The sequence below is a fragment of the Acanthaster planci genome, linkage group LG02 (genome assembly GCF_054643075.1).
Source record: "Acanthaster planci isolate LZ-2023a linkage group LG02, COTS_SCS, whole genome shotgun sequence".
Classification (NCBI taxonomy): Eukaryota; Metazoa; Echinodermata; class Asteroidea; order Valvatida; family Acanthasteridae; genus Acanthaster; species Acanthaster planci.
The window spans coordinates 24528412-24672590 of NC_141778.1; the positions used below are offsets into that span (position 1 = coordinate 24528412).

The window sequence follows — 144179 nt, forward strand, 5'->3', positions numbered from 1 at the left end:
TACCCCAGGGTTCCGGAAGCGCGCCATCAGGGGTCAACTTTCAGGTTCTATTTGCAAAAAGTTGAAGGAACAGTGTAAAGAACTTTTCTTAGGATCGCTTGCATGTTTAATAAACTCTTCTTCCCTGTATGAAAATTGTTTGAAATCTTTCAAATTTTCAGTCAACTGTAAATGTACATTTTAAACATTCAAAACTGGCCAAGCTTTTCCAGACAAGTGAGGGCGCTTTTAGTGTGATATAAATCTGGGAAGACCCTCTCCAATTTGCATGTTTTCGTATTCAAATGATGAACTCTTTTCAACTTTGTTCTTTGAAAATATTTCTGAGAGAATTTCTTTGCTGGCATTCTGCCATATACTTATAGAACAATAAACTGCCAAAGGAAAGAAATCGGTGAGAACAAAGTACAGGTTTTTCTGGTTGCAATTCTCTGACTTAATATTGCTTAAAAGATGTTCAGTTTCGTCAAAGAGTGGTCACTCGCCCCAAATGTTGATTCCGATTCGAAATAACATCACTTAATTTCATTTTCAGAGCATTATAATAAAGAAAAAAATATCCGTCCTATTTATCGTCAAGTTTGTCGCAATCTGGAAATGGCTTTGAGTTGGAAAAGCAAATTCCTTTTTTTTTCAATCATTTTACTAATTTAAAAAATCAATTTTTTCATTAATATAAATTTGTTTACAAATCATTGGCTCTTAAATCTAACTAATTAACAAGAGACAGTCAAATAAAAGTGAGTTATGTAATTATTGCGAAACATTTATACCTGATTTCTTTGGTCTTTTCGTTTTAGTTAATTTTGAATCACAACAAAAAGGACAGCCAAATAACCGCTAATTCACACCATCTTAAGGATAAATTCAATGACGAAACTGAGTGATTAAATCACTGAAATTTAATTCATTTTCTGTGTACAAACCAATGCGACATTGGGGTACAGTGCATATTATTACATCATTGTATCGCTCATGAGCATTCAGTTCAGCCGTTTCACAATAGTGCGCCACCAAGAGTTTGCCACGCGTTGGCCAATCAAAATGCGCGAAAGTTGTCGACCCAATGCGCGTTTAGAAAGGGTCGACAAATTTCGAGCGTTGTGACTGGCCAACGCGTTACAAACTCTTGGAGGCGCCCTATTGTGAAACGGCCGTATTCATATTAGCATAATACCATAATGGCCCCAAAATACAAATTGGAAAACAAAAATTGAAATAATTGCTTTAAACTCATACAACAATAATTTGCTAATGGAAGTGGAAAAGTATAATTCATCTAACATTTTTTGTGCACAGATCAATGCAGCATTGAGGTTCAATGCCCGAATTCCTCCGATTACATCACCGCGTTGCTCATGAATATGCAAAACACAAAAAGGCCCAAAATACAGATAGAAATAGTGATTAATTTAAAATAACGTTGCATAGTCAAGAATTTTAGTAATATATTTCATGGACAATGCGGCACTCTCATACTTTCATTTCACCCATTTCCCAACCGTAAGTGTACCCACTAGCCTTAATCTCAAGCATGCCATGTTAACGTGTTTTCTTTCTCTTCTTTTTGACTCCAAAATGTTGCCTACAAAAAACATACTAATGAGATGTTATCGAAACGGGAAGTTGTTAAAAAGAAACAACGCGCACGTGCTTGTACAAATATTCATAATGTAAACATCAACATGATAATTGAACACGTCAATAAAACTGTTGTTGTAACTATAAGGTACATTGGTATGCAAAAAGGAGAAAGTTTTATCTCTGATCTACAAAGCATGCTAGAATTTCAAGGGAAGCGCAAATTAATTTTAGAACACCGACAAAAATAAAACAGCACTTGCAGTAATATTTACAGCCTCAAAACGATGAAAAACTATTATTACCATTGTAGTACATGTACTTATGTGTTAGAGAGGCTTCCTTTGAAAGGTGATTCAAAGAATATCCGTGGAAGGAAATCAAAGCTTAAACTTTTACTCCAAACTTCATATTTTGGAAACGTAATTATTACAATGTGAGAGACGTCCATAACAAAGTGCGCCACCAAGAGGTTGCCACAGATGAAAGGCAAAACTCATAAATGAAACTATATTGATAATAATTATTGATTCATCGATTCGCACAGCAGGTATGACAGGAACCAGTCGGGATTCCTACCTCTGTGTGCCTTGAAATCTAACCATCAAAGATGTTGCACAAGACCATCATCTTCTGTCCAAGGTTGTTGAAAAAGAGGTTAAACTGGAGGGAAGATCACAAGAGGAAGAAGTGTCAAACCATAGTGAGTTTCACTCTCAGGAAAATTTCTTTTGAAGTAAATATCAAGCTAATATACAAAAATGACATCATGATCTGGCTATGTAAGTTTGACGAGACAAGCAAATCAATTCAAAAGTAGGAAACTGGTTAAAGCTTTTACTGAACCATTTATGTTCAGATCTCCCAAACTCTGTGATTTCTTTGTAAATTTTCAATACATCTTCCAATTTAGGTCTAATCAGCTTTCCCCTACAATAGAGAAATCCATAAATTTTCCTTTAAAAAAAAAAAACACACACACATGTTCTCAGGCATTCACTAAACATTCACAAAATGATTACATCTCAGACGATCTACCCATTCCTGTTAGTCAAGAGCCTGTCCGCCCAAAACTGTTTTGCTAAAAACTGAACAAACCATTTGACTTTTTTCTCTTACCTGTGCATCTGGGTGGAAGGCCAGACCACGTTGCATTTGCTTGGCAGGTTCGAGTGCCTGATCCTTGAATGAAGTAACCAGGTGAACAGGTGATGTTACACTGTGAGCCGTACTGGTCCTGATGAGAACAGGAAACCAAACCCCGAGTCACTGGGGGGTGTGGCCCACATCTCTTTACTAAAGGGGAGCAGAAACATGAGTACAACAATGACATCTGGCTGTGTACTACGTAGTTTTGCTAATATAAGCAAAGCAATTAAAAATTAAGTAATCATTAAAGCATTGAACCACCTTCCGTCAGATCCCCCAAACTCTGTGTTTTTTTCAATACATTTTCCTATATAGGCCCGGTCGGTTTCTCCCTAAAAATAAAGAAATCCAAGAAGTTTCCCTTTTTGATGTTAAACCTTTTGAATAAAAAAATATTCTCAGATAATCGCTATACCATTCATAAATTAAACCTCAGACAGTTTACCCATTTCTATTGGTCAATAGCCTGCCATTATGGACGGTATTCAGTTTCATCAGATGGTAAACTACCAGCTGGTTTTAATAACTTCCCAGTTTCATAATTTTATTCCCATTCGGTGGTACTCTAACTCTCATACCTGACGATCACAGACCAAATTATTGCCACCTATAGGCATGTACAAAGCAATTAGGCTAAAATATCATTGGCACAATAGTCATTTTCATGTTCTCCGATTTATACATAAGTAGGGCCCAAGTTACCTAAACTAAGACCCCTCTCACAAACAAATTCTACGGGCTTGAACGAATATCGTGCAAAATTACCACTGATATTATTTTTCGTAATAATGTAAAAATGGTAGATGAGGTAAGAATATTCAGTACTTACTCCTCACAATGACTATGAATGAACACAAGTTGGGTTGCCTGTTATTTTTTGCATCTGTGGCTGAGTATCTGATGTAGTAAGGTGATTGACTAGCATCGAAGTAGCCACCATTGATTGGGCCGCCATCCTCTCTCAGAACTCTGCAAATGAAACGCCAGATGTCTGGACTAAACACAAATCTTTTGCTGTTTAGCATGTCGAGCTCAAACAGCAAAACCAAGTGTCGACGAAGGCCTAGGTTATAGCCCGTGGTCTTAGAACCGAAAGTGTGTTGCCGTTCTATCGTCAGCCGTCATCAAAATCCAACTTCCAAACCGACTGCCAGAGTCGTTTGACGTCTGTCAGCAGGTCGCCTGCTTTCCGACATCTTTGAAGAAAAACTAATAACCAGGCAGCTCTCACTAATTTGGCCGCTTACGCATGCGCGTACAGGAGGCCGGGGTAAGTGCTGCAAGTGTAACGTGACTGATGGAGAAAAGTTCAGTAACGTTTTCACTGTAATTCTGTCAACCCTTTTATAACATTTCTCAAAGCAAGGATATATTACAAAGCCTTTCTGAAACTTACTCAAATATGCCAATGAGAAAGCTCCGAAATAGATGGGCGAGCCCTTCACTTTACTTTCTCTTCCATCATTTTTTGATATTTCCACACTAAATCTGGGTAATTATAACGTTAGACACAGGGAGAACTGGTACTCACCTAACGGGACCACAATGGGTGTCTTCAGTTCTTGCTCTCGGTTCAGCCCATCGAACATTCGCACTTGATGACAGAGGGCCTGCATACACTGTCATAGTCCAAGGGCAAGTTCCACGCACTAAGGTTGGCGGTCGCCTGCATGAAGCTATGTAAACAGTAAAAGGGTAACCAACGGTAGGTTTAATATCCGTCAACGGCTGGAACTAACAGAAACGTCAGAAAAACACTTCTTGTTGGAAATGTACCCGACCAATCAATGGGAAGCCAGCACTTAATACAAAGGCTCCTTGCCTGAGTGGGCGTGGTTTAAGTTACAACGACTTCACACTTGTGAGCAGGATAGTTTCACTGCATGTTGCAGCCACTGATCTGTCTTTTGTTGCAGCTGGCTACGCTCGTCGTACGCGCTTGCTTGCATGTGGGACCACATAGATCCGAGGAGACGCCAAAAATACGCCGGAGCTGCACCCACACAGGCATTTTTAAACTTGGCGCATGCGTTCTTTTGGCTTATCGGTTGAGGAGGCATGTAACGCGCGCCAACATTTAGGAGGGTTTTACAAAGCATGTCGCACGTACACTCACGCACGGATCATCTTCGAGCGTGAGTACCAATTACACGCCTTGCGAGGAGGATTGCCCCGCAGTATTATTATGGCTTCTAATTCTGATCGCTAGATTAGTCTACAATGTAAAAAGGTTGGTCAATTTTGGGTTGATATTTTGCCCAATGTTGGTAAAAAATATCAACTTGGCAACCTTTGGGCAAATTCTTCCCAATATTTGGTCAATGTTTGACCAACAGTGACGGAAAATTAACCAACAACGTGGTAGCTTTAACCAAGGTCGGGCAAATAACAAATGCCCAACACTGTTTTGACCAACGTTTTTTAAAGTGTACACCAGACGTCGCAGAGCCGACTGACTAACGTTGATTACTGATTAACGTGTGAGTGCAAAAAGTAAATGGGTGTACGGGGGAGCGGGTAAACTTAGGGGCACACTGCTGAACGCCTTGGAAACGAAGTTGGTAGAGGTACTTACTGCCGCCTCCACGACCCCCACGGCACGCATCTGAAAAGTTGGAAAAAAAATACGAGTACACGTTTTAAAATCACATGTGCTTCATTTTAGCAGTCACAGTGGCATATGCATCTGTCAATCAAAGAACGTGTTGTATTTTGGATATTAGTGTACAAATTTCTTATGTTGCCTAGGACTTTACAGGCCTGCACAACGGTCGTAGATTATGCAGTCATCTGCAGCCATCATGACCAATGTACGCGTTGAAAAACCTACCCGATGCTGGGAGAGACAGTAGCATCCAAAACAGGATGACGAAAGCACGAACACTTGTCTTCGCTGCCATCTTGAAGTCTGGTTGTGAAGTGAACTTGCCCTGTGCTCCGTTTTTAACATAATCACCAAGTGGTCTGACTCCGCCCACTCACGCATGGCCCTATAAAGCAAACCATTTGGGGGCGTAATTCAGAGTTGGTTGAGGGTGATGATGCACCAATCAGGAATGAACTTGCAATGGTGATCGACCTTTCGACATGAACCGTGATGAAAAGCGGTGACCGAAAACGGAAGCATGACGTCATGAATGTTGTAATCAGCCAAGGAATGGGGAACTCCAGAGCGGTGGGTCCTCTCGGGCAATCTTGTCTGGGCGAAATGGCCAATCTTCAACGGTATTGAAGTACAGAAATCTCTCGGTCCCAGCACCTGTTTGTTACGGAGCTTTTTTCCCTGCAATTCCGGGTACTGCTGAGTTGGTTTTTTTTAATCGTTCAACTACCAGCAATCCCCCATTTCATGCATGGAATATATATATTTCTGGTGATTCCGATTTAGAATCCGCACAGCTTTATAAAAACACCAACCTAGCCACTCCGTGACTCTCACAACGAAGATCACAGAGATAATTCCCAAGCCATCCATTGTAATAGCTGTAATTAACCCCTTTTTGTCAGGATTATACTTTTCAGCTCATGAAGAATTGCCAACAATTAAAAACGAATTGCCTTAAAATACCCTCACGATGAAAACTCGTAATTGAAAATTGGGTTAAATGGTACATAAAGGTGTGTTTTCAAGGAATTTGTTGATCACATCTTTATTGGCACAAGAAATCAAATAAAAGTAAGCACAGACGTCATAACTTTAATTCTCTCAACAAATGTTGTGATTTAGTATGTACCAGCGGTACCAAGTGTCATTAGAACACACACACTTCCTCCTTCTTGTACAAAGACGAGGTAAACCACTTTTGATTAACGTTTCAAACATTGTGCTTGACTGGCCAGCGGCAAGTAAAACAACATGGTCTGCGTTTTCCCCTCAGGTGTCGTGTTTACCCGAGACTGCACGAGCAAATCACACAGGTTTGGGCGCGAGAAATTCAGACAATATTCAGGGACAGGGCCACCTCTAGCTCTGGGCCGCGGAGTTGGCTTGGGGTGTCCCTGAGTGAGGGTTTTTGCGTGCGGTCGTGCTCACAATTATTAAAAACCTTCACAAACTAGTTGCTAAGTTTCCGGGATTCTTCTTTTCTTGTCGTACAGTTTCCCTTCCTACTAAAAGCAAACTCACGAAAGAGTTCTTGGAGTGAATTGGAATTTCAGATCTAAACGAGAACTATGAAGGCCACTTACATATAAAAATTACAGTACTAGTTAGGGATGTGGGAAAGGCTGGTACTTGGTGTTGTTAGTACAATACCGGTATAACTTTTCCTGAGCAAATTCACTGCAAACTGTATTCCGACAAATCTCTGTTAATTCAGAATAGGCTGGAAGATGGAACAAGACAACGTTTGTGGTTGTCATGAAAAGAAAACTAAACGCGTAGACTTCGCATCTTTAGCCAAACCCGGATCCTCAATTTTAATTTGTTTTTGCTCTGAGTTCGGCTCTCAGCAAAGACAACAGTGCGCTCACCCCTGCCCCACGCAACTTTTGTCCAATCAAATGAAAAGGAAGAGCCGCGATCTATTACCGTGAATAGCGCCATCTCTCAACACACTTTCCGCTGTGTGGAACCATTCCTGGGTATAATTGCAACTTGCCGTGATCTGACTGTCGAATAGGTGGGAGTACTATAAATTGTCAGCGCTGCATATTATCAAAACTGAAAGTGTTTAAAAAGACGGGAAACGCTGTCCTTATACAAATATTCATAATGTAAACACTAACATGATAATTGAATAAGCCAGCAAAACGATTGTTGTGAGAATAAGATATATTGCCTTACGATGAAAAGAAAGTTTCATCTGTGATACCGTCTATTTGTACGTTAAGGCTACAGAAATATTCTATAGAGCTTGAAAAGAAGGGCAAGTAAAGTGTAGAACATGAACGGAAAGAAAAACAGCTCTTGTAGCCATGTTTATAGCCTCAAAACAATGAACAACTATTATTTCCATTATCGTATATGAACTTATGTTTTAGAGTAATTTCCTTTCAAAGTCAATCCATAGAAAGAGTATCCGTTAGAAGGAAATTATATCGTTAAACATTTTCTCAAAATTTCATTTTTGTTTTGAAAAACTTGATCATTACAATTCCTGTTTAGGCACAGAAATTCGATCGTTCATCTGTCTGATCTTGCTGCTAGGTTCACGAAATGGCTTGTCAGCATCTGGGACTTTATCTCTCTGTAACCTCTTCAAAGTCTCCTGCAAGAATAACATTTAAACAGAATCAATGCCATGCACTGTAACCCCGTGAATGAAATTCCATTGATAATAACTGCGTATCATCGATTCGCACAGGAACCAGTCGGGAGTCCTACCTCTTTTTGCTTTGAAATCTGACCGTCAACGGTGTCGCACAAGACCATCATCTTCTGTCCAAGGTTGATGAAAAAGAGGTTAAGCTGGAGGGAAGATCACAAAAGAAGAAGAGTCAAATCGAGGTCGGTTTTTCGCTCTGACAAGTTCTTTCAAAGTAAAAATAAAAGTCTGAACTTCTGAGTTACAAAAACTAATACAGTTTAGTGCTGAGGCGTTCAAGTTTGTGTCTCAGTGTTTCGTTTAATACCAACTTTCTACCAGCGGCAAATTGACATACTCGGCAGTGTTATGGGCGAGAGGTAATCACGTGGATTTGGACAGGTAGCCTGTCACTTCGAACGATTTGAGCGACCATTTTCTGTTTCCATTGCCCCTTAGATATTGGTCTAGTCATTCCTCTGTTTGTATTTGAAGCATGCAAAGGTTTGGGGGAAATATGTTGAACTCCAACCTCGTTGACATCCCTGGGAAACTCCTCCGCGTCCTGTAATGTTATCTCCCCATTGCCATCGATATCAAGAATCTTGAATATCTGCCACACGGAAAACAAATTCTTGTTATGGTTTTAACAAAGCAGATTTCAGAGACAGGTGGAGGTAAACACGAAAGGGAGTGGCTTTCTCGTCGCACTCGGCCTGCCACCAATAACAAACAAGTAGACCACTTATATCACGTGACTTGAAAAAATTCAGTCGCTTTCAACTCCTGATCGGCTATTCCTAGTCTTAGTCTTAAAACCCTTTGTGGAATTTCAGTGAAAAGCCTTGGAAATCTTCTGATAAACATTATTGGACATTGATTCAATTAGCTTGTAGTCAGTAGAACTGCATGTCACCCAAGTTTCAAGCGCGATGGAGCAGTGCAGGTTACCTGATGTGTAAGATTCAAAGCCTGTTCAGTCCAGATGTTACTGTGGTCCAACCCGGGCAGTATCTAAAGAGTGGGAAAGTTGAGAAGGGAGAATGTCAAAGGCCGTGTCTGAAATGTGTCGACCGTGGCTAGGGCTAACACGTGCGTCTGTGGTGAATGATTGAATAGCCGCTACCAAATGGCTTTCAATGGCCTGATTGTACAGCCAACCGTATAAGGCAAGTCACTCTATCAGAGAAAGACAGGTCTACGAAACCAGTCAGCAGTGTTGGCTTTACTGCCAGTAACTGAAACACAAACATCATTTTTGAATTTCTTCTACGTAATTCTCAATTCCTAAATGATCGGATTTAGGAATTTTTTTTGGGGGGGGGGTGTCAAGCCCGTCTGATTTCTCTTATGTTCTATTGTTAGGGACATGTTGACACATAAGTAGGCCCCCTAATGCATATTAGAACCCTTATAGGATGCCACCTTCTTTTGTTATTACTGGAATTGTTCTACATTTTATTTCTTAACAATATTTTATGTTGTAATTGCTGCGAGGGTGGGCCCCCCATCTGCTTCTGCATTTTGACAATACAATGAATCGTACGGAGAAGGCATGGTTCATCTTGTCAATCTGACAAACTGTATCGTCATTTTAGCAAATCTTTTAATGAAAAGCTATCATCCTGCATTGTTTTTAGGTTTCCCTTTGCTCGAATGCTTTACTTGAGCCGGGATACAACGGTATCGACTATCGACTAACACTGTTAAATAACAGTAAGACGATGACTATTTTCGCAATCGGAGATCTCAAGTGCGACATTTGCCACGTAAAGACTACAATAAGTCTGCCATTTTGAGTAAACGCCGTGTTAATGAAAGCAAAAAACAAACTTTACTACATGCAATCAAGTATTCTGTGGATTACCATGTCCATGAATTCAAGAAATTGCCGCTCTGTCAATGACTCCATCTCTTCTTCGACCATAAATGCCGTCAAACTTGCGCTGAAAACAACGACAATAAAATTCAAGTTACCGCTCCCAACTATTTCGATGTGCAATGATGATAAGCGGTTTGGCGTTCACTCACGTGCGATGGTGTATGTTGCTTCTGACCCAATAATTATGGGTATCATTGTGAACGCGTCTTAGGCAAGACTCTTCAGCAAAAAATTACTGCTTCTCTCCTCAAATTTGTGATGGTACAGAGCATGCATGCTTCTATTGAGCTGCTGTAGAAAAAAAATCTCATGGCCCAGTGACCAGGGGTGACATTTATGAAACCCTGGGAGACCCCTTTTAGGGATATAAAGCGCTTTATCAGCGCTGCATGTTACCCATTCATTTGAAATCATGCAACTTACGATGGGTCCTGAACGAAAGCCAGTTCCGGATGGAGATCGCCCTGTTTGTAAGCGTCTGGCTGTTCGTGGAAATAGAAGCGAACATCAGCCAGCGAGAGCCCCGGGTCGGGCCTTCCGCAGGACTCCGGGGTTGGTACAACGTAGGCCTGGTGATTCCACCACATGTTGACGGCGACGTTACTTCCATACGAATTCACCTGATGAATCCTGCAATAACACAGTACAGAAATAATATATTCAAACTACTGCAGCAGCATGTAAAGTATGTTACAATCTCGATTTTAAAATTCCTATTCCTTAGCGCGTATCCACCGCAATTTCTTCTACTGGAGGCTTCATGAAATGAAGTTTACATAGGACGTATAATGTTCAGTTTTCTAGCTCTCTGAAAGAACTATTTGACTGCCCTCTTGTGTTAATCTAATTGAATTGTGCAGTGTTTACATAATGATTTTAAGTTTCCGAAGCTGCCGCTCATAGCTTGCAATAGAAACCTTTTGTGTTGTGTGGTCGGCAAAATCTTAGGCCCTACGCTTTTTTGTCGCGAAGCTTGATCACAGCAGAAAAACTGTTCCCGGCAAAAGGGCTTAAGAAATACACTCTCTTTATTAAGTAAAAACGGATAAAATTTACTACAAAATCAACACAAGCTGTACAAAAAAACCACTTTTGAACAACATATTAAAGGACTTGGGAGATTTTTTAATAACGTTTTGCAAAGAAATCATTATCATGATTAAAATAAAACAGTTGCATACTACGTCCTTTTGCCGGGAATTTTTTTTTCAGTGATCATGCTTCCCAGCGAAAGGGCGTACGTCCTTCTTCCAGGCACACGACGTGATGTGCTTTCAAGAAGACTGTTCATTTCCGCGGCTTTTCTGTTTAAACTGTGTATAGCCAGAATTCACTCACACAAGTTTAAGAAGAAATCTTGCCCATCTGCCTACTTCATAAACTAACAGACGGTGATCCATATTTGTACTCTCGCTTACTAATTTGATTCCAATATTTTGAGATTGGCGCGTCCTAACAGGCCACCGACTCCCCCTAACATTTCGACGGGGGGGGGAGGCGGTGACGAGAATGAACAAAACCTCGCGTTTGTTCAAAACGAAAGAGAGAAAGAAAGGAAGTGTGGTGCACCTCTGATCAACTCAAGTAAACTTCGTGTGTCATTGTCCTGCACAAGAAGTTTACTCAATCTTTTATATTTCCCTGTGCGATGCGGATATTTGCTTGCTCTCGTCACACGGAAAAGGGTGAAGAAAAGCACGGCACTCCGGGAAGTAAATGTTTCTTTTGGACTGTGTAAAACACACTGCACTTTCTTGTTTGTTTGTGGGAGATAACCTTTACTTCAGTACAAAGATAGCTGGTGCGGGGGATTCCCCAGTCAATTATACCTTAGAGTAAACTTTTTAGCGCTTTAATTCACTAACTTTGTAAATGGCCAGAGTCTTAGCTGCAGAACTCCAGGTATAACTTCTTACCCACTTAAGGGAGTTCAAAGTTGATCGATTATTTTGTAATATTCAACAGTTTTGCAGAAATTCTTGCAGCCATTAAGCCCAGTAAATCCACTACCTTACTTTGTTAGTGGCGCTTGATGGCGTATTGGAATTAACAAGAACAAGCGTTCTTGTCGTGGTATTGACGAAAGCTCGAAGCATGTTTCGTAAAATACATGAATAGGCCTAGGCCTTTGTTGCTGATATGGATTCTCAAGATATTACTACTACATAAAATGTGAGTGCTCAACAGTGGCCTGAAAAGGGAAGGAAACGAGAATGAACAAAACCTCGTGTTTGTTCCAAACAAAAGAAAGTGTGCTTTAGGGTCCAGTCCACTACTTCAAGCCCCATTGAAAACATTGTAAAATCAGCACCATTCAGGGCCCAATAGCATGCACGCCAACATCCCTGAGATTTCTGAAACACAAATGAAATTCTTGTCTGGTCACTTATCTTTCAATTTCTTTTAATTTTTTTGTGGGTTAACCAATTACATTGTTAATTATTCCCACAAAACAAAATCACCCCCCAAAAGTGATTTTTCCGATGTCTGATTGCAGCCATTTTTCAAGTGGCAACCCTCAATTTTATCTGGCACTTAGGACCATTTTTCAACCGTAGTTTTTAGCCCTTCTGCTTTCATATGAAAGCTCAAAGATCCAGGGAGTTGATCCTGGCAACGATTTACACAATCTCACCATTTTGGGGGCCAAACAATCTCCTTTTTCAAAAGATACTGTGGGGGCACTTTTAGTGCTAATGAGCTGGTCAACAATTCTCACTTGAATATAGCTAACGCTTTATAGCTAACGCTATATCGTAGGCATCACATAGCCTATTTAATTTTGTTCCTAAACAGAAATTTGGAAAAATCATCATGTGGGGCCAATGTGTCTCTTCGTTGGAAGGAACAAAAACCGAAAAGAACCCACAAAGCGGTGCCAACAAACACTTCGTCCGATTGAACGGAAGCGTGGTACACCACGATCATTTCAAGTAAACGTCGTGTTTCATTGTTTTTCTCTAAAAGGGGGAATTCTCAATCATTTCCCTGTGCGATCTGCAAATTTGCATACAATTATTACACGGAAGAAATGTTAAAAAAAACAGCCGTCCAGGAAGTTAATGTTTCCACAGGATATAAAAGCACTCCCCCCTTTGTGGGAGCCAACATACTGTCCAGGATTAACCCACTCAATGTCACCCCAAGGTAAAGGTTAAAGTCTTAGCAGCAGAACTTCGGGCACATAACTTTCATCCAATCATATTTAGGGTATCCAAAGGTGCTCAGTTTTTGTTACATTTCCAAGCCATCCGTTTCACCAACTTTGTAACTGAAGTCTTTTCAGCAGAACTTCTGGGACAAGATTAATCCAAATAAAGATGTCAAAAGACGCTGAGTTTTTTTTAAACATTGTCCATGAACAGTTTTACAGACATCAAACCCCAATAATAAAAGGGAGGCCGCGCTTACGTTGTGAAGTAACTTCGCTAGGGGCGTTTTATGGTGTGTATTGCAATGAACATGAACACATTCCTGAATGGATGGAACTTTGCAACATGTTTTGTAAAAAAAATTGAATTCGTTGTACGTGATAAATAAAAGCTGAGGACATTACTGATTCACTATCCGGTTCGTAAGTGTGACGTCACTTCAGTTTAAACCACGCCCACTGCACATGCACTGCACATAGAGTTACATGCATTGATCGCTGTTAACATGGAACCATGGAACCGGAAGTTAACACACTTCAGCGATCATCCAGTGCGAGAATCATGACGCGTCCGCATGTATGACGAAGTCACGAACCAGATACCAAATTTCCAGTGCTCGATAGAGGCGAAAAGGGGGCGAAATTTCGGAGGGCGGGGATGGGGGGGTATCTGAAAAGTATTAAATGAACAGTGGCATTGTATGAGTTGTGTTCATTTCGGATTTTAAGTATGGGGATCCATGGGCCACGGACACCCGGGGGGGGGCTGTACTAAAGGTTCTCAACTACACAAGTCTTAACTGTATGATTCTGGAGGTTGTATAGCTTTGACACTGGAGTGTCAAAATGGCAACTTTCCACAAATAAGTTGGCTCTTTCTCCTGCAGGGCGATACTAATGGTTATGTAATTGCTCGCGTTCTTAATTCGTGCACAATAATCTAGAGACATATAAACAGAAACAAAGCAGAACTCCAAAATTCCAGAGGTTAATTAACGTTCACAAGTTAGAAATGAGATAGTTACAGCGCTGGTGACGGAGTGGAGTCGACAATGAGTAGCAGTGGGGAGGGGACGGGGATGTGACCCTAATATTTTAGCTGTCCAACGCAATATCTCGATGGTGTTGAAATGATCTCGAGTGGTATTGGAATAATTTCGTGTGGCAATAAATTAACATCGTGAAGTGTCGAAGAAATGGTTTAAGAGTTCGGTAGCGTAAGAATTCAAAAACAAGGAGGACCCTTTGGAACAATGTATAACAACAGACACACTGCAACTTTGGTTTTACGGTTAAAGGTAAACCGTGAAAAGATTCTTTAAATTTGCCACACGGAAGAACGTGAACGATGCATATCCATACGCATGATGCAAGTCTATACCATAAATTTGCCTTTTCATTCAATATGGAGAAAGTCTTTGTTGCGAACAAGGAAATTAAAGTCTGGGATTGAACCCGACCATTCTTGAAATTTCCACATTTTGCCGAATTTGTCAGTCTGTCTGCTTCCCGCCAATTTCCTTCGAAGCTTAAAGATTAAACATCGTACATGCGCACGGCAAAGGATGTGGGCCTTCCCACCAGTCTCTTTTGTAGAAGTTGCCTACGCCTACTGTGTTTTCTTGTCCAATCCGAGGAAAGGCACTGCGGGTTTCGTCACTTTCGCCGCGCCAAGCTTGAGTCCTGCACGAACATCCACGTAGACTGTTCCGGCAACATACTGGGTTGACACCATGTTTGGGGCGCAGTGGTACGCGCGCATTGCATGGTCCCTTAACCAATGTGGTATTGTGATTAATGTACGCTTTATAACGCGCGCATGGGTTTGGCACCATTGCAATAATTGCAACTTGTGAATCATGGGATTCCTTTTTTGTACTAAAAATGTAAAAAGCCAAGTTTGTCCGTTGTATGCCTCCTCGACACATTAAGATACTGTAGCAGGGAATAAATTTGTCCTTGGCCAGTCTTAAATGTTTAAGATCGACCAGTCTGGAGATACGAGAACTGACGCTGATTAGTGATCCTAGTCAAGGACACGTGGAAGTCATCAGCGTCCATTCTCTTGAGCCGCTGTGGTAGACTAAACCGGCTCGAGCACAGGTTTATTTCCATTAATGAATAACATTTTAGTGAATTTGGCCATGACTGGCTGGAACTTTTTCCTTGCTCAGGGTAAGCCCTGCTGTTAAAGGCGACCAAACCAAGTTCTGCTTGAACAGGGTTAGGATTAGATAAATGTTTTGTAATTAAGAAATTAGCAAAATGGGTCTCGCAGGGTCAAGTCAAAAAATTTAAAAAGTTAGGATTATTCCACGATTATTCCAATGTTACTGCTTCCCCCACCCTTCCATCCATGTTATGGTTTTGTGGCCCTCGCGAGTAGTCATGAAAGATCACCTTGTATGGAGATTGGCTTGCGCGTCTCGTGCACTGCATGGATGGCGAAGGAACAGCGTCAGTCAATGTATTATATGTAGTGAGAATTGGCGCCTCTCAAAAGTACAGCGCAAACACGAGTGAAGGCTGTGATTGTTCAACCACAATACAAGGAAGAGGGACCAGATTTCACGGAGTCAAAATCTCACGTAACACTGGAAAAGTGTGTTTATCCGGTTTCTGCTGCTTTATCAGCTCTCGACCAGTCAGAATAAAGGAACTCGTAAGATAGGTTTACGCTATGTTCCCGGCGGCCACGACAATCACGTTTCTGGCCACCGTGGACAAAAAGGTATGGACTTGACACAACGCGGGGTGACGGAATGGGCAAACGTAATAGTCCGTGATTGCCGTGGATGCTGGGCCAGATTTTTAAACTGCCAAAAATGTTGCCACGGCAGTCACGGTGTGGATGAGAAATCTAGCAGGCCGTATAGTTAAACCGGGTGAACGCAGCAAAGCGTGACAGTTCGCGATAGGCCGAATAACAAAACTTGAAGACGGCCCCTAGAGTGAAATGAGAAGCATGCATTCCCTGGCATCTCACGGTCCTTTCAAGTTTTGTCACGGTTGTTGTGCGTTTTGTCCCGTTTTGCCACGTTTTGTCACGGTTCTCAAGGCAAACTAGTGTGTACGGTGACGGTTTCGTTGAGTTCAGTTCAATTTTAATAGCCTATGCACTTTGTGAAATTTTGTGAAAGCCCCGAAAAATTTGGAGTGAGAGAGGTTTCATATTTTCAGAACCATTTTACATGAATTGTAAATTAAAACTGTTAAAAGAGCGATAAAACTGTTAAGAGCAATGAAGCTTGAGCGCGCGCACGAAAAGCACCGACATGATACACAAATGCACCCCCATATAACTGTTTACTGTACCTCCCAGCTGAAAAATTATTTACCTCAGTTCTCAAATTAAGTCATTTTTTCAAATTCACTACTGTCGGACTACATTCAATTGTAGAACTGTTTTGATTGTCGTCACTGAAAATGCAATTTGTAGATGTAAAATTGCAGACTGTGTTTTCTTCTCTTGCCGAACGACCCTGTGGATCACCATTGGGACAGTAAAGGTCAGTTTACTCTGGTGAACGGTCCGGCTGATGTCATTAATGTGACGTGTAGAATTACAGACGACGAAACAAGTCATTTTACCGGTGACCCATGAATATGGATAGGAAAAAGCACACAAAATACATGCGTAACGGCAGCTTATAGGGAATTTTTTGGTGGGTGGTTGAATACAGAAAACGTATTTATGAGCTTTGGCTCTGTTTTCTTTTCTTTGTAGAACAAAAAGTCTTACACTGGGAGGAACTGTATACTGGCAATTGACTCATATGTTTTTGAATCTGATATGTTTCACACTGCAACTTGTCGACCTATGCACACTTCCCGCCCATTTCCTTTAAAGTACAGTTGTCAGAATTATTGGTTTATGCTGAGTAATTCTAGTGAAGACATGCAGTATCATACCCAGGCTTGGGGTTGGGGTGGGTGAGAAACGGAATTGTTGGAGGAAGTATCCCGGAAACATTTTGTCTGCTATGTACCCCCAATGGGTTTGCCACTATATTATATCTACAATTTAAAGGCAATCATTAAACACCTGTCAAAATAACACAGTCTCCCACATTGTATGGAAAAGGAAATAATGGTATTTGTTTAAGATACACTGACGAACGTGGAAACATGGAACAGTATGTTTCTTTACCATTTGAAGGGGAGATAGAGACAGTCTCCTGCTTCCACTTTAGCCTCCAAGAACTCCAGATTTCTAAGCCCAGGGAATTTGTTCAAGTCGACTCGTTCGACGTCTACGCTCGAGTAGAAGCCCTCCGGATGGTCGTACAGAATCTACACAAAGATTTATCGTGAGATGACACCGATAATCGATACTTGTTGCCATATTTAAAGCTTAATTGCGCTCGCGTTCTTTTGAATATATTGTTAGGGTGCTTGAAGCTTGAGAAGGTAACGGCCATCAGCGAATGGCTCCAAATCATTGTCATTTTCTTCCTAATCTCTACACATTTAATATTTTTCTAATTAAAGGTGGCCCTATCCGTTAACTCTTCCTAGATTTCTCGCACCAAAACCTACGCAAGGTCATTACTCTGAAACACAGCACTTCATAGGAAGGTCATGGAAGTATGCATCCGCATGTTCGTCCTACTTTGCCCTTGGCTTGTCAAGCACAATGTTGGATTTGTTGAAATGAGTAGAACTGTCGTTTACCTGGTCTCTGTACCTGGTGTAATTGACAAGCAGGAAGTCTTTCTGTCCTCTAAACACACAGTTGATGATGTCGACGTAATCGGTGTGCAAGTGAGACTTGGTCCCGCCGCTACTAATCCACAGCATCTGTTGAGACAAATTAAGTAACGGTGTGTTTAAGAGACGATGTCTTTTTGTTTTTAATGTGTAGTTGCAGTAGTTGTCATTCCACATTTTGTGCCGTGGATTTGTAGGAATAGAGATGTCATCAATTAAATCAATGAAAACGCACCTTTAGCTCCCATTTAACCCTATTTTTCAAGAGAATACGAAAGTATTTATGCTAGTTTATGGGTAATTCCAGAAATTAGGGGTCCATTTCGTTTTCGTGTCCCTGTCACACCGGACATATGATTTTGTAAGTTCAGAATACATTTTATAATTTTAGAGTGATGAATTCATGCAAATTCCCTGCCAAACAAGTAGTAATACTATGAAATCAATTCCAGTGATATTTCCATGTCGAATAACAAAGGTCCGATGTAATAGGAATACAAAAAGTCACACTTTTGGACCTCTAGTTTCTGGAATTACCGATTTTCATATACAAAGATGTGAGAAACCCTTAAAATTGCTGTGATATTTCAGCACAAAATTTGTGAGTAGATTGGAAAATCCACTGTCTTAATTTTTGTTCTTTAATGACTTTTGTTGTTTAGTTCATGACAGTCTAGGTCATTTAACAAAGTTCTGTCGGAAGTATTTCCAGTGAACGAATAATAGGGTTTTCGACAGAGATCCCCTTATAATAAAAAAAATGTTTTCCCAAATGACATGGTTGCAATAGCACCCCATTTGTCATGGAGAATTTTAATGTTTTGAACAGTGCATTTTCATCCAAAAAGATGACGAATACGGGTGATTCACAATAGTGCGCCTATCCAAGAGTTTGCAACGCGTTGCCAATCACGACGCGCAAATCTGTCCACCCAATACGCGTTTGGAAAGGGTCGACAGATTTCGCGCGTCGTGATTGGCCAGCACGTTGGAAACTCTTGGTGGCGCACTATTGTGAAACGCCCGAATTGTTTTCACACAGTTTAAATAATGTCAGGTTGAACAAAATGTGTCTAAGAAGTCTCATTGGCTGTTTACATGATAGTTAGTGCGAAGTTGGAACATTTTCGGGGCATCGCATTTTCAAACTTATCAGATTGCCTACTACATAACATGACTGTAGTCCCCGTTACTTACCGTCTCCAGCAAATTGGCAGTGATGGAAGCACATTGTAACGATGGCGGGAGTAACACATCCTTCCTTAAAAAAAAAATTGGAGAAAGATATAATACAAGCCACACTTTTGACATTTTTGACTTTTTGAAAAAAAAAAGTTTTAATAAAGGAACAATACAAGCCACAGTCCTGGGACATTCTGCCCAGAAAAAACACCTTAGCATTGCTTAGCAATCAAACTTTAAGAGGATCAGGAAACAACGCAATAACAGTGCATTTGGGTTGAAAGATAATGCTCAATTTATGTTGATCTCGCTTTCGCTGATACATGGAAGCAGATTCCGCTGCATGTCTTTGTGTTTGTCAAAAAACGCATATTTCTACAAATAAAGTACTTTTGGGCTGAGAGCTGCTTTCTTACACTTACTTTAAGTAATCTGGAACTTTTGCTACAAGGTATTCATCGTGGGTTTGATATCTGTCGAGGAATTCAGCCAAGGGCATCTCCATTCTCGGTAGTTGTCTTTCCTCCACCTTCCGCATCTCCACACGGATCAGTTCCTGAGACTCGGGCAAGCTCTTCAGGTACTCGTCGGTCCATTTCCGGAAGGCCGGCGAACGCCGCGCTCCCTGCCTGACGAGAACAGGAACTGAAGGATAGACATAGTCGCGAAAGAATTCGGACGGGGAGGGGAACTCCTCGACGACCGAGACGGGGAGTCGGGTAGACTCGGAAGCCAAAGGCTTCAGATGGCCGGGTGGGAACGAGGTCGGGGAAGAGGACTGGCCGTAAGAATGAGTAGATTGAACATCCTCAGCAACTGAGAAATGCAAGGACGCCACGAGCCAGATTGTGATGGAGAGTATGGGAAATATTTCTGCAATCTTCATGGTGAGAGTGATGTAGGAGTAGTCGCAGGTTGATGACTTTACAAAGCTGTGCTAGTTCTGAATCTGAGTTACCGGAAATACATGTTTATGCAGATTTCATACATGAAATAACGGACTACCTGTGGTTAAAAGGACAAGTCGAACAGATACCAGGGACGAGAGGTTTACTGTCTTGTTTGGAGTCCGTTAAGGATTGGGGATACTGCCCAATAAGATCATTTGACAGGACTCACCGCTCTGCTGGGATGGAGTCTCTCATTCCTAATTATGCAATTTCCGTGACGTCATGTTTCCCATGTTCAATCACCGTTCTACATTATGGTTCATGTTGAGGGCCGGCACTGCAAGTGTTGCTCTTGAAATTCAAGTTATTCGTGACCAGTATATAATTGCCTGAATCTGAAACGCCCCCAATCCGTTTCCTAGAACAAGCCACTGGTGACTGGGCGGAGTCGAACCACCTAATATAAAGTTGAACAAGTAGAAAACTGACCTCACAAGCAGTCTTGGAGATGGAAGTGAAGACAAGTCTTTGTCCCGTCGTTTTTTTTCTCGTGCTTCTTTCTCTCCCAGCATCGGGTATGTTCTATTCACACTGCTAGTGTTCTTGATAGCTGGAATTGACTATATGATTTACGGTCGGCCGTTATGCAGGACTGCAAAGGCGGTTCCACTTTTAAGCAACACCAGACATTACTGTACGGTTTTGAAAAATGCAGCACGCTCCATGCTTGGCAGATCATTTTTTGGTCTGTCAAGCGGCCACCGGTAACAGTGAGCTTCTCCACCAGGGCAATGGGTTAACACTGTTGTTTCCATTCCTGGCTCTCTGTAAAGGGCATCCGTTTTAAAGTGGTATACTGTTAAAACTGTTAGATTCTATTGTCAATTGGCATTAGAGAAGCTGCTGTTTGGGGACAGCACATTTCTACTGTCAATTTTTCTCTGTATATTGACAAGAGATTCCACTTTTGTACTACTACTATAGTAAAAAGTACGGTTTTTGGGTGTAAAATAAAAATTAATCTAGAGCTTTTTTATCAGCAACTTTTGAATTTTGTGCGCATCAAAATGTGGATATTTAATTTACCTTTGCCCTGGGTTCTCACTGGCGGTCTCCAGACTGAATGAGGTCTTGTACAGCAAAAGAGGAATATCTTTCAGGAAACAGTGACGCTACCGTATATGGACAGAAAAGGCACAGCTGGCTTGCTTATGACATGACGTATCTTGTTCCAGGACAGGACTTTAACTTGACGGCGATCTGTTCTGTAACCGAACAGAGAAGAGCCAAATGTGCGGCGAGTGGAACAGATTTGTTCATTTACAATAGGCGTAGCCGTAGCTCTGGAAACCCGCTTTGGACACGGCCTATTATTACAATGAATTCTCTGGCTTAAAAATCTGTAGCTGTGAAATATACAGCATACATGATTTACTCATGTACTTATTTTATTTTTCTCTGTTCTCAACATTTTAGATGCATGTCGTGGGGGTCGAGGAGGTGGGAGACGGAAGCGTAAGTATAACTTTAGCAGACAAATTTCTTAACCTGCGGAGCACTGTTTTCATGGCGTTAAATTCGTTAAATTAACGTTAAACGTTAAATTCAAGGAACCCGACTAGATTGTACGATTTCATTCCGATCCCCCAAATCACCTGGTATACCGCCCCATTACGGGTATCAAATTTATACTGTACGTTCAGGAATAAGACTGAAATTGATGACGCCGCGAATACGGTCTATTGTTGACGTGCAGGGAAAATCGCCTTGCCACGGACGTCAACGTTGCAACACATGCGTCAGGCGTTGCATATTCATCAAATCGCTCACGGGGCAATTTTGATGGCCGAACGCAACGCACACGTGGGTGATGTTAAAGGTCGATTTTTTTTATCCATAGAAACGAAACGCATGAAAGCATCGTACACACAGCATAGGCCTACCCCAAAAAACGTACGTATGGAGAGCTGGAAACCATGTGACACTTTCATTGTTTTCTTCGGGCACCGCCCCCCCCCCTTCCAAAATAAAATTGGGTTTCGTGGTATCCGTGAATTTTTTCGATACCATGAATTCCCTGGAATTATCTTCATGTATATTCACACTAAGTTTAACCCAAAACGTATTGCATTGAAAATGCACGTACCTCCACGGACGGTAGGCTACACTTCCTGAAATGCCTTTGCCTTTCCTGTTACGTCACAGGTACTAGGGGAAAGTAATGGGTCACGAAGCGAGTTTCTGGGACCCTCGCGCGGCCAGTTAAGGGGGATTTGACACGGGATCACCCTGTCACGTTCCGTAATTTTGGAGGAATAATTCAAACTTAAACAGTATATGGAAAACTCATGTCAAAATTTTAGCTTTGTGATTCCAATAATACTGTGAAAAAGTCACCTCCATATAGATGAAAACGAATTTCATTAATGACTAATCCCTTCCTGCATCCTTCATAGGTCTTCTTTTTCATGTGCGTTTGTTTTCATTTCCTGTACTTTATGAGATCGTATAAAGTTACGAAGATTTACCTCCCTACAGTCGATGGGTAACTTTATTTCCAAAACCGCATGCTGCTAAACTAATTTTGTTCTCGGTTTCTATTTCGATTTCTCACCCTGAAATTACCATTAAAAATTTTGGAACCTTCGTCTGTGTACGACTACGTCGAGTTGCACTGGTCGTCGTGTATTTTAAACTTTCGGACGTGATAGGTCAATTTTCGGAATGTAATTACTCTTTCTGGTAAAGCCAGCTTTTAGTTTCTATAAATTAATTTGCTAGTGAGGATGTTGCAAAAACTATTTTTAGAGATGACTTTTGAAGAGGTACATGCAAATGAACGAAAAATAGTTGCAAATTCTAAACTTTTCGCACGTTGTTTTTCCTATCTAAAGGTTCCGGAAGCACGACCTAGAGAGGTCAACTGTTTTTTGTCCGTCTCTCGCTTACGTCTTGGGAATCCCTCAAAAATGGGGGGAGGGACTTGGCCTTTCCATTGGATACCAATTGTTGAGCAATGGAATATCACTGCAATGACTCTCAAATTAGCGTCCTATTTGAATTCCGCTCGTAGTGTATACGTTGGTATCCGTCGCACGACAAAAATAAACAATTCGCGATCGCAGACTGGTTTCCTCAGAAAGCCCCGTCGAAAATAAACCGCTGCGGGTACGATATACCCAAGATGATAGTGCGAGCAAGCGTTGATCTAAATGGAGCCGTTAGAGGACGTGCTGTGCGCGATACGTTATAATTTAAGCATTATACAGTTTCTGCATACATCCTTGTCATCTGATAGACGGATCGTTTATCACAGTATCATTGAACGAATAATTCAGTTGCCTGGTTCCTGCCCCTTTACATATATTTCATTTCAGTAAGAAAAAACAGAAAACAAAATGTAGGGAGGGGAACCAGTCTAACACACGTAGAGCAGTGGTCGCGTTTCGGGCTCTCGCGAAACGGTGGACGTTAATATGCCTTTGAATTGAATGTTCTTTCAACATAAGTGGAAATTCATTCATTAATTTGTTCATTTATTATGTCGAAGAAATTAAAGGAATCATACGATACAACAACATTAAGATGTACATAAAAATATGAAATAAATCATGAGACACAAGACTAAAGACAAAATAAAATTCCACCCTTTTGTGATCGCTAACTCTCACATAAACGGCATGGAAAAAACCGCATCTCACTCTTCGTATTTTGTGAATAACTGTTGTTATTTTTAGTAAAATTACGCTGAAGACTGCCAAGTCACTTTAACCTAGCCCCAACCACTGTAGGGTACAGAAGGACCAGTATTTCCAAGGGCGCCATATGGCCTTGGGCAGAAAGTGGATCTCTTTGTCGACGGAAAAGTGCCGACAGGTCACGGCTGTTTCGGTTGTGACTGGTGTTGCTGCACTTTCACAGCAGCAAATGATTTTTAGATAGAGGGGGAGCTCATAGGGGTATTAGAAATCATAAAACAATTGTACAGGTTTATCTGTGTGCTGAGCTACAGACATGACCCGAAAGTTTTTTATCCACGTGGAAACTCGGTGTAACTTTGTGGACGTGGCCCCTCGCAGGGTGGAGTCAAATTAATAACTATCAATTAGCTCTCCTGATGCCATTTCAGACATTAAATAAAGCCACCTTCCAAAAAGCAGAGGCTTTTAAACATACAAAAAATGCTGGAAACAACAGTCACGACGAATTGGGACAAAAATGTGCACAAATACAATGGATAGCACAAGTGAAACTTATTTAAAATACCACTATACGACACAACACAAATTACAATACGGGGCCGTTTTCCAATACTCGACTTGAGCTCTGTCTCAGGCTTCAACTTTTTTACTTCCTGAATTTGTAAGCGCAATAGTAAGTCCAATAGTGCCACAAAACATCAAGTAAGATGCAAAAGAGCCAAACATTACAGAAAACCTACTTCAATTTAAGTTAAATGCTCAGGCCCACAATCGGGGATTGGTTTCCTACACAAAGTCTGAGACGGAGACGAAGTTGAGTATTGGAAAACGGCCTGGGTGTTTCACAATAGTGCGCCTCCAAGAGTTTGCAACGTACTGGCCAATCATAATGCGCGAAAGTTGTCCACCAAATGCACGTTTGGAAAGGGTCGACAGATTTCGTGCAAACTGTTGAAGGCGCACTGTTGTGAATCGCCCATATTAGACGCATGAAAAACTTGATACTACGATAACAAAATAGACAAGTAGACGAATAAACTTCAGAGGAAAGTCAGATGTGAAAATATTGGAAAGTATTGGTCCAAGTACCGATCCCTGAGGGGCCCCAGAAGAAACAGGAGCCCAGTTTGAGTGTGCCCCGTGAAACTGTACTCGCTTATGACGTCAAGAAAAATAACTTCACTGTAAAACTTTTCAATGAGAATACTTGTGGCTAATAACATGGTCAAAGGCTTTGGACCAGTCCTTCAGAATGGCATCAATGTGAGGGGTTTTGAGGAATCTAGAGTTTCAACCCAGTGATGAAATAGGCCTTAAGACAAAAATTGAGTGACACTTGGTCGTTTGGGGAGAAAGCTGTGTTGGCAGTCTGACATATTACCTCCCACATGAGATTAGCCAGATGCTTGGCAGTATTTTTTCAAGACATTTGCCGACCGACGAATAAGGATCACCAGATTAAATTGCAGCGGTGACAGTAGCAAGTTTCCATACAGGAATCTTGCCGGTGGCAAGAGAAAGATTAAAATTCGAGGAAGTGGGTGTCAGCAGCTAATTTAAGAAGCATTGGCGAAATACTGTCAAATCCAGATAACTTGTACGCATGAAGTGAGCAAAAAACCTGTTTAACCTTAGCAAAATCGGTCTAATGTTGACTACAAGGACGAAGGAGCATCATTATCCTGAGAGTAGTTGTTTTGAAAACTGAAGTTGTTGGCTATGGCATAAGGATCACTGATAATGTTGCCAAAGTGGAGGAACGAAACTGGAAAGTTTGTGCGACTTGAGCTGACGAATGACCAGAACTGTTCAGAGTTGGTGGAGCAATTTTGGGTCAAGTCCTATATGTAATGACTATAAGATTTTCTAAAGAGGTATTCGACTTGTTTACGCAGGGATCTCTACTTAGACCAGAGGTGAAGATTATTAACACCCCGCACAGCTGCCTTAAAGACTCTGTTTTTTTCTGGTGAGGGAAACTATTTTGCCAGAAATCCAAGGAAGCCGCCTTTTACTTCGCAACTGGCACAGTCTTGAGGAGCGGCAAAAAAGGCCCTTGAAGTTGTCCCCAGATCTTATCATTGCTCATATGAGAGGACTAGCGGGAACCTTAGTTGACTTTAGCATGGGGTTTCACAAAGAGCTGATTGGTCACTTTTTTTGTACTGATAAAAGGAACTAATTTTTATGATACTGCATAAGCGTTCCAAGTCAGAGTGCCTGAAGTAATGATGAGAATTTGTACAGGTATTATACAAAACAAAAAATGACTGTTTCACATTTATGCAGTGGTAAGAATAATTCCATTCGGTGACAAGGGAAATGTTCCATTTCACTCGGCTTCATGGGTGAGAACCTTTCATATGCTTCCCATCCTGCCAAACTTGTTCTTATCAGTTAGGCCTACGTTAATGTGTTCCTGATCGAAATGTTGCTGGGAACGAGGTTGTCCCATTTTGTACCTTTTATGCCGAAATAGTCAGTTTCAGCCAGCCAGTCAAATTATATCAGCTTCTCTAGTTTTAATTTCGTCATTTTACCTCTGGAAAGTTTCGGTTTAAAATCTCAAAAAAATCATTGCGGATGTTGCTGCGCCAGTGGAATTCTCAACTGGTTCACAGGCACCTTGCAAACTTACTGTATACACAGAGCTGCATACCAACACATGTACATGTAGTTGTTGCGCTGGATGTGGCTGTATGTGAGTAGAAAGAACGGATTTGTAACACTGGTGGAATTTAATCTGCTTTGCCACCGTTCATGTTGATAAAGATGGACAGCGATATTGCCGCAATCTTGGACTTCTTAGAATAGTTTGAATATGTAAGTTTTGTCATTATTTCGGTAGAGTCGTAAGTTATACTACCAAAGCGTGTGCGTAAACGCTACGTACATGTACATCTTACACGTACGTATGTACATGTAAGCACTACACGCCATACTGTAAGCGTATACCAAACTACAGTATAGAATAATACGATAAAGTCTTGGTTTTGGGGAAACACTCATCCTTAGTATTGGCATCTCTGTTATACGCGTGTTTTTCTGGTTCAGTGTGACAAAACTCCGCAAAGGCAAATTGGAATTGGGCGCTTGATTTCTGGGTACTAGCACTTTAAGTGATTTTTACTAATCTTAGAACAGATATGACACACCGCTAAGGCATGTAAAGTGGAACTCGCAAAAACAACAAACATTGCAAAATGTTTTGCAAAAACAAAAAGGCGAAAGAATTTATTCATAGAAAAACAGAGATGAAAAATCAACCATGTCTACTGAACCTAAAAAAAAATGAAAATCCAATAAAAAGTTGACTAAAAGCAGAGATCTAGAAATGGTAGACCTAAAGAACTCAACACGTTAAACTGTGTCAAATGGACCTTATGGGTACATGCCAGACTTCAATCTGTAAAAAAACAAGAGAAGTGAAGAACATAAGAAACAACAAAATCTCTTGTGCATGGTCTACATAGTAGGACTAGTACTGGAAGTGAGAGCAGGGATTGACTTGTCATTAAACTATAAGTGTGCACAGGCCTGTGGGGCTCATTAAGTATTCAAATTCCCGGACATGTCAAAGCAATCAACTAAGGAAGAGAAGACAAAGAAAGGCATGTTCTGGGGCAAATTAATGGATGGAAATACTAATACATTGTACATTACTATTTAGACCAAAAAGGAGTAGGAAAGGTAAGAAAAGAAAAAAAAATCAAAGAAATCGAGATCTAAGAGTTATGCATGAGTGATATATGTTGACACTGCATGCGTAAGTCTTCTCTGTATAAAGCTTGACAAAGTTATTCATTGACACCCAAGGAATTAGTTCAGTGAACCAGGAACATCACATAATGGATTGAGAACTTCATATAATGGATTGAGAAGTTCACATAATGGATTGACCACATCGCATAATGGTTTGAAAACATCACATAATAGATTGAGGACACGATCGAACTACTTTCACAGAGTGACATCATATTTTTGGTACATTTGGCATTCCATAAGTATGTATATCCAACATCCTATTGGTCAAGGAATCATTTAACTTATTGCTGCTGAGACCACCTGTGTGCGAGTGTGTTGCAAATCGGTGTAACTGGTCCCTGCTGATCTGCTACATCAAGGAGAAAGGTTCATGGCTACACTGAGAGTCAATCACCAGACCCTGTGGCTACATGTACATTATATGGGGGAAGCTGGGACTTGAACAAAGAAACGGGGGGCACACTACTGGAAAAATCAAGGAGATTTCTAAACTAAAGCTAAACATTTTTAGAGGGTAACTACTTCTATGTAAAAATGTGTATTTAATAACACTCATTTCAGGCTCTGCCATATTTGCACCAAAGCTAACATAGTCAAATGATTCAAAGCCCTTTTGAATTCTCTCACTACATCACAGCAATCTCAGGTTTTGAAAGGGAAAATTGTTAAGTGTTGTGTCTAAGAATGAACTTGCAATATCCACATTGTCCTCCGCAAAAAAGAGAACGAGCAAACATCTACATTTAGCAGCAGCTTGTCCAGCTTGAGGTGAGTGCTTTTACACTTGGACATGAACAAGCAATCTGTGATACAGATGTCGGACAACTCTACTGTTTACTAACTTGACTTGGGTCAACTCGTCCGTTGAGACAACTCTACCGATGAGACATCTAGGCCCTTTTTTTTTTTTTTACTTAGTTGTCCCACCGTTCAAGGTGTGAACACAACGGAGTTTCAGAGACTGTAAATCTGTCCCCCAGTCCTTCCTCTGTTTTTAGTTTGAAGAAAAGGTGTGGGTACTGTGAGTGCATAATAATTACTAGTCTCCATCGACAGACGGTCCAGTTGTCTCATCGGTCTAGTTGTCTCAACGATCGAGTTGTCGGAGCCCTGAACAATGGGGCTCGTTCCTGTCAATCTGAGGCTTCATATTGCAAGCAGGGAGGGAGAGTTGTTATGGTTGTAGCCACTGTAGCTAGCAGGTTTGTTGTCTGTGGATTGTGTATCTGGGAACCTTCCCCCAGTTTTTTGTCATTGTATTTTGTAAAAACTGGTCGGTCGCCCTTAAACAAAGGCAGTGCTCTGTTTAATTTGCTGACGTACCTTATGTTTTTTTCTAAATTTGTAATTGTAAATTGTGAGAAAAGGTGACTTTCTTACTGATAAATATGAGTGCAAATATGAATCAACCCTGTTTCATAACACTCACAGTTTCCTCTCATAATTTCCCTCAAAACTCAAAACACTGCCGTCTTTTCGTAGCATTAACTGTACAGTTATAGAGCATGATGTCATAGTCATCTAAAATGAATCCAAAAGTTAAAATCTAGGGCCGTTTTCCAATACTCAACTTCTGCTCCGTCTCAGGCTTCAACTGTTTTTTTACTAGCTGACTTTGAAGCTGTAAGCGCAGTAATTAGTCTAATAGTGCCACAAAACATCAAATTAGATGTAAGAGAGCCAAAAATTATAGTAATCCAATTTAATTTAAACGTTTCAGGCCCACAATAGGGGATTGGTTTTGGGAACGAAGCCTGAGATGGAGCCCAAGTCGAGTATTGGAAAAGGGCCTAGGTTGCTGTTTGTTTTAAGGAATGGGGTTCCAAAATCTACAAGTCGACAATCCCCTGTTTCCTTGTAGCCCTCCGTGCCAGCTCGAGTTAAACGCTTTAAATTGTGTGCATCAGGAAAACCTACATTCCTTCCACGTTATTTTATTGGATGCATCTTGAATTCTGTTTTTCGTTGTCCTCTCTTTCCAAGAAGCTGATGGAAGAGGAAACTGTGAATTTTATTTGACTTTTTCCACAGCAGGGCCTGTAATGGGCCTATAATGGGGTGGGGCTTAGTGGATTGACCTATTAATGGCTGATGCCTGATGGTCTAACAACTGGTCCCCCGCACTTTGGAAGTTGTTCCGCAGCCACTGTGTAAAGTTATCAACTTTTGAGAGTTTTGGCCTGTATGATTTCAGGCATCAACCAAGGTTATGCCCAGTTTCGCTCGTTCACATAATTGTTTTCACTTCCATCTTTCGATAGCTCCGGACAAGCAACCACCGAAGTTGAAACCTGGCAGTTGCTCCAAGAATTTGATAAAGTATGCAGAGCCAAAGTCATCGAGTAAGACTGTAACATGGAAAATGCCAGAGACAGAAGAAGAGAAAGTCAAGTTAGTTGTAATCCTTTAAGTGCTAGCTTCCCGCGTAAATGAGGAAATGTTAAAAACTATATGAAAATGTGTAAAGTGAAACATGCACTGTTTTGTTTTAGAGCTGCCCTATCGACATTGACTAAATTTCAGATAGGTATTTTTCAAATAGGTATTTTTTTTTCATTAGTCACACTTACAGCACCCCCTCCCCCCATCAGCATCTCAGAGTCTCCCATTGCATTGCATACATTTTCAAATGGGATTTTGCTGGCCACCTCACTGTTTTTTGCGGCTGTTCAAAAATCAAAATCTCGGGCATTTTTCCTGTGTGATCGTGCAAAACCCTGTCGAGGGGATGGTGTGTGATCCTGTGCCAAGAGCGATGAGAACAGTGATCTTGGTTTGTGTTCCTGCCATTTGAACAAGGGAGCAAGGAAGTTGGGTCAAGAATAGGTCGCCTGAACTCAACCAGAGAGTACTGAATCATGATGTCATTGGAACTAGCAAGGGTAGTGCAAACGAATGGAGTACACACTCCACACCAGTTGGTCTCCACCCACTGGGAAGTCAGAGTATTTTCTATAAAGGACTTCTGAAAGGCAGCAGCTGCCTTCCTGAATTTTTCTCACGGTATCAACAGGTCTTCCATTTTCATGCCTTCCTCAATGGGTTGTAAAGTTGGAGTGTGCAGCCATGATGGCTGCAATTACAATGCAGTGATCACAGATTCCTGACTGTGCTTGAACATTTTGCATGAGCACCAGCATGGACGGGAACAATAGTTCCAACATATTCTCTGTTCCAGAAGACGGATCTTTCCTAGTCAGAAATACCACCTTTTGTTCCAAATGATAATCATTTGCTCCATCAACAATCTTTGATTGTAAACTGCCAGTTAGGTGTACAATGTCGTCAGGACGCCACATCATATTTGGAATGTTGAAGTCGTTCCCAATTACAACAAAGGATGAATTCAAACTTGAGTATACCTTCCAGAGGCTATACATGTATATCAAATAGGCCCTGGATTAGAGGTCGCTAAAACTGAGGCTCCAATGATTGCATGTTCATCTACATTTGGTGAATGCAGAGACAACTAGCACCAAAGTAATTCACATTTATCAACCCTAAAGTCTCTTCTTTTGGTTGAGGGTATTGTATCCCCGACAGGTTCCTTGGTTCTTGCACTGATGCGTTTTAGGACACCTAATAAATATTCATGAGCAAATTGACGCATGTCATAGGCCAGTTTTGCTGCTTGTCTTGGAAGTATAAAGGATGTGTGTGGAGGTGATGTCGTGCCATTGAGTAACCTGCTGCTGTGTGGGAGTTCTCTTGATGACTGTTCACGAGACTACATGTACCTCCCTCTGGGTGGCAGGGACATGCATAAATGAATGAGGGTGCTGTTTATTCGGAAACTCCTTTTTTAAATAGGAAATTATGATTGAAGTTCACCTTTGCTTGCTGAAGCTTCTCCATTGAGTTTCCAATCTCAAATGTTAAAATTTGAAAAAATAAAGCAGAAAGAAATTTGAAAAAATTAATTGCCCCCTGACCTTTGCGGTAGTCAAGTTGACCTACTCTCTTCCCCGCAAACCATTATTTTTGTACACAATACAAATTACGAATGTTTAAGAGTGCAGTAGTTGGAATAATTTCATGAGTTGACAGATTCGTCTCATGGAATGGAACATTTCATTAATCACTGCATGAAATTACTCTTCCCTTCAATCATTCATTATGTTTTATACAAAGCTGCATAAATAAATGGTCGCCGCTATTTTACAGAACAGATCTGTGTCTGAAATGGCACCAGGTGGCCTAGTTCCTGTCCCTACAATATATTCTCTTTCTTACTGGAAATGAAATATATGAAATGGGGGCATGAATCAGTCAAGTAAAACATAGTTCTATTTAATGGGTATAGGCCTACCATGGAATAGAAAAAATACTTTCATGACGCGATCAATGCCCCACCGATCGGGCATTGTCTACAACTATACATGCAGAGCTGAGCACGCTGATTGAATATACCTCAAATTTGCGGCTTGATTTTTAATGTCTTCACTGTTCCAGCCTGAAATGCAACAAGAGATTTTTATTGAACTCCAAAATATTGTTTCTGTTTGGCAGAATAATATTAGAAGAGGGTCCACGCAATGGCAGCCGCTTCAATGCCTCTGATTTACCAACCTCCATCAGATACTCTGCCACGGATAGAAATGGAAACAAAGACGCGTACTTCTGTTCATTCCTAGTCAGTGTGAAGAGTAAGTGTTGACGAGTCTTGCTGCATGAGCCATTTTCACAAAGGCCTAACTGCCCAAGATAATCTATTAATTATGACCTTGCATGGTGTGCTGTACCCATGAACTTGGCAGTAAGCCAAATACAGGTCAAATCATGCAAATCGTGGCAAAAATTGAAAGACCCAAAATATGTTTGCCAGACATGTACATGTAAGAGAGGGACTACAATTTTTGTAAGACCTCGATCCAGTTGAAATAACAGTTTAAAATCCCAACATCACAACTCTTAATCCCGTGTGTAAAAATCAAAGAATTTTGTTTGTAATCAAACCTATACAGCCAGATAAAACATAGCCAAATGTCATTTTTTGTACTTGTTTTTCTCTTTCCCTTAGTAAAGACTTGCCCGCCCCACCCGCCAGTCTTCAGGGGCACGTTCAGCTGTTCGCATAACTACTGGTACGGCTCAGACTGCACCACCTCCTGTGATTCTGGATACGTTCTTGAAACTAGGTTACGTGTACATGTACGAACCTGCCAAGAAAATAAATTGTGGTCTACCCCTCAACCAAGATGCGCACGTAAGAGAACAGAAATTAGATTGTGGTTAAGCAGTTCTGTGCCTGCCTGTTCATGATGTTTTTTTTCCTATTAGTAAATCATTCCATTCTCACTTGATTCATTGAATGAACTGATATTTCTGTGTCATGCTGATGTAAATTATCTGCAACAAACGGGCAAGTTGCCAATCTTAAGATCCTCCACGGGAAACGGTGTCTTTACAGAGCTTGTCATCTACTTGTACCGTCATCCTGGAAAAGTTTTGTGTGTGAAATGTTTGAGATTTTTTGCTTTTCCGTCGTACCTTCTGAAAGAAAACCTTTGTCTTCTGAATACAGTTTTCGATTAATGAAAATAGAAAATGGAATCAAATACAGTCATGGACACATTGATCAATTCATCAGGTAGCCAAGAATTCTTGCCGCCATAAACAATACACAGAGTCAATAGAACACATCAAAGCCAAATAGCCACTGAACAATCACATGCAGGTCACTTGTAAAGAGTTTTTAAATAATGAAGGTAGTGTTGACTGGTTCCCTCTACACATGTAGGAGTTGATATAACCAGAGCATACTTTCACTTGTTTGTACAGCTCAGACTAGATAATGAGCCATCTTGTTTTTTTCACATTGCACATTTTTCATTTTTGCTTATAAGATCTTCTCAAATACATTTGGGCCCATTGTGCTAAGCTACTGTGCTCTCTTGGATGTGGCATCTAGTTGTTATTAGTAAGATCATTTTTTCTAACATTTCAGCCATTCAGTGTCCACCGTTATCCAGTGTGTCCTGCAGTAACACCAACTACTATCTTAGCATCTGTAATCATGAATGCAGTCAACCAGGTTATGGCCGTGGCCCGGGAGAAAGTGCAACTAGGGTCTGTGGAGCTGACAGGACTTGGACCGGTACTGCTGCAACCTGTGTTGGTGAGTAATCAAAAAAACGGCCTCAAACCACCAGTCTCATTTTGGCTTGTGTATTATTAAACCAGTTATTATTGCGGTGTTTTGGAACATGGATATCGTAGCAATTCCTGTGCTGATTGTTGAATGAGGCTTCATGTTGGATGAACCAGTTACAGTTCGCTTAAAGTAATATTGAGGGTCATGCATCTTACGAATGGATGCTGCTGTGTAGAGATAACAAGGAAATTTTCATCACAACAGCAATAGGCTTTGTGATTTTTTGACCTTGCACTCCGATCCGCAGATAAGGAAGCTCCAAAGCTGAACTGCTCACAAACCATCAGGGAGTTTGCAGATGCTTCACAGATCTACAAGAATGTCACTTGGGATCTGCCACAAGTCCGTGACAACTCCAAGCTCCCCGTCAACCTGGAACTGGCTCGTGGAAGTCCATCGCAAGGATCAATGTTCAGCAGAGGTTCTCACTCCATCACTTACCGGGCCACAGATGAGGCGGGAAACACTGCAACATGCTCATTCACCGTCATAGTCCAAGGTGAGTGAGTCATTGTTAACGTTAGTACAAGGTTTGATGTAACTACATGTAGAATGTACCGTCTAGACAGGCAGACTTCTCTCAGGTTATGTAGCATATACTGGTTAAATAAGTCTCACCCGTCCTGAAAATTCAACTCGGTGTCTGTTGCCATCTCATTTCACTAAGGCCGACGTAAAAATAATCAAATGTAGTATAGCAGGTAAAGTTTGTAAACGTCTGAATTTACCCACATTTATGCCTCCTACTGGATAATTAGCCAAGTCAGTATGATTAAGTTGTGTGTTCGGTATTGGACAGTTGCCCTGAGGTATCTGCTTTGATTTGCCTCTCAAAAGAAACAGGTAGAGAAAAAAACAGAGTGTTTGGATCATTTGAATTAGGCGTTTGAATTCAACGTTTTGTTGAATACTTCTTTATGCAGTCTTGCAAGTAAGCATTGTGCATGTACATGTAAGCCTTGCTCAAACGATATGCTTTTGTGCTTTCCATCAAAAACAAAACCATCTTCAGAGAGTGAAACCAGTTCTCACACACCCGAATGAAATATAAGAGGTCCACCTCTTGTTACCATTGCAAGACTATTCAGGAAGTGTGTGATACGTTGTAGAACTCCAAGTTTGGAAATGATACATTTAACGACTGTTGCCTGCTGTGTGGGGCTCCGTGGTGTTTTGTACAGCCGAGGGGGCAAATGCCACTTGAGGTGAAGCCGAGAGTGCCCTTGCCTCTGAGGGTGTACAAAATCCATGGTCCCCGTGAGAGCGGGCAACAGTTGGTTTTGTTATAACATGGTCATAGATTACACTGGAAGGGTCTCACATGTATGTGTAATGCATTTTCCATTGCAAGATAAATTAAAAGACTTTGACAAATGAAAACACTTGAAAAGCAAATAAGATGTGAAAGTACCATTTTCAAAAGTAGTACATGTATTTATAACAGATTGGTTTACAGAGAAACATGAGATTCATAAAGCACTGGGGATTTTTGTTGACTAGTTCAATTTCAAGACATTTTCAGTACTCAAATGTACACAGTGCTTTGCTGTCCCCACACAGCACATCTCCTTATAGTAATTAATATGTAATACCAGTGGGGCTATCCATCCTCCTATCCCAGGTTACACAGTTTCAATGCAGTGTACACGACACCTCACACTATGAATTTCAGCACCATGAATTTGCAGTTAATTTGCAGTTTCACTGTGAAATTGTTTTTTCACTGCAACTTTATGGCAGTTCACGTGGTGAAAACATCGTGAAAATAATCCCGGATATGACCCCTTGCCGACACCTTGAGGTCAAGTGAAAACACCATGAAAATGCAGTGAGCCCATCTAGGGGGCCTTCCTCATTAACTTTGCGGTGGGGCTAATCCTTTAAATTCTTTAAGGACCCATTGTCTCATAAAAAGTACCATTATCTGTCTTCTTACTGTGGTGGTGACAGGTGTAAATGTACACTGAACACCCCAATCACAATGTTCGCATCCTTGCAATGTACATGTAATCCCGGCCAGGTTGTTCATACACTACATCATGGCCTGTAGCTGAATGAGAACATTGTAGGGACTTCAGCAAAACGACTCCCCACGAATTATGTCACCTCACAGAAACATTTATTTCAATTTTGTGGCATATCTGTGATTTATATTTAATTTGCTTGAGTAGAGTTATACTCATGAATATTCTGGAAATTCATAATTCCCATGGCCATTTATGATTACTCATCGACAATTAAACAACAGTCAGCACCGAGTGCACACTGTTATGAATGATGTTGGAGCAGAAAACACTAGTGCCAAAAAGAATGTTGAATTTTGGGGGAAGACGCAGACTAGTGAAAATTCTGCTTAAAGACTAGTAAAAAGCCATCACTGCTGCTTGTTATTCCACCACTTTGTATACAGTTTCACAGTCTTTTGGCAATTCCATAATTCGCTCGGATGTGGTAACTTCACAACTTCACCACTCAATGTGCCTTTTGCCCACAAAAGTTGGAAATATTCATATGTCTTCTGGTATGTGGTCAAGGGGGGGTGTTGTGACATCTAACACCAAGTTTCGTGGAATTTTATGAATCGTGTCACAGTTTAGAGCTGGGGAAAAAAAACTTGTGTCCTTCCTCCATGGTTCTACATAAGCAAAATGTGCTTATCAACTGTTCAGCTGCATCCGGCAAATTTGAGCCATCGTACGTGTATCCATCTCTTCTCACAGCTCAAAAAAGAAAAAATCAATCCTGTCTTTTCTAGGAAAGACAGGATCCTGTGTTCACAAAACACCTGCTTTACATTCACAACATGTGGAAAGAAAGTTTTGTGGTTTTCACAAGTTCCCTTCGCATTTCGCTAATCACGGTAGTTGGAAAACACGCATGCAATATTGCTTCATGCAAGGTTTCCGCTGGTTCCCGGAGGCCCAGACCTAAACAGGGGTATTCAATCGCTCCTTTTGTTGGTAACCGGTACGCTAATTCCTGGCTGTCTATCACACTAATCTTTTATTACGCTTTGACAGTTAAACCGCTGTTTTCCCATCTTCCACGGTGGGAAGCTGGACTGGGGGTGTACCGTTATGAATAACAATAGGACCATAAGCTACGAAGAAGTTGACGTGAAAAGTCCGTGAAACTGCTGTTAGCTAATCCGCTCCCAAGCTGATCAACTTTCCACCGTGAAAACGGGCTTACATTGCCTTGACAAAAATTTCACGGTGATTTAATTGTAAAACTGCATTTTCACGGTGTTGAAAGTTCATAGTGTCAACTGTGGTAAAGATCAATGTCATCCATCATTTTTTGCATCATGGCATGCCAGCTAAATGCTCTCAGTTGTAAATGATATATGTGTGCTCACACCCTATCACGTAATCAATTCATGACCATTGAAAACTCACTATCTATAACTGTGGTATAACAAGTGATTTTGTACATTAAGGCACATGTGGCTTTGCCATGTCTTCAACCCTTAATTGACATTTGCAGTGATCCAGTGTCCAGCTCTCCAATTCCAGTCTGGTCAGAGGATGATGTGCTCATCATCACAGTTCATCTTTGGCTCTGACTGCCAGTTTGAGTGTCAGCCAGGCTTTGTTTTAACTGGCAGTGCTAGTGTTGAATGCCAGCGACAAGGGAACATAGGAGTCTGGAGTGCAGAGCAGCCAACCTGTGAAGGTTAGTACTAGAAGAAGTCCTGTGGACACCAGTGGGTCTATCGTGTGTTGGCAAAAGAGAAAGGTTACCCTGTTAGCAGTGACCTTCTGGGTCAACACGTCAGATGCACACTTGATCTCACATTGGCTTAGAGTGTGTGTTACTGTGTCATATTTCCATCTGTAAATGCATACATGTGATTGGAGGCAGTGCGCTCTACCATTAATTGGCTCGATCATCACAGCATCTCTCTTTGTTACCATGGAGCCACGAGCTCAAAAGAAACTCCATCAGATTCTTGGCTGGGTATGGAGCTGTCAAGATCAAAGGAAGTTAAACTCATCATCAAATATCAAAACCCTGAGTTTAACCATTTTCCCAGATTCACAGTCTCAAAATAGGAATGGGGGGTTGGTTGGGAGGAGAGGGGGTGAGTAGAATCCCCTTAAGATCTCAGCTGACTCATAACCAATATTCATTATGAATTAATATACATCGGTGAATTGTTTTTAATCAATCCAACATAGGTTTTGTTGGCGCATTTAAAATGATAGCTGCATAGCTATCAGCCCACATGCACAAATCATGTATGTATGTGGAATGCGGCCCCGTCGCCAGCTTTGGGGGGGGGCACGTCACAAGAACAATACACACACACACATATTCATACACCCACTATCGACATTTTACAACGGAGGAAGGCCAGCTGCGCGTCTGAGGGGGGGGCAGCCCCACCAGCCCCCCCTTAGCAATGGGCATCATGATTGGGAAAAGTTAGCATATTTGGCTGTTCTCTCAGAAACAACTCCTGAAGGCTCGAGACAAAACACTTGAAAACTTTTCAACAACAAAATGTTTGTTCCGTCGGATTTGCCGCTTTGGAACACACAGCTGGAAACCTACTTTTTTTTATATACATGTATATTCCTATGACCTTTTGATAATGCTTGAATTGAAATAGAATCATTTGTTTAAATCAGTGGGCACAAGTTAGTTTGAGGGTCTTTCCCTGTCTAGCTGATGTGAAGACACAATGTCTAATTTTTCATCTTGCAGCTGTAACATGCCCTTTACTGACTGCTCCAGAAAACGGTATGTTTGTGGGAAATACATCATGCTCAACAGCCTATGGCTCTTGGTGTCAGTTTGAGTGTCACGATGGCTATCAGCTCGCAGGGAGTGGAGTCCGTCGCTGTCTGGCGTTGGCTGGAGCAGCTGAGGGCTTCTGGGATGGCTATGAGGCTCGCTGTGAAGGTATGTATCCAGAATTGAGTGCCGCACCATTCTATACTGCAAACTGCAGGAGAATGAAAAAGTGGTGCTTAACTTTTTTGGAGGTGTGTGTATAGTTGCGTGTTCAAAAAAACATATCCCTTTATTGCTTGGTTCACTTCACTTATGTCACTTCTGCATTTCCATTGCTGAGGATGTCATTGAGACGGAGTCAGGCCCTCTCTTCTTTGACTTCTTACCAAATCTTTCCCTCTGTGTTCAGAGCAAACCTGTCCACGAGTCTACATCCCTCACAATGCCTACATCACCAACCAGGATGAATGTCCGGCTGCTGACCAGATCCCAGTGGGTACCACCTGCCGTTTTGCCTGCCGACCAGGCCACGTGCTGACTGGGTCTACGGAGGTCTCTTGTGGGACGGATGGAAACTGGAATACCACCTTCCCCTACTGTGAAGGTACATGTTATGTTATTTCACTTGCACGTTGTGGCCTGTGTGGGACGAATAACATTGAAGTTTACATCATTCAACAGTTAAATTAAAGAAAAAGTACTGCGATAACTTAAACAAATATACATCATGTTGACAATTAATTCTGTTCAAAAATAAATTAATATTGTGACCGTAAAAAACTCACATCATGCTGACAGTGAGCTGGTTTGGTAGATCAACAGCCCAGGATTATGTTTACCATCAATGAGGAGATCTGTATAGCATTTTGGAATTTATTTGATAATTACATATGCTTGAATAAATTCATTTTCAAGTGTTTATCTGCATATTCATAGCTAGAGTAGAATAGAGTACCGAAGTGAATACGTCATGCGCACAATTAGTGTGTAAAATTGCATGAGCGCGTGAACCAGCACGTGAACCAACACGCCCCCGTACTCTATTCGTTTGCACTGCACTTCCTGGTTCACAGTGATGTCACACTTCGGTACTCTATTCAAACATGATGTTTTTTATCATTGAATATATCAGGTGGCATTCACACTGTTTTTGACATGCCTTGTGTTTATTTTCAATGCTTGTAGTTGTTACCTGTGACAGCAGTGAGTTGCCTGCACCACAGAACGGAATCAAAAATGGCTGCCCCCATGCTGAGGAAATCTACGGCACAGTGTGCACACTGATTTGTGACCTGGGTTTCATGCCGACCCAGCCCACTTACATAACCTGCCGTGATGACGGGAATGGAGTGGGAACATGGGATGGAAACACCATCACATGTGAAGGTACGGTCAGTGGGTTGGTCTGATGTCTACTTGGCAGTGAGCCAAGGAAACTTGTAAAATAGTGTCATCTTCGTCTGAGTTAGGCCTCTCTTACTCAACAGTATCTGAGAATGGCTAACGTGTCATCCGTGTGATCTCTGCCCAAGGAAACCACTTGTTTCAAAACTGATCAGTAAAGACGGTATTGAAATGCGGTCAAAGCAAGACAGGTTCAGCAGCTGTCAACTTCACTGAGAGGACAAAGAGCAAAATGTTTACAATCAACCTACGGCATATTCTTCAAAGGACGAACACAAACGCGACTCCTTATGTCATTTTCAAAAAGACAGTAAATAGTCAATATTGCCAGAAACCGACTTTTTGCAAACAATTGCAAGAAATTGTATTTAGTACCGCATTAAAACAATAATATCGTGGCTGCAGAAACGTTACCTCGCTAATACCATGGAGGAAGGACACAGAAGGAGTTTGAACTGCCTGGGCTATAACATCTGGCCGATCACCACTTTCTGGCATGCCCGGTATGTCCATAGCCAGAGTGCAGCGCACGCCTGCTGCCCACCACCTGTTTTGCAACCATAAGCTCCCTTTGTACCTCATGATCGTCGCCGCAATTTTTCGCTGGTAATCTGCATCCCTAAAACGTTGTGTACTGCAGTATAGGAAGTTGAATGTTTTCTAGTATTCGTCAGACTCGGCGGCGACCATCATTGGACACTTTGAAGTGCCTGAGTTACAACTCCTTCTGTGTCCTTCCTCCATGCTAATACTGTGGCTACTACTTAAAATGTGACATCTGGAACCCTGCTGTCGGCAATGAGCTACTATCTCTCTTAAAGTTTCATTCAACTAACTGTTTGGGACCAACTAATCCAAAAGCATTAGCCTGCAGCCGATGCGCGATTTCACAAGATGTGGCATAACTTTGCAACATGTGCATAAACCTTGCACCAAAAACTTGTGCTGTAGCTACAGAATATATTTACCGTTGATTTCATGAAAAGTTGCTGAGGTGCACAACATTTTATTTATATTAAACTTCTTGGATGAGGGCTATCGTGTCTTTTAAAACAGCCTCTTTCCGATAATACATGTACATTAATTATAAAACAGTTGTTAATTTAGCCCGACCCTCAATTTTGAAGAAAATTTTGTTTTGTCTTAACTGCAGTTGGGCTGAAAATCTCAAAGTCCTCTCGCAGTGAACCAAGTATTCTATTACTCCCCCAAAAAGTTTTAAACTGTTTGTATAAAACTTGTAAAGTCGCAATGATGAGCCTCGACCAAACAGAATTAATTAGTAAAATTGTTCATTTCTGATTTATTGCGCCACATGAAATGATTGGGTAAGTTAAGCCATAAATTGTGGCATAAGTTGCGGACTTACACACTGTGTAACTTTCATGAAATGTGTTATAGTTCGTCGTACAACTTACGCAGTAGTAAGTGGCATAAGTGGAGTTACTACACCTTATAAATACTTATGAGCATCTTTGGCCGATGTTGTTGCCCGTCCAAGAAGTAGAATTAATTGGCACCCTTAGCACCTGGTGAGTATCCAACTGGCCGCCTGCTGTGCATTAGTTTTTCTGGTAGCACCAATTGAAAAATTCTGTCTGGAACACACCCCGTTGACATGTAGTCTGTGGCATGTAATTTTAACCGAACCAGTCTGTTGCGGTTAATTGCCAGACGTGCAGAACTCTGCAGCTCAGAAGCACATCGCATAATGGCCTTGACTTGTGCTATTTTGTCAGTTTGCTCATGAGTAATGTTTTGAGGTGTTGTACCACAAATTCAGCATGGCTTATTTCTTGGAAAAAGGTCAGCTAGGCTACCTCAGCTAGGTGTAGGTCAACTTGGCATGATGGGAGGCAGTCAAACTGACCAACCCTTTCCAACAGTTAAACCTCGCATCATTTACATATTACGTCATAACTTTTCTTTTTCATTGAAATTCCAATTTGCTTGGCTTTCCAGCTGTCAAGTGTGATCCACTAGAGGTCCCTAGTTCTCCAGGTTACATGCCGTTGTCATGCACGCTGGATGAAGTGGCGGTTAATGACACAGACCAGATGCAGAGTTACGGCACCATCTGTGTGGCATTATGTGACCTGGGATTCACCAGTAGTGGCTCAGGGAGTCGTACTTGTCTGTTGAACGGCCAATGGGATGGTGTTCCACTGCAGTGCACAGGTAGGAATTCTTAATGAACATAGTTGTAGGTTATAAATTATTGTGGTCTGCATTAGTAGGCCTCTATTGCATTTATGTGTTTGAATGACACCTTTTTAAATCTAAAGATGTGGCAGATATAACGCCATGCGCACCCTCTTTGTATATTTTCTGTGTCGGCAGATGTAACCCCACCCACTTTGTATGTTTCCTGTATTGGCAGATGTAACCCCACCCACTTTGTATGTTTCCTGTATTGCCAGATGTAACCCCACCCACTTTGTATGCCTCCTGTGTTGGCAGATGTAACCCCACCCACTTTGTATGTTTCCTGTGTTGGCAGATGTAACCCCACCCACTTTGTATGTTTCCTGTGCTGACAGACATAACCCCGCCCACTTTGTGTGTTTCCTGTATTGGCATATGTAACCCCACCCACTTTGTATGTTTCCTGTATTGGCAGATATAACCCCACCCACTTTGATGTGTCCATCAGACATCACCCTGTTCGCCATTCAGGGGACCAGCTTTGCAGAAGTCCGCTATGAATGGGAACCCATTCTGGTAATGGAAGCATTTCTTCTCACATTGACTCAGCTACCAAATTGAGAAGTATTTACTGACGTAATGCTCAGCACTTGCACAATAATACAAGTCAATAATCTTTCAACCCGTATCCCACAGATCAGAACATTAGCCGACACGCAAACACACCTAGCGTGTCAGGTGTTTGAGTCCAACAGAATTAATGGCAAACAAGAAATCAGCTTGTTACAATAATTCCGGCTTAAAAGGAATGGATTTCTTTCGTGGTTACTGTTTATTTGAGAAAAAGTCTCTTGCACAATCAGGAATTGCTTAAAGCAGATCTAGTGTCAGAATCAGCAGGAAAAGCGTCATTGTCACTCCAGTCGATCCCATGAGTTTAAAATTCAAAGCTTACATTTGGGAAAAAGCTCAGTTGTATCCAAACACACGTGGTGGACCACTGGCCAGTTTCTCTGCAAGTTGACATTTTTCAGATGTTATCCCTGTGAACAACTTTTGTGATCCAAAACTACAAGAAAACAGCTGTATCATACATATTTCGATACTTAATGATGGTCATCTTGCCAGCCAGGCGCTACATGTACGTGATTTATTCAGTGCACTGCCATACAGTGTACATGGACATGTATGTGTACATACATGTACATGCACATGCATTCATGACCCTGGAGCGACAGCTCTGCGTAGGCAGTGGTTCACTGCACGTAGCCAGTCACCTGTGCGGTCTGCGGTCACAAGTCCTTCTGAGATAATGAGGTCCAGAGTCAGGCTTATCCTGTATTGGACCAGCAGAGCATGGTAAACACCACAAAGCATGTATAACAGCGTGTCAGGTTGATTGATACCTTGCCAGTCTGCCTAGACACAGTTTATATCTTTGGATGCCCAGGACATGCATGCAACTAGCTGAGTAAGCTTAATCCTGGTTACTGGACCAGTTTGTGCCCTAATCAGCAATAGTGACGAGAACGTTGGACTGACACATGAATGCCATGTCTGTATGAGTTGGTACACTCTCAGATCATGTAAATGACAGTGCTAAATAGGAATTATTCAATGAGTGTTGTTTAAGTAGAACTGTTTTGCTCTTGCACCATGGTAGGGAACAGTTGACCGGTAGTTGAACTAAAAGTTTATGCTCAAACTTGCTTGTGAATGAAATCAGACATTGCTTGCTGATGCTGATTCAATATTCGTGTACATTTGTGGACCAATCAGGTCATGGATGCCAGTGGTGATGTCATCGCCACATTGGCCAGCATCAATGGTCAGCCAGTTCCAGCCAACAGGACTTCTGTATTCCCTGAAGGAATACATCACCTGGTCTATTCTGCAGTGGATGGTAGCGGCAATGAGGGAGCATGTGATCTTACCGTGAATGTCCTTGGTAGGTAATGAAACTTATCAGGAAGAGTTGTGCAGGGTCTTGTCAAGTCCATTTTTTCTCGATCTGGTAGTCAACATACTCCCAAAACCAGTTCAACCGATAACCATTTTCTGCCATTCCCCCATTGTATGCACGTGTAAAAATTGTGTACTCTGTTCGTAAGAGCTCTCAAGACTCGAGCTTAGGACCTCCTTTCTAGTGCAGACAATACCACATGACACAAAAGCCAATGCACTAGAACTGCAGAAAGCAGGAGGTCTTCGGGTTTGATTCCCACCCAAGTGAGCAAATACATGTTTTGCCTTAGATATAGTGTATAAAACTAGGAAAGAGCCCCCCCAAAAAAGTGAAGCAAAAACAATAGTTTGTTCTGACACAACTTTGGCAAATGGCCAAGAGCACATCACTCAGCGAACCAAATCTTAAATTGTAACAGTGGGGCATTGCGAAGCTCACGTCAGACTTTCTCAGATAGGAGCGTAGTTGATGTCACAAACAGCACAAAATTAATCAGTCTTGGAGTGAATCAAAAAGTGACTCTCTGTGTTTGCAAGAGAAAAAATAAATGAATTATTACAAATATGTTTTTGCATCAAAAGAGAACTTATACTCTTAGCGGAGACGAAAGACACATTAAAAGTCCTCACTGCAGCATTCTCCAAGCGACTTTTGAGAAGTAACTCTTCAGGTCTAAAGGCATCATTGGAATAACATGTGGGTTAGGGTGTCCAAAAGGCAGGCTTGTCAAGGTCAGATTCAAATGCTGATGACCATCCTCATGTGAATAGTTTGCCAAGAGTTCAAAATTATTTCAATTTCTTTTAAAGTTGCAGGAATAAATCTTCCCATCATGCTTCCATTTTTTTTCTCTCATTTTGTTCATGCTGCAGTCACCCGTTGCCCTCCGTTGTACGGTCCCCAGAACAGTGAGACCAGTTTAGCGTCTGGCCAAGGGACGTGTCACAACTCTGCCGTATATGGCTCTGTGTGCAGCATAAGCTGTGATGTAGGTTACACACTGTCAGATGGTAGCCAAGAAGTCACAGCTGAATGTGTCAAGAACACAGCGTCATCAACAGTTGGTTACTGGCAGGGCCCAGTGGTAGAGTGCGTCCGTAAGTATCTTCAACCTGCTTGATTTATGCCTTACCTGGACTGACAGAAATGATATAATATTTGTACTGAGCAAGTTAGCAAGGTCTTCTTCAGTGAGAGTTTCCCCAAAAGATTAATATTTTTCCAAACAAATATGTTTCTTAAACTCTATACTAAATTTGTTTGAATTATCGTTGGTGTGATCCTAACCTAATTATAAGGATACTAGTATTGTTATTTTCCTTAATCTTATTATCATAATTAATATTCCAGTGGAATATTTTAGCGACTTATGTCTTAGGCCTTTAAATGTTCATTAATGAACAAGAAATGAAAATGTAGAGATTGTTTTGATAAACAATTTACTCCGTCCCTATATTCACTGGATATGAATGCACCAGAACCAAAAAAATCCAAACTAATTTTCCTGTCATTGTTCCCTCGCAGCCAACATGTGCCAGGTACCAGCCATCCCCAACGGTTACATTTCAGGCTGCAGTGACCAGGAGGTAGAGTACCAGTCATCCTGCATGTTTGTGTGCAATCCTGGTTACCGTGACAACCGTACAACCCTGAGTAGGACCATTAGGACGTGTCTGGCTGATGGGCATTGGACAGGAGTGCCGCCGGTTTGTGAAGGTGAGGCAAGAATTAACGACCTCAGTCTTGTCCATTTTTTACTTTATTGCTCATGACGTAGCGATATCCTTTGACTTTATCAAGTATTTGCTCCAAAGCGACCTCTTTTTACCTTGGCAAATTTAGTCGTAAGTCGCCAAACATAGGAATCTAATGGGCATCAAACAATAAAAATAAAATACTGGTGAACCAAATCGACAATACCTAGGAAATTGAACCATTAACAGACAAAACCGACTGCTGGACAGTAACCAGAATGACACTAACATAAAAAGGATCAATTCCGTAGAAATAAAAACACAACAATCCTGCTCTGTGTACAGTTATTGGGAAAAGGATCTAGAATACACCAAGTAGATTTTATTGCGGGATGTTACTCAGACCAGGAAGGGTGCTGGGAGTTATATCTTCACTTGTTGACATACAATTGCCCTTTTCGGAATGTGGGTTTGTTTCCATCGACATATGCCTTGTGCAAACTTGCAGCTATTGGCTGTCCAGGACTAGACAGCACTTCACCTCAATTTTGATTGATGGATTGGAATTATCTTGATTACGAGTGATTTAACTTGGAAATTATTGTTATTATTAACAGAGCAGATTAATGATTGTGTTTCTTCCTTAAGAGCGCCCTCTCTGATATTTCATGTCAATTAAGGGAGACATTTGAAAAAGTTACTTTTATTGTTACTTTTATTATGTATGGTCTCAAGTAATGCATCTTAATTGGCCTTAAATTAAATGTTGGGAAAGTTCAGCTAAAAATTGCAAAATTGGTATCCCCTGTTTTATTGAGAAACCTTTTTTTGCTTCAAACAATAGGAAATTTTATTGCATCAAAAGTAAAAAGACATCAAATCAAATGAACAAGATCCAATCATTCTTCACTGCAGCTGTTGTGTGTCCCATCTTACCAAGCCTGGACCATGGTACAGTCCAACCCAGTGAATGCTTCACCCAGCATGAGCTTCCATACAACACCCAGTGTATATTCACCTGCAATGAAGGCTTCTCTCTCAATGGTCCCTACAGCAAGGTTTGCACTGCCCAGGGAGTGTGGAGTGATGCACGTCCAGTCTCCTGCTCAGGTAGGCTCAACAACCAACCAACCCATTGCCTTTTGCACAGAGATCACAGTAGTCATCTTCACTTTGTCTGGAAAACTGGATTGAATCTCTTGATTCTATGGACAGATGGATTCAGAAAAACTTGTCCCTGCTAATTATTTCATTGAAGAGAAAGTAGAGAAATGGAGAAAAACAAAGTAGCAGATTTCAATTTGTATGTTAGCCAATGCAATCAGGGAATCTAGACAGGTCACATGACTGACCCACGTGTACTGTATCTTCCTAGACAGAAAAACTTGGATCATCATGGCCAATTGAACTAATCAATCTTCCTGCTGTGAATCGCGTATGTTTCTGTGGGCAATGACTATTGTTCCACATGCGTTTTTGTCCATTGCTATCTGGTTGGTTTGTCACTGAACCATGCACTCAAGCTCCACACCCAGTTCACACAGATTCAGAACATAATTGTGACTGTCCAATTCAAAAACCGTTATGAGGACCCATTTTATTTATGCTCTTTTGGTCTCATGTCCTCATCAGATCACCAGCCACCAGCATTCAAGTCCTGCCCCATGTACATCTCTGCAGTTGCACCCCCCAACATGAGACAGACTGTTGTCTATTTCACTACACCAGATGCCACAGATAATTCTGGTGACGTCACGGTGACCAGGTTTGTATACACATTGTAAAATCAATCGTTATTTCATACACTTGAAGGGGTCTATAATGACTGGCTTGCCGTGATGAAAACATGGAACATTTTGTTTCTGGTCAGCCAGGTCTCCGACCTCATTACCACAAGAACTTTTAATCTGTTACACCTACGACTTGTCATGAACCACCGACACAAACACTGCTTTGTAAGAAGCTGTCATTGTCCTTCTTTTGCTGCCAACTCGGAGGATTCTTGTACGTCTGTCAAAGAGTGTTAGTGAACTAGTGTGTTTTGCAACTGATTGGGGCAAATGTTTCTTCAAGTTCTCTTAAACATTTGGCCCCTTGTTCTTTTTGCAGATGGTCTTTTCTTGGATAATGTGATATTGGCACAAATATGTACATCAAATGTTTTGATCAGTTTACATACATTTTCCTTTTATGTCAACTCTTTGTGTAGAAATCTAGTTTGGATGGAGTTATTGGATGTTGTACTGTTCATATGCATGGTTAATTTTTGTCATAATTGAACAAAAAGGGCAAATGTAAGGACCTTGAATGAACTTTGTGGTATTGATAGACTTGGATTAACGCAGGTTTCAAGGCCGCTGTGATATTGCAGAAATCTTTGTTTGATTGCTTACAGTCAAGACCAAAGACTTGGCACAGGTTCATCCTTCGTTGAGGGAACAACCCGCGTGGTGTACATTGCTACCGATGCTGCAATGAACAGAAGGCAATGTGATGTGTATGTCACTGTGCAAGGTAGGCTAGCATTCTGTCATTGACTATTTCAATCCATGCTCACTCACTACAGACTGACTCTGAGCACAAACTGCCGTCTACGAGAAGCCCATCACCCACGATGCTTAAAACCTCAAAAGAGCTTCTCCAAAGAACTTGGCTGTCCCCGGCCCGATTTCTTTGAAAGTTGGCAAGCTTGTACAGAAACTCATTACAAGAACAACTATTCAGTTTCAACTGAATCAAACGGTTGGTTTTGTGGTTACAGTCCTTTGAAGTTAAGGTGTGTCAGCCAACATGCATCAAGCACCTCAGTTGGAAAGCATACATTTTTGCCTGTCCTGCCTCAGAAAAAGGGACTCCGTACAGGAACAATTTCTGATTTTCACAAAAGTGATAAAACGCATTGTTTCTGTTGTCCATTGTTTTTTTCCCTTTTCTTTTTATTAAAACTTTGATCTTAGATCTTGTATAGTTTTCTAAATGTGCATACTCATTGATTGGAAACCAATGCTTGTCTGCTTTGTAAAAACACATTGCCTCATCAAGTGTGACATGTTTGTCAACTAATTTCCACGAAAGCTGGCCAGACAGTATAATGCAATAAGAATGCAGTAATAAAGCAACAAAAAAAGAGTGCTTACGGTTCAAACAAATGGAAATAAATTTAAAGAAAAAAAGAAATCCAAATATATACTGAATTTACAGGTAAGCCAAAACAGTTAAGAGATCTCTCAGAAGACAGTGTGAAAGAAATCAAAATTCAGTAATCATTTCAGTGTCTTCAAACAAGAAACTCAAATATTTGCCAGGACAAAAGAAAGTGAGGAAAAATTTAACTGAAGCACAACTCGCCGATTCAAATATCAGTAAACAATTTACTTAACCAACATCTGCACAACTCTTCTCTTTGGGTCAAACAAAAGTTTGAACAAAAAGCTAGCTGTTACAACCAATAAATGAAAAAATAATATAAATCAAAGTCTTCAAATGATGCCAAACTGATCATCAAGCAATGTATCGATAAACTCAAAATTAACCACTTTTCGGCAAATAAATCAAAGAAATCATGACACCAATTTCAAAGTTTTGTATACCTCCGCATGGCTGTATCCCCCTGCCTGCTGGGTAGGATATAGCCATGCAACACCACCACAAAAATTCAGACTCAAATCTTTGACTCCTCTCTCTCAAGAATGCTTAAATTACTGTAATGGCTGTTATCCACCTGCCTGCTGGGTATACGATAACGATCTGACAACACCACAAAATATCAGACCCAAATCTGGACTCGCCTCTCTCAAGAATGCTCAAAAAGCACTCTCTCACTCTTTCAAAATGCGCTTTCACCTGGAATTCGGTTTTGACTTCCAGCAGGATGCATCAAAAACATTAACATTTAAACTAGCTTATTACCATCAGATCCAATGATAATGGGAATCTGTTTGCAATAGAAGTGCTTTTCTGTGGAGATGTATTGCTTTAAATAAAAGATAAGGATTATTGTGTAACTAAAGTGAAATAAGGTGCATGATTGAATTTGGAGGTTTAACAGCTCCCCACCCCATAGTTACACATGAAATGAAGCTAAGGCTGCATCCAAATCTGTTGTCTAGAGCTAGGTCCAGGTCTTCGCTCCGTTGGAAATGTGTGGAGACGTGTAGACAATAGACCTAGCCGTAGCTGTAGAAGCCCGTTTTGAACACGGCCTAAGGCGTAAAAGTCACAAGCATAAGAAATGGAGATGTCTTTACAGTGTTTTGTTAAATGATTGAGCCTTGTTTTAATGCATGTAATGCACTGTCAAGCATTAAAATTAAAGTTGTGCAATACTGGGTATAAATTATCAAATTTTTCAGAGGAATGTTTGTATTTTTTTTAACTTAGGTTCTGAAGAATGATGAAAAAATGATGCCTGTGTGATGGTACATCAAAATTGTCTGAGGAGGACAGTTTTCCGAATGGAAACATATGCCATATCAATTCTTGTTGACAACTCAATGACATGATTTTGTCACTCAGGGATAACTCAATTGAGGGTCACACAGGAAAGTTAGATTAAGATTTATTCAGTTTAAAACACTAAAGTGCAACAAGTGACTCTGTAAAAGGCTCCTTTCCAAAGGCAATCTCATGGTTGTCAACCCAATATCTTTTGCCTTAAATTTCCCTGTAATCTTTCTATTCCATTCTCTCCCTTGACCCTTGACCCCTACAGTTCTACGCTGCCGCCCACTGCAAGCCCCTGCCAGTGGGTCCCTGATCCATTGCCCCAGTAACATCTACGGTGCCACCTGCAGCTTTGGTTGCAATGAAGGCTACAACCTGATTGGTCATAGCAACAGAACCTGTGAGAGGAAGAACATCAACTGGGCCAACCTGATCAATGGCAGCGACAACTTCCAGGTGGAGTGGACTGGTGCAAGTCCGACATGTTCACGTAAGGGGCTCTAGGTCTATATCTTAATATCCGTTCTACTGCATAATGCACACCTACAGAAGGTATGGTGTATTGTGTGGTTGTATCCAGGATATTGTATGCTTGTGACTGCAATTGATTGTTGGACAGCTCAGCTTGCCAAGCGCATTGCAGTGGAAACATGCATGCCTACATCAAAGAGGATTTGTATTTTTAGTGTGTTTTGAATGACTTGGTGGTTGCATCCATGATGTTTTTATCCTTTTGATGCTGATTGATTTTTTTTTCAGCCGTTACTTGCCCAGCCCTAGATGACCGGCTCCCTGCTATACGTTCTGGTTGCTTTCAATACCCACCAGCCACTGAGCTGCTGGGAACCACCTGCAACTGGTACTGTCCGTATGGCTATGGTGGAGTTGGTTCCCCGCGATCCATGTGCCTGGCCAACAGCACATGGGATGTGGTTGACTTCTTTTGTGAAGGTATGCATTAATAAGAATTGTTCACAGATCTGTGGGTTTCAAACTTTTGCGGGAAAAAAAATTGTGTGGTCTTTGAGATTGATGTAAAATTGATATAACATTGGGGGGGTCACAGTGACCTTGGATTACAGGTCAAACTTGTGGTTGACATTTCTCAAAATATATCAGAATCATGTTGGATTGATCAGCAAAAAGCAGTTGCTAGAATGTGTTTATGTATTCATGAAATATAAATATTTCTCGTCATGAAGTTAACCTTGGCTTCTTGAGAGAGTATTGAATTCCTCAAATATAAAATGGACTCCAAACAACAACGGGTATTGATTACGATTGAGGAATGTTCCTGTGTAGAATGGTGCGCCATTAGCTCAATATATTTTATCAGCGTAAAAGAGAAAATGTAATCTTCCTGCCTTTACATTTTAGAAAAGAGCTTTGACCTAATAAAATCACAGAAAGTTTGATTAAAGACATTTAAAGTGCAGACTAGAATTTACAAATTCCCATTCCAAAGACTGACATGAAACCTTAATAAAGATGCAAGGGAAGCAACATCAGCATATGTACATGTGCAACATGCTCATTGCAAATTTAAAGTCTTGAAAAAAGTCCAGGCATAAAAATGTGCATGTGTAGTCTTGCTTCTAAACAAGACATTTGAATTTCACACATGATTTTAAAGTGGATGATTTAAAAAGTTCATTACCAAGGGATGTAGGTTGCAGGGGACTTGATTTTTCTGTGTTTAATTTTTTCTAATAAAATCTTAAAAAATTTATGCCCATCTGTAATCTTGTCTTCAGAAGGGGTAATACGTTTTGTTACATTTATGCGCGAGTATCAACAGCTTTGATGGGCCCATTTACCAAGCCTACTCTGCAGACTTTTTCACGATTTTGCATTCTCGTGCCTCGGTGTGTGACTTGAAAATGGCACCAGTTGGATATTGGACAAGTTGGAAAGAAAGGTTGCCACTCAATAAACTTTGTAACAATTAAAACCGGCTTGGGTTACATCGAAGATTAATTTTTGTAGTTATTATGGTAACATTGATCTTTAAATTTGGGACTTGATACAATTTATCAATTTGTAAGATACATGGATGTGATTTCAAGAAATTAAAAGTGCTTTGCGTCACTCTTCTGCTCTTTTTGGTCTAAACGAAATTGGTGACAGCTCTCTTTTTAGAGGATCATCAAGAAATTGACCATCAGAGATGATAATATATTTTGTTTTTCAAACAGAGCGTAGCTGTCCTCCCCTTGTCCCACCAGCCGGCATGGAGATATCTCCACCCAACTGCCTGAACTCCCCAACGTTCAATGACAACTGCTTCCTGCAATGCTCCCAGTCAGGCTACAGAGTGGACCCTCCATCCTATGACTTCATCCGTTGCCGTGGCAATGGGGAATGGTCACGTGACATCACCACATTCACCTGCATTGGTAAGATTCTGCGTCTGTCAAAGTGGTGATGATTTCCTAATTATTCAGTCTGTTTATAGAATCCCTCGCCATGAGTGCACCTGTGCTTGCAAAATATGAGTTGAAATGAATTAATAAATGACTGGTACATGTATATGTATCTGTTAAATGTTGGCCATAAAAACATCTAACTTGTCCAAGCGTTTGAAGATGCAATCAAAGTATTTGACATTTGAAATGAATCATTCCGGTTGTGTTTGTGTCCAGTAAAGGGAATTGAACTACAAGAAATCTGTGAACTAAATATCAAATAACAGTCGTAGTGTCATCTTATCACAGCTCTCGAGGTTTAGTGGTACATTGTTTTTCACTGATGTAGTCGTGATGGGAGGACTATTGTAGGTGGCACTGTGAAAACAATTTATTCAATGATACTTCTTGCCATGTGAAAAACTCCCTTCTGAAATTCCATTATGCACAGTTGAAACTGGCATTTGTTTACAGACCTTTAAATGCCCCATCCTCAAGCTTTGTTGTCTGACAGTTTCATTTCCAATTCTACTCATGTGTGAGGAGAGTTTATCTGGTTGTATAATTAGATCAACTGATGTCAAACGGAACTGTCTCAGCTAGCATCTAGATGGAATGATGTACCATAGAGAGCCAATGTAATCAGAACCATTTGAATTCATTTGATCTCAGATTACGAGGATCCGCATTTCATTCTATGCCCACTGGATTTCATTGAGTACCCATTGCAAGGTGCGTCTGAAGCCACTGTGACATGGAATGTGATGGCAACTGATAACTCTGGAGAAACACCGTCTGTTAATTGCAGCATCCAGCAGCCAGCAGTGCTGACTGTAGGAGAACACCCAATCAGTTGTACAGCTACCGACGATGCAGGGAACCAGGCATTCTGTGACTTTGAAGTCCAAGTCAAAGGTGAAAGATTCACTTATTATTAGCGCAAATTGCAAGTAGAACATTATTAGTTCCTGTCATATGTAGGAATCTTTGCGTTGTTAGAAGTAACTCTCTTACCTCCAAGTTTCTTCATCTGCTACCAAGAATTGCTAACTAGAAATCTGCGAATCCCTTTCAGAGGTTCATGTTTATGCTAAGATTTCCGTCTCATCTTCAAATCAGTAAAACCTAATTACCTCTGTAAATGGAGTGAAAGCTATCGTGTATTACTACTTGAGCTTTTCTTTCACTTGAAATATAATTTGAATACTAAAGGATACTCTATGTTTGCAACATTGATTTTTTGACGATGTTCATTTGTGGATTTCTTTGACCAAAAAGTCAATTTGAAGTTGAGTAAAACTGGCTATGGCATCAAATTGCCAATGGCAAACTACAGAGCAATGTAGGATGTAGGTTATTTCTGCACACGACAATCTGCCTTTTCTGATCTGCCTTGATCCAACTTTTGACTGCTTTGAGTTGAAAACATGATACAAGATTCTTCACAAATCAAATTTAATCCTTTTTATTTGTTCTCATAGGATTTATCCATACACAGTGCATTTCAGGGTTCTCTCTTTCATTACTTGTTCATTGACTGTATTTTCGTCAATATTCATCCTAGTTCGCCGATGCAGGCAGCTCAACCCTCCCTTCTACGGCGACTTTGTCACAGAATGTGACAGCACCCACGGATCTACTTGCCAAGTCCGCTGTCAGAACGGTTACACCCTGCAGGGTTCAGACACTGCTAAATGCTCCAGGAATGCCAGCACTGGCTTGATGTACTGGGACTGGAATGGCCGACGCCCAGCCTGTCAAAGTAAGTGCAGCAAAGTTATAGTTATAACTCGCTTTCAGCGCATCATTATTTGTTCCACTGAAAAAAAATGAACAGTGATTGTATACTTTCCCCCCAGTTGCCAGCTGTCCACCTTTACCGGACAATTTGATCCCTGTCGGTGGGGGTGTCTATCCCTCCTTCTGCCGTGGTCCCATTCCTCCCTATTACGGCACCACCTGTCATTTCTACTGCCGCAACGGATTCACCCTGGTCGGCTCTGCAGACCATCAGAGGTTGACCTGCCTCTCTGATGGAACATGGAATCAGAACCTCAACGCTCTCAATGTGCAGTGTCAAGGTGAGGCCTGTCTCATTTTTGCCCGGTCAAGAAGGTAAGCGTCTACAATTGAAAGAGAGTATTAAACCTGTGCTTTCTCCCATTGAAAGTGGTCAACTGGCTCTGATAAGCTTGGCGGTTCAGGAGTTCACCACTGTATAGGCCCTGAAATTGGTTTAAAGTGAATAAGCCTATTCAACAGATTTTTGGTTTGTTTTTGCACTGAAATATATGTAATTTAGAAAATTTAGTGTAGTGGCCTGTAGTTTCGTCAGCACCCTGATGGAATGAAAGTGAATTAATTATGCAGCCCAATAAGCCACTTGCGAGTTAAATTTGAATAAAATCTGGTACACTTTGTTATCCGATTGCACAGAAACATGACAATTTTAATTACCCAGACTAAAGATACTGTTGTTGTACCTCGTGATTCGGGGCAAGCTTTTACATAGCAACCACCATCTTTGGAATGGACTGGTTCCTTTGTGCCGTTCTTATCCATTGAGAACAGTGTATTGTTGCAAGGCTTCTCTTATGTAACTAAGCAAAGGCTTGCCATGAATCACGAGGTATAGCAGCAGTGGTTTTAGTAGGAGAATTCAAGTTTTTATATTCACATGAATTGAAGAACTCAGTGTACCAGATTTTATTCAAATTTAACTCGCAAATGGCTCATTGTGTCTTGCGTGGACAGGGCCTCCGTATCCATTGCAACAAATAGCCTCTTCGAGTTCACAATTCATGTCTTCAACTAGGTTATGCCTCTTGGTTAATGCTTGGGTATAAATTGCTAATTTGTAAACACTGTTTTGTTTATAACCTATGCTGATTCCAGTTTTCATAGAAGATGCGATGGTTGAGGGTAATTACAATGTGCGCTTGTATGAATGATGGAGCAATATGTTAGCTATTGCTTGACGACCAGGCCTATGGGTGTTTCGCATTCTAGAACTTTCTAGAGTAGGGTCCTTTATGCTGCTGCGAAATGATAATGCCCAGGGTTCATTTTGATGAGCAAACTTGAGTGCTGAGATGAGACCTGTGAATTAATTAGAAAAAATTGGATTGTGCATCCGGTCTATCACCGACTCCCCCTTGGGGGAGTGTCCTTGTCGCCCCCATCATCCAACACTGGAGGATGGAACTACATGCACCACCCCACCACCAGGGGGAGCCTAGAATTCCACGTCGGGGCACATAATTATTACTTTTGAAATAGGCAAGATACATTGTATACATGTACTTCTCACAGTTCAAATTGAAGTCAGATATTAAAATGCTGACTCCTAGAGTCATTGGTACAATAACTATACATGTTGTCTCTTGACAGACAACATGCCACCAACCCTACGTGTCTGCCCAGGCTCCCTGTCTGGCTCCATGTCTGGCCAGACCTTAGGCGCTGTGCTGTCCTTTGATGTACCCATGGCCGTCGACAACTCAGAAGCCCAACTGACACTGATCAAGACTCCTCCGGACATTGATTCCCCGTACAATTTCACACGGGACACCGATGTGTCATACGTCTTCACAGACTCTGGAGGGAACAGTGTGTCATGCAATTTCAGCGTCAGCATTCAAGGTAGGATCATACACAATCTGCTTTCAAGTGACTGTATGTAAATATGGTCTAATCACGCAATGTCACCAGGCAAAGTATGACAGGGTGAAGAAGTGTATGCTCATGATGACCAAACTCAGACTAACAAGAATAGCGTTTGTGGCTGGATCCAACAAAATATGAGTCCATATTCTTGTTCGTTGTACTTTTTAGTGTGCATGAGAGAGAGTAAACAGGCTTCTTTGTTTTGGTGTATCAGTCAGTTTGGAATCTTGTTGAAAATGGACTGTATGTCAGTGGACAGTGTGGAAGGTTTCCAGGGATTAACACTATGCAAGATTCTCTTGACCCCTTCGCTCTGGGAGACGGCAAGAGCCGCGGCTTTGTGTGAGGATTGGTGCGTACCACACATACCGTCTATTCACCATGCAGCTGATGGACAAAGCCCTCCATTCAGGGCATACCACAGCCCAGCAGTCACGGTCAAAAGAATCCCGGTCAGGCATTGTTGAATAAAGGTCTTGAAACGTGGTTGCACAAAATTTCATGCAATGTTCATTGTGGGACATCAGGCATGCTGCTTGCCCAAAAGGTCTCATCACTTGGTGTGCTAAAATGAAACACATCATGACGTACATGAAGTCTAGAAGGCAGATTTCAATTTGAATACCATTACATGTCCCTCTACTCCACAGACAACCTGTCACCTGTCCTTGAGTATTGTCCACCAGACCAGAATGTCACAACTGATCAGAATCCTACCCCGTTCACGTGGCATGAGGTAAGAGCTGTGTCAGTGATCATAGACTGGAGTTTGAGATGATTACACCACATTATATTGGCTGTGTGCATAGCCTGCTTATAGGGCGTGCTACTATAACCATTCGATTGAGCCCAACCGGTCATGTTTCTGCATCAGTGCCTAAGCCCCCCTTGTTAGAACTTGGTGGAATTTGCACGACCAGTGCCCCAGTTTCCTTGAAATATGTAGTGCAGTCATGAAAGATGCAGTACAGGTCAGAATTTTAGCCAACGCTAACACAATCGGTGAACCCGACATGCTGTTCAGTATACCCTTTTGCAGTTTTTACCGTGCATTGCTGGTCTAACGTACTCCGGACCTTGTCCACTCCGTCTTACTGCTCGGTTTTTCCATGTACAAAAATGACACTGAACTACATCCTGGAAAAACCTGCCAACTGTCTCTTTGAGGTGTGCATTTGCATGTGGTTATCCACATTTGGTTTAGACCAGTTTGGTAGAGCCTTCATCACGTGGGTGCACTGGAAATAATGTTTGTCCCAGGGATGAAATTTTTCTGTCGTTAAAAACCAACTATTGAAATCGGCCTGGATTGATATTTGAGGGTTCTTGTCTGGCAGTGTTTTCGTTTACTTATAGCCTGTTTTCCAAGAGCTGACGGGTGACGTGTTGGAGGTCAGTTGCAGTCACCAGAATGGGTTTTCCTTCCGATGGGGTCGCCACAACATCCAGTGCAGTGCAACCAACCTGGACAACGGGAAGACCACGATGTGCCAATTCGGGGTCACAATCACACGTGAGAAGTCTGCTCTTTGCTTTTCAAGAATCTTACTTAGTTTAGCCTGAGGGTAGCTGGCCAGCTAAACTTGCACGGGAGGAGAGCTGACAAAAGATGACTGGTCTGGTTTCAAGACCCTCAACAGAAATGCCTCAGTATTAAATCAATTCATCTCATTTGGAGACTAGAAGACTCTTGATGCAAATTTGAACATTGATAAGCAAAAGAAGAAAGCTGAATGCTTGTAAAAAAATATTAGTGCTCAAAGATATTCCTTTATTCCAACTGTTTTTATGCATTGTTCCAAGCAATTTTTGATAATTAAAATCTTTTCACAAATATAATCATTATGAATGTCCTATCAGTTCTCATAAAAAGAGAATAAAGATGCATTTTAGTTTTCACTTGGAAATCCTTTTTAAGGCAAAATAAATAGCTTTCCTTAGCTATCTATCAGAACTGCGAAATTTTGCTTTCTCACAACATTATTTCTACTTCCACTATCCTGTTTTGTCAGTCATGATTCAGTACAGTCCATCCTCAGTGAATTGAGTCGTCTTTTTTCTTTGAACAGCCCATGAATGTGTCGACCTAAGGCCACCCAGGAACGGAGCCAAGGCATGTGATAGTTGGGCCTTTGGACGCTTCTGTTCTATGCTTTGTAACGAAAACTATGATGTGTCTCCCCGTGACATTGCTCGCACTTTTCTGACCTGTGGCCCTGATGGAGTGTGGGCTCCTCCACCAGGCTTCTTCCCACCTTGTGCCCGTAAGTTGTCCTGTTTAAAGCTGTGTAATGTTTGTTCATATTGGCTTCTTCACATATGCTTTTGTTTGGTCTTTATGTGCTGAATTTGGTCAATGCATTTTGAAGGCAGAGTCAAAAACCGTGGAGCAGATTTAGCTGCAGATGATGTACGTTGATTCCTAATTGTCAAGAAATATGCAGGGCATGTAGACTTTGTGAAAGTACAAGTTTTCCATCACTGGCAACATGTGCCGGCTTCATAGCACCCTTGGCATTTATACAAAAAACTGTACTTGTTTAGATAAAGCTTTTTGCAGCCTTAGCTGAGTAAAACTGAGATGTCTTCTCTTCTTTGTAGGGAGAGTGCGACCAGGCCGGTTGCGTGTGCTGTCTGATCTGCACTATTACAGCGGCGATTGTTCTTCACCTGAAACGGAAGCCCAGATCAAAGAGCAGTTTATCTCCATTCTAGTCAACCAGAGTGCTTTCCATGCAATCTGTGCCAGCTATGCTTCTGAGTGCCATGTCGGTAATGTAGTGGTCACCTGCGGGCTTTCAAGCAGCCGGATCTATCGACGTGATGTCAGCGTCATCCGGGACTCAGTGCTGGACTTTGGCTTTGAGTTTGACCAGCTGAATACTATCTTTCAGCAGCTTAGTGCAGCAGATGAGCTTCCGGAGAGTGCCCAGAAATGGCTGTCCGACATGCGTGCAAAAGGAAAGCTGCCGCCGAATCATCATGACAACCAACGCCGCCGGCTCCCCACCCCAAGGCCCAAACCCAATACCGAGTGGACTCGTAGTCGACGGTCAGCAATGTCACACTCCTTCACGATTACATTCAGCATGGATTACACGTTGCCAACTGATTCAACCTTGTCAGATCTTGATTTTGAAGAAGAAAGTTGGATTGGCTATGACAAACTGTATGAACTAGTAGACAATGTACAAGTCATGGCAGACAGTGGCGGCTTGGAGCTTGCTGTGGATGGCATGGAGATAGATCCACAACCTGTGCTTGAGTATGAGGAACCTACTCCATCCTGTCCCCATGGATACATGGCAACCGACAGCATGACGTGTGGTATGTCAATCTCTGAATCCTACAGCCAAACTAAGTTACATAGGCGTCTTGTAAGACTCTGCACCTGCTATAAATTCCTGCTGTGCTCAATAAATTAGCACATGTGTAAGATCTTTGCTGCATGTAATGCCATACAGCTGCCGCCACACCCTGCACAAGTTGAATTTGAATAAGTAGTAACACAGTCTAGAACTGTCCATACTTATGGTTATTAAAAGAACTGTATTCTTTTCATCTGCTTTTTGCTGAGCCAGTTGGCTGTCCAGCCGGTCAGTTTTTCAACAATGACACTCTGACCTGTGAGGAGTGTCTTATTGGTCGGTATCAAGATGAAGACCTGGAGCCCCAGTTCACCTGCAAGTTTTGTCCTGTAGGAACGTCTACTGTTGGCATTGGGTCTGCTAATCTAACAGACTGCCTGGGTGAGTTTACATTAGACAGTAGAGTTTGAGGGTTGTTTTGGCCCTTAACCCTGTGATGTTGGAGAATTTAAGCACTGTGCATGCAGGCATAATGTACTTGTAACATGATGTTTCTCAAGTGCAAAGTTCCATCCAGAAGTTCTTTGTTGTAGCAGAGAATACCTAAAATATTTTTGTCCACTTTTTACAGGCATTTGCCCCAGTGGTCACTTTTCTGACACTGGACTTGAGCCATGCTTCAAGTGTGAGAAGGGATCCTACCAGTCTGAGGCTAGGTCACTGTCCTGTCTCCCTTGTCCATTCGGTCAGTCTACGGCCAGCATTGGATCCATGGACATAGAGGACTGTGCAGGTTAGTGTGACATGATCGTGGTGTGTGCTAATTGTTCGTTGTGTGATATTTCAGCACAGGGGAAACCTTGATCATGTTTACATGAGTGGAACCTTGACTTCAATGTACAGTATTTGCTCTCCAAGAATGAGAGATGATGTTACTTATGTACAGGAGTACCTGTATTCTGACATTAAGGAATGAATCACAGACCACAAAATGACCCTGAAATGGCAAACTGAGGAGTTACATACCCTAAGACTCAGAATTATAAACATAGAACCACCAGTATAGGTAGTGATCCTGGGTTTAAACTCAGTTGCATTGAAATCTGTCTGATAATCTTATGCTGTGTTTTGATATTTGACTTCATAAAGACATGTGTCCTGCCGGGTCATTCTCTGCATCTGGTGTACAGCCGTGCACTCCTTGCCCATACCATAGCTACCAGCCTGACCAAGGTCAGAGTTCATGCCAGCCTTGCCCTGATAGACACATAACACAGGTCACTGGAGCCACGGATCTGAGCATGTGTTCAGGTAAGTCCCACAGCTCAAGAGTTGTAAAGGGAAAAAGGAGCTGACCATGTAGGGACTAAGTTAAGATGAATCCGCAATTTCAAAGTGAGTTCTTTCACAAAACTCATCTTATCTTGTTGACTCATCTTTGGACTAAGAAGATCTCAGCTAAGATGTGTTTTAAAATTGATTTCACCATCAACCAACCTCATTCAAGATGCTTCAACAGTCTCTAATGCTCAGGTGCATGCAGTGAACAGGAACTTTCACCAGAAAAAATACTCTACTTGATAAATTCACTCGCAGATAGTTCTACACACAGGTTTGTTTGTTTGTTTGTTTGTTTGATTTCTCTGCCTTCTCAGTGCGAACCTTCTGCTCCGCTGATTCCTGTCTGAATGGTGGAACCTGCATGGAGCAACTAGAGTCCTTCCTCTGTGAATGCCCAGCAGGTCTGACTGGAGAACACTGTCAGACTGATGTGATTGACTGCCAACAAGATTCTTGTTTCAATGGAGGGACCTGTGTGGATGAACTCAATGGGTTCAGCTGCACCTGTGCAGCAGGATACCAAGGTAATGGAATGAGAAATGGATTGAAGAAAAGAGGAGATGGACCATTTCTCGTGATTTATGTTGGAATTTTGTAGGGTCTGCCACTCTGCCAAATAAGGAAATTGCAGAGTTTTATTCAACTCTTTTTAGTTAACAAGCCATGATAATTTGGTGCTGATAATTTGGTCTGTCAGAAGGTTCATTTCTGGTGGACTCCACCAAGTGAAATGTCGACTTTATAAGGAAAAAAATGCCACAATGCAACATTGAAATGTAAAAGTAACAATTCCGCGGCTGATGTCACGAAACTTTCTTCAATTGTGCAGCATAACTTACGCCCTATTTTATTGCATATATTGCATAACAAATTCAGAGCGGTGTCATGAAACTCATGCACTGAGTAAGTCTGCAACTTGCACAACATACGGCATAGCTTACGCAGTCAATGTAGGTGGTGATGGTTATGCTGAACAAAGCAAAAGCGAACGATTTGACTACATGTGTAGCTCATCATGTTCGGTTAAGGCTCATCTTTGCTGAATTTAACAAGGCGTATACAAGATACTTACAACTGTTTTTCAGAAGGTAATGAAAAAACTAGTTGAGCTGCGAGAGAACTTTGAGATTTTTTATCCAGTTCCGATGAAGAAAAGACAAAAATGTTTTAAAAATGACTGCTGTAATATTGCAAAGGAGCAGCCATTGTAAAAGTCCTTATTGTCTTTGGCCAAGAAATTGAATAAAATTAAAACGTTGCACAGCTTTGCAACTTTCCGTGAAATCTAACATAAGCATATTGTGCTGCTGTGACACAAATTTGTGGCACAAGGCTTATACGTGGTTCAAAGTTACGTTATGTGTACACAGCTCACCTATTCTAAAAGACTTGATGTTGACATCATAGTATAAGCTTAAAACAAATCCAACAAAGACTGCACATCTACAAGGACACACAGATTATCTGCCTTGAGCAGATCGAAGCATTCCCTCATCTGTTGAAAAATGATGGTTGGGAGTGTTGATTTTGCTGGTAGCAACGCAACCGTAACGCGTGCATTTCATAGTTGTTCGTGAACCCGCAAAGTGCAGTTCTAACCACATGAGCCTCGTTGCTAGGAAAATTGCACCCTCTCTTGGTTTAGCTCGGGGCTCATATGCATATAGATTAAATATGGCCCCCGTGTGTCAGGTTCAGCTTTGAGGGTTTGATCATCATGAACTTCTACAAGTGCACAGTGAATGATGTTGCCTTCTAGCACAGGCTGTCCATTGCATACTGTACAATAATAGAAGATATGGCTGTTATTTCTCTTTGTCTACCAGGTGATGATTGCTCCATGACCATTGATTTCTGCTTGAATGACCCTTGTGAGAATGGTGGTACATGTAGCAACCAGACTAGTGGATTCATATGTACATGTGATGTTGGATTCACTGGTGTCACCTGTGAGGAAGACATTGATGAGTGTTTGATGCATCCCTGTCAGCATAATGGATCTTGCCATAATGTGGAGGGAGATTACTTCTGTGAGTGTGCTGCCGGCTTCATCGGAGAAAACTGTGAGACTAACATTGATGAGTGTAAGTCCAACCCCTGCCAACACCATGGTACTTGTGTTGATGGCGACAGTGCTTATCACTGTGTGTGTAGCACAGGCTACTCTGGTCAACACTGTGAGATTGACATTGATATTTGTGCCAGCAACCCTTGTGCTGATGGTGCAACCTGCCAGGATTTGGATGATCGGTATCAGTGCGCCTGTCCCCATGGTTATGGTGGGGCCCACTGTGATGAATTACTGAGCCCATGTGACTACCATCCTTGTGAGAATGATGGTGTATGTACAGAGACCTCCACAGAGGAGACAGGATACCAGTGTGAATGCTCGGCAGGATTCACCGGACCGGATTGCGAGACTAACATGAATGAGTGTGCCAGTGAACCGTGTTCTAATGGAGGTATCTGCATTGATGATGTCAACAGCTTTGAATGTACCTGTCTGGAGGGCTTTGAGGGTAAGTATTCTTTCCATATTTCCTTAAACAGCTGATTGCAAACTGCCTCTTTAACATGCTGTGTTATGATTGGCAAAAGTCATTGAGCATTTGTTTGCAGACATGTATTCTATGATTCTTGTTTGATAGGTGAAGCATATGTTGGTGCTCAAATAATTATTCTATTTCTCAAAAATGAAACATTCAATATTTGTTTTAGGGGTTTTGAAAGTCTTTGATATCTTTAAAGTTCAGGGTATTTGGAATTGTTTTGATCCACCCACCGCCATTTTTTATTTAAAAAAAACAACCCAACCTTTTTTTCTTATAGCATTACACCATGCATGGTGGCAATCGTGTTGAATGCCATGCTGCATACATGTACATGTACGTTCAGATTCCCGTCAAAGCACTCCCTGATGTAATGTTCCCCCTGGATGCAAAAGCTCCTGTTTTACATCCCCAGCTGTTCTCCCGTCGACAGTGTACATTTAACTCTGGTTTCAATGTTTTTTTTTTACAGCACTTTTAAGTCTATGTACACATGTAATACCACGTCCCGTATAAGAGCATGCAAAATGTTGACAAGATTTTTTATACTTGTTGATACATACCCTAATATGGCACAGCCCCTAATGTGGTGCACTTTTGTTTTTTTTGCTTCTTGTGTCGTAACAATACTTTTAACTCAAATTTCACAATTAGTGAAACTTTATCAAGCTCCTGATATTCTGATGCATAGATCTGAATGCTACATACCTGCTACAAAGTTCGGATGAAATTTGATTTCACCCATTTTTTAGATGTTTTCCTGCGTCTGAAATGAATCTTTTAAAAGTGCGTCTGAATATGTGAAAAGAACGTTCTACAAACTTATGGACGGGTATTGAGTGAAAGTAATGATGCTTTAAAGGATTTATCCACTTCCAGGAATTTTGTAAAAGTTTACGTGAGATTTTCTGAGATTTTTTTCAAGTGCCCCGCGTTAGGGAACACTCAGCTTAATCCTGACATCAACAGTTTTGGATTTCATGACACTGAAATTGTTCACAAAGGTTCAACACCATTTATCACCAGTTTTTAACCAAACTAGTTTTTCAAGGAAGAGGTTTGACAATGCTGTGCATGAAAGTCAAGTAGTGCATGAGATGGAGTATGGGTTGCCTTTATGGACCAGCCATTGGTCCCTGAACCCAGTGACGGTGCTAAAAAAAAATTGGGCTTCACCTGACTTGACTTGACTTCGCATGGCCAGTTAAGTGACCGTTGTGACCAACTCTCCGTAGGCCTGACGGTTTGGAGCCAGGTCCATCAGGTAGTGCAGTGGTCGGACCAGGACGATCTGCCTCACCCAGGTCAGTCGGGGGCATCCATGAGGACGGCAGCAGTCGTTTGGTGGAGGCCTGCTGGCGGCTAGCAGGATCTGCCTTGTGAGACTCCCTCTGGGAGCCGGGCAAAGTGGCCAAGAAGCTGTAGTTACCTCCTCTGGATGGTACTGCTCACCGAAGGGGGTTACCAGCCTGTCTATAAACTTGCTCCTTAGTGATGAAGTCATGCCAGTGAATCCCAAGAATGATGTGGAGATACATGTAGGTCCTGTGAAAGGCGTTGACCTTCCTGGCGAGGGCAGCTGTCAGTGTCCAGGTCTCACTGCAGTACATAAGGACTGGGAGGACAGTGTAGTCCAGGAGGTGAAGCTCACTCTTGGTTTTAAACTTGGTGCTGTGCCAAATGGGAGACATCCTCCCAAATGTCCCCTAGCAAGCTGAAGAGCAGTCAGAAGAAAGGTTAGAGCCCAGGTACACAAACTCCTTGACTGCTTCAACATCCTGACTGCCGATGGGAATTGAAATGGGTGGAGATGGAGAAGAATCCAAGAGTGACTGGATCTTCGTTTTTGCCCAGTTAATGATGAGGCCGAGTGGTAAAGCTTCCTTGGAGAGCACGCTGAGGGCCTCTATCTGCGATTGTATCTAAGAGCTCTGCAAAGATTACCACATCGTCAGCATAGCACAAGTCAGTCATTTGGAAATGGTAGTTGACACCAAGGTCTTGGCACTGCTCCAGATACTTGCTAAGCCAGTAGTCCATGCCAACATTGAACAGGTTCGCACACCAGAGGTGGTGGAAAATCTGATAGAGCTCCCTCTGCCGTCAAAGTGCTGAATAAATCATTTCTCAATTTTGTCTACAAGTCAGCCTTTAGCTTTGTCAGTCTTTCATTAAACTGCATCTCAAGCTTTTCACGTTCCAATTCCTGTATTTCTAGACTTTGCTTCATCTGACAGATAGAATACAGAAAGCTGTTTTGCATGGGCTCATTACATTTTGTGTTTGTTTCAACTGTGAAGTACTGTGACTGCCTATTGGTGCTCAACTTTTATATTCTGCAGGGTAAATTCAGACAGACATTTATTCAGGTGTTGTATAGAATCAAACAACAACCTTTTAAACACTGTGAATAGAAAGTTTTAAAACAATCTGAAAAACACATATACTTGAAAAGCTTGAAATGCAGCAGAAACTGTTTCTCACTTTCTTTATTATGTCATAGGGTAGACTTCGGGGCACTGCAATCTCAGTGTCAACATAGGACTGAGAGGAAACCTTGGGAATAATGTACCAACTACCAACCATTGTTTCACTGACTTGTCTCTGTTGATTTCAGGGCCTCGCTGTGAGGGACACACGGACCTCTGCAACCCCAACCCTTGTCATCACAACGCCGTGTGTGAGGCTGAAGGTGAGGATTATTACTGTGTCTGCCCTGCTGGACTGTCAGGCAGAGACTGTGAGATCCAGGTGGGTGTCTGCTATGGAGGAGAGACTTGCTTGAACGGTGGCAGCTGTGCACCGCCCTCTATGGACCAACTCTGTCTCTGTGTAGCTGGATTTGTGGGTAAGTTCTAGAGATGTAGACAAGGGGAAAGTTACCAAGAATTAAGAAATAATTAGAATAAGAGTGTGATAAGTCCATCCTTACTGTGACCAAGACTCAGAAGATATCCTCTTTATCAGAGAGTAACATTTCAGCAGACTAGAACCTGATGATGGCTGATAGATTTTAGTGACAGAGTCAGCCACCCTCACTCACTCTTCAAGAAGAAACTTCACAAGGCCACAGCAATGTCCTCAGTGTGGTCACATTCAAATTTGAGGAACACATGTAAATGCAAGGTTTGGAGGCAATGTGACATTTCTTGAACATTTCGTACCCCTGAGTGAAATGGATTGATTTCAGTTTGAAGACTAACTGTTGAATGCAGACGGTTACTACAAAAAGATGCCAAGCAGCTTAACAGTCTTCATAATGGATACTAATTCAACGTCTGAGACCATTCCAGAGTAGCAGGTTTTACATGTACCTGCACAAAGCTGTCTGGGGAATTCCAATGGTAATTATTCAAGAATAACTAGGAAACCAGGGATTCCAGATATTCTCCAACGTACATGCAATACACAAACAAATTATTAATCTTTGATGGAGAAAGGTATTTTACAGATGCATGTCACTTGTAAGAGAGAAAATAATAGTCCCTCAAATACCTTTGATAGCATTTGGTGATCCCCGAAGTTGTGTTTGGTCCTATTGTACTTCATGATTTTGAGAACCCTCATTTGTCTTCAATTCATTTTCTCCATTTCGAAAAATATTCTGCCAACCAGGAGAGCATTGTGAGATTGATTTTGATGACTGCACCTCTCTTCCCTGTGCCAACGGAGCCATCTGCATAGATGGGGTCAACGCCTTCACCTGCCAGTGCTTGGAAGGTTTCACCGGTACTCTGTGTGAGATTGATATCAATGAGTGTGCATCACTTCCCTGCCTTAATAATGGGACCTGTGTGGGTCAGATCAATGGATACTGGTGTGAGTGTGCTGATGGTTTCAGTGGAATCAACTGTGAAATCAACAAGGATGACTGTGTACCTGGGGCTTGTGACAAAGGCCAGTGTGTGGATGGAATCAACTCCTACCAGTGCTTTTGTACTGCTGGTTTCTCTGGCCGTAGGTGTGACATTGATATCAATGAATGCCAGTCTCATCCATGTGCCAATGGTGGTACATGCCGTGATGTGGTGAATGGTTATATCTGTGACTGTGCAGATGGATGGGTTGGTGAGCAATGTGAGATTAATGAAGACGACTGTGTAGGTGACCCTTGCCTGAACTCAGGTCATTGCATCGATGACCTACAGTCCTTCACTTGTCAGTGCCTGTCTGGCTTCTCAGGACAGAACTGTGAGATCAACATCAATGAATGTCTGAGTAACCCTTGTCACAATAAAGGAGTCTGCATTGATGGGATCAACAGGTTCATCTGTGAGTGCAAGGACGGTACAAAAGGTACATTGTGCCAAATTGACACCGGTTACTGTCAGCCCAATCCCTGCAGGCATGGTGGGTCTTGTAACTTGACTGCCAATGGCTTTGACTGTCATTGTCAGGCTGGGTTTGAAGGAGCACTGTGCCAGACTAATATTGATGATTGTGTTAACCATCAGTGTCTGCATGGAGCAAGCTGTGTTGATCAGGTGAGATGGTATCTTGTGGACAATTAACATGGCCCATACATGTGCATGTATGTGTACTTCACTCTAGCTTCTAGCTTTTTATTACAAACAACATTGTATTTTGTGAGAAATCTCCAACTTTAGTTTATCTGTTACATGGGATCGTTTCCACTTATAACACTTTTCTATTAAGCCCTTTTCCTATTCTGATGGTACATATTTAAGATAGAATAGTCTTTCCTGATCATTCTCACCCTTAGAACTCCACTTGTGCCATATATGGATAAATTTGACCAACTCCAAAATTTGAAGCACCGTTATAAGCACAGTTTGAGGTATCCATCAACTAAACTGCGGCTTGAACAATCAGAAAGTTAATCTTTGTACATGTATATTAAAACTTCAGATATCAAAATTAAAACTACAAATGACAATCCTTTAACTTCAGTGGGGCAAAATTTGTGCCAAGGTGGATGGGGAATGGCATAAATAAAAAAAAAAGCTTAGCCATGAAAATGTTAAAGGCGGTGGGTACTGACACTATGGGACAGTAGGGGGCGCTGTTCATGATAATGATGTACACATTTAATATATTTACTTACACCCCGGAACTTTACCTCAAAACAGTGTATTTGTAGCTTATTTTGCTCTGTTTTCATCTCTAAGGGATATGTTTTAGTTGTTTGGGAGCCCCCAAATTCCTCAAAATCTGCCTTCGTTTTTTTCTCACCGTGAAAAAGTGTGGGGATGGTTCAATTGCCCATCCTGGAGTGCTCAAAAAATAGGAGGGAATATATATTGAGATTTGTGTGCCTGATTTAATTCTTTTTGGCTTACTTCTTTTTTTTCAGACTTTCAAACACTCACCAAGTCCCAAAATGCTGGATTTCTTTCTATTCCTTGCCCTACCTCGTGCTCTCTCAAAGGTAGAGCTTTGGCCTGATCCCCAGCTGTAGCTCATTTTTCCACAGACCTGACCTTTTTCTGTGGTTGTTTATATCCTTACCCACAGGCCAACCGTTATTCCTGTCGCTGTGCTCCAGGCTACACAGGACAGTTTTGTGAGACGGCTTTAGACATCTGCTCAGCTGAGCCATGCCAGAACAATGCACAATGTCTGCCCTCTGGAAGCAGCACACACCACTGCATATGTGAACCAGGTACTTGGCATGTCCAGCTCTTTTCTCCCTACCAAATTGTATCTTGGAATTCACTCACTGATAAAGAAAGACTGACAACCCACTTTCAAGGCCATTGATTTTAGCATTGCTTAGTCAGTGACATAATTAATCACAAACATTAAGGGTTTTCAAATAATGCACAGTGCTGTTTGTAGATAGTAGCAGAGTCTTTCAGGTAAGTGCAAAGCATTAATGCTCTGTGTGTAGGTCAGTTGTTCCTTCCAAGTCACCTGTGATGCCTTGAAAATAAGTATTGAGATGTGTCTCTCCAGGTTTCACTGGGTTGCGATGTGAGGCGACTATTGATAACTGCACACCCAACCCTTGCCTGCGCGGCGGTACATGCGTCAATGGGCTCAACATGTACTCCTGTGACTGTCCACCAGGCTACAGGTTAGTACAATTCATCTGTAGATATTGGAAGTCCCCTCAAACCAGTCATCAGTATCATTATGTCCATGTGAAGCAAGACCATTGTATTGGTTTGCTGTGTGTTTCTGATTACAGTGGCCCTGAATGTGAGCAGGATATCAATGAATGTGACAGCCACCCTTGTCAGAATGGAGCTCAGTGCATTGATGGTGTCAACCAATACCAGTGCAGATGCAGACCAGGATTTGTTGGCACATATTGCAGCCAGCGTAAGATTTATGCATTGGTTTCTCGATTCAATCACCTTGCTTGTTACAAGGTTGAATTCATCCAAATAGCTCACATTGCAGGATTTCTCCAGCATGCAGAGATATACAATAAATCACTACTGACAGGATGGTGTACCGAGTGATCTACTCTTTGTAATGAAATAGACGTATGTAAATTTTGATTATTTGTGATGATTTTGACAAGAAAACTGTCTGGTACCATCTGAATGGGCCACCATGTTGCCATCAGCTTGACTTGTCATTTATGGCAAGTGATACTCGAGTAATGCTTTGTTTCTGAGGTGCAATTGTGCACGGATGCCATAATGCACATCATTTTTGTCATCTCAGATGCACAGTCCAATTTCGACATGGCGTTCAGAGGCAGTCATCCAAGTCAGTACATCACTCTACCTCATGCCATTAATGAACCACTGCGAGCATTCACCATAATGATGTGGATTCGCACAACGGCAACTGAGGGGGTCATACTGGCCTATACAACCCACATCTCTGGGCAAACGCTGGATGATGCACAGTTTGCCATCAGCAATCCTGGGGCATTGGAAGTCTCCATTCGAGGGTAAGTTCCTTTCGTCTGTCCCCTCCCCTTCCCCGTTTGAGGGCGTGTTGTGCTGTTCTCTGTCAATTCCATTGGACTGAGATCAGGGATCATTACAGATACCTGCTGTGATCAGGGAACATGTTTTAGCAGTTTTTAGTCGAACCAAAGTCCCACTTACTTATGAGTAGGGTACCAATAGATAATAAATGTAAAGAAAAACTACCTCACCAAGAATGGAGTATTTTTTACCCCGTCATAACCTGTCAATTTAGCAGAGTTGTACATAGAGAGAGTGGCGCCAGACTTTGGAACCAAAATGGCTGTGCATTGTGTGTGCAGTACAGCATGCAGCTGTAGTGTACAAATTTCCCTTGTGAACTGATACATAATCCACCATATTGGTTCCAGCAATTGAGACACACATGTCGCAACTCTCTATAAAGAGCTCTGCTGTAAAGTGCTTTACCCTGTGTCAACTCAAAATGACTGACTGTAGCGACGTGATATTGAAAATTGTCAGCACCAAACTCGAAGTCATGTTATTTGATTCCAAAGCAATATCCCTGTCTGTGCTTTTAGTTTTTATGTGGGAATTCCAAAAGAAAGTTTGAAGTGAGAAAACTTTAAAAATGGACCCAGATATCCATCATTTATGATACTGTAAAATGTATCCATCAAAGGCATCAAGGATAAATATCCAAGATTTCTAAAATTTATTTGCACTGCCATTGTAATCTACACACCAAAGCTGACTCTTGCACGATATTCAGTTCTTAGATGACCTTACTTAAAACCAGGACTCAGTACTGAGCCTGAAATTAGGCAATGTTGAAAATGTTCCCCAACTTGGGCCCACATTCTCAGAGTTTGAAGCAGATGTTAGGTCTTTTATTCCTTTTCCCAAATCACTCAATACTGAACTTGCGGTATTCAGGCCGGTGCAAATTGGAAGCAGCTAGGTTTGCATCAGCAAGTTTCTAGCCTATCATCTCAGTATTTACTCACGTACACAGTCAGGAATTTGTGTGTTAGTGAACAATGCACAGAGTATGTGGAGGACTTTAATACCGTGATCATTCTATACTGTAATATTGAAACAAACACCTGTTTGTAAAAGCTGCGATTGTTGTCGTCTAAGAAGTTTAATATAAACTTAATGTAAATAAATGTTGTGCAGCGGAGCAACTTTTCATGAAATCAGTCATAGATACGATGTGTTGTGTAGCTAAGGCAGACATTTTTGTGGCAGAAGGCTTACACAGCATTCCTTGAAATCAGCTGCCGGTTTGCAGGTTTCCAGCCTATTGTTTAAGTATTTACTCATGCACACAGTCAGAGTGTGGAGAATATGCAGTGGATTTAGCATTCTGTGCTGTGTATTTTTGTCTTCATGGCTCAGGCATTACTGTTCCTCCTTCATCTCTGTGAATGACGACCATTGGCATCATTTGGCCATCTCATGGGATGAGCATGGTGGCATCCTCAAGATTTACAGAGACGGGCAGCTGCGACTGATACGCAAGTCGATGAGTTCCGATGCCAAGATCCACGGTGGAGGGGAGTTCATTTTGGGAGAGTTACGTAATTCTGGTGAGCACTGTTTGACAGTCAGTGTGGCTTTATGTGGCTGCCGTAGGTCCTTGCTTCGTTGTTTACTGCTTTTGCTCTTAGTGCAGGTCCCAGCAGGCTGGGCACTCACAAGTGGAACCTTTTCAGTCATTTGTTTACAAGGAATTTCTTGGTTCGTCTTGATTTCAAACTGTGCATTAAACTGGTAACCAGCTCTTGAAGTCTTTACTGAGGTGGTACCGTACTTGTGTGTAGGTTTTACCAACTGTGGTCAGTGCCTTTTTGACCAGTAAGGTGATGAGGTGACTTACCAAAATGAACACACTCCTCTGGTTTTGGAGCTTGGAGCAAAGTTCATGATGTCAATTAGCTCCAAGAGGGAGAGGGCTGCAGACCTAATTTTATGTGATGTAACCATGTAACAAATTCTCATTCCATACTGTGTTTGTTGAACATGGGAATTTACTGAACGCTTTCAGTATACATGTAGTAGACATTTGACAGACAAATGATTTGATTTCCGTAATGATGTTTTTTTTAACTCATTGGCAGACAATACCAAGTCACACTGTTTCACTGGTTCCCTGAGTAACGTGAACCTGTGGGACACAGCACTGATTGCTTCCGTTATTCAACAGCACGCTCAGACGTGCGGCTTTGTTACCCCTGGCAATGTCATCGCAGCAGCTGACTTCATGGACACCGTCTTCATGGGACAAATCCAAATTGTGACTCCGTCAAAGTGTGACTGTAAGGACTTGGATCTGTTGAGTTTATAAACAGTTGTTCACTTCATTAATATTTTCGGCAGATCAACTGATCAATTTAGTTAAAAATTGATCATTCAGAGGCATGTTGAAATTTTACTGTAGCAATTGATGACGGTGCATTTTGCAGGAAAAATTTACATGAGTCATTGGAGCAGTTGGGAAATTTATGACAAACAATTCAAAACGTAAAATCTCATCGCTTCCTATTGGAGGTGTAAATACAAACCAGCAATTCACATTCCTTGTGGTGGCTGACGGAACCAACTGTTGTGAACAGGTATGCTCAGCTCTTTTATATACATACAACGTCTGGGAAGTTTGTGGAGGTAGACTGTGTGAGTGAGTGTTGAACTAGACCATTGTTCACAGCCTGCTGCTAAATATTGCTCTGTGACAGGGCCTTGATGTGTTCCAAATGATGAGATTCGAGTGGGAAATACGGTACAAATGTTATAGAAATGAGTCTCCTGTGGCCTTTGACTGTCTGTAAATAATTGGCTGATATCTTGCCTATTTCAGAAGTCACATTTTTTACCCTAAATAACTATTAGCGAATAGTTAGAATCACTAAAAGAAATGGAACCTTTTGAACTTCTTCTCGGTCCAGCGGTGGATGACTGTGCCAGCAACCCTTGTGCTTCAGGCAGTACCTGCATTGATGATGTCAATCAGTTTATCTGCCAATGTCCCCTGGGCTTCACTGGCCAACGCTGTCAAACAAACATTGACGATTGTGGAACAGACTCCAGCCCTTGTGACAATGGAGGAACCTGTGTGGATGGGATAGGCACTTTCACCTGCCAGTGCCCACTGGGGTTCTCAGGACAAGTCTGTGAGCTGAAGAGAGGTTAGTTGTTGGAGAGAGGAAAAAGTGATCTACCAAACTGTGCAAGAGCATCAGGAGGATAGGTAGCAGAGCCAGAGATGGGTCCTTCTGTAATGTTTGTCAGTGAATGCGTTTCATTACAGTACAATTAATGGTGAACCAATAATTGATGCACGTAGATCCAGATCGATTTCCTGAGCAGGATTTGAGTCAGTTCAGTTTGTTAAGGTCCATGCACATGTTCTAAAGTCGTCCATTTTCACGTTTGAATGTCTTGTTCTGATGCACCCAAACCATATGAAGAGACGACCTTTCTCCTGTTTTCCTAACTCAACATGAAAGATTTCAATCTCTGTTTTATCCACCACAAGTTGATGGAAGATGGAGTGGGTGGACTGAATGGAGTGAGTGTAGCCGGTCCTGTGAAGGTGGTACCCAGACCCGTCACCGGTCCTGCACCAACCCCCGCCCAGCCTATGGAGGTAGCACCTGTGTAGGTCCTACCAGTGAGAGTCAACAATGTAATACAGGAGCCTGCCCAAGTAAGTGCAGTCAACATCCACCGTATTGTAGGCCTGTGATCTGTGTGTGGGTCCAATCATCAAGGAGCCCGGGGGGGGCACTTTTGTAGGTCACATATGTTCATGCCCCTCACTTAGTTGGTGTGCATGCATACTGAGTCCCACTACAGCCAGAAGTCAGTAATATGGCTCGTTATTCAGGCAGGTGGACCCCAAAAGCAATCGATCAACATCAAGCTCAGATATTGTTGTTTGCCCCTCATTTCCATACTGATTCCAATTTAAATACTCAAAGTCCCTTTTGCCAACTTGCACACTATAAAAATCGGTTTCCTACCAAACGTTTGCCCATCTTTCAATTGCTGCATACCTCCATAGTAACAGTCAGAAGTTGGAACTGAAGCCAACATCTTAGCTGGTTTTGCTGGGTTTTCCCTGGATTTTCTCTACTCGTGAATGGTGAGGAATGCTTTAATGAAAAAGTATCATTCAAGAAGGAAACCGTAGGAATGAGAACAGAAAGTTTTTGTTTTTGCCTTTTAGTCGGGCAATTTGACGTCATTTGTACATATTAGTGCAATGCAGTAAAAGACAACTTGTACCGAAATGCACTCGTATGGAGGTGTGTGTGCATGTACGTGTATGCCATGCCCGAAATTCGGACATGTCATTTTTGACCGCTGTCGACCTCATTGCGGAAATTTGCATCCGCCTTAAAAATTCATGCGTTTTAGACAAATGGCTCTCGATCTTGAAGAAATTAACTGACGGATACAAATGATCCATCAGCCTTCCAGACAGTATCACCAATGATCTGAGGGGAATTTGACAAAAGTGTGAAAATTTGGTACTAAGTAATGTGAAAATACGTAAAATGACGAAAATGATCAGTCTCAATGAAAACTGAAGTGAATTTCAAAAAGTTTTTTACCTAGAAGTAGTAAACGTTTTGGCTCATAAGAGTTACTAGTTTCATGTGGCATCAAAGTTATTTGAAGGTAAAGCAAACAACATTGTGAAAATTAGACACTTAGTTAATGTTGGTAAAAATTATAATATTTTCATAATTATCCTATATATTATAATTGTCACTATTACACTTGCACGAATAAACAAACTAAATGCACGCACAGTCTGTGGGGACCCAACAGACATGAGGTACAACCACTGAGGGCCAGAGTTGTGTAACTAATTGAAATATCTCTGATTGCAGCACAAGCCTCAAAAGACATTTTCAGTATGCGCAGGAATAAAGGCAAGCTTTAATTTGATAACAAATCATTGGATTTTGACTATTGCCTTTGGAGAAAATGAATGCCATGTTCAAGAGGGATTTTTCCTTTTTGGGGAGGGGGACATGTTTATAACATTAGTTATTTATTAAAGTGATCTAAAATCCAGTTGTAGATTACAAGTAAAACGAATACTGTATGATGTGTGCTCAAGATCAGAGCATGTGGAAAGTGACCCATAATTTGACCTTCTAATCAGCATAAGGTCAGTTCTTGAGAGCAGCATATTCAGACCATGATCAACAGTCCTTAGCACAGATCAGATGATGTCCTCTGTATCTACACGTACCCATATGACTGTGTCTCTCTGACCTTTTGGCCACAAGTATATGTAATTTGTTCCTGGGGAAGCAGTACAATGTGTCGGCTTATCGTGGTAACAAAATGTGATGCTGTAAAGGTGAATGTGCACAAATCTAGGGTGTTTCCCTTCTGTAACCAAATAAAATTAAATAAGATACTGCAGACTCAGACTTGCAGACAGATCACGGTTGACCCTAAGTTGTTTGTTGCAAAACTGCCAAATTTCAAACAAATTTACCTGGGCAATGAAAAGAAAATTATGGACTTGAAGAGCAAGGGTGTTTTGTCCACAAGCCTTATGGCTAAAGGCCAAGGCCTTACAATTAAGCCTAAAGGCAGCCTTCTAAGGCAGCCTTATAAGGCCAAGGCTCAGTGTTATCAAGGTACCATATCACTGTTGGCTCTGATCTTCTGGTATGAGGTGATCCACTAACTCAGACCCAGTCTTCTTGTAGAGAAACCTTTGTTCAGAGCAAATGCCACATGTATGTGACTTGGTTTTTTTGTGTTATGAAGCTCCAAATGGCAGTTATCTGGATCAGTACATGTATGATTAAGTGTCAAGGACAGAGGTTGTGAATGGAAAATAGGATGAAATGTGACAGTCTCGTCCCTGGCTCTTCCATTTTATTTGAAACTTCAAAGAGGGGAACAGATGTCAGTCATGAAATGAGCTAGAGCTTTTATTTTGCTAGTTTGTATGTGTTTCTTTCACTCGCTAACATCTGAAAGCCAGTGAGATACCTTGCAATGACACGGATATTTACCACTTTCAACGTAGGGGTGAGTTCCTGTCCATAGAATCCATACTAGTCTTTTCTGTCTCCATCCCCCATTCTCTTTCAGGCTGTAGGCATGTGACACGCCCCTTCAGAGGAAACCTAGTCTGTCAAATTGACGGCCAGGAACAGAATTGTACCATCTCCTGTTGGCAAGGCTACTCATTCAGCCGGGCCGTTCTGCCCTTCTACCAATGTGGTCCATCTACCAACTACAAGTGGTCCCATGAGACAGGAGACAACCCAAGACTGGCCCTCCCGCAGTGTACAAGTAAGTAGGATATCAGGGAAGTGACTTTGCATAATCATTTACTGCAGTTCAAGTTCAGTCTGTTATTGTAAAGTTTGCAAGGGGCAAAAGGGCATGTACTATCGGACCAGGCTAAATGACCCGCTCTGCAAAAAGGATAATAAGTCGCGCATTGCCAAAACATGTCATAGCCTGTTCTATTTGGAGAGGGCAAAGTTTCTTTAAAAACATGATTTTGTGTTTTTTCCTTTAATAGCTTGTATAACATTTATATTTTCATAATTTGTGATTGCAAACACTGATGCTGATGAAGAAAGATGAAAAATTGATAATTCAGTAAGAAATCCTTCACAGCATTTTGTTTCCAAGAACTACACGTTCTGAGCTTTTTCTAAAAATTCTTTTATTGAATTTGAAAATGTGGGTATACAAATGTCTATATATCTCTGGAACGCAGCGCACTACTGGGGTCATTTATATATCAACTTGTAGCTTTTGATGTGCAGAATCCAACCATATCAAAAACTCCTAACCTGAATCTGGTGACTTATTACCCATTTTTCTAGAGCCGGTCACTAATACAGTACACTGTAATTGGGAAGGGAGAATGTTTCGTGACCCCGCGTCATAAGCGACCGATAGCAAATTAGCGCGTCGCGCGTGAGGCGTAGTTGTGCGTAAAAGGGAGCCTGGATGTTTTAGATGCGTTCCTGTGCGTAGTGTTGAAGACAAGGGACAGGAAAATATGTTAATGGCAGAGGAGTGAGTTGGCGGAGGCTGCACCAACAGCTGTTCGAATGATTAAGTTGAGATTAATCACTTTACCCAACATACAGATATTTGCCTGGAGTGCCGGGGATCACAGTGGCGGCTGCATATAATAACAGACCAGTGATTTGCAAACAAGCTGTAACAAGCTGTAACAAGCTTAGGCCTGTGTGTAGACTCTGTAGTCCGATTGGTGTCGATGCTCGCCAAAGGGTTCTGATTTTCACTGGAAGGAGATCCCAACTCGATTCATCCGAATCACCCATTGCATTTCATTACATCAGTGCAGATTCACTGAAACTAGAATTTAACTTCCCCTTTCAGATGTATTGAGACATTTTTCAGAAGTGTACAAAGTTTGGCACAGACAGCTTTGTCGATTTATCAAGTTACTTAAATGAAACCTCTGCTTGTGTAATTCTGCTGGCCTCAAACATCCATAGAGATAAAAGTAATCTGACAGGGGCATTGAACACAGCAAATCAGTTATGGTGCCAGTTTTGAGGTTGAAGTTTGTGGCCTTTGTACTGCCTGTCTAAAGGTTGGAGGTTCTCTGTCATCTTTCTGTGTTCAGCAATCCCATTCAACAGTGCTAGCATTGTGACTCTAGACATGGTTGCCAGCCACACAGTATGTCAGGGCTTCGTGGTAATTGTTAAAAGCCCCAGAACGAAGATCATCTGCAGGTTTCAATATCACGCCAGTTGGTTTTGTAATCTCAATGCGAGAGCTAGGCTTGAATCCCGCATCTGTGTTTTCCATGTTTTAGTCAGTTTTGGAGGTTTCAATCCTGCTAAAGTTGGTTGGTTTAGTTTGAAGTAATAAGTGTCATTGTCTCAGTTGCCTCAGCACACTTCGTATCTCTTGCAGAGTACAGGCCACCAAATAAGGTTGCCATGGAGATGAACCTGGAATACAGTACTAACTTGACCTGTGATGGATTTGACCCCGCTAGAGACAGCCTGGTTCATCAGACAGTCAGAGACAAAATCACTTTGAACGTAAAGACACTCAGCTGTGTGCAGGATAACTCATGTAGTGTGAAACGTGCCCAGGTAAGTTAACTGTTATGAGATGCATTAAGGGAATACACAGGTGTGATGAGCTGATTTCTCTTTTGTGATTAATGACCAAAGAGGGGGCGTACGTGGCTACTGTGACTAGACAGTTCTGCCAAATGCATGTCCACTGAGACTGCATTTAAAAATATAGCTTCGGCTGAGAAAGACACCTTTACCAATGGAAACCATTGGTTAGTAGCCACGGCCACTTCCCATGGGTGTGTATGTTAAGCCCTTTTCACACAACGACAAAAAAACTCGAAATGTGTGAGAAATTTACTCATGCTTGAGAAATCTTACAAAAGTGCCATCGTATGAGAGGTTGCCAATGCTTGAGAGTGACAAGCATTCCTGGTGAATCCTTGAGATATTTTGGAGGAGGTCCGGACCTACAACAAAATCTTCCGCTAGCAGAAGATTTCTCAAGCAACCCATGAGAAGCGGTCGTGTGAATGGATGCACTGTTTATTGTACAACGTCCCCTGCGATAACCTACACAGTGCGCATGCGTAGTGACCTCCAATTCCACACAACGCGCCTGTGCCTTTAACTTCGTTTCAGGCATGTCCAGCGATCTTGGCACTGCTTGCCGGTGCAATCGGGAATACCTCCTGCGACTTCCCGCCACACGTGGCTATTGTGGACCATGCTGTCCATTGTCGCCATAATCACCGTGTATTCCATGGTAGTTATAAGGCTGAGAGTCGCATCATACTCCCAGCCTTTCTTGAAACTTTTCTTCTTCTTGGTACTCTCCGAAACATCGGTTTTGGGAGAACGTTCTTTTGTCTGCAAGTTTGACTCTGCCGATGTAGCGTCAGCCATTTTTCATCGATGGTCTCCAACCTTTGACCTCACATTGCGCTGGTACTAGCGGTATTTGCGCTCAGTAAGTGTGGAGGTCACTGGCAACAGTGACAACAACAGTGGCAACAGTTGTTGTTGTGTGAAAAGGGCTTTACACTCAGCCACAACCAGTTGATCTAGATACAGCCTGAGCTGATGTATTAGACAGCTGTGTGTTACACTCAGCCACAGCCAGTTGATCTAGATACAGCCTGAGCTGATGTATTAGACAGCTGTGTGTTACACTCAGCCACAGCCAGTTGATCTAGATACAGCCTGAGCTGATGTATTAGACAGCTGTGTGTTACACTCAGCCACAGCCAGTTGATCTAGATACAGCCTGAGCTGATGTATTAGAAAGCTGTGTGTTACACTCAGCCACAGCCAGTTGATCTAGATACAGCCTGAGCTGATGTATTAGACAGCTGTGTGTTACACTCAGCCACAGCCAGTTGATCTAGACACAGCTAGAGCTGATGTATTAGAAAGCTCTGTGTTACACTCAGCCACAGCCAGTTGATCTAGATACAGCCTGAGCTGATGTGTTAGACGTACAGCTGTGTATTACACTCAGCCACAGCCAGTTGATCTAGACACAGCTAGAGCTGATGTATTAGAGAGCTGTGTATTACACTCAGCCACAGCCAGTTGATCTAGTCACAGCCAGAGCTGATTTATTAGAGAGCTGTGTATTACACTCAGCCACAGCCAGTTGATCTAGTCACAGCCAGAGCTGATGTATTAGAAAGCTGTGTGTTACACTCAGCCACAGCCAGTTGATCTAGATACAGCCTGAGCTGATGTATTAGAAAGCTCTGTGTTACACTCAGCCACAGCCAGTTGATCTAGATACAGCCTGAGCTGATGTGTTAGACGTACAGCTGTGTATTACACTCAGCCACAGCCAGTTGATCTAGACACAGCTAGAGCTGATGTATTAGAGAGCTGTGTATTACACTCAGCCACAGCCAGTTGATCTAGTCACAGCCAGAGCTGATTTATTAGAGAGCTGTGTATTACACTCAGCCACAGCCAGTTGATCTAGTCACAGCCAGAGCTGATTTATTAGAGAGCTGTGTGTTACACTCGGCCACAGCCAGTTGATCTAGACACATTAAGAGCTGACATATTAGAGATTTTTGTGATACATTCAGCCACAGCCAGTTGATCTGGACACAGCCAGAGCTGATGTATGAGAGAGCTGTGTGTTACTGTCAGACATAGCCACTTGATCCAGACGTAGTCTGAGCCTATGTATTAGAGAACCTTCTTGAAGACCACTAGTTGTGATGTGTACTTCACATTCCCTTATCATACCTCAGGTTAGTGGCTGCAGTACCCAGAGTCCAGCAGACCACACCCGCAGACGGCGCCGCCGCCGATCAGTTGAGCCGATTGAAATTGCCATCAGGTTGGAACGTGACGTCCATGTCCCTGACCGAGAGAACCTGACTAGTGAACAAGGTGAGGGGATGATGGCCGATCTCATCAGTGTAGCATAGTTATAAATCTGTAGCATAGTTATAAATAAAACCAAATCAGATTTGGTTTGAGTGAGTGAATACTGGCAGCAAGGTTAATCTTGTCATCCAGTACAGTGGAATGCCGCTGTAATGAACACTGCTATACTGAACATTCGGAAACACTGAACATCCCCCGAACTCCCAAATTTTCTGTGTACTATTATTGAACATGACAAGTTTGTTTTGAATAAAAGAGACCTGTTTAGAACTGATATGATAACTCTAACATTGCCGTCACAATGGAACAACGGCCCACACGTGGCTTGGTCTGCATTGTTCCTGGATAGCGAACATTGCATTTATGTGTGTGTGTCCCCCCAGGCAGCTGCATAGAGCAGCTTTAAAGTAAGTGTATATGCGTGTAGCAATACTCATGACTTTGTGCGGAAAGCTTTGCATGATGATAGCTACAAATAACTGTCTATTCTCTTTCTCTGTCCATCCTATAAAGTGACCAGTCAAAACAGCACTGTGGATGCTGCCAATGAACTCCAACAGGCAGCACGACATTTGATCAGCCAGTCTGTGTCGGGCCAGTTTGCCGTGAATGTTGACCATCAAGTTTACGACGTTGACACTGAGAGGACCCAGGCCTACGGCATGCAAGTCTGTCCCCATGGCTCAGTGCGCATGAATGCACAGGATGCGCGATGTGGTAAGCACTGCTTGCTTCAATGTTGGGCTTTCTGGCCAATTTGATTTGGTTTTGACATTTCCTTTTAACCACTCACTTGTCAACAGTTGTTCCACAATGAACTTGTTCTGACCATAGTATTATTTCTTAGCCAAATTATCAACTTTTTGAAACAACATACCTCAGTCATTTGTTCAATATATGTGTAGATATCTTTCTGTGCCGTTGCTTATTGGAAACTCTGAGACAATGTGATGAAGTGATATTTGCTATGACACCTAGCTGTGGTCCATGGCTACTTTAGAGCTCCACACATGCTCAATACATGTACCTCCATGCATTAGATCAAGCCTCTGTTCGTGTACAGACTCAGTGAGAATCACTCCAGCATGGGAGCAAGTAGATGTCAACTGGTCCATCCCGCATGAAGTGGTTAAGAACTGTGGCTAACTGTTGACTGTGTATAATTGATGCACAGCATTATCCCAGTTCTTGAATGGTGGTGATAATCTGTGGCTTCATATGATTGATGATCAAGTTTCTTATGATGAGTATAATATGATGTGTTTACGTGTCCGTCAGTGCTGTTTACACAGACAGATGTTTCAATCCCCACGTGTCATCCACAGTGTGTCTTTTTAGTAGCTCTGTATGCTCATAAAAGTTGAGCATTTATACTTGGAATATTAATGTAATTGCAAGATCCACACGGACATTGTAGCATTGAGCAAAAAGGTTTGCCAATAATCCCAGTGACAATTCTGTGCATGTATCTTCTCTGCTCAGTTCCCTGTGAGTCAGGCTGGTTTGAAACCCACGAGGTGTGTTATGCCTGCCCACCCGGCATGTACCAGTCACAAGAGGGCAGCACCTACTGCCAAGCCTGTCCACGTGGACATACCACCGTTGGCCCTGGTGCCACAGGGGAAGAAGATTGTGAAGTCACCACTCTGTAGTCCTTGACAAGTTACAAATTTGTTCGACCTCCATAACGTGTCAGTGAATGTAATTTTGAAGAGGAAATTGGTCATTTATGTTTCTTGTTTAAAGACAGTTGCAAAAAAAGAGAGACATGCAAGTAGTTTTTCTTCCTGGAAAGGTAAAGTATTCTTCACAGGAATGGAAGATCAAATTCTGAATTGAATTCTTGAACTTTCTTTTGATTCATGGAAATCTTCGACTAAATTGGTGAGGCTGTTTGTTGATTTTCCCACTGTCTAGCTATCAACTTCTAAGAATCTTAAAGTTTGATGAATTTTAGCTTTAATTTTTGGAGCTGAATTTGACAAAGTACGTGAAATTCAGTTTGCATATTTACTTAGTCTTTAAACTGTTAGATTTTATTTAGAGTATTACATTCAATATGACAAAGTTTACAACAGTAGTACTTCAGGCCAGGAACCAAAGGCCACCCTTAATGGCTACCACACAGATTTCTGATCGAAAGGATGTGGTACCGTTCAGACCAAGAAAATCATCAGTATCTATTCCATGTTCTTTTTTCTTCCAAGCAGACATACTTTCTGTAGTGTACTTTTGTCTTTTATCTAGCACAGTTGCTACACATTTACAGGCATTTCCTCTATTTTTCCATTTTTCTTGTTATCTTTTCCATTTTCTGCACTGATGAGAATGGAATCTAACTCACTTGGCTATCGAATAAGTTACTCAGTTAATGGATCCGTGAATAGACTATAGATGTGGATGCTTATCTCATTGAATTCATCTCAGCAAGATTCCAAATCTGACATGTTTCTTTAAGAAGGTATGTGTAGCAGTTTGGTAATAACAGAATCTCTCTCTCAGCATGAGCTTTGTTATGAATGATTGTCTTAGAAGGGATACATTTAAAATGGGACAGTTTTGCTATTCCTATTGGTCGAAACATGTCATGTCACCGTGTATTAACATTTTATACTGTCCTCTGAGAGGTGATAACGCCCTCTGCGTAAATCACGCGCTGGCACATGGATACGAGACAGTTTAATTGGGTCTGATTGGTTAGGAGTCTGTGTGCATGTGACGCTCCATGTGCGCACCAAGTTCATTGATGGGGATTCTGTTGGACAACTTTTAAAAGGAATATACCATGAAATGGATGGGGGTGTTTGGGAAAATGAAAATAATTTTTAGAATAAAAGCATTGGAAACACATCATATATTGACTTCCATTGACTCTCTGAATAAAAAGGTATTTATGAATAAGAATAAATACGTGCTTAGCCAGTCTTAAACTAACATTAAAGACCTTGGTCAGGAGAACGAACGCTGATAATGCCCGAGCCTGTGCGCGGCTCGGGCATTTGTCGCGTCTATTCTCCTGAGCCAGCTTTAAATGCACGTTTAAGACTGGCCCGGCACATATTTATGCCCTTATTGAAGTATGATGGAATAGTGTTAAACTAGTCTGCTTAAGACCGGCTAGAGACGAGGAATCGACCTTCTTCTTCCTTGAAGAAGTACAGCAAACTTTGACATGGACATTGCTGTTGTTGCGCCACCATTTTAAGCAGTCTGCCTTTGAAGTTGACACCTTTTGCCCCTCTCATTGTTGACTGTCTTAATGAAATGGAGGCACTGCTTGCAAAAAGTCCAGTGCTTAACCCAGGGTAATTTCACCTTTGGTGTTTCAATCTTGTCCTCAACTCGGTTGTTGTCAGTGAAGTTTAAAGACTGTTTCCAGCTAAGTTTTATGGTTTTTCTTAAAACTCATAGCAAGTTAGAATTGGTCAGAATTGGTGTCACCTCCATCACCTAAACATTCTTTCTGTTCATTAAATGATCCTCTTTTTGATTGATAAAAATTCTTTTATGTATGTACTCAGAAGGAATGTATTTGTGGAAGTAAAGGTGTGGATGTTTGCGTGTATTAAATAAAACTGTACCAGGAGTAAATTACTTTCTGCACATGCTGTTTGTAATAAAACTGCAGTGAGCACTGCACTAGCCTCTTGTCATCATTTGCCCGAGTTTGCAGACACATGTTGTTACTTGTGATAGTGTGTTTAATATGGATTATAAAACTAAGATAAATGACTGTATGGGGGATATGGGAATCCAGGGACAGGGGACAAGAGGAACATGCATCCCAACCCCCCCCCCCAAAAAAGGGGAGAGAACAAAGAATTTTTGTGGCTGGGTTGTCAATTCCATTTCTCGTCTTCCCGAAACTCCTCAAATATGGCCTCACCCCTCAAAAAGATCACAGTAGGTGACATGAAGGTTACACTGTTACATTACAGTTTACATACTGTGCTACTTTGAAACAATTTCGATCCCTCAAAAAATTGAATCTGGATCTGCCCAGAGGGGGTAGGCTGTGATAAATATGCACCCTTCACCATTTGAAAATAAACTTGAAAGATAGAAAAAATACGACTGAAAAAAGAATGGGAGAGGGACTGTGCCGTCTCATGCTCATTATCAAATCCCCCAAAGTTTTAAACTGCTTATCTTTCTCCGACCCCAGCATGTTGGAAACGTAGTTAAAATTTTAAATAATTCAATTAAATAATTGATTTTTTTCGCTTGAAAGAGGGCTTCCCTGATTTGTATTTAAAAATTGCTAGATGACATTCACTCTTTTTAAAAAGGAAGACAAGATCAAATGAAAAAAATTCAAATTCGTTTAATGGTTATACATATGCAGTGTATTCAAATTATGATATGGCGTCAGGGTTAAGAAAAATGATAGGTCTACTGGATGTTCCCTGCCTCTGTGATTGGCTGACAACTGGGTGGAATTTTGTCTCCTTTCGAGGTGCAAGACCACATGCCAAGTACGGATGTACAAGAATTTGCAGCAGAAATAGGCACGGGCGACATTGAATGGACACCATTAATGTGAGGCCTTTTTTGCACCAAAACAGCTGTTAAATTGCATGTTCTGATCTGGGAGGTTGAAGAAAAAACATACGGGAAGAATTCCATATACGGATGCCAGTAATTATTTCCTATGTACAGTGGCCTATAATACCATTAGAAAGCAAAAAAATGTCCAGAAAAGTTCAATTTAGAAGGGAAAATACCTGTTTACTTGAAAAAAAAAACACTTGGAATTTTTCAGACCAGTCTCCTATGACCTGGGGTTTGTGCACGGGGTTTCATGTCAAGTGGCATATGTATACGGAACTCTTTCCAAACATTGAAAGCAGAAAAGAAAAAGATGAAAAGAAATGGAAATTGCTAATTTCTTTGAAATGCTTCAGAATTGATCCCTCATCCATTGTTCCTTGATGGTCAGTTTGATATTGTTGAGTGTTTTTCATCTAGAAAGGGTCACGGTCCCTTCTTGATGATACCCAGATAGTCAAATGCATTACATGTCAAGAATACGTCATAATCTCAAGGCAATGAAATTTCTTGACCTCCAGGAGGTGCAGGAGATGAAACAAGAACCCACAAGGGGAGTGGCATCAGATGACCTACTGGAAAGGATACTGGGATGGCTTGTAATTGAATAGTGCTCAGAATAAATTCGTAAGTATCTACAAGGGTTGACATTATTCATTGTCTTGTCTTCCAGTCTTGAAGTCATATTTACAATTTATCAAAAGTGACCACATCTTATTCTTTTCTAAATCAAACAATTTGGCCGACAATGTTACAACCTCCTTGCTAGTGGACTTTTTTATAAACAAAAATCGGCATTTGGCCAAGTCATGAAGTCACTTATTAAGGTGTGTGAACGGACCTTCAACTTGAAGTCAGAATACTGACAGGTAAGAATCACAAGCCCTTGCTAGTGTGACCTGTTCCATGCTCCATCAAAACTAGAATGTGAAAGTGGGCACGTAAGACTAAACCCTGCCCCATGAGAGGACCTGTCATAAGTTGAGTGGCCATGCCCCCAGTCAGAAATGTGAGGTTCCCCAGCGCCCCACTTTTTGCACCAATGGTATGTGATATCTGAATGTCCAGATCCTGGTGTAAATGGGTCTGCTAGGCATATCAACACTGAACATGTACATGCTCATACTGGTCCCTGATGGATACATGTAATATATTTACTGAAGTTGGAAGGAAAATGGTTCTATTTTTTTCCTGAGTTGGTTTGTAATCTAAAGAATATAGTTGTCTTCAAAACAATTGAAATTGTTTCTCTAGTTAGCATGACGGCATGTGGCAGCATGGAGTTTAAGTAGTGTGTGGCAGAGCCAGAAATGTTTATGTTATTAAGTACACGTTTTTACATAGAAGTAGTTCCCCTTTAAAAATGTTTAACTTTAGTTTAGAGTTCTTGATTTTTTTAGTAGTGTGCCCCCCTGTTTATTTGTTTAAGCCCTAGCTTCCCCCATATAGAGTTACCACATGGTCTGGTCACACTCAGTGTAGCAGATCAGCAGAGACCAGTCACCTTCACCTGTACCTATGTATTGTTCCTCCTAACTGGAGTGTGCTTTTTCTGCTTGAGTCCTATTCTGCTAGAAGTCAGTGATTGAAGTCTGAGCGTAAACTCATAAGGTCCATTTTACGCACTGTGTTGGGTTTTGGTTTTTGAGTCTTTTAAAGTCTTAGTCTTTGGGTGTTTTTAGTCCTTGAGTCTTTTTAGTTTTTTGCGTTTTTCCTGTACTTTTCATTTATAAATTATTTTTTTGTCCTTTTTTTAAAGTCAAATATTGGTGTCTGAATCCTTATTAATTCAGTTTCCTGCGACTTTTCTTTCAAAGATCCTTGGTTTAGTAAGAGTTTTTGTTGTTTTGCGGTTTCCCCCCAGAGTTGTCTTCTTCTAGTGTTCCATTTTTCTAGGTTACAAGTGCATACTTTGGTCCGGGGGCAGAATTCTGACAGCAAAATTTAGTGCATACTTTGATCCCCCCCCCGGCGGTCGGAATTCAGCCTTTTGTTTTATGTAGTTAAATGACAATCAAATGCAATAAATGATCAGACTCTTATATTCCTGTGGCCAAGACCCCATCTTCTCAGAGGCTTCATGCTTGAATACTTTCAATTAATGTTTTTCCAGACTTGCCTCATAACTCAATTTTGTTGAAACTCAAGATTTTCCTCAGATTTTGTACATAAATTTACTCCCCAAACAAAATCTAGGCAGCTGAGGGGGGAACTTTATTCATAAAAAACAATCAAGATTTTAACATCCTGAAAGCAGCTTTTTACATTAAAACATGGGAATATTCATGCTTCATTAATTTTAAATTTATTCAAATTCTTGCTGTAAATTCAGGGCAGGAAAAACCCTGATTGGTCCATGAAAGGCTCCTGCTTTGTGATTGGTCTTGGTTCTCAGGCAAAGGGCTTTTTCTTTTGTGAGGGCATTGCAGGGTGTGGAAATCAGAACAATAGGCTGGAATGCAGAGTCAGTGGCACTGTGCTGTGCAGTGTAAAGCATGCTGTACACAGGCCATGTACAGCATGAATGACTTGTCTTTTTGGTACATGTACACAGTAATGCTAACATAGCAGCCCTGTTTTTGCAGTGCATTTTAGAAGTGAAGCTCTTCCTCAGTCTCCCTTGATTTTGATATCTTTCCAGAGAGATGTTATTGTCACTATCTTCAACATTCAGATTTTGACAATCTGGCTGACAGACAGGTCGCTTTAGTGAAGGTTGACACAGAGCTTCTATCAAAGTCCCCTTAAGGTTAGTGTTCTTCCTTCAAACTCTATGCTAGAATCTACAGAATGGGGAGAGTGGGGAGCTCTTCAGATTTTGTGAGAACTCTCAATGAGGCTCAACATCACCATTAATTCTGAGGTAGAATCAACACCTCATTTTATAATTTCAGCTTGTAAGAGTGGCTGTCAGTCATGACAAAGGCATGGTTTACAAAGATGAAAAAATGGGAGCCTTAAATTATTAAAGTTTTTGTTAGAGAAGACTTGTAAAAAAATCATGATTTCCCACAGATTTGGCAATGGACCAGCAAGGAAGCAACAAAAAATAGAAAGACGTTTTCAAAGGTTGGTTCATCTTTAGATACTGATTGTATTCTCTTCACAGGTGGTGATACATGCTTGAACGCTGCTGCCATACAAAGCAACATCAGACAACCTGAGACCTGCTGCATTCCCATATAGTCTGAATAGAGCATCATTGGGTGAGTTCGTTCCACTAGTGTAACCTCATTCCATCCAAACTGAACAGAGCATGCTGACATCAATGGACAGTTTGTCCAAAAATTCCATGTACTGTCAAGTGGAAAATAATTGGCAGCAAGTGGATAACTCATTTCAGAGAAATACAGCATGGAAATCAAATCTAACATCTTATCAATTTGAAAAACCTGAACCATAGCAGATACTTTAATAATTGCATTTTGACTGAAATTGTCAAAAGATTGTTCTTACCCATGAAGAAGGGTTTTACTTGGATCAAGGAATCAAAACGATGGGCCCCCTGACTTCTGCAGCATTTATGCAATGCTTGTTACATTTAGTTGGAGGCCCAAACTAATAGAGTAGTCCTTCACAGTCATCAGTTCAGCATGTTCAGTTTTGATGGAGCTGGGTACACTCATCTTTACAGATTTCAAATTGTTTATAAGACCTCTGTACACTGTAGGAGGAGCGTGGATATTGGCAATAAACAGGATACCAAAGGTAACTAAGGAATAAAAAAACTACAGCAAGCTTTTAATTTCTTTGGCCATGTTGACTGAGATTAAACAGAAATTAAATAGAAATAGGAAGTTGTAATTTACAGAAGGGATTTTTTTGGCTCTTGACTCTGAAATGGCATAAAATTGTCATTTTTAACTCTCACATCAAATGAACCAATTTAATGGTATAGTGATAAAACCACTGATAGGCAAAAACATGTAGAACACTTGCCTTTTGAGGATTGAAGAATCAATAGAAATTGCAGCAGGTAAAATCTTGTGTAAACTGGAAATTGGTTTCCTTACAGCACTTGGAGGTACAAATTGTGTACAATATGTTGTACATGTACAGTACAATCAGGTAGAATGAGATCCAGTTGGGGCTGTTACTCTCCAAATGACAAAAATCTTTTGATAGCTTTGGCTCTACCGGTACCACCACACACTGTTTTCAAACTATCAAGCACTATGCTTAATGCTTTAGCAAGACTGAATAAAACAAACCATAAAAAGTGCCTGTCAATAATGCCAGAGGCATAATACTTCTCACAATGAAAAGAGTTCAGATTGTGTGAAGTAATATTAGGAATCCTTGTAGCAATGAGAAAATTGCAGTGCTTTCCTGGTGTTTGGCAGCTAGGGATAGTTACTTTCTTCACTTCCTTCTCTTCCTAAAATACCTGAATCAAATCTTATGCTTTTCTCTTTCAAATCTTTTTATTCTAATTTCATTATGGCCCCTTGTTTTATAATTCATGGTAGAAAACTATAAAAAGTGGCTGCTTTTGAATCGCTGACTTTCTAGAAAGTGCAACTTGTTGTACATTTATGTGTTCACATCAGAGTTGTCAAGCAATTTTTATTTCAAACCCCAAAAGCTGGATCAAATAGATGGCAAATTTAATTTGGGGAATGAGTCCATAGTCTTGTTGAAGGCTAATTTGCTGAACAGTCCTCAGTTGTCATTGCATGAAAGATACTTTCATTGTCATCTTTGAATATTCTGAAAATGTTGCTCAAAAATGAGTTGTTAGAACGTGAGTGATGAAATCATACGTATACATGTATAATACATGTAATGGCCATGCCAATGCATGATATAAAGCCTGTTTCTCTGTTATGGTCTGAGAAGTGAGAAGCCTGTTTCTCTGTTATGGTCTGAGAAGTGAGAAGCTGTTTCTCTGTTATGGTCTGAAAAGTGAAGCATAAAAATTGGCTGCAGAATCAACATCTTGAATTACGTGTATGTTACTTTTCCAAGCTGTGGTTTATTGTGTTTACATTGTCATAGTTCCTTGCTAATTTTCCTATTAAAACTGTGCATGGTTTCACGTGATGAACACTGACCATACTTACATGTAATTAATCCTGAGATTTCACTTATTGCCATGTGACTATTGCAGGTTTCTATTCATATCATTATAAGGAAAGTGTTTTCTAACGAAAAAAATAGCAAACATTTCAAGGTATCTTTTCCCCCTTTTTTCTGGAGGTCTTTTTCTTGCGTGTAGAGTATCTCACTAAGTAAATGTTTCTTTGTTCAGTCATTCTTTTGAAATTATGCAACATTTTTCCACAAAACTTGGACAGATTAGAGTGTCTATTTCACAAAATCCTAGAAGGGCTTTGGAAAATGAAAAATCGCTATTTTAAATGTTCAATTCATCGAAAATGAATAATAATAATGTTATAATGATAATATTATGGATTGGGGTCATAAAACTACTGAGTTTATTAGACATGGACATATACATGGACATGTATGTCACTTCAAACAACATACATGTATACTGCCTATTTTCAAAAACTTTTCAATGTCATTATGAATGTGCATGAATTTTACTGTCCAGGTTTCATTGAAAAATGTCACGTGCTGTGTACATGTATCAACATTGGAATGGATAGATCATGTGGAGAATTCATTTCAAATAGCTGGAGACTGGAGGACATTAACATTTGGATAAATATTTAAACACAAATGCTGACTGGGAAGATTCCATTGCCATTTCTTTTTTTGGGGGGGAGGGATTGAGGAAGTTATTGCAAAATCAGACTCCTGCTATTTGAAGTGAATTCTTGAGCGTAATGAGATTGATGGCTATAATCAATAACTATTTTGAACACCACACATGCTCTGTGATGGAATAGGAGTTAACTGGTGTATTTCAAGGTGTACCACATTCAGGTACACATTTTGGAATTGCAGTGTCCAAAAATGGCAGTGAAAATACTCCTTTTGTACATACCCATTGTCCTCAGTGCTCTAGAATCTTTTGTATAAGAACAAACTCATGACCAAAAACTGATTCAGAATATAACATTTTGCCAACAATCTCTGGCTTAGTTTTCTTCATGCTTTACCGATAGTACTTGTTTTAAACATTTAACCCCAATAGTCCTTAAGCCTCCAATACTGAATTGGAGGATTCAGGACTGTTATGGTTAATGTTTTCAGCAAGATGCTATACACGTAATATTTATTATTTTATTTGAATGAGCAAAATGAACCCTCCAATTTTGTGGCAACCTATTTCAGCATTTTACTTCGTCAGAAAAGTATTTAGTTTTCTGACAAAGAGTTTAATCAAAACTTTTTGCTTAGTTTGCTGGAAAAAACACTATCTGCAATGGTACACATGATGTGTTTTTTAAAATCATGACCTTGCATGCAATGAATTTTGTTAGAATGACTTCGCTCACTCATGAATACTCTTCTTCATCTTCATCAACAATTTAGAGTCAAGTGTTGCTGAAAGGTGCATGTGATTCAACACACAAAAATTGTCCAAGCTGTTCTGTACAAGTGATGGTGCTGTTGCCTTAATGTAAATCAAAGAAGACACTTCATTTTGCAGGCGTTCATGTTCAAATTTGGCACGCTTAATTTTCTCTTACCAAAACATTTCTGAGAAAAGGTTGTTCACTGGCTCCTTTGCCATTCACTGATACAACAATTGCCAAAGAAACAAATTTACGATGCAAAATTCCAGCAATTTAAGGTTCAGTACATGGAAAGATATCACAGTTTCGGTAATGAACATGGAAATTTACATCAGCATGCAACCAAAGAGGCCCTAAAGTACGGATTAAAAATAGCAAAACAAAAAAATGAAAATTAAATGAAACTCGGGTGCATTTTCAGGGGTTGAAGTAAGAAATTGTTACATAGCCATTTACATTTCATTTACTACATTTTTCATTGTTTTATTATGCATGCTTATTTGACGTGTTTTCAAACACTTGCGTAAGATTTTCATGGTTACAAAATGGTTGATTGTAGTTTTCCACTTTTTTTACGTTTCTTACTGTAGTTGGAAGAGAAGTCAAGATGCTCACACCTTCCTCTACAGCAAATTGGTTATAATCCCTCATAGTAATGACATTTTATCAATTTCTCTATACGTAACACCTGTAAGCCTAGCAAAGGAAACCATATTTCAAAGTCTGATTCTGTCAGATAGTGTGATTATGGCAAGTGGTGATGACCCACTACTGTGAAGCTGAGAGCAGTTTCCACACAGACTTCGGTAATGGAGAGAGCAGCTCCCTTACACGATTGTGACTGTCTATAACAAGTTCAAAAATATTATAGCCAGATTTGGACAAACTGGGCAGAGAATTGTTTCACATGTACCTGGGTTGCTTCTCCAGCACCAAATGGCTAGGCCCAGGTCCTTATGAGATTACGGGAGAGGAGCTAACCACAGATGTACCCAATTCCATGCCACTGCCGAGGTGTTCAAGTACATCAGTGATGAGGAGTTAGTCTGGAGGACTTAAGTTCTTGTGACGAGGGTCATAGAATGAAGCCTGAATGCTGACTCTCACCATCGCCAACTTCAGTGTTACTTTTTGCATATTGAGGACTTGGCCATCTGTGTCTCTCTTCAGTCAGGAGTAGGGGCCTTGATGGTTCATCAGTGACTTGTCGCCACCCAGCAGCACATGGAAAATTATGATAGTTCAAGCCAGTGATGCCTCTCCATCTATAAAGAGCTGCACATTTCACATACATGTATCTCCAGCGAGTAGCAATGTAACTGTCACATTTCCTCATTATGCCACCTTCATCGGCAGCTAATGTTTGACAGTTCATCACCATGATGTCTCTCCACCAAGTAGCAGATGGAGACCTAGGACAATTCCTCAATGCCTCTCCACCAAGTGGCAGATGGAGACTTGTAACAGTTGATCACATGTCTCTTCATTCAGCACCAAACAGCAACATGCAACGGTTGTAAGCAAGGTTTGCCTTGTCACAGTGGAAATGGACAATTCATCACAATATCTCTCCTCCCAGTAGCAGAGAAACGAGACTATGAGCCTCTCCATCCAGTGGCAAGTGGAAACTTGTAACAGTTCATCAGTATGATGACACATTGCCTGATGGGGAAATGGAGAATTGCAGAACCTCGTCACAAAGGAGATGGCTGTGGTGACAAAACAACATGACATGGTTTCCTTTTCAAAGGCTTGCAGGAAAAGGTTTTTTGCCCAAAAGAAACTCAGCCGTGTAAGAAGTGACAAATATTGAAAGCTCTACACACTTACATAGAATGTACTGGATCTCTGGAATGGCCTCACATCAGGGTGTCAGTTGGGAACCCGACCTGACTGGCAGATACAGTGTACATGTATGTGTGTCTCACTACATTTAGTATATTTGGTGGCTGCGTTTCATTTGTTTTTATATAATGTATGATTTGGTACTTTAAATTCGAGCAAAAAAGAAAATTGTTAATGAACAATCAGTGTGAAATAGAAGGGGATTGAAATCGTATATTGATGTAGTACAGTTGTTTCCTTGTGACTGGTACTTTGTGGCATATTCTTGCAACATCAGATGGAACTTGGCATATAAAAACTGCCAAATTCATAGCACTTTTTCTCTGGCATAAATTCATCTTTGATAATTCCTAAAAATGCTGTGCAATATCTTCTTAAAGTGAAAGGAACATCATTTGGAAGACAATTCATTTACAGTTTGTTGTCTCATCAGTTCCATCTTGCATAATTTTCCAAGAAGATGCTGCACTTTTTTGTTTTTATTTTTTGAGGGGGATTGCCCTCGTAGAGAACAAATAAACAAAGAACTTTTAGCCTGTCTGTCGTTGCAGACAGCATTGAAAACACAAGAAAAAGGGGAAAAATCAGGTTTTGATCAACTTAAGCACAAACGTTAACATTTGTTTGTGACATGTAATTTCTAATTGTAGGTTTGACTGAACAAAGTAACACGACATATTTGTTCAACATACGGTATCATTTGACAAAGAAATCTATGTACACATGGCAGTAGGAGAAAGTCTCTCATACTCTAAACTTGCTGAAATAATGGAACTTCTGAAGGCAAGTTCTTATTGAATTGTTCTTGCCAGCTTGGACTTTAATGCATACCAGAGAAACAAGTTAAATATAGCAACTACAGCAACTCATTTCCAGATCAGTGCTTCAAGTTTAAGTTACTCATTTACATCACTCGCCGTCTTACATGTATGATTTGCTGGAAGGAATCTTAGGAGCAGACAAATTGCAAAGGACCAGTGGGGAATAATAATTTCACACACTGCAAGTTGTAGTTTGCTGACAGTGAACCAACCCTTTGTGAGCACATTAACTGTACATGTACACTTATTGCTCATTGAATAATGACCACCTCATTGGTGGAAAAGGAAGAGTCTGATTGGATTTTACAAGTCACATGGTGCCCACACAGAGAAAATGCATTTCACTAGAAATTTTTCTTGTGTATTCCACTCCATGAACATCTGAATGGATATGCGACATATCGCCTCAAAGGGATAACATTTCCTTGTAAAAAGAATCAGCCATTTCTCTACACCATTGGCTAAAGGGGCCCTAGAGTCCCCCCCTTTAACTAGTTCCCCAATTGGCTAAAACCTTTATTGTTCTTAATGACGTGCCCCCTAGCTGGTACTTGGGCCTTCTTGATTGCCCAAAGCTGGTGATGGGGCTGAATTTCTCCTTTATCCTCAGAGCTCCTACTGCAATCTTCACTTTTCTCATCTGTGGATCTATCCACATGCAGTATATCTGCCTCAGGCATACAGCGTATCCTCATATCTGCTCATTTCCTAATCTTTACTCTGTGAAACACTAAAGAACATTTTCTTTCAACTTCCCACTGGTAAATATTGCACTGCTGTAAAAGTTTGAGTGGAAATCCATTGCCCCAACTGGATCAAACTACTCCTGTGTTGACTTCAACAGTTTTATGCTCATTCTTAAAGTTCCCTTTTAGGAAGGATATCGTACGTTATACATTTTATCAAAGCGATAAATCAGGAAGGCAGGGTACAGGATAACTAGTATACGGCTGCAAAAACACGGTGAAACCTTCATATAAAATAATGCAAAAAACACATGGCAGAAGTCAAAAGCTAGCGAGGAAAAACATATCTCCGATATTGATGAGTTTGGCTGTGTTTGCAGAAATGGCCAAACTTTCAAGGGTGTACATGTCCGTAATGAATACTTAGAGATAATTGTCATGCAATGCTTGAACAGTTGTTTCCTCTTCATTGCTTGAAAGGATACTGTCTGTCAGTTATTAGGAGGGAGGTTACATCCACATTGGGCTCCTCCCCATACCAGAATGCTAGATCTGCCTGGCCAATCAAGTCATTTCTCAACTCAACTCTCCTGACAAAATCCTGTACCCTGCCAAGAAGCAAATGTAATGTACTCTTCCTGATATGTTTCCGTTCTTTTTCCCCCTCAAGCTAACTTGTCACAATGACAACTGACAGCACCTCGGCAATCTTCTGACAAACCCATCACTGATGTCTCAAGTTGATGTCGACCCTTTGGAACTCTCATCTTTAAGACTGGCTGCGCACATCTAAGGAAAACTGCAAATCCATGGCATTGAAATGACACCATGCATGCATTTATGTTTGACAAATGCATCTCTTGAGCCTAACTGATGGTAGAAAAATTGTTGTCTGGTAGAAAGTCTCCATTTATTACTTGTCACCAGTCAACAGGTTCTCCTGTTTCGGAATACATGGAGAATTGAAATGGCGAAAGATTTGTGAAACTATCAATACTACTAGTACATTACAGTTCAGTAAAGACTAAAGCAAATGATGATGCCATGGATTTGCCGTACTTTTTGATGCAACAAAATGAAACCAGGCACATGTTACTTCAGGATTGAATAAAGTAAAAATGATTGAATTGTTGAGTTGAAGAGTGCACATGGATAAACTCAGGAGCATTCACTCTTGGTTGTTTTTTACCTAAGAGATTGTGGTCTCTTTTACCTTTTGGACCCAACGAAATACACTGTATTTGAATGACTGAGTTTAGAAAAGACACATTGAAAGAAAGGACATGTGCCTGGTTCATTAGTTTTTAAGTTACTTTAATTAAATTTATACTTTGTATAAACAGTATTCAGTTTTTTGGATCTACACTAGTACATCACGTACATGTAAACATACATGTACATGTACATTTGATTTCGAACTTTCGTAAATCAGTGATGACATTGACATATTGTGTTTACATGTAGTTTGACATTATTTGGTTCTACAACTGGACTTTATCGCATTTGCTAAAAATGGTTTATGGCAAAACAAAGAGAGGTATTAACCTACTACATTGTCACTTTGGCAAGATAACAGTCTAAGAATGTGATAGCAAGTTTAGAAGTTCAAAGCTTTCCTTCATCTAAAAAAGACTATTACCAGTCAACTTACACCTTGCCAAAAATGGTATTTTACTGCTGGTTGAAGTAATTTGTAAGTTATTTAAACAAAAAGAAATATGAAGTTGAATAGATGACCAGTTGAGCAAAGTATTACTACAGTTGTGTGATGTGCTAGTGTAGATCTGTATCAAGTGTGACAGTAAAAAGACGTTTGTTTGGTGTTTTTTGTGTGGGTGATGTTGCCTGCTGTCCATTTCACATTTTTGCTGCAAAAACAGTTTGTTTTTTGAAAGGGTAGGATTTCTTTTCCTGTAGCATTTGAACAATGTTCCTTGCAATTGATGGTACCATATTTCAGAACTTTGATGCCTTTTGTTAACCGTCTCTATCATTGCTTGTAAAAAATAGCCTTTATTTAATCGAATTCAAGTTTTTGAGCATTATTTGTTGGAATGGACAGCAGGCCTGTGTTAGATATTGGTTTTTAGACACTATCCCTAGAAAAAAGTTACATATTTATCAAAGATCGTAAAGTGCTACAAAGGGGAACAAAGACTGACTTTATTCCAAACTGTTTGGAGCCATTCCCGAACACAAATTGGCGTATTTGTACAAAGTACTTGTGTTGTGGGCAAAACTGGAATTTCCATAGATGAGTTGGAAAAAGACAATTTCTGTAGCGCCCTCATAAGCCAGTCTGAAAGCAGGTTCTAAACACTCATTTCAGTTGTGTAAATTTCAAGCAGCCTGACAGTGAAATAAAAAAGTTAAAGAAACAATTGCATTGTTTTTTTTTTATTTGAACTTGAACTTGACCTTCACTTTGAACTTGACATTGAACTTAAACTTGAGCGACCAAAAAAAAAGCACCCTAGCGCATACAAGTCCCCCCTGGTGTGGGCCACATGTCCCCGCCCACAGACACCAACAGGTCCAGTGAGTTGCCCACTGCATAAACTCGCAATCAGTTGTTCTTGATGTATACAAACTCTCTTGATCTTAAATGCCTAAGTTGACTGCAACGTAAATAAGAATCCCATAAACTCCAACAATTGGTTCACTTTTCCATGCAGCAGATGGCAATGTATTTCCACAACTTCAACGATAGCAAAGAAAGGAAAGTTCTCACGACCAAACTCGTAATTGCTTCCATTTGATATTTCAGTTGTTCACAGTGAAATCATGGTCACGATCCTTTAAATGAAATATTTGTCAAATTTTGTTTGTTTTTCTGAGACAAATTTAACATCTTCTGATTCCAAGTCAGTTTTCTTAGTCCCTTATTGTGTGTAACCATCACTAGTTAACTCTACAAACTGCCGATTGTTTACGTTACAGATCCACAGTCAGTTTGACTGGGTTTTTTCCTGTACACTTTCTCACCCTCTGAGGTCAAACTATCCCCTGAGGGCTTCTTGATGTCGTAAGTTGATAAATATTGCATCAATTTGTTGTTTTAATTGGCACCATTTCAACTATAAAAGGTCACCACAATACTTTCCTCAGCACTATTTAATATCTATCCATTTCTTTATCAATAAAATGTCAGCCCTGCATTTGAGAAAGTCTATTTTTGAAGCAACTTCCAAGAAAGAGTTTTAGAAGGACTTCAGTGTTTTTCAACTTATTACCTTTGCTCGCTCTGTGTTCCAAGGATAAACACTTTTGAAGCAACTTTTCAGAAATGTTTTGAAATGTAACCACCTGAGCTCATTTAGGGTTTTAGTTGACTAAAACTCAACTACAACGAAACATTCATTGTGTTAAGTTCTCAACAATGTGTTCTACAAACTATTTCATTCAAGTGGCTTTGGAAATACATTGAAATTAACAAACCACTAGAACATATCCAAGCAAGTGGATACTTTTATGAATAAAACATGTTTCAGTAAAAAAAAAAAGAAATACAGTCATTGTGACCTTATTTTGCTTGTTACGTGCGAGTAAAACAACTATTGGCAAGCTTCTGCTCATGGATTCTATTTCAACTAACACGTTCCTGACTACCGTTGCTTTTCTGGAAATAGTCAATCGTCCAACTTTCAATAACTCCTGTGTGCTGCTTGTTTTAAGTGCAGCCAACTTTTTCAGATATCCACATAGGTTCTTGAAGACTCAAAGAGCTGAATTAAGGACAGTAATCGAAGTGCAGACATTTCCATTTAAATTGTATTCCTTTTTTTAAGCAGTACATTTTGCCTGCTATGCCCTGGTGTGTCGTACCTTCTGAGCAACCATGCTGCTCAGTGACTTGGTGGACAATGTGGTAGCAATCTGCCTGTCGGTATCCATAGAAACTGTGGCATCCAATGACACGGGGTTAGCCTGTCCCGTACTCCATGCTAAATTTAATTGAAGTTTTCATTAATTCATGCACTTTACGATTACATCCTCATGTGTTGCTCTCATACACCCTTACAATCTCATGGCAGTTTGGTGTACACTGGTCTACATCATCACAGATATTGCACATGCTCACATGCTAACTTGAACAGGGCCCAGTAAAATCTGTACTTTAAAAAATGCCTATAACTTCACTGACTCCGTGCCTGAATGAATTTAGCTTTTCAAAAGCATACGATTTGACCAAGAGCGTGATACATCATAATAGTTTACCAAAAAATGGATTGTTGATTGCATGTTGTGGCAAACTTGGTAACTGTAGATTTCATGATGTCAAGAATGATTCAGACTACTGTGCACCTCAAAACGGGTTACCGTGAAGAAAAAAACATGTTGCAACGTAACATGTCAGAAACAGTCAACATCCCCGCACTAAGTGATACTCCCACATTATAAGGATGCAACAGTTTGACTGGGGCAATTCTCTCAACATAACATGGTGCATTTGTACATATTCAGAGGGACAAACATGATCCACACATCATATGCAAGAAGGCATTAGCGCACCATAATGCAACTTCAGTGGCTGTCATCAAGATGCCACACAGTGCCATCTTCACTGCCTCGCACATCTGTTGTTCCTGAAATTAGTCTTATGTCACCTCAAAATGTGCAGTAAAGTGGTTGGACAACTGCCAACCAAAATGTTAGAGTGTTTTTGGAATCTGCCTGCACATGTCTGCTCTGAGGCAGACATTTCAGTCCAACAGGAACCACCATTTCTAAGACTAATGACACTTGAGTCAGTGCGGCATATGCATGATTTTCGTGTTCCTTCCATTGAGGGGGTTGAGGAAAGGACTTCAGTTAGCAAGTTCACCAAAACAGCTTCGACGTGCACAAAAAAAACAAGCGAAAGAACTTTGGCCAAGTATCTAATGGATTTTCCTGGGCCCTGCTTCAAGTTCACACGATAAAACTATCAATGAATGCCTTTGACTTTATTTCTACTTGCTTAAGTAATCCATACATGTATATTACATGAAGACCAAAAGCCAGGTTCAAACAGTTCTGACCACCATATTAGCCACTGCTAAGTTTATTTGTTGGAAACGGTGACCAAAAAATGAATTCAGCCAAGGAGATTTAAGCTTCTCAAGTAGTCCCTATGATTCGCTTACTTGTTTCGATAAATATCTTTATCTTCCAATGATTATTCCACATCTGGTACACACTATTACTTTGTCACCGGAAACAACTTCAACTTATCAAATTTGTTACCATTCCAGCCCCACCTTACTATGTGCATTTATCACTTCAGTTGGATTTGTCCTGCCTCAAGAAATGGCAAGCAATGCATTGTATGCAGAGGAAGCAAGACACATTTATTGCTTTCACTTTTTCTGCACTGTAGGATTTCATTTAAGTGACAGAGTTGTTAAAAAGTATCACTCGCTGCAATTTTACTAAATACATTGCTTGCTTTTTTTATAAGCAGAAAAACCTGTCTGATTAGAAATATCATCTGCAGAAAAAATACATTCACAAAAGAAATGCTAACTTTAACTTTTGTCCTTTGTCATGTTTCATTGTAGACAAAATATGCCAATGTACCAAAAAGAAGAAAAAAGACTAGCAGCCCTACGTAAGGTCCACTATCTCTGAAGTTAGATTTACATGTACAGTCCAACCTTGTTAATAAGAGCACTGTTTATACAAGATTCTGCTTTTTACAAGGACAATTTTAGGTCCCAATCCTTTTTTCATTGTTTTCATGTCTGATAATACAAGGTTCCTGATATAACAAAGTAATTGACCAAGTCCAAAGGGCCTCTATTTATTCCTATCCACTGAGAGGAATTTTTTTATCTGACCATATTACAAACTGACAATCATAAATATCTGGCTTACTGACTGTGCGGTTTCCAGACCATTGACCATGAACACTTGGAGGAATATCTCCAAGGAAGATTGCATCAGTTTTCAGAGTTTGAGACAAACCTAGTTCATTTCTTCAAACACTTTCGAAAGATATCTTTGAGATTGACGAATGTGACCTGCATGGAGCACGATAGTCTTCAGTCCAAGGCAATACCTCTTGCTTTATTATGTTTCAGTTGGTTTTTCAGAGGGGGAAATATGGAAGTCAATACATGTAAAAACTTGGTGCATGTAAATTTTTTTTTCAATATCAGAAGCAAAAATTTGTTGATGTACATGTAAGATGTAAAAAGTCAGTGTTTAAATAGTACCCTTATCCAGCATGAGAAGGTCCAACCAAGTTTCAGTAATTTCATCCGTACATTGCTTCTCCAAAATGTATGCAGTTGCAAACACAGTATGAATATATGTACTTCAAACTGAGTGAAATCTTTGACCTCTACAATCCCAATACTTTTTCAAGTTTGGAATGGAATTCCTGGCAGAGGAGTGACAACAGTTGACCAAGAGATTTGACTCTGGCTATTTGAAAATACTTCCATTTCAGGACATGAGTTAGGAGCAAGGACTTTTTAAAATCTACTTTCCATATGCCACATTTACATTGGTCACCGATGTGGACTTAGCCACACAATGTGGACTCAACCCTAGAATGTTTTATGAACATTAGCCTTTGCTGAAAGTACATGTACCATACATGAGAATTGTCACCAATCCACCGACATATTTTTTGGTGGTGGTGGTGGTGGCGAGGGCAAAGTTTGTTCCATTTGGATATACTACAGAGGTAGGCATTGACCATCAACAGCTAAGCAAGACCAACTGTCTTCAGAGGTTTAAAGCTGGATCAGAATACTAGAAATACACTTTTAAAACAAGAATTTATTTGAATTAGAATCTGGTCATTTAGACAGTCCAGTTGCTAAACTATGAATTTCAATGTACATGTACATGCAAGGGGGAATGGATTTTGGTCCAGGTAACTTGTTGATATTAGGATTATAATGGTACACTTGATCAAGGCATTGACAATTCCTGCAACTCAATCAGAGGAAAATATCAGCATACAAAGCCAGGCAAGTCAGATGAATGAATTCTTATTCATGCCTGGGATGAAGTTGACAACATTTAGCTGATAATCTGCAAAGACTGGAAGTTGATGTGAGGAGTTTCTGAAGATGAAGGTGTAACTATAAAATGGATCCAAGGAGAAGTCAACTGCAGAAGTCAGACTTCCTCACGGTATCATTTCTAGGGACATGATCTCCATGGACAAGGCTCTGGAGTTTTATTGATAACATGGATTGATGAAACACCCGGTACCTGTCACTCGCAGACAGGATAAACGATGTCACCTTTCATAAGAGCATCCATACATGGGATGTACATGCTGTGTAGACCAGCACAAGTTGATTGTACATACTTGGTAAAAGCAGGCATCATATGACTATACAGCAAACAAGTGCTGTTTGTTGTAACAGCAATCAAACAAAATGAACTTTTGTCTCTCTACCCGACCTTCAGTGGGTGTCTGTGAAGATTGTGCCTGCTAGATGCCTGTAGATTCTGGCAAGAATGGAGCTAGCAAACCCTAGTCCCTGACACAAAGCTCATGTGTCAAGATGCTTCATCAACCAAGCCATTTTGGCCGTCTTTACTACCAGCAGCAGAATTTTTTCAACCTATCCATACAAGCCTCTCTCCATCACATAACCTTTTTACCTCATAAAAGAGAACTTTTGTTGCAGTATCTGCAATTTGTTTCTATCATGTTCTCTGATTAGTATCAATTTTTTAACAGGTCAATGCCTTGATCAAGTGTACTGATATTGCCTTAGACTGAAGACTATCTGTGCAATACTGTGTTTGTCTATGCAGCCAGCGTACCACTCCTAGCCATGAGATGTACCTTGGGTTTATCAAGCAACACATGAGGATGTCTACACAGTGCATGAATTAATACCACAAACTTCAATTAAACTTACCATGGACCTTGTAGCCGGGACTGGCTCCCCGTGTCGATGCCACAGTTTCTGTTTAGGATACTGAGAGGCAGATTGGCTACCCAATCTCCCAGACCATTCACTCCATTGATTGAGGGAAACACACACCATTTTCAATTTGTCCTGATTCCATTTCTTTGCTTGTTGCTATACAGTACCGGTAGTTCCCCTCCCTGTTTTTAGGGGACGAGGAAATGGTTGAGATACAAGTTACAATTTCCTGAATGAAATGAGTTCATTCTGAGAGAGCTTTTTCATTCTGGAATCAATCCAGTTCATTTCTGCCCTTGCTAGCTAGGATGTCATTCAGCAAGGATGGAATTCTGTTGTACAGAGCTTGAGCTTTGAACATTGTCTATTCATTTGAGAGAGAATAACATTAGATGACAGACTTGCATTTCTCTGGTTCTCTAGTCAACACATTGCATGCTGTAGCTCCTAGCATGTGTATCTGTACAGTAGTTTTCCAAAACATAGAAGTTCCTTCTTTTTTGGACAAACTCTGAGCCAGTGTGTGTTTCCTTTTTTGCCTGGAGTGAATGGTCTGGATGCATCGTCCACCCAGCAATCTAACAGCATGGTTCTCCCCCTTGACACACCAGGGACTTCTCCACAGAACTTGTTAAGGAGTTTGGCTTTCATTTCTTGTTTCTTCTTGCCATGCTACTAGCACTTCAACAATGCAAAATTAGTCAACTGAGTGCAATTGAATTTATCTTTTTCCAATTTCAACTTTGAGAGATTTTAAAGATATTTTGTTTCTGAAACCTTGAGAAAGAGGGTTGAAATGAAGGTTACATGTACTTCTTGTAGTTGCTTCAAAATCAAAACTGAGTCAAACACAAAAACCAGACTGAAATACTTCTTTTATCAGAGTGACATCAAAATGTCTGAATTTGGCTTATTACATCAACAGTAAAATGGCGGTTTGGGTTTATGAAAAGTTTGCTCTCTCATCTCCCCCAAAATGCTAATTATGTTGCTCATCAAAAAATGTTATTTGCACTTTTTTATTTACTATAGTTTTGGTACAGAACTTTTTGTCACAAAAATGCTAAAAAGCAGCCCCCCAAGGGATGATTTCTTTCTCATATTTTTCTTTCTCTTTTTCATTATACCGGTAGCTCAGGTGCAGTTGATCACTTACTGGATTTTATTTCATTTGCTGCTAAGCGTTCATTTTTCTTATAATTCTTTTTTCGAAAGAACTGACTGTGGACTGAGTAGGCACAACAAAAGACAGAAGATTGTTGAGTTATACCATGGAAGATACCCACAACAGGAGACTGAGAAAACTGCCTTAGAATCATCCAACATTCAAAATGTCTAAGAAAAAGGGGACAAAAGTGACCATTTGTAAACATTTCACTTTGCTGGATCCAAACCATGATCAACTGGAATTTCTGAATTATCGATGGAGCAATTTTGAGTAGGTGTGAAAAACAGTTCCTTTGATTTGCCATGTTTAGAGTCATGGATACATGCATCTGCTTTGCAGAAAAGATAAACCGATTGTCAAAGTTGACAGGATCCTTACCATGTTGCTGCCAACCCCAGCATTTAATGACCTGAGAGTTGTAACACATCTTGAACAAACCGATCACAAGTTATGCAGCAGGGCAACTCACCGGAACCTGTCGGTGCCTGTGGACGGGGAACACGCAGCCCACACCAGGGGGGACTTGTATGCGCTAGGGTGCTTCGAGAGATTTGAGTTTGCCTGTTGGTGAAGGAAAGGTATGGTGTAACGTTAACAGTGGCTTCAAGATGTATAATCAGCACCCAGCACACACAAAATTAATTCTGTACAAACATAAACTGGATCCAATCGAGATAAGATAGCAATTAACACAAACTTAAAATTCAGTTATACATCATAAATGAACATGTATGCTTTGAATATTATTGGTAGATTTTGAAAGAAATAAAAACCTGATCAAGTGACATGCAATAATCTTCTTGTTAATGGGGTTGGACTTTTTATGCAAATGTAATGCTTTCAAAATTAGATATGTTTTTTCTTTGCTTTTTTAAAAGAGTATTCAACTGAAGAGGACTGTTTTTTAACCACACACCTAAATTTGATGGAGTCAGATGTGAATGGAGATCAGTAAAACAAAAGTGTAGCTCTGAACTGACCCAAGAGCAATAACTTTAATTACATGTAGCTTCCTTGAAGCTACTTTGCTAGCACTTCAGTGGTTCATGCATGTTTTGAAGGAATAAAACTACATCTTCTCAAGGTCTGATGTTGCTCACGCTATTAATGAATACTACGCATACGTAATCAGAACAAACTATTAAATGATGTGATTTGGATGTGTGCCAGTGCTGATTATACTCAAGATGCTGGGCACGAGATTGGTAAACATTGAATGTTTGAGGAATTTGTCAATTTTCAAATGATGTGGTTTGGGTATATTTTTGAGGAAACTCAGAAACACCTCGTGTGCATCAAATACTTCCAAGTCTAAACCAGAGAAACGTTACAAAATCAACAACAGAGTAACATAGAAATATCAGGTTTTTATACATGAAGAGAATACCCATGAAGAAGCAATGTGCAACTCCACAGTCTGACACCAAGAATGAAAAGTGTTTTTCTCCAGAGACAGTTTGTAGACTGTGGTGACTGTTGACCATTGATAACAAAGTGTTGTTTACCAATCTAGTACCCAGTCCCCCAACAGGCATACTGCCAGTACCAGGCAAATGTTCTCAAACAATGAATACACTTACATGTAAGACAACCAGCCCCCTAAGAATACTGCACAAATGTTAAGGATTAGTGTCAACATAAACATTTGGAATTTTGTTCAGCTTATTTCCATGCAGCAGTAAGTAGTCAGCTGCCTGTACCCTGGTCCCTGGTACTTCTTCCTGAGTTCATCAGACTTGTTTTCTTGTGGTGATTTTCCAAATGCTTTTACGTGCATTTCAGTGATTCTATAAATGACCAAATTCTCTCTACAGCAATAGAAAATAGAGATTATCAAAAGTACACTGCACCTTAACTTTTACTGACAATTGTGTATGAAATATCAATTTTCTGAGATCAGATATTCTGTAGGGGGGCTGGTTAAATGCAGTCCAATTGCACAATGTTATGGCACATTCTGTGCATTGGATAATTAAACCATTTCTAGAGTCCTTCGTTATAGAAGTGTCCATAAAGCAGCATTGTTCATGTACTGAGGTTGTCCACAAGTCCCCCAAATGGTACATGTAACTTCAAGTTTGGATCCAAAGATATGGCAATGAGGGGCAGGATTGGAAGTCAAATGAATCCAGAAAAGTCACTTTCTGAAACTCAGTTCCAGTGACCTGCTCTGAGATTCCAATCCAAGTAGAATTCTAGATGTCTGACGCAATTAGTTCCTATCTTGTCATGGCAGTCAACAGTGGCACACTGATCTTTCCTGCTAGGAAAGCGGTGTACGTGTACATGTACATTGCTCAACATCAAAGGCCATTTGTCAGCAGTCTTCAATTATCTCAAGTCACAGGCTTCCTTCATACAGCCTTGTACCAGGAGGGATGAAAGTTACAATGTAAATTCAAATTGGCTTCATTATTGAAGTCAACACTTTGACAGCCCTTGTGTCTTGGACAGAGCAATGGGCTTCAGAAGTGGCTGACCAGTCCAACAGCAGAAAATTAACAGCAAACATAATACATGTAGAGGGGTTCATCTGTCCTTCTGGAGTACTGAGTTCCATGCTGTGTGACTGGCTGTCTCCTATGAGTTCCATTAGACTGTCTCCTGTGAGTTCCATTAGACTGTCTCCTGTGAGTTCCATTAGACTGTCTCCTGTGAGTTCCATTAGACTGTCTCCTGTGAGTTCCATTCGAGGAGTCATTTCACCGGGGCTGTCTTCCTTTGGAGGATATGTTCCACTGACTGAGTGAATTGGGAAACCTGGATGCAGGCCATATTCACCAAGTCCTCTCTCATGATGACTGATCCATGCTACTGACCGCAGTGCCTGGGGCTTAGTACAGCAACATCCAGTGGGTTTTCCAGGGTGTACTTCCATGCGGCTTTCTGGGTTGGTTTGATGATCTGAGGGCAGCTGTCTTCCTTGACAGGGAATCTGCAGGAAAGTTGTAAGGAAAGAGATTAAATACTTTGTTTTATTGATCAAGCCACACTCTGATACTGTACAGCAACTGTCAGAGAATACATGTCCAGTGTACATACATGTACTAGCATTTCCTTCTTTGCAACAGCTTCAAGTTCCAAATGGTCAAATTTCCAGTTTACAATCAAATGTGGATCTGTTTGGAAACTGGCCACTCTGGAGATTTGTAGAACATTTACTGACATTCCAAGGTACATGTGTTTCACATGACGTGATTCAAATCTTCATAAATACATTATACTGTAATATTTGTTTCTAAATGGGGTACAGATGCAGATTGTTGTGTGTTCTTCTGAGTGACCTATGATTCTATACTACCCTCTGGTAGATCAGGAATTCCATGGGATACAATCTCACATGCGTAAAACTAGTAACGAATGCACATTGTTGGCATTTTGGAATTGATTTATTCCCTATGCACCAATGGTCAGGGGAGACGGTAACAAAGTGCAGCCATTGGTGCATAAAAAACAGGATACGACGAATGCTGGGAAAGACAATGTCACTCCAAGGTCCATCATGGAGAATGTGGTGGCCAGAAAGAATACACTGTCTACACGCAAAAAAACTGGCGGCAAAGCCATCAGCGAACCTGGACCTACAATGTACATGCATTAACACAGAAATTACAAGAATGTTAAGCCAACTGGCCAAGTGCATGAAAGCTGTGAAAGAAGAAGTAAACACCATCAAACAAACTGGGCAAGAATTGGAGGACAGGCATGACCTCTCTCATCCTACCGGTACATGTACATGTAACTTCTCTCAAGTGCACTACTTTTATCTGCCCCATGATACTGAATGGGACTATGGCGATGATCTCTACTCATATCTGATGGATGAATATGCAGTGCAAGCACTGTGACTGCAAGAGGACAACGAAAGGTCAAAGTGCAAGAGCGTAGTCATGACTGTTGCAAACAATATGGGCAACAACGATCACGCTGCAGGAGCTAGTGCCAGTGCCACCGATGTGGATTCCGTTGTAAATAAATTTGATGAATATCTTGAGGAGTTTATGACACCAAAAGAAACATGTGAAGCTGAATCTGCCGCACTAACCAAAGGTGTAAACAAATTGTTTCTAAAGGGGCATGGATTATGAACTGTTTAGCCAGAAATCAGTGGAGATCAAGCACCCCCAGAATTGTGTTGAGCTTTGTAGTCAGGTTGAAACCGACAAACTTGTGCATACATGTCAATTATTGAAACCAAAAAGTTTGATGAAAGAATAAAGATCATTCAAACTGCTGTATCCAAAGTATTCCTTGACATCGAAAAAGCGTACGACATATTATGGCGCAAAGGGGTTATCATTAAACTCCAATCCATGGGCATTTATGGACAAATTACTCGCTGAATTAAGAATTTAATTTAATAAGCCAGAACTCTCAATTATGACATTGAAATATCAAAACTACTGCAACACTGATCAAGAAACCCTTGCAGATGACCTGTCCACTAAACTTTCGAAAATTCATTTTGGTGGATGTAACATTGACAAATTCATAATTGACATTGATACTGCTTTAATAGATGTCAGTGACATATATGCCCCTTGGACTGTTACAAAGAAAGTCAGACGCTGTAAGCCAAAGTGGTATAATGGATCGATCCAAGATGCAAGATGCCAACGTCGACGTGCAGAGCGTACATGTAAATGGCACAAGACAAAATCTCCAGCAGACCGTACCGCTTACAATGCTACAAAAAGGTCTACGTGTGACGCACTGCTTAAAGCCAAATCTAAATTTTTCAGAGATTCCCTTGCGAACTGCATCATCAAGGACACCTTCAAAGTCGTCAATGAACTAACAACAGCCCCAAAGCAAATACCTTCAACATCCGACTCGGCATCCTCCCTTGCTAACAACTTTAGCCAATTCTTTGGAGACAAAGTCAACAAAATTCGGGCAAATATAGACAGTGTTTACAACATAATGGCTACACCTACTGAAACATTGATGTTACACCACGACTGTCACCTGTCCGAACTTCACCGTATTGCTGAGACTGATCTCCTTGAGATAATACAAAAATCAGCCACCAAATCGTGTCAGCTTGACCCAATTCAAACCTGGTTGCTTAAACAACACTGACATGTTTTTCTTCCTAAATTGACTGAGATTGTCAATGTCATTTTGTCATTTGGTCATTTCCCTGAGTCACTACGTGTCAGTGTGATTACGCATACTATAAAGAAGCCCTCCCTAAAAAAAGATGAACTCAACAACTATTGTCCTGTCTCAAACTTCCATTATTTGGCTGAGCTAATTGAAAAAGTTGTGTGCAAGCACCTGAGCGACCAGCTATCAGCCCCCATCACATTGCCAATCCCTTCCAATCTTCATATAAGGCTGGACATAGTACTGAGACTGCACTTCAGTGTGATACATGTACTACACTCACTAGATTGTAACAAAGCCGTGTTCTTAATTCGATTAGAGTTCTTGATTCTATTAGATTTGTCAGCTGCATTTGACACACTTGACCAAGACATCATGCTGAGTCGTTTTCAGCATAGGTTTGGCATTAATGGTACAGCACTTAAATTGTTTGCTTCTTATTTCCAAGAAAGACTGGCTTACAGTATGTACATGTTGCTGGGGTTGATTCTGAGGAAAGGCTACTCTTGTCAGGAGTCCCCCAGGGCTCAGTCATTGGCCCTTTGGCGTTTACCATGACCATCAGCCCAGTCTGTGATATTTTACGTCAACATGACGTCCATTATCACATTTATGCTGACGACATTCAAGTTTAGTTGGAATTTGATCAGATGACTCCCAACGATGCAACATGCGCTTTGTTTAGGTTGTCAAACTGCATCAGAGATGTTCAATCCTGGATGATTGTTAACAAACTTCAACTTAACAATGACAAAACTGAATTGCTAATAGCCTCATCCGCATACCATCAGAAGCGTTTGAACCACCTGACCCTCACTGTCAACAACAGTACAATTAAACCATCCCCATTAGTGAGAAATCTAGGCGTCACATTGGACAGTATCTCTAACTTACATGTAATCTGGCATTCTTCCAGACATGTATGTCCCAAGCAATGGAAAGACGCAATTCTCATCCCCATTCTTAAACCTAACAAAGACCCTTGCAATCCGTCTTCTTACAGGCCTATAGCTCTGACTTCATGTCTATGTAAAATCATGGAGCGCATGGTTAACTCTTGTCTTTCCTGGTTTTAGAAAGCCACAACCTTCTTTCACAGTATCAGAGTGGTTTTCGCAAAGGTCGGAGTACCGAAGATCACATACTGAACCAGGAGTTTTCTATTAATAAAGCAAGATCTAACAGAGCGAGCACTCTTGCCGTTTTTCTGAATATATAAAAGGCGTACAATATGTTGTGGCGTAAAGGAATTGTGATTAAACTGCAGGTTAAAGGTATAACTGGGAGAGTCACCCAATGGATCAACAACTTCCTCACAGACAGGACAATTCAAGTCAAAATCAAGAACTTTCTTTCGGCAGAAAGAATCTTGGATAATGGTGTCCCTCAAGGGAGTGTTATCAGTCCTCTCTTGTTAAAATATTGCTGTTAATAATCTTTCTCACAATATGCAGATGACATTGCCCTTTGGATATCAAACAGAGATATCTAGAAAAGAAAATCAAACAAAACCTCCACAGCATCAGCAGTTGGCGTGACAAATGGGGTTTTAAGCTATCGGTTGCCTGAACTACATGTAATGCTGTTCTTTTCACCACTAAGATACGAGCCAACATCTCTTGGAATATCAATAACAACAACATTCAACTACAACCTTCAGCTAAATTCCTAGAAGTCACCTTCAACAATAGACTAACATGGAAAACTCACATTGACAATGTCATAACTAAATGCAGTAAAAGACTTAACATTTAATACACGTAGATGTATTTGTGGCAACACCAGGGGTCACTTGTATACTGCTCTTATAAAGCCTATTCTGGAATATGGGTGAGAAGTGTTTAATTCAGCATCATCGTCACTCAAACAAACCCTTGATAGTATTCAGTACCAAGCCCTTGATAGTATTCAGTACCAAGCCCTTGATAGTATTCAGTACCAAGCCCTTGATAGTATTCAGTACCAAGCCCTTGATAGTATTCAGTACCAAGCCCTTAAACTATGCACTGGTGCTATCCATGGTTCCCCTCTCTACAGACTTCACACTGAATGTGGGCACCCCCTCTTGGCTCTTCAACGACAGTTTTTATGTAACTTGTATGGAACTAAAATTCATGCTCACAACAATCATCCTAATGATTTTTTTTTCCATCAAGACAACTGGCAAATGTACTACTGTGCTGAAAAATGGTCTCCGTCTCCTCACAAAATCCCTTTTGAAGCCAGAAATTCCCAACACCCTCACTATTTGTCCACTTACTGATAACTTCCCTTTTTGGCATCATCATACACCTTCAGTTTCTATGGAAATCATTTCCTATGTACATGTACAATGTACATGTACAATGTAACCCAGATACTGTACCCCTCCTGATGAAAAAAGGAATATTTCCATGGAAATCATCCATACCACATTGGACGATTCACTACATACATGTACATGCACATGTACATGTACTGACGGATCTCACAACGCAACTACACGTACATGTACCAATACTATTGGGTGCGGTATTTACATGTACATGTACATTCCCCAAATGAACTACTCCAAAGGTTGTTGGCTGAATGACAGTATTTCTGTATTCACAGCAGAACTCTTTGCAATACTTCTTACTGTTGAATGGATTGAGGATGTCAAACCCCTCCATACATGTAAAAGCCTCACTAGAGTCAGAACTATCGGAGCGGGCAACATCAATCATCCTCAGTGCATGGAAATCTGGAACCCACAAGCAATACTCAGTGTACACCTGAAAATGGAACTCATTTTGTTTGCAGAGGAAACCTGGTTGTATTTAGCCATCTATCAATGAAGTGATTGATTTCTTGACTCAGTTGTTTGATGAAGGCCTTGGTTACAGTGCCATAAACTCGGCCCCAAGCACACTTTCACAGTTCATTATCTGGACAAGGGGGATTATCATTTGATGTTACCCATGGGTAGTTAAGTTTCTCAGAGGGGTGTAGATTAAACCTCAGACCCCCTGTGCCTCGTTATAATGATACACATGTACGTGGGATTCCTCTCTTTTCCTTAGGTACTGGTGTTTGAAGTCACTTTCACCAGTTGGAAAATTAACACTGAAAATGTTAACTGTCAAGACAGTGGCATTAGCATTACCACTGTATTAATACCTGTAGCAGCAAAGGCTCAAACTCTGACTGTGCTTGATCTAAAAAACAAGTTTGACCTTGTTTTAAAAGGGTCCCCTCAAAGGTCTATTTTTTTTCAACAAGTTTTAATTGCGCACATTTGGTTACACTGGACAAAACTAAAAAAAATGATTTTCCCCATTCTCTTCTGCCAATTTTTCGGTCATGTCTGTTGTATTTTCAGAGATGTATTCTTGGGGATTTTTCTGTGCCTACATGTACCGGTACATGAACACGTTGATGGAGCAGTTTTTGTCTGGTTGACAGGGTTGACCCTTTGGTCAAGACATTTGTTCTTGAAGATGAAGCAATGTTTTGCCTAGTTGACCCTTTGGTCTTGGTCAAAAATGAAATACATGGAGGTTCAGTTACAGTTTCCTACTATTCTGCCTTTGTATTGTATTGGTGTGAGGATAGCATGGGTCAGATCCAGTTGCTTTGAAGTCCCATGGAATTCCTGATCTGCCAGAGGTCAGTATAGAATTGAAAAGTTGAACGAGACTTACTGTTACCTCGGGGAGTCAATGTTTAGCTGTGATTCTATTCTGCTCTCTGGGCGGATCAAAGGAATTACAACCTCATCCTCCCATCCTTGTGCACACAATTGTACTTGCATCTGAAACGGGCCTAGTAATAGCCATAAACGCTCCACGGTTGTTTTGGATAGCTGGAACTGACTCATGTACATGTAGTTATCTTTAAAGTCTGGTTTTGAGCATGCGCATTCGTATTCCATGAAATTCCTTTGATCCATCCAGAGAGCAGTATAGAAGCACAGTTAAACATCGACTTTCTGAGGTAAGTCTTGTTCTTCTGTTACAACAAATATTCATTTTAACCTTTGCACTTCAACCAACCATGTACTTATATGCAAATATTGAGGCGGTTCAGAGACAACAGTGAGGAATTAACCTCAATAAATAGGGACAATTACAAGCAATTCAATGTGGATCCACACTAGGGAATACCAAATCCTTGAGGCTGACAGTGCAACTCAATGTGGATCCACACTAGGGGATACCAAATCCTTGAGGCTGACAGTGCAACTCAATGTGGATCCACACTAGGGAATACCAAATCCTTGAGGCTGACAGTGCAACTCAGTGTGGATCCACACTAGGGAATACCAAATCCTTGAGGCTGACAGTGCAACTCAATGTGGATCTACACTAGGGAATACCAAATCCTTGAGGCTGACAGTGCAACTCAATGTGGATCCACACTAGGGAATACCAAATCCTTGAGGCTGACAGTGCAACTCAATGTGGATCCACACTAGGGAATGCCAAATCCTTGCGGCTGACGGTGCAACTCAATGTGGATCCACACTAGGGGATATCAAATCCTTGACGCTGACAGTGCTGTTAGCATGTGCATAACATTATCATATCTGAATACAATTTGCCACGCATCCTACCTGCTAAAGGTGCCCTCCAATTGAATTGGTTTGTCCCTTAACCTTGTTCCACAAGCAGGTGCTAGCCAATGAAGACAGTGAATGCAGGCACCAAGCAATGCCAACTCAATGCCAGGGGTATGATGCCATCCTTCAAGGTCAAGTTGACCTAAAAACTTGTGATGATGTAGCAGGAATTCCTTGACATCCAAGCAGACAGCATGGTGACATGGAGAGGTGTGTGGTGTACTATGATGGTGAGCTTGGAGGTCAGATCACAAGCCAATACTCAAAGCTGGTAGTAAACTCCAGTATCTGTGAAGAGAACAAACAAAAAAGACAGGGCATGGTTTATGTGACAGGAACTACGGTTGTATCATTCATGTAGCGGTACCGGTGCTTTCACATTAAAAGATCACTAATTCTTGGGTACCGGTAATTTGAGACAATTCCACGCACAAGTGAACGTGATGCCCAACATTTGACATCATGAACACACATCCATGAACATGTAAATTTGTAAATCAAATAATTGAAAAGTGGTACTAGGCAGCGGACACAAAGAGCACACTGTAGAAATATCAATATACTGTGCATGTACATGTGTACGTGTATTTGTATGCATTAACCTGAATTCAAAATGTACATGGACATATATGCATGTACCAATCTTTGTACAGTGTACTGAAGTTCCCTTTACGATAAACAGTAATCCTTGCTGCATGGCACAAAATAACACACAACTCATAAAACTACCCAACAGCTCTTGTTTTATAATGCATTCAAAGTTATTGATAAAATAGCAGTTGGGATCAAAGTGTTTATTGCTGTCTAGTTGCTAATCCAAACAGATCCCATCTAAGCTTGGACGGTATTGCATTTTTGAATATTGCAATGTTTGTGATAAAAATATTGCGATATTCACTTATACCATGACATTCTTTGAAGTGGGGTATTACAATGAACATGTACATGTAAGTGTGTGCCATCAAAAAGCAACCAAGCTATAAAGTGGTGACATTGACTGGAAATACCAAACAGCTACTGCAGACTTTCAGTCAGGCTCTAAGAGTAGACCTGAACCACAGTGATAGGATAAAACTTCAAAGGCTTTTGGCTATTGAGTTGGCAGTTGTTTAAGTTTCATGCTGTAAACCAACTCCAAGTGACAATGCAGTACCGGTTGACACTGGATGGCTGGTATCACAAAAGATGGAGTGAATAACAACGATATGGGGGTTTTGCTTTATTCTGGTTTGCTGTAGTAGCAAGAATACCATGGTATCCAAATTCCATTTGCCGGTATTTGCCTGTATTTCAGTATTTATGGACAGCCTGCTTCCATAGGGGGCTCTGCCTATAGCAATGCATGTGACTCGTCATCATTTGGCTTTTGTAATACATGAGGCTCTGCCTATAGCAATGCATGTGACTCGTCATCATTTGGCTTTTGTAATCATTTGGCTTTTGTAATATTTGATTACAAAAGCCAAATGATGACGAGTCACATGCATTGCTATAGGCAGAGCCTCATGTATCACAAAAGCCAAATGATGGCGAGTCACATGCATTGCTATAGGCAGAGCCTCATGTATTACAAAAGCCAAATGATGACGAGTCACATGCATTGCTATAGGCAGAGCCTCATGTATTACAAAAGCCACATGATGACAAGTCACATGCATTGCTATAGGCAAAGCCTCATTTTCTTTCATTAAACCCTTTCATAAAATCCAGTAGCTGGATTTTATGCCAAAACTTGATCTCTTTCTAGGTGTAAAAGAAATTTGCAATGCAAAATGGTCGAGCCGATATGTGACCAGTGTGGTTCCCTGACCACAGATTTCCCAGACATCTCTGTTCATACATGTAATCTCAGCGGGAGTATACAGGTAGTCAGAATTCTGGGGACTGGCATCCCAAGCAACATAAACGTTCGTGACCCAAATATGCTGCTGATGATGTGATCATCAAGGGGAAAAGAGGTAATTAAGGATGGCAGAAAAAACCTACATGTGTAGTAGTTCACAATATGTTAGTTACAGGTGCATGTATTATCATACGGTCTTTAAGAGAAGATTTGCTTCAAAAAGCGCAAATGGATGTTTCATCTGGTACTCCAACTGGGCAGCTTTCAAAATACAAAAGCATGGGGAACCATCAAAAACATGGAGAGCAGTGCCAGTACGGTGTACATGTACCTACGGAGTAGTACCGACGTAGCCCCACTACAACTGTACATGTACATGTAAGTGGAGCATTGTTGATGGTGACAGTTGGGACTGCTTCCTGGTCAATATGTGGTTCATGTACATGTACATCTTGTGCCCCAACTATATATGGGCTGCTCCTGTGGTTTTGTTAGAGGATCATGTTCGCCAATAGAGTTACCAGTATTGTGGTTGCAAAGTCCCAGCCCGCATATTTGAATGGAGCAGGCGGTGAAAAGTTTAAGTGTCAATGCATGTGTCTAGCCCCACTAGTGTGGCACGAACCCTCGCTATCGGTCCATCTTTAGCCACACATCCGTATACGCAATTTGCGTGTCGGCGTAGTGAAAAGTTTGGCGCACCCTCTTAAAATTGTAGGCATAATTTTTTTTGCACATTGAGATGATCCTTAGCCTCTCCGCTTTCATAGCGCCATTTATTGAATGATTTCACTCACGCTATTCTGGTATTTTCCAGTCTTTTTGCCTTCACCCACTCAATCTCGGGCTTTCTCTCACAGACGCCATCTTTAAAATAAGGTCGTTGAACACTACGTCAGTTGGCCCCTCATCGTCTCGACGGCTGTTCCATGTCAAGACATATCTAACACACGGACTGAGCGATAAGATACTACATGTACCTTCCAAAACTTGGGCAGCAGCTTAGATTTATCTTGACATGACAGCTGTCAAGATGATGAGGGGTTAGGTGACGTAATGTTCAACGACCTTATTTTAAAGATGGCGACTGTGGGAGCGCACCCGTGAGATTGAATGGGTGAAAGCAAAAAGACTGGAAAATACCAGAACATGACTTCAATAAACGGCCCAAGAATGTGGAGAGGCTAAGGATCATCTCGGTGTGCCAAATAAATTACGCCTACGCTTACAAGAGGATGCACCGAACTTTTTCACTACGCCGACACGCAAAGACTAAGAGCGGTAGCGCATGCAGCGAGAGTCCGTGTAGTGGGGCTACATGTACATCTGATAATGATTGTGTATGCTATATTGCTAGCTTTATTTCATGCTGTTGCGCTGTTTTTTCGTCATTTTTGCGGATAATGGCTACTTGCCATCAATGCTATCGATAATAAAGGAAAATATTGTGAAATCATTACTTTGGATGGAAAAAATCTCACATTTCTGGATGTCCACGTTGTGCATCCCGCCGTTGCGTATCCCGTCTGATATATAGCGCCCTCTGTTGAAGAAATGAACAGCGCCCTCTTCTGACATTGAAAAAGCAGCTCATAAATAGCGCCCCCTATTGGTAAAAGTGAGGGCGCCCTCTCTGGCAATGCTATTTGATGCTAGTTTGAAAGCGCCCTCTACTGAATAGTAAGAAAATGAAATAGCGCCCTCTATTAATTTAGGACAAATCAAACAGCGAAGCCACCAAAAATTACTATGCCGCCCTCCGAAACTTAGAGTAAATCTCATTTTTGTAGGATGGCGCCCTCAAATAGTGGCCCCATTTTTATAGATTCTACAGCTTCCTCTACTGATCTTTGCCTTGGCTCGTCTTCTGCATTCTATGCAGGAAACTTTGAAAAATTTGTCGATTTCAAGGCATTTCCATAAAATTCAGAATGTGATTTTTTTCTGCAAAGAACGCCCCTCCTGATACCTTTCGGGTAAAATAAAACATATGGGGGGTGGGGTAGGGTGGCAATAGTTTTTGACTCAAACATTATTATTCCTTGAATAATTTTATTAAGTAGCTGTATCACACTGTCTCTGCTTGTTATGTTCCATCTTACAAGTTTTTAGAAACAGATCCTTTCAAAATTGTTGTTGAAAGGTAATGGGACATCACCAATCTTATTCGCACTTAAGTCAGAGTTTTCTTTAATACTTTAATACAACTATATCCTTCATGCATATTCATGATCAACCAGAGGCAAACCTCTCATGGGACTGTACGCACCATCATGTGCCCACCATTCATGTTGTTCGAACGTACACACAGAGAAAATACGCATTTGCAGAGGAACTAACTAGCACACGGGTATGTGTGAGTTTGTCTGTGTACATCTTCGAAGCAATCGAGGAACTGCCGCATGGGTGTAATGTGCACTTACGAGCATCACCTCTGCAGACACATGAAGCAAGGGGTACTCTTAACAATTTATTAGCATTTTTCTCAGCTTTTGTGCGTCTAAACTGGATAGGTTTGATTTTACAGAGTTTAAATGAATTTATGGAGCTGTAAAAAACATAAATAACACGGCATTTTATTCAAATGAATTAATTTTAAGGTTAAACCTCAGAAAATGAATTCTCATTTTACAATAACTCAGGGAATACTACTGACTAATCGGCTATCCAACCTGAAACCCTGTTATTAGTACACAGTAATCACGAATACCACGTCGACTTTCAACTGAGCTTTTAATCAACACAACACATGTACACATATCATTTATGTTTGAAAAGACATTGATCCCAAATACAATTTTTTTGGAGGGGGGTCGATTTTCAATAGATAGTTAAAGTGCCTTGGGCAATTGTGTATTAAAACAAAGTTAAAAATGTTCTTAAAAACAGGTAATGTTAACATGCATTGTTTAAAGGAAGGCACGTAATACATAGAATGTCTTGATAAACACAACGCCAAAGGAACACTCACTGATTACTTATAAAGGAAAAAAATACCTCACAACCCGTCACCTAAAATCAATATTCCTCGGACCTACAAATAACTAAAATCATTTATGAAGATAAAACTTGAATCAACCGATAGAAGAATGGGAACCCTTCAGATACCAACACGATATCTAAATCAGGACAATGTCCAGACATTTTAGGCTCAAACAAAGAGAGGTATCTTTTGGCTGGAAGGAGCGCAGTAATGTGTGCCCATATTCAAAATCGCAGAAAAATACAAAGCAGAAGGACAACAACTCCATATTCCTTCAGCGGATTTTTCCCTAACTTAAGCAGCAGCGTGACAACAACTCTCGCATATGTTTTCCTCACTGAAGCAAATTTCGAACTGAAACTTTAATCAAGGGCTACAAAAAAATGTGTCATCTCAAATGACACCACGATTATCAGACTTTTTAGGCTTGAGCGTATGGAGACTTCTGTGGGCGGAAAGAGGCCTGGTTACGTGTGGGCAAACGGACTCTCGCGAGAAATACACAGCAAAGGGACAACTCTGGACTTTCCCCCGATATTTCCCGAACTAAATCATAATGGATTTGAAACCTTTCGGAATGGATATGCGAACAGGCGTCCTTTCAGATTAAACCACGACTGCCAGATTTGAACAATGTCCAGTCTTTTTAAGCTCTGATTTATTGACGGGTTTTATCAGAGAAAGAAGTGTCGTGTGGACAGTGGCAGATTCGATGAATTCGGGAAGCTACAATATAATATTTGCACGAAAGCCTAAACGCAAAATAATACAGCAGAGGGACGACAACTCTAAACTACTTCCGCGGGTATTTCTCTAACTGAAGCAAAAATGGATACGAAAATTACAACAATTAAAAAAATTTGGATAATTTTCTGACTTTTTAGGCTTCAATGAAGGGAGGCGACTTCGGTACGGTCATAAGGCAAAAATGTAATGACTTGAGAAAGACAGAGTTGCAAAATAACAAGGCAGTGGGACAACAACTCTCAACTTCTTCGACGAATATTTCTCTCACCGAAGCAAATATGGATATAAAAGTTCATACATCAATAGTTAGGTAAAGATATTCTCTTTAAAATGCCACGGCGATTGAAGTATTTGGACAATTTTCAGACTTTTTTATGCTGGAATATAGGGAAGCAACTTTCAGCAGGAAGCTACAATATGTGTGCGCGAAGGCCAAATCGCAAAATCTTACAGCACTGGGACGACAACTCTCAAGTACTTCGGCAGGTATTTCCCTCACTGAAGCAAATATGGATATGAAAGTTACATATATAAAGATATTCCCTTTAAGATGACACCCCTATTAAAAGACTTGGACAATTTTCAGACTCTTTAGGCTCGAATATAGGGAGCCAACTTTCAGCGGGAAGCTACAGTATAATGTTTGCACGAAGGCCGAATCACAAAACAATAAAGCAGAGGGACAACAACTGTTAACTACTACCACGAATATGCTCTCACTCAAGCAGATATGAATATGAAACTTACATCAATAGTTAGAGGAATATGTTCTCTTTAAGATGACACCACGATGGGAAGATTTGGACAAATTTCAGACTTTTTAGGCTTCAATGTAAGGAGGCAACTTCGGTCATGAAGCAAAAATGTAATCAGTGGAGAAAGGCAGAGTTGCAAAATAACAAAGCAGTTGGACAACAAATCTTAACTTCTTCGACGAATATTGCGCTCACTCAAGCAAATATGAATACGAAACTTACATCAATAGTTAGAAGAACATCTCGTCTTTTAGATGACACTATTATTAAAAGATTTGGACAATTTTCAGACTTTTTTCGCTCGAAGATAGGGAGGCAAGATTCAGCGGAAAGCTACAATATAATGTGTTCAGGAAGGCCGAATCGCAAAATCTTACAGCAGTGGGACGACAACTCTCAACTACTTGGGCAGGTATTTCCCTCAATGAAGCAAATATGGATATGAAAATTACACCAATGGATAGAGGAACATATTTGCTTCAAGATGAAACCACGATGGGAATATTTGGACAACTTTCAGAATTTTTAGGCTCCAATGTAGGGAAGTAACTTTCAAATAAAGCAAAAGTATAACTAGATAGAAGTGATTGTAAACAAGTACAAACACAGGGCTGTTTCGGGACTGTTTTACCAACAAAATAAGTATTGGCAAATGTGATGAAAAAACCTGGCATTAAGAAACTATGAGAGAGTAAAAATGAACGATTTAGTGTTTTGGACGTGGCATATATCCTGAAAAAGTTTAATTTATAATCAATTTCAACCAATGCAATTGGATGTACACTTCAGAAGATAATCTTATATGACTTGTCACGTGATATTATTCTCACAGTTGAGGGTTTGCTTTGTACTTTGTGGAGCTTCTCACAATAGCTTAAAAATTATCATACTTCCTTAAAGACCACATATACGGCTTCTTGGACTGTTGACGTCATCACGAGTGGAAGTCACGTGACTTGTCACAAGATGAGGTCAGAATCAAATCAGATCAATTTGGGTCTACAACACTTCCCTTTCCAGCCACACACAAAGTTTCAACCGCATCGGACATGCACCTTTCGAGGTATAGTGGCTTGAAGAGTTTCCCCCTTTAATGTCACGTGACTTGTCTCCTGATGATGTCATCATCACATGAGGTCAACATTCCTCTGAAGCACCCGTTTCTCAAGATATCTGCAAGATTTGAACACGATGGTCTAGTACATCAGGAGATATAGGGCCTTAAAGAGTTTATTCCCATTGACATCGGTCTGCGAACCCCGCCTCATTTGCATAATAATAAATATTCATTGCACACTAAAATCCAAACAATCTTTGATAATATCTAACATAAGAGTAATTGATTGCACATTTCACATTTTCTGTGTACAAAATATAAGAACAAACATTGCAAGACCACTAGAGATGACATCTGTTGCACTATCCTGAACATTTGGGCGCAAAAATGAATTTCACTTTTGATAACTGTGACTAGACGTTGTACTGTACGATATACACTTCGAAACTACTCTGCTATTCTTTGGCAAATGACGCCACGCTGAATCTGCAAGTTAAGGGTCTGATGTTGTCATTGACTTCGTCACCCGTCCTGTTTGGGGTTCAGGACTTAATACGTCCCCACGCAGATCATCGGGTGCCATGGCCCTTTTAAATCAACGTAACTTATTGTTAAGGACGATTTGGGCAATATCTAGAACCTTTAGGCTTCAATGTAGGGAAGTAACTTTCCGCATGAAGCAAAAGTATATTGAGTGAAGAAAGGTCGAGTCGCAAAATGATAAAGCAGTGGGACAACAACTTTCAACTACAAGGACGAATACTGCTCTAAATCAAGCAAAAAGGAATATGAAACTTAAATCAATAGTTCGAGAAACCATATGCTCTTGAAGATGACACCACAATAAAAAGATTTGGACAATTTTCAGACTTGTTTGGCTCAAATTATAGGGCGGCAACTTTCAGGGGGAAGATACAATATAAAGTGTGCACGAAGCAGAGTCGCAAAATCTTACTCCAGGGGGACAACAACTCTAAACTACTTCCGCGGGTATTTCCCTCACTGAAGCAAATATGAATACTAAACTAACATCAATAGTTAGAGGAAGATATTCTCTTCAAGATGACACCACGATTAAAAGATTTGGACAATTTTCAGACTTTTTTGGCTCCAATGTAGGGAGGCAACTTTCAGCGGGAAGCTACAATATAATGTGTTCACGAAGGCCGAATCGGAAAATCTTACAGCAGAGGGGACGACAACTCTCAACTACTTTCGCGGGTAGTTCGCTAACTGATTCAAATATGGATATGAAACTTACAAAAATGGTTGTGGGAATATATTCTCTATATGATGACACCACGATTCAAGGATTTGGGAACTTTTCAGACTTCTTATGCTGGAATGTAGGGAGGCAACTTTCAGCAGGAAGCTACAATATAATGTGTGCACGAAGGCCGAATCGGAAAATCTTACAGCAGTGGGACAACAACTCTCAACTACTTGGGCGGGTATTTCACTAAAAACGAAAAAATGAACAATAAACTTACATCAAAAGTTAGAGGAACATATGCTCTTGAAGATGACACCACAATTAAAAGATTTGGAAACTTTTCAGACTTTTCAGGCTGGAATATAGGAAGGCACCTTTCAGCGGGAAGCTACAATATAATGTGGGCTCGAAGGCCGATTTGCAAAATCTTAGAGCAGTGGGACAACGACTCTCAACGTCTTGGGCGGGAATTTGCCTCAATGAAGCAAATATGAATACTAAACTTACATCAATAGTTAGAGAAACATATTCTCTTTACGATGACACCACAATTAAAAGATTTGGACAATTTTCAGACTTTTTATGCTGGAATATAGGAAGGCACCTTTCAGCGGGAAGCTACAATATAATGTGTGCACGAACCCGAATCGCAAAATCTTGCAGCAGTGGGACAACAACTCTCAACTACTTTCGCGGGTATTTCCCTCACCGAAGCAAATATGAATACAAAACTTACATCAATAGTTATAGGCACATATTCTCTTTAAGATGATGTGTGCACGAAAGCCGAATCGCAAAATCTTTTAGCAGTGGGAAAACAACTCTCAACTATTTCCACGGGTATTTCCCTCACTAAAGCAAAAAATGAATACTAAACCTACATCAATAGTTAGAGGAACATATTCTCCTGAAGATGATACCACGATGGAAAGTATTGGACAATTTTCAGACTTTTTATGCTGGAAAGTAGGGAGCCAACATTCAGTGGGAAGCTGCAATACAATGTGTGCACGAAAGCCGAATCGCAAAATCTTACAGCAGTGGGACAACAACTCTCAACTACTTGGGCGGGAATTTCCCTAACGGAAGCAAATATGAATACTAAACTTACATCAATAGTTAGAAGAATATATAATCTTTAAGATCACACCACGATGGCAACATTTGGACAATTTTCAGACTTTTTATCCTGGAATATAGGGAGGCAACTTTCAACGGGAAGCTACAATATAATGTGTGCACCAAAGCAAAATCGCAAAATCTTAGAGCAGTGGGACAACAACTCTCAACTACTTGGGCGGGAATTTGCCTCAATGAAGCAAATATGAATACTAAACTTACATCAATAGATAGAGGCACATATTCTCTTTAAGATGATGTGTGCACGAAAGCCGAATCAAAAAATCTTTTAGCAGTGGGACAACAACTCTCAACTATTTCTGCGGGTATTTCCCTCACTAAAGCAAAAAATGAATACTAAACCTACATCGAAAGTTAGAGGAACATATAATCTTTAAGATGACACCACGATGGCAACATTTGGACAATTTTCAGACTTTTTATGCTCTAATATAGGGAGGCAACTTTCAACGGGAAGCTGCACGAAGGCCGAATCGCAAAATGTTAAAGCAGTGGGACAACAACTCTCACCTACTTGGGCGGGAATTTCCCTCACCGAAGCAAACTTGAATACTAAACTTACATCAATAGTTAGAGGAACATATTCTCTTGAAAATGACACCACAATTAAAAGACTTGGACAATTTTCAGACTTTTTAGGCTTCAACGTAGGGAGGCAACGTCGCGCATAAAGCAAAAATGTAATGAGTGGAGAAAGGCAAAGTCGCAAAATAACAAGGCAAATAGACAACAACTCTCAACTTCTTAAACGAATATTGCGCTCACTCAAGCAAATATGAATATGAAACTTACATCAATAGTTAGAGTAACATATTCCCTTTCAAATGACACCACGATTCAAAGATTTGGACAATTTTCAGACTTCTTATGCTGGAATGTAGGGAGGCAACTTTCAGCAGGAAGCTACAATATAATGTGTGCACGAAGGCCGAATTGGAAAATCTTACAGCAGTGGGACAACAACTCTCAACTACTTGGGCGGGTATTTCACTAAAAACGAAAAAATGAACAATAAACTTACATCAAAAGTTAGAGGAACATATGCTCTTGAAGATGACACCACAATTAAAAGATTTGGAAACTTTTCAGACTTTTCAGGCTGGAATGTAGGAAGGCACCTTTCAGCGGGAAGCTACAATATAATGTGGGCACGAAGGCCGATTTGCAAAATCTTAGAGCAGTGGGACAACGACTCTCAACGTCTTGGGCGGGAATTTGCCTCAATGAAGCAAATATGAATACTAAACTTACATCAATAGTTAGAGAAACATATTCTCTTTACGATGACACCACAATTAAAAGATTTGGACAATTTTCAGACTTTTTATGCTGGAATATAGGAAGGCACCTTTCAGCGGGAAGCTACAATATAATGTGTGCACGAACCCGAATCGCAAAATCTTGCAGCAGTGGGACAACAACTCTCAACTACTTGGGCGGGTATTTCCCTCACCGAAGCAAATATGAATAGTAAACTTACATCAATAGTTAGAGGCACATATTCTCTTTAAGATGATGTGTGCACGAATGCCGAATCGCAAAATCTTACAGCAGTGGGACAACAACTCTCAACTATTTCCGCAGGGTATTTCCCTCACTGAAGCAAAAAATGAATACTAAACCTACATCAATAGTTAGAGGAACATATTCTCTTGAAGATGACACCACGATGGAAAGATTTGGACAATTTTCAGACTTTTTATGCTGGAATGCAGGGAGCCAACATTTAGTGGCAAGCTACAATATAATGTGTGCACGAAGGCCGAATCGCAAAATCTTACAGCAGTGGGACAACAACTCTCAACTACTTGGGCGGGAATTTCCCTAACAAAAGCAAATATGAATACTAAACTTACATCAATAGTTAGAAGAACATATAATCTTTAAGATGACACCACGATGGCAACATTTGGACAATTTTCAGACTTTTTATCCTGGAATATAGGGAGGCAACTTTCAACGGGAAGGTACAATATAATGTGTGCACCAAAGCCAAATCGTAAAATTTTAGAGCAGTGGGACAACAACTCTCAACTACTTGGGCGGGAATTTGCCTCAATGAAGCAAATATGAATACTAAACTTACATCAATAGTTAGAGGAACATATTCTCTTTAAGATGACACCACGACGGGAAGATTTGGACAATTTTCAGACTTTTTATCCTGGAATATAGGGAAGCAACTTTCAGCGGGAAGCTACAATATGATGTGTGCACGAAAGCCGAATTGCAAAATCTTTCAGCAGTGGGACAACAACTCTCAACTACTTGGGCGGGAATTTCCCTCACCGAAACAAATATAAATACTAAACTTACAACAATAGTTAGAGGAACATATTCTCTTTAAAATGACACCACGATAGGAAGATTTGGACAATTTTCAGACTTTTTATGCTGGAATGTAGGGAGGCAGTTTTCAGTAGGAAGCTACAATATAAAGTGTGAACGAAGGCCGAATCGAAAAATTTTACAGCAGTGGGACAACAACTCTCAACTACTTGGGCGGGTATTTCCCTCACCGAAGCAAATATGAATAGTAAACTTACATCAATAGTTAGAGGCACATATTCTCTTTAAGATGATGTGTGCACGAAAGCCGAATCGCAAAATCTTTTAGTAGTGGGAAAACAACTCTCAACTATTTCCACGGGTATTTCCCTCACTAAAGCAAAAAATGAATACTAAACCTAAATCAATAGTTAGAGGAACATATTCTCTTGAAGATGACACCACAATTCAAACATTTTGACGATTTTCAGACTTTTTATGCTGGATTGTAGGGAGGCAACTTTCAGCGGGAAGCTACAATATAATGTGTGCACGAAGGCCGAATCGCAAAATCTTACAGCAGTGGGACAACAACTCTCAACTACTTGGGCGGGAATTTCCCTCACAGAAGCAAATAAGAATACAAAACTTACATCAAAACTTAGAGGAACATATTCCCTTGAAGTTGACACCACGACGGGAAGATTTGGAGAATTTTAAGACTTTTTATGCTGGAATATAGGGAGGCAACTTTCAGCGGGAAGCTACAATATAATGTGTGCACGACAGCCGAATTGCAAAATCTTTTAGCAGTGGGACAACAAATCTCAACTATTTCCGCGGGTATTTCCCTCACTAAAGCAAAAAATGAATACTAAACCTACATCAATAGTTAGAGGACATATTCTCTTTAAGATGACACCACGATGGAAAGATTTGGACAATTTTTAGACTTTTTATGCAGGAATATAGGGAGGCAACTTTCAGCGGGAGGCTACAATATAATGTGTGCACGAAGGCCGAATCGCAAAATCTTATAGCAGTGGGACAACAACTCTCAACTACTTGGGCGGGTATTTCACTTACTAAAGTAACTATGAATACTAAACTTACATCAATAGTTGGAGGAACATATTCCCTTGAAGATGACACCACGATGGGAAGATTTGGACACTTTTCAGACTTTTTATGCTGGAATATAGGGAGGCAACTTTCAGCGGGAAGCTACAGTATAATGTTTGCACGAAGGCCGAATCGCAAAACAGTAAAGCAGAGGGACAACAACTGTTAACTACTACCACGAATATTGCTCTCACTCAAGCAGATATGAATATGAAACTTACATCAATAGTTAGAGGAATATATTTTCTTAAAGATGACACCACGATGGGAAGATTTGGACAATTTCCAGACTTTTTAGGCTTCAATGTAAGGAGGCAACTTCGGTCATGAAGCAAAAATGTAATCAGTGGAGAAAGGCAGAGTTGCAAAATAACAAAGCAGTTGGACAACAAATGTTAACTTCTTCGACGAATATTGAGCTCACTCAAGCAAATATGAATATGAAACTTACATCAATAGTTAGAGTAACATATTCCCTTTCAAATGACACCACGATTCAAAGATTTGGACAATTTTCAGACTTGTTATGCTGGAATGTAGGGGAGGCAACTTTCAACAGAAAGCTAAAAATATAATGTGTGCACGAAAGCCGAATCGCAAAATCTTACAGCAGTGGGACAACAACTCTCAACTACTTGGGCGGGAATTTCCCTAACGGAAGCAAATATGAATAGTAAACTTACATCAATAGTTAGAAAAACATATTCTCTTTAAGATGACACCACGACGGGAAGATTTGGACAATTTTCAGACATTTTTATGCTGGAATATAGGGAGGCAACTTTCAGCGGGAAGCTACAATATGATGTGTGCACGAAAGCCGAATTGCAAAATCTTTCAGCAGTGGGACAACAACTCTCAACTACTTGGGCGGGAATTTCCCTCCCCGAAGCAAATATGAATACTAAACTTACATCAATAGTTAGAAGAACATATTTTCTTTAAGATGACACCACGATGGCAACATTTGGACAATTTTCAGACTTTTTATCCTGGAATATAGGGAGGCAACTTTCAACGGGAAGCTACAATATAATGTGTGCACCAAAGCAAAATCGCAAAATCTTAGAGCAGTGGGACAACAACTCTCAACTACTTGGGCGGGAATTTGCCTCACCGAAGCAAATATGAATACTAAACTTACATCAATAGTTAGAGGCACATATTCTCTTTAAGATGATGTGTGCACGAAAGCCGAATCGCAAAATCTTTTAGCAGTGGGACAACAACTCTCAACTATTTCTGCGGGTATTTCCCTCACTAAAGCAAAAAATGAATACTAAACCTACATCGAAAGTTAGAGGAACATATAATCTTTAAGATGACACCACGATGGCAACATTTGGACAATTTTCAGACTTTTTATGCTCTAATATAGGGAGGCAACTTTCAACGGGAAGCTGCACGAAGGCCGAATCGCAAAATCTTAAAGCAGTGGGACAACAACTCTCACCTACTTGGGCGGGAATTTCCCTCACCGAAGCAAACTTGAATACTAAACTTACATCAATAGTTAGAGGAACATATTCTCTTGAAAATGACACCACAATTAAAAGACTTGGACAATTTTCAGACTTTTTAGGCTTCAACGTAGGGAGGCAACGTCGCGCATAAAGCAAAAATGTAATGAGTGGAGAAAGGCAAAGTCGCAAAATAACAAGGCAAATAGACAACAACTCTCAACTTCTTAAACGAATATTGCGCTCACTCAAGCAAATATGAATATGAAACTTACATTAATAGTTAGAGCAACATATTCCCTTTCAAATGACACCACGATTCAAAGATTTGGACAATTTTCAGACTTGTTATGCTGGAATGTAGGGAGGCAACTTTCAACAGAAAGCTAAAATATAATGTGTGCACGAAAGCCGAATCGCAAAATCTTACAGCAGTGGGACAACAACTCTCAACTACTTGGGCGGGAATTTCCCTAACGGAAGCAAATATGAATACTAAACTTACATCAATAGTTAGAGGAACATATTCTCTTTAAGATGACACCACGACGGGAAGATTTGGACAATTTTCAGACATTTTTATGCTGGAATATAGGGAGGCAACTTTCAGCGGGAAGCTACAATATGATGTGTGCACGAAAGCCGAATTGCAAAATCTTTCAGCAGTGGGACAACAACTCTCAACTACTTGGGCGGGAATTTCCCTCACCGAAACAAATATAAATACTAAACTTACATCAATAGTTAGAGGAACATATTCCCTTTAAAATGACACCACGATAGGAAGATTTGGACAATTTTCAGACTTTTTATGCTGGAATGTAGGGAGGCAGTTTTCAGTAGGAAGCTACAATATAAAGTGTGAACGAAGGCCGAATCAAAAAATTTTACAGCAGTGGGACAACAACTCTCAACTACTTGGGCGGGAATTTCCCTAACGGAAGCAAATATGAATACTAAACTTACATCAATAGTTAGAGGCACATATTCTCTTTAAGATGATGTGTGCACGAAAGCCGAATCGCAAAATCTTTTAGCAGTGGGACAACAACTCTCAACTATTTCCACGGGTATTTCCCTCACTAAAGCAAAAAATGAATACTAAACCTACATCAATAGTTAGAGGAACATATTCTCTTGAAGATGACACCACAATTCAAAAATTTTGACGATTTTCAGACTTTTTATGCTGGATTGTAGGGAGGCAACTTTCAGTGGGAAGCTACAATACAATGTGTGCACGAAGGCCGAATCGGAAAATCTTAGAGCAGTAGGACAACAACTCTCAACTACTTGGGCGGGAATTTCCCTCCCCGAAGCAAATATGAATACTAAACTTACATCAATAGTTAGAAGAACATATTTTCTTTAAGATGACACCACGATGGGAAGATTTGGACAATTTTCAGACTTTTTATGCTGGAATATAGGGAGGCAACTTTCAGCGGGAAGCTACAATACAATGTGTGCACGAAAGCCGAATCGCAAAATCTTTTAGCAGTGGGACAACAACTCTCAACTATTCCCGCTGGTATTTCCCTCACTAAAGCAAAATATGAATACTAAACCTACATCGAAAGTTAGAGGAACATATTCTCTTGAAGATGACACCACAATGGAAAGATTTGGACAATTTTCAGACTTGTTATGCTGGAATATAGGGAGGCAACTTTCAGCGGGAAGCTACAATATAATGTGTGCACGAAGGCCGAATTGCAAAATCTTACAGCAGTGGGACAACAACTCTCAACTACATGGGCGGGTATTTCACTTACTAAAGTAACTATGAATACTAAACTTACATCAATAGTTGGAGGAACATATTCCCTTGAAGATGACACCACGATGGGAAGATTTGGACACTTTTCAGACTTTTTATGCTGGAATATAGGGAGGCAACTTTCAGCGGGAAGCTACAGTATAATGTTTGCACGAAGGCCGAATCGCAAAACAATAAAGCAGAGGGACAACAACTGTTAACTACTACCACGAATATGCTCTCACTCAAGCAGATATGAATATGAAACTTACATCAATAGTTAGAGGAATATATTTTCTTTAAGATGACACCACGATGGGAAGATTTGGACAATTTCCAGACTTTTTAGGCTTCAATGTAAGGAGGCAACTTCGGTCATGAAGCAAAAATGTAATCAGTGGAGAAAGGCAGAGTTGCAAAATAACAAAGCAGTTGGACAACAAATGTTAACTTCTTCGACGAATATTGAGCTCACTCAAGCAAATATGAATATGAAACTTACATCAATAGTTAGAGTAACATATTCCCTTTCAAATGACACCACGATTCAAAGATTTGGACAATTTTCAGACTTGTTATGCTGGAATGTAGGGAGGCAACTTTCAACAGAAAGCTAAAATATAATGTGTGCACGAAAGCCGAATCGCAAAATCTTACAGCAGTGGGACAACAACTCTCAACTACTTGGGCGGGAATTTCCCTAACGGAAGCAAATATGAATAGTAAACTTACATCAATAGTTAGAAAAACATATTCTCTTTAAGATGACACCACGACGGGAAGATTTGGACAATTTTCAGACATTTTTATGCTGGAATATATGGAGGCAACTTTCAGCGGGAAGCTACAATATGATGTGTGCACGAAAGCCGAATTGAAAAATCTTTCAGCAGTGGGACAACAACTGTCAACTACTTGGGCGGGAATTTCCCTCCCCGAAGCAAATATGAATACTAAACTTACATCAATAGTTAGAAGAACATATTTTCTTTAAGATGACACCACGATGGCAACATTTGGACAATTTTCAGACTTTTTATCCTGGAATATAGGGAGGCAACTTTCAACGGGAAGCTACAATATAATGTGTGCACCAAAGCAAAATCGCAAAATCTTAGAGCAGTGGGACAACAACTCTCAACTACTTGGGCGGGAATTTGCCTCACCGAAGCAAATATGAATACTAAACTTACATCAATAGTTAGAGGCACATATTCTCTTTAAGATGATGTGTGCACGAAAGCCGAATCGCAAAATCTTTTAGCAGTGGGACAACAACTCTCAACTATTTCTGCGGGTATTTCCCTCACTAAAGCAAAAAATGAATACTAAACCTACATCGAAAGTTAGAGGAACATATAATCTTTAAGATGACACCACGATGGCAACATTTGGACAATTTTCAGACTTTTTATGCTCTAATATAGGGAGGCAACTTTCAACGGGAAGCTGCACGAAGGCCGAATCGCAAAATCTTAAAGCAGTGGGACAACAACTCTCACCTACTTGGGCGGGAATTTCCCTCACCGAAGCAAACTTGAATACTAAACTTACATCAATAGTTAGAGGAACATATTCTCTTGAAAATGACACCACAATTAAAAGACTTGGACAATTTTCAGACTTTTTAGGCTTCAACGTAGGGAGGCAACGTCGCGCATAAAGCAAAAATGTAATGAGTGGAGAAAGGCAAAGTCGCAAAATAACAAGGCAAATAGACAACAACTCTCAACTTCTTAAACGAATATTGCGCTCACTCAAGCAAATATGAATATGAAACTTACATTAATAGTTAGAGCAACATATTCCCTTTCAAATGACACCACGATTCAAAGATTTGGACAATTTTCAGACTTGTTATGCTGGAATGTAGGGAGGCAACTTTCAACAGAAAGCTAAAATATAATGTGTGCACGAAAGCCGAATCGCAAAATCTTACAGCAGTGGGACAACAACTCTCAACTACTTGGGCGGGAATTTCCCTAACGGAAGCAAATATGAATACTAAACTTACATCAATAGTTAGAGGAACATATTCTCTTTAAGATGACACCACGACGGGAAGATTTGGACAATTTTCAGACATTTTTATGCTGGAATATAGGGAGGCAACTTTCAGCGGGAAGCTACAATATGATGTGTGCACGAAAGCCGAATTGCAAAATCTTTCAGCAGTGGGACAACAACTCTCAACTACTTGGGCGGGAATTTCCCTCACCGAAACAAATATAAATACTAAACTTACATCAATAGTTAGAGGAACATATTCCCTTTAAAATGACACCACGATAGGAAGATTTGGACAATTTTCAGACTTTTTATGCTGGAATGTAGGGAGGCAGTTTTCAGTAGGAAGCTACAATATAAAGTGTGAACGAAGGCCGAATCAAAAAATCTTACAGCAGTGGGACAACAACTCTCAACTACTTGGGCGGGAATTTCCCTAACGGAAGCAAATATGAATACTAAACTTACATCAATAGTTAGAGGAACATATTCTCTTTAAGATGACACCACGACGGGAAGATTTGGACAATTTTCAGACATTTTTATGCTGGAATATAGGGAGGCAACTTTCAGCGGGAAGCTACAATATGATGTGTGCACGAAAGCCGAATTGCAAAATCTTTCAGCAGTGGGACAACAACTCTCAACTACTTGGGCGGGAATTTCCCTCACCGAAACAAATATAAATACTAAACTTACATCAATAGTTAGAGGAACATATTCCCTTTAAAATGACACCACGATAGGAAGATTTGGACAATTTTCAGACTTTTTATGCTGGAATGTAGGGAGGCAGTTTTCAGTAGGAAGCTACAATATAAAGTGTGAACGAAGGGCGAATCAAAAAATTTTACAGCAGTGGGACAACAACTCTCAACTACTTGGGCGGGAATTTCCCTAACGGAAGCAAATATGAATACTAAACTTACATCAATAGTTAGAGGCACATATTCTCTTTAAGATGATGTGTGCACGAAAGCCGAATCGCAAAATCTTTTAGCAGTGGGACAACAACTCTCAACTATTTCCGCGGGTATTTCCCTCACTAAAGCAAAAAATGAATACTAAACCTACATCAATAGTTAGAGGACATATTCTCTTTAAGATGACACCACATTTAAAAGATTTGGACAATTTTCAGAGTTTTTATGCTCGAATATAGGGAGGCAACTTTCAGCGGGAAGCTACAATATAATGTGTGCACGAAGGCCGAATCGGAAAATCTTAGAGCAGTGGGACAACAACTCTCAACTACTTGGGCGGGAATTTCCCTCCCCGAAGCAAATATGAATACTAAACTTACATCAATAGTTAGAAGAACATATTTTCTTTAAGATGACACCACGATGGGAAGATTTGGACAATTTTCAGACTTTTTATGCTGGAATATAGGGAGGCAACTTTCAGCGGGAAGCTACAATATAATGTGTGCACGAAAGCCGAATCGCAAAATCTTTTAGCAGTGGGACAACAACTCTCAACTATTTCCGCGGGTATTTCCCTCACTAAAGCAAAAAATGAATACTAAACCTACATCGAAAGTTAGAGGAACATATTCTCTTGAAGATGACACCACAATGGAAAGATTTGGACAATTTTCAGACTTGTTATGCTGGAATATAGGGAGGCAACTTTCAGCGGGAAGCTACAATATAATGTGTGCACGAAGGCCGAATTGCAAAATCTTACAGCAGTGGGACAACAACTCTCAACTACATGGGCGGGTATTTCACTTACTAAAGTAACTATGAATACTAAACTTACATCAATAGTTGGAGGAACATATTCCCTTGAAGATGACACCACGATGGGAAGATTTGGACACTTTTCAGACTTTTTATGCTGGAATATAGGGAGGCAACTTTCAGCGGGAAGCTACAGTATAATGTTTGCACGAAGGCCGAATCGCAAAACAATAAAGCAGAGGGACAACAACTGTTAACTACTACCACGAATATGCTCTCACTCAAGCAGATATGAATATGAAACTTACATCAATAGTTAGAGGAATATATTTTCTTTAAGATGACACCACGATGGGAAGATTTGGACAATTTCCAGACTTTTTAGGCTTCAATGTAAGGAGGCAACTTCGGTCATGAAGCAAAAATGTAATCAGTGGAGAAAGGCAGAGTTGCAAAATAACAAAGCAGTTGGACAACAAATGTTAACTTCTTCGACGAATATTGAGCTCACTCAAGCAAATATGAATATGAAACTTACATCAATAGTTAGAGTAACATATTCCCTTTCAAATGACACCACGATTCAAAGATTTGGACAATTTTCAGACTTGTTATGCTGGAATGTAGGGAGGCAACTTTCAACAGAAAGCTAAAATATAATGTGTGCACGAAAGCCGAATCGCAAAATCTTACAGCAGTGGGACAACAACTCTCAACTACTTGGGCGGGAATTTCCCTAACGGAAGCAAATATGAATAGTAAACTTAAATCAATAGTTAGAAAAACATATTCTCTTTAAGATGACACCACGACGGGAAGATTTGGACAATTTTCAGACATTTTTATGCTGGAATATAGGGAGGCAACTTTCAGCGGGAATTTACAATATGATGTGTGCACGAAAGCCGAATCGCAAAATCTTACAGCAGTGGGACAACAACTCTCAACTACTTGGGCGGGTATTTCCCTCACCGAAGCAAATATGAATACTAAACTTACATCAATAGTTAGAAGAATATATAATCTTTAAGATGACAACACGATGGCAACATTTGGACAATTTTCAGACTTTTTATCCTGGAATATAGGGAGGCAACTTTCAACGGGAAGCTACAATATAATGTGTGCACGAAGGCCGAATTGCAAAATCTTACAGCAGTGGGACAACAACTCTCAACTACATGGGCGGGTATTTCACTTACTAAAGTAACTATGAATACTAAACTTGGGCAGGTATTTCCCTCAATGAAGCAAATATGGATATGAAAATTACACCAATAGATATAAGAACATATTTGCTTCAAGATGAAACCACGATGGGAATATTTGGACAACTTTCAGAATTTTTAGGCTCCAATGTAGGGAAGTAACTTTCCGCCTGAAGCAAAAGTATAACTAGATAGAAGTGTTTGTAAACAAGTACAAACACGGGGCTGTTTCGGGACTGTTTTTACCAACAAAATAAGTATTAGCAAATGTGATGAAAAAACCTGGCATTAAGAAACTATCAGAGAGTAAAAATGAACGATTTAGTGTTGTGGACGTGGTATATAACCTGAAAAAGTTTAATTTATAATCAATTTCAACCAATGCAATTGGATGTCCACTTCAGAAGATAATCTTATATGACTTGTCACGTGATATTATTCTCACAGTTGAGGGTTTGCTTTGTACTTTGTGGAGCTTCTCACAATAGCTTAAAAATTATCATACTTCCTTAAAGACCACATATACGGCTTCTTTGACTGTTGACGTCATCACGAGTGGAAGTCACGTGACTTGTCACCAGATGAGGTCAGAATCAAATCAGATCAATTTGGGTCTACAACACTTCCCTATCCAGCCACATACAAAGTTTCAACCGCATCGGACATGCACCTTTCGAGGTATAGTGGCTTGAAGAGTTTCCCCCTTTAATGTCACGTGACTTGTCTCCTGATGATGTCATCATCACATGAGGTCAACATTCCTCTGAAGCACCCGTTTCTCAAGATATCTGCAAGATTTGAACACGATGGTCTAGTACATCAGGAGATATAGGGCCTTAAAGAGTTTATTCCCGTTGACATCGGTCTGCGAACCCCGCCTCATTTGCATAATAATAAATATTCATTGCACACTAAAAACCAAACAATCTTTGATAATATCTAACATAAGAGTAATTGATTGCACATTTCACATTTTCTGTGTACAAAATATAAGAACAAAGATTGCAAGACCACTACAGATGATATCTGTTGCACTATCCTGAACATTTGGGCGCAAAAATGAATTTCACTTTTGATAACTGTGACTAGACGTTGTACTGTACGATATACACTTCGAAACTACTCTGCTATTCTTTGGCAAATGACGCCACGCTGAATCTGCAAGTTAAGGGTCTGATGTTGTCATTGACTTCGTCACCCGTCCTGTTTGGGGTTCAGGACTTAATACGTCCCCACGCAGATCATCGGGTGCCATGGCCCTTTTAATCAACACAAAAGTAGAATCCAGGCAAAATTAATAACTTATTGTTAAGGACGATTTGAGCAATATCCAGAATTTTTAGGCTTCAATGTAGGGAAGTAACTTTCCGCATGAAGCAAAAGTATAATGAGTGAAGAAAGGTAGAGTCGCAAAATAATAAAGCAGTGGGACAACAACTTTCAACTACCAGGACGAATACTGCTCTAAATCAAGCAAAAAAGGAATATGAAACTTAAATCAATAGTTAGAGGAACATATTCTCTTTAAGGTGACACCACGATTAAAAGATTTCGACAATTTTCAGACTTTTTTCGCTCAAATATAGGAAGGCAACTTTCAGCGGGAAGCTACAATATAATGTGTGCACGAAGGCCGAATTGCAAAATCTTACAGCAGTGGGACGACAACTCTCAACTACTTTGGCGGGTGTTTCCCTCACTAAAGCAAATATGACTATTAAACTTACATCAATAGTTAGAGGAAGATATTCTCTTTAAGATGACACCACGATTAATAGATTTGGACAATTTCAGACTTTTTATGCTGGAATATTGAAAGACATCTTTCAGCGGGAAGCTGGAATATAATGTGTGCACGAAAGCCGAATCACAAAATAATTCAACAGAGAGACGACAACTCTCAACTACTTCCTCGGGTATTTCTCTAACTGAAGCAAAAACGAATATTAAACTTACATCAATAATTAGAGGAAGATAGTCCCTTTCAGATGACACCACGATTAAAAGATTTGGACAATTTCCAGACTTTTTGGGCTCCAATATAGGGAAGGTACTTTCCGCATGAAGCAAAAATGTAATGAGTAGAGAAAGGCAGATTGGTAAAATAAAAAACCTATTGGACAACAACTCTAAACTTCTTACACGAATACTGCGCTCACTCAAACAAATATGAAAATGAAACTGACATCAATAGTTAGAGGAACATATTCTCTTTCAGATGACACCACGATTAAAAGATTTGGACAATTTTCAGACTTTTTTGGCTCTAATATAGGGAGGCAACTTTCAGCGGGAAGCTACAATATAATGTCTTCACGAAGGCCGAATTGGAAAATCTTACAGCAGTGGGACAACAACTCTCAACTACTTGGGCGGGAATTTCCCTCACCAAAGCAAATATTAATACTAAACTTACATCAATAGTTAGAGGAAGATATTCTCTTCAAGATGACACCACGATGGGAAGATTTGGACAATTGTCAGATTTTTTTGGCTCAAATATAGGGAGAGAACTTTCAGCAGGAAGCTACAATTTAATGTGTGCACGAAGGTCGAATTGCAAAATCTTTCAGCAGTGGGACAACAACTCTCAACTATTTCCGCGGTTATTTCCCTCACTAAAGCAAAGATGAATATGAAACTTACATCTATAGTTAGAGGAACATATTTCCTTTCAGATGACACCGGGATACAAAGATGTGGACACTTTTCAGACTTGTTATGCTAGAATATAAGGCGGTAATTTTCAGGGGGAAGATACAATATAAGGTGTGCACCAGGCCGAGTCGAAAAATCTTACTCCAGGGGGACGACAACTCTAAACTACTTCCGCGGGTATTTCCCTCACTGAAGCAAATATGAATACTAAACTTACATCACTAGTTAGAAGAAGATATACTCTTCAAGATGGCACCACGATTAAAAGATTTGGACAATTTTCAGACTTTTTTTCGCTCAAATATAGGGAGGCAACTTTCAGCGGGAAGCTACAATATAATGTGTGCGCAAAGGCCGAATCGCAAAATCTTACAGCAGTGGGACAACAACTCTCAAATATTTCCAAGGGTATTTCCCTCACTAAAGCAAATAGGAATACTAAACTTACATCAATAATTAGAGGAACATATTCTCTTTAAGATGACACCACGATGGGAAGATTTGTACATTTTCAGATTTTTTTATGCTGGAATATATGGAGGCAATTTTCAATGGGAAGCTACAATATAATGTGTGCACGAAGGCCGAATCGCAAAATCTTACAGCAGTGGGACGACAACTCTCAACTACTTCCGCGGTAATTTCTCTTATTGATGCAAATATGGATATGAAACTTACAAAAATGGTTAGAGGAACATATTCTCTTTAAGATGACACCACGATTGAAAGATTTTGACAATTTTCAGACTTTTTTGGCTTCAACGTAGGGAGGCAACGTCGCGGATAAAGCTTTTATGTAATGTAATTTATGTAATGAGTGGAAAAGTCGCAAAATAACAAGGCAAATAGACAACAACTCTCAACTACTTCCGCGGGTAGTTTTCTAACTGATTCAAATATGGATATGAAACTTACAACAATGGTTGTGGGAATATATTCTCTATGAGATGACACCACGCTTGAAAGATTTGGACAATTTTCAGACTTTTTAGGCTTCAACGTAGGGAGGCAACGTCGTGCATAAAGCAAAAATGTAATGAGTGGAGAAAGGCAAAGTCGCAAAATAACAAGGCAAGTAGCCAACCACTCTCAACTTCTTATACGAATATTGCGCTCACTCAAGCTAATATGAATATGAAACTTACATCAATAGTTAGAGGAACATATTCTCTTGAAGATCACACCACAATTAAAAGATTTGGACAATTTTCAGACTTTTTATGCTGGAATATAGGAGGCAACTTTCAGCGGGAAGCTGAAATATAATGTGTGCAGGAAGGCCAAATCGCAAAATCTTACAGCAGTGGGACAACAACTCTCAACTACTTGGGCGGGAATTTCCCTCACCGAAGCACATATGTATACTAAACTTACATCAATAGTTAGAGGAACATATGTTCTTTAAGATGACACCACGATGGAAAGATTTGGACAATTTTCAGACCTTTTAGGCTTCATCGTAGGGAGGCAACGTCGCCCATAAAGCAAAAATATAATGAGTGGAAAAAGGCAGAGGCGCAAAATAACAAGGCAAATAGACAGCAACTCTCAACTTCTTAAACGAATATTGCGCTCGCTCAAGCAAATATGAATATGAAACTTACATGAATAGTTAGAGGAGCATATTTCCTTTTAAATGACACAGAAATTCCAAGATTTGGATAATTCTCAGACTTTTTATGCTGGAATATAGGGAGGCAACTTTCAGCGGGAAGCTGAAATATAGTGTGTGCAGCAAGGCCAAATCGCAAAATCTTACAGCAGTGGGACAACATCTCTCAACTACTTGGGCGGTATTTTCCTCACCGAGGCAAATATGAATACTAAACTTACATCAATAGTTAGAGAAACATATGTTCTTTAAGATGACACCACGATGGGAAGTTGTGGACAAATTTCAGACTTTTTTATGCTGGAATATAGGGAGGCAACTTTCAGCGGGAAGCTACAATATAATGTGTGCACGAAGGCCGAATCGCAAAATCTTACAGCAGTGGGACAACAACTCTCAACTACATGGCCGGGTATTTCACTTACTAAAGCAACTATGAACACTAAACTTACATCAATAGTTAGAGGATCATATTCTGTTTAGGATGACACCACTATTGGAAGATTTGGACAATTTTCAGACTTTTTGTGCAGGAAGATAGGGAGGCAACTTTCAGCGGGAAGCTACAATATAATGTGTGCACGACACCCGAATCGCAAAATCTTACAGCAGTGGAACGACAACTCTCAACTACTTCCGCGGGTATTTCTCTTACTGATGCAAATATGGATATGAAACTTACAACAATGGTTAGAGGAATATATTTTCTATAAGATGACACCACGATTGAAAGATTTGGACAATTTTCAGACTTTTTAGACTTCAACGTAGGGAGGCAACGTCGCACATGAAGCAAAAATGTATTGAGTGGAGAAAGGTAGAGTGGCAAAGTAACAAGGGAAATAGACAACAACTCTCAACTACTTGGGCGGGAAATTCCCTCCGCGAATCAAATATAAATACTAAACTTACATCAATAGTTAGAGGAACATATTTTCTTTAAGATGACACCACGATTGAAAGATTTGGACAATTTTCAGACTTTTTAGACTTCAACGTAGGGAGGCAACGTCGCACATGAAGCAAAAATGTATTGAGTGGAGAAAGGTAGAGTGGCAAAGTAACAAGGGAAATAGACAACAACTCTCAACTTCTTAAACGAATATTGCGCTCGCTCAAGCAAATATGAATATGAAACTTACATGAATAGTTAGAGGAGCATATTTCCTTTTAAATGACACAGAAATTCAAAGATTTGGACAATTTTCAGACTTTTTATGCTGGAATATAGGGAGGCAACTTTCAGCGGGAAGCTACAATATAATGTGTGCACGAAAGCCGAATCGCAAAATCTTACATTAGTGGGACAACAACTCTCAACTATTTCGGCAGGTATTTCTCTCACTAAAGCAAACGCGAATACTAAACTTACATGAATAGTTAGAGGAACATATTCCCTTGAAGATGACACAACAATTAAAAGATTTGGACAATTTTCAGACTTTTTATGCTGGAATATAGGGAGGCAACTTTCAGCGTGAAGCTACAATATAATGTGTGCACGAAGGCCGAATAGCAAAATCTTACAGCAGTGGGACAACAACTCTCAACTACTTGGGCGGGAATTTCCCTCACCGAAGCAAATATGTATACTAAACTTACATCAATAGTTAGAGAAACATATGTTCTTTAAGATGACACCACGATGGAAAGATTTGGACAATTTTCAGACCTTTTAGGCTTCAACGTAGGGAGGCAACTTCGCCCATGACGCAAAAATATAATGAGTGGAAAAAGGCAGAGACGCAAAATAACAAGGCAAAAAGAAAACAACTCTCACTTTCCTAAACGAATATTGCACTCACTCAAACAAATATGAATATGAAACTTACATCAATAGTTAGAGGGTCATATTCCCTTTCAAATGACACCATGATTCAAAGATTTTGACAAGGCAAATAGAAAACAACTCTCACCTTCCTAAACGAATATTGCACTCACTCAAACAAATATGAATATGAAACTTACATCAATAGTTAGAGGGTCATATTCCCTTTCAAATGACACCATGATTCAAAGATTTTGACACTTTTCAGAAATTTTATGCTGGAATGTAGGGAGCCGACTTTCAGCAAGAACTTACAATATAATGTGGGCACGAAGGCCGAATCGCAAAATCTTACAGCAGTGGGACAACAACTCTCAACTACATGGCCGGGTATTTCACTTACTAAAGCAACTATGAACACTAAACTTACATCAATAGTTAGAGGATTATATTCTGTTTAGGATGACACCACGATTGGAAGATTTGGACAATTTTCAGACTTTTTGTGCAGGAATATAGGGAGCCAACTTTCACCGGGAAGCTACAATATAATGTGTGCAGGAAGGACGAATCGCAAAATTTTACATCAGTGGGACAACAACTCTCAACTATTTGGGCGGGAATTTCCCTCCCCGAAGAAAATATGAATACTAAACTTACATCAATAGTTAGAGGTACATATTTCCTTTAAGATGACACCACGATGGGAAGCTTTGGACAATTTTCAGACTTTTTATGCTGGAATATAGGGAGGCAACACTCGGCGGGAAGCTACAATATAATGTGGGCACAAAGGCCGAATCTCAAAATCTTACATCAGTGGGACAACAACTCTCAACTATTTGGGCGGGAATTTCCCTCACTGAAGCAAATATGAATACTACACTTACATCAATAGCTAGAAGAACATATTCTTTTTAAGATGATACCACGATGGGAAGATTTGGACAATTTTCAGTCTTTTAAGCTGGAATATAGGGAGGCAACTTTCAGCGGGAAGCTACAATATAATGTGTGCACGAAAGCCGAATCGCAAAATCTTACAGCAGTGGGACAAAAACTCTCAACTACTTGGGCGCGAATTTCCCTCACTGAAGCAAATATGAATACTAAACTTACATCAATAGTTAAAGAAACATATTCTCTTGAAGATGACACCAAGCTTGAAAGATTTGGACAATTTTCAGACTTTTTATGCTGGCATATAGGGAGGCAACTTCCAGCGGGAAGCTACAATATAATGTGTGCACGAAAGCCGAATCGCAAAATCTTTCAGTAGTGGGAAAACAACTATCAACTACTTGGGCGGGAATTTCCCTCACAGAAACAAATATGAATACTAAACTTACATCAATAGTTAGAGGAACATATTCCCTGGAAGATGACACATTAATTAAAAGATTTGGACAACTTTCAGAGTTTTTATGCTGGAATATAGGGAGGCAACATTCAGCGGGAAGCTACAATATAATGTGTGCGCGAATGCCGAATCGCAAAATCTTACAGCAGTGGGACGACAACTCTCAACTACTTCCGCGGGTATTTCTCTAACTGATGGAAATATGGATATGAAACTTACAACAATGGTTAGGGGAACATATTCTCTTTAAGATGACACCACGATGGGAACATTTGGACAATTTGCAGACTTTTTATGCTGGAATATAGGGCGCCAACTTTCAGCGGGAAGCTACAATATAATGTGTGCACGAAAGCCGAATCGCAAAATCTTTCAGCAGTGGGAAAACAACTATCAACTACTTCCGCGGGTATTTCTCTAACTGATGCGAATATGGATATGAAACGTACAACAATGGTTAGAGGAATATATTTTCTATAAGATGACACCACGATTGAAAGATTTGGACAACTTTCAGAGTTTTTATGCTGGAATATAGGGAGGCAACTTTCAGCGAGAAGCTACAATATAATGTGTCCACGAAAGCCGAATCGCAAAGTCTTTCAGCAGTGGGACAACAACTCTAAACTATTTCTGCGGGTATTTCTCTCACTAAAGCAAACGTGAATACTAAACTTACATCAATAGTTAGAGCAACATATTCCCTTTCAAATGACACCACAATTGAAAGATTTGGACAATTTTCAGACTTTTTATGCTGGAATGTAGGGAGGCAACTTTCAACAGGAAGCTACAATATAATGTGTGCACCAAAGCCGAATCGCAAAATCTTTCAGCAGTGGGACAACAACTCTCAAATACTTGGGCGGAAATTTCAATCACCGAAGCAAATATGAATACTAAACTTACAACAATGGTTAGGGGAACATATTCTCTTTAAGATGACACCACGATTGAAAGATTTGGACAATTTTCAGACTTTTTATGCTGGAATATAGGGAGGCAACTTTCAGCGGGAAGCTACGATATCATGTGTGCACGAAAGCCGAATCGCAAAATCTTTCAGCAGTGGGACAACCACTCTCAACTACTTCCGCGGTAATTTCTCTTATTGATGCAAATATGGATATGAAACTTACACAAATGGTTAGAGGAACATATTCTCTTTAAGATGACACCACGATTGAAAGATTTTGACAATTTTCAGACTTTTTTGGCTTCAACGTAGGGAGGCAACGTCGCCGATAAAGCTTTTATGTAATGTAATTTATGTAATGAGTGGAAAAGTCGCAAAATAACAAGGCAAATAGACAACAACTCTCAACTACTTCCGCGGGTAGTTTTCTAACTGATTCAAATATGGATATGAAACTTACAAAAATGGTTGTGGGAATATATTCTCTATGAGATGACACCACGCTTGAAAGATTTGGACAATTTTCAGACTTTTTAGGCTTCAACGTAGGGAGGCAACGTCGTGCATAAAGCAAAAATGTAATGAGTGGAGAAATGTTGCAAAATAACAAGGCAAGTAAACAACCACTCTCAACTTCTTATACGAATATTGCGCTCACTCAAGCAAATATGAATATAAAATTTACATCAATAGCTAGAGGAGCATATTCCCTTTCAAATGACACCACAATTCAAAGATTTGGACAATTTTCAGACTTGTTATGCTGGAATATAGGGAGGCAACTTTCAACAGGAAGCTACAATATAATGTGTGCAGCAAGGCCAAATCGCAAAATCTTACAGCAGTGGGACAACATCTCTCAACTACTTCCGCGGGTAGTTTTCTAACTGATTCAAATATGGATATGAAACTTACAAAAATGGTTGTGGGAATATATTCTCTATGAGATGACACCACGCTTGAAAGATTTGGACAATTTTCAGACTTTTTAGGCTTCAATGTAGGGAGGCAACGTCGTGCATAAAGCAAAAATGTAATGAGTGGAGAAATGTTGCAAAATAACAAGGCAAGTAAACAACCACTCTCAACTTCTTATACGAATATTGCGCTCACTCAAGCAAATATGAATATAAAATTTACATCAATAGCTAGAGGAGCATATTCCCTTTCAAATGACACCACAATT

At 40.5% G+C, this 144179-nt stretch overlaps 3 protein-coding genes and 2 long non-coding RNA genes across 10 annotated transcripts; 2 read left to right on the forward strand and 3 right to left on the reverse strand.

Annotated features, from left to right (window-relative positions):
- Positions 1–855: 855 nt before the first annotated feature.
- Positions 856–5714, reverse strand: LOC147800050 (sushi repeat-containing protein SRPX2-like). Its single transcript, XM_087133300.1, has 6 exons — positions 5561–5714; positions 5306–5335; positions 4262–4406; positions 3560–3699; positions 2701–2877; positions 856–2244 (listed from the first exon to the last, which is right to left on the reverse strand). The coding sequence occupies exons 1-6, from the start codon at positions 5628–5630 to the stop codon at positions 2240–2242; spliced, it is 567 nt and encodes a 188-aa protein (XP_086989426.1). The 5' UTR covers positions 5631–5714; the 3' UTR covers positions 856–2239.
- Positions 5715–6349: 635 nt separating this feature from the next.
- Positions 6350–20248, reverse strand: LOC110990290 (tRNA wybutosine-synthesizing protein 5-like). The gene is made up of 10 exons (XM_022255192.2): positions 19324–20248; positions 18917–18980; positions 17684–17809; positions 17160–17302; positions 10282–10488; positions 9844–9922; positions 8928–8990; positions 8509–8589; positions 8057–8140; positions 6350–7940 (listed from the first exon to the last, which is right to left on the reverse strand). The coding sequence occupies exons 1-10, from the start codon at positions 19785–19787 to the stop codon at positions 7821–7823; spliced, it is 1431 nt and encodes a 476-aa protein (XP_022110884.2). The 5' UTR covers positions 19788–20248; the 3' UTR covers positions 6350–7820.
- On the forward strand, positions 20249–84024 carry LOC110990291 (uncharacterized). 6 transcript variants are annotated; one of them, XM_087133288.1, is made up of 50 exons: positions 20249–20366; positions 21268–21306; positions 29519–29648; positions 31767–31903; positions 32278–32463; positions 33205–33375; positions 33659–33910; positions 36898–37086; positions 38122–38319; positions 38561–38755; positions 39337–39537; positions 41518–41733; positions 42176–42276; positions 43480–43648; positions 44539–44763; positions 45191–45382; positions 46276–46470; positions 46993–47125; positions 47756–47874; positions 50072–50293; positions 50563–50754; positions 51999–52199; positions 52881–53123; positions 53773–53970; positions 54068–54289; positions 55599–55850; positions 56525–56610; positions 57231–57387; positions 57944–58138; positions 58476–59201; positions 59456–59623; positions 59814–59975; positions 60332–60493; positions 60838–61047; positions 62350–63042; positions 65690–65920; positions 66688–67556; positions 68548–68695; positions 68989–69109; positions 69224–69357; positions 69709–69940; positions 71322–71512; positions 72044–72241; positions 72869–73108; positions 73459–73629; positions 76050–76253; positions 77871–78055; positions 80230–80371; positions 80882–81085; positions 81851–84024. In XM_087133288.1, the coding sequence occupies exons 1-50, from the start codon at positions 20300–20302 to the stop codon at positions 82018–82020; spliced, it is 10644 nt and encodes a 3547-aa protein (XP_086989414.1). In that variant the 5' UTR covers positions 20249–20299; the 3' UTR covers positions 82021–84024. The 6 variants fall into 6 exon arrangements, with proteins under 6 accessions (XP_086989414.1, XP_086989417.1, XP_086989416.1 ...); XM_087133290.1 differs by lacking the exons at positions 20249–20366; positions 21268–21306 and adding exons at positions 27462–27771; positions 27895–28025; XM_087133292.1 differs by lacking the exons at positions 20249–20366; positions 21268–21306 and adding exons at positions 27462–27669; positions 27895–28025.
- Positions 84025–87338: 3314 nt separating this feature from the next.
- LOC147800051 (uncharacterized) lies at positions 87339–95836 on the forward strand. The gene is made up of 3 exons (XR_015424394.1): positions 87339–87665; positions 88026–88122; positions 95367–95836. It is a non-coding gene; the product is annotated as an uncharacterized LOC147800051 (long non-coding RNA).
- Positions 95837–96248: 412 nt separating this feature from the next.
- Positions 96249–116830, reverse strand: LOC147800052 (uncharacterized). The gene is made up of 3 exons (XR_015424393.1): positions 116757–116830; positions 113427–113720; positions 96249–106679 (listed from the first exon to the last, which is right to left on the reverse strand). It is a non-coding gene; the product is annotated as an uncharacterized LOC147800052 (long non-coding RNA).
- Positions 116831–144179: the final 27349 nt, after the last annotated feature.

Bases quoted from the DNA above. Each gene is read 5' to 3' on its own strand.
- LOC110990290 (XM_022255192.2), bottom strand. From the start codon at position 19,787: ATGAAGATTGCAGAAATATTTCCCATACTCTCCATCACAATCTGGCTC. The intron at 18,981-19,323 runs GTAAGTGTAAGA...TTTTTTTTTAAG, and splicing joins AAAGTTCCAGATTACTTAAA to GAAGGATGTGTTACTCCCGC. The intron at 10,489-17,159 runs GTAAAGAAACAT...GTGTTATTGCAG, and splicing joins CTCTATCTCCCCTTCAAATG to GATTCATCAGGTGAATTCGT.
- LOC110990291 (XM_087133288.1), top strand. From the start codon at position 20,300: ATGGAAGTGAAGACAAGTCTTTGTCCCGTCGTTTTTTTTCTCGTGCTT. The intron at 71,513-72,043 runs GTGAGCACTGTT...ACTCATTGGCAG, and splicing joins GGGAGAGTTACGTAATTCTG to ACAATACCAAGTCACACTGT. The intron at 73,630-76,049 runs GTAAGTGCAGTC...ATTCTCTTTCAG, and splicing joins TAATACAGGAGCCTGCCCAA to GCTGTAGGCATGTGACACGC.
- LOC147800050 (XM_087133300.1), bottom strand. From the start codon at position 5,630: ATGGCAGCGAAGACAAGTGTTCGTGCTTTCGTCATCCTGTTTTGGATG. The intron at 5,336-5,560 runs GTAGGTTTTTCA...CCAACTTTTCAG, and splicing joins ACTGTCTCTCCCAGCATCGG to ATGCGTGCCGTGGGGGTCGT. The intron at 2,878-3,559 runs GTAAGTACTGAA...GCTCCCCTTTAG, and splicing joins ATTCATAGTCATTGTGAGGA to TAAAGAGATGTGGGCCACAC.